At 43.7% G+C, this 142,139-nt stretch overlaps 4 protein-coding genes across 5 annotated transcripts; 3 read left to right on the top strand and 1 right to left on the bottom strand.

Annotated features, from left to right (window-relative positions):
• Positions 1–23,498: 23,498 nt before the first annotated feature.
• COTL1 (coactosin like F-actin binding protein 1) lies at positions 23,499–41,700 on the bottom strand. The gene is made up of 4 exons (XM_042877026.1): positions 41,543–41,700; positions 41,281–41,363; positions 32,442–32,599; positions 23,499–24,863 (listed from the first exon to the last, which is right to left on the bottom strand). The coding sequence occupies exons 1-4, from the start codon at positions 41,617–41,619 to the stop codon at positions 24,753–24,755; spliced, it is 429 nt and encodes a 142-aa protein (XP_042732960.1). The 5' UTR covers positions 41,620–41,700; the 3' UTR covers positions 23,499–24,752.
• A 2,150-nt stretch (positions 41,701–43,850) lies between these two features.
• On the top strand, positions 43,851–59,115 carry KLHL36 (kelch like family member 36). Of its 2 annotated transcripts, none has more exons than XM_042877240.1 (5): positions 43,851–43,918; positions 44,382–44,460; positions 48,595–49,668; positions 50,489–50,646; positions 55,651–59,115. In XM_042877240.1, the coding sequence occupies exons 1-5, from the start codon at positions 43,851–43,853 to the stop codon at positions 56,204–56,206; spliced, it is 1,935 nt and encodes a 644-aa protein (XP_042733174.1). In that variant the 3' UTR covers positions 56,207–59,115. The 2 variants fall into 2 exon arrangements, with proteins under 2 accessions (XP_042733174.1, XP_042733175.1); XM_042877241.1 differs by having other exon boundaries at positions 43,867–43,918; positions 44,379–44,460.
• Positions 59,116–63,577: 4,462 nt separating this feature from the next.
• USP10 (ubiquitin specific peptidase 10) lies at positions 63,578–108,259 on the top strand. Its single transcript, XM_042876892.1, has 14 exons — positions 63,578–63,705; positions 79,875–79,943; positions 82,492–82,537; positions 86,511–87,536; positions 91,768–91,859; positions 92,224–92,333; positions 92,764–92,819; positions 94,224–94,327; positions 95,030–95,129; positions 96,130–96,310; positions 100,224–100,389; positions 103,554–103,698; positions 104,664–104,729; positions 107,104–108,259. The coding sequence occupies exons 1-14, from the start codon at positions 63,685–63,687 to the stop codon at positions 107,289–107,291; spliced, it is 2,370 nt and encodes a 789-aa protein (XP_042732826.1). The 5' UTR covers positions 63,578–63,684; the 3' UTR covers positions 107,292–108,259.
• Positions 108,260–113,044: 4,785 nt separating this feature from the next.
• On the top strand, positions 113,045–141,195 carry CRISPLD2 (cysteine rich secretory protein LCCL domain containing 2). Its single transcript, XM_042876893.1, has 15 exons — positions 113,045–113,355; positions 117,321–117,643; positions 122,703–122,821; positions 124,524–124,656; positions 124,765–124,880; positions 126,422–126,522; positions 127,638–127,796; positions 128,722–128,782; positions 129,386–129,452; positions 130,360–130,490; positions 130,633–130,676; positions 131,350–131,422; positions 131,807–131,882; positions 135,784–135,917; positions 137,997–141,195. Exons 2-15 carry the CDS (start codon positions 117,401–117,403, stop codon positions 138,049–138,051), a joined length of 1,512 nt encoding a protein of 503 aa, XP_042732827.1. The 5' UTR covers positions 113,045–113,355; positions 117,321–117,400; the 3' UTR covers positions 138,052–141,195.
• The last annotated feature ends 944 nt before the right edge of the window (positions 141,196–142,139 follow it).

Raw genomic sequence — 142,139 nt, 5'->3', positions numbered from 1 at the left:
AAAACAAGCAAGGCAATCCATCTCTTCCCCAGAAAGCAGGAATAAGTAGCTGTAGAATCCTACAGGGCAGATGGTTGATTAAAAAAAAAATAATAGAATCCATTCAGTTTAGATCTCCCTCGTCAAAAATAAAGGAATATAAGAGCTCATTATTACAGAGCCCCATGCAGGAGCTTAGCAGATAGCAGCAGCAACAGCTCAGATTATTGGTGTATTTATAATAAAGTCTTTTAAGTCTGCTACATGGAAAGATTTGTGAGTCAGCAAACACAGCAGATAGATCTGCAAGGAACAGGCAGCACAGAGAGGGAAATTGACAGGGATTATTCAACACTGAGCATGCCTGAGTCTGTTTCAGTTTCCTTTAGCTATAAATATTGTTCTGGGAACGAGAGGTCCACTATTTTTAATTTCTTTGAAAGCTCAGTGCGTAGAAGACAAAGAGAAGTGTTGGTTTGTGACAGATTGTAATAGAGCAGGTCGGACTGACCAAATAGGCTGGAATGCAGAGATCTATGCGCTGGGATATTCTACCAAATCACCCATTTATCCTTTTCACCTACGTTTGGAAATATATTGTATTTTACAGATGCATATTGCAGTGGGTTTGAGGGAACTGGTTGACTCTGTGATAGGTTTACAGCTGGAGATATCAATTTAGAGCTCGTAAGAGTGAGGGCCCTTAATCCTGTTCAGTCTGGAAGTTCCTTGCAAGACTGAGACCACAGAGGGCCCAAAAACAAAGGGCAAAAAGAAATGTCTAGCTGGCAGTTATTTAGCAGCTAATAGCATTTTTCTTCACTCAGGAAAACCTCTATGGTATATAATTTTTTGCATTTAAACCTTAGGCAAAAACTGAATTACATTTACTGCTGTAACCAGAAAGTAGCTGCTGAATGCTACAGCCTAAAATGGAGATTTCAATGAAACATGCCTGGCTCGTACCAAAAGTTGGTTGAAATGGGATGCTTAATTCACATTAGTATCTTTAAAAGCTTTTTCTAAACACAGATTCTAATCACTTCTGCTCACTGATGGTCCCTTCCTGCTTTCTTTAGCAGCAGTAATCCAAGTAACCTGGACAAACTCCAGCGTGGGTAATTATGTTCTCCTGGCCTAATTTCTTCTTGTTGTTTCAAATGGATGCTATTTTTGGTCTGATATCCTAAAGGAGCAATTGCTGCTATGTGCACTCTTCAAGACTTTGTGTTTCATTTGAGTTAGCTGTGGCTGGAGATGCAGCATATCTTGAGTACATTGTGGCATGTTTATAAACTTAACAATCCCTTTCATAGGGATAAAGTGGGAAGGGAGCTAGTAAATCTAGCCCACATTTTACAGCATCTACTTCAATTATTTTTGGTTGACATTTATCAGATATGTATTAGATATAATCTGGCTGCTTAGCATAGATGCATACTCTGTGATGTGCTCACAGCACTTCAGCACTTCTTGGCATTCACCACTGACTTTGGAGAGTGCTGGTAGTTCTGCCAAGTACTGGGTAATGAACACTTCAGCTGAGCATTTACAGCTTGTTCCTGGTTCCAGCTGGTCAGCCTGTACCTGCAGCACACCAGTGGGTCCTGGAACTGTGTGTCCTCCAGCAGGACTCAGCACAGACAGACCAGCACACCCAGCATGAAGCAAACCGTGAGATTAACCCTGCTTGATTTGTTATGACGATCCCCAGACGAGGCAGAGGCCTGAGGAGATTGCAGAGGGATGGAGCAGATCTGGTGGATCAGCCTGGGGTTATCAGCTGAATCAAACATTAACTAAATTAACCAGGCTTCCTTCCACATCTTGATGTCTGCTCTGTGTGTGAAGTATGTACTTACTTGTATTGCTGTGTTACCCACTTATTTTACTAAATCTCATCCTTCGCATGGTACTTACCTGCCCTTTTTCACACACTGCTGGCTCATTCTATGACCTGTGCTCCTGGCAGGCTCCCTGCACCAGGCAGGCAAGCACAGGAAAAGAGCAAGGTGGGACCAACATTCCAGGGATAAGTACAGGAAACAAAGAAATGGATGTGGGAAAGGGTCAGAAGGGAAATGGATGTCAAAACTCATGATTTGAAGAAGGATGGGATGGGAAGTGGGAGGGTGACTGGAGAGGAAGAGAAAAGCTGCTGCAGGCAAAAAATACAGCAGTATACAGAGTATGCCAAAGCTCTATGGGAGGAGAGTGGAAAAGTGAGTGAGTGTGTGCGTAAAAGAAAAAATGCAATCTCATCAGTGCTCCAGCCGTGCTGACATTCCTTCTCTTCTTTTCCTATAGTGCCTAAACTAGAGCTGCAATCATTGACAGTAAAAACTTCTTGTTTTGTGTCAGATCACAGGCACTCAGACATTGTGCTTTCATTAGTGTAGTAAAAAGCCACCATGAATTGTATATGTTTGGCTATACAGGTCTTGTTCTTTGCTCAGACACAGGTGCAATTGCTGTTTTAAACAGTCAAACTCAGAGAAATGATGCACAAAATGGGACAGCTCATTCCCTGATGCTTTGGTTGTGGACAAACTTGACCCAACATCTTTTAAAATCACATACCTTTTTCTTTGTTGCTAGCAAAAGTGTGAGTTGTGAATGCCAAGTAAGGTCACCAATTCCTTGAAATAAGAACATAATATAATTAAAACTACTTGCAATCTGTGCAAGAATCGTTGTAGTCTATGGTTTAATATCTTGAATAAAGCACTCCTGTGATTCTGAGAAGGACTCATCAAACATCTATGCCACCCCAAGCTGAGCCCACTGTGGTGTTTTCCAGAGACAGTTATGATTATGAGAACTGAGGAGAGGCTGTGCAGTCACTTTCAGTTGGCTTCCAGGATGCCTTTGTTACTGATTTCATGAGTAATCTAAGTAGGTTGTTTTTTATTTCCTCTGTACTTCAGTGGATAGAGAAGTGGAAAACCCCCTTGCAAATTAATCTGCCTTGAACTCTGCCTATTCTTGGCATTATCATTTTTGCTTTTGTTTCGGTGCACTGGGTTCATGCTTCAGCCCTGAGAAACTAAGGAGCTGTCAAAGACCTTTGGTCTCCCAGGTCCAAATGTTCAGTAAAGCCCTTTCTTTATGTAACCACTGACTTGAAATAACACATCCATATCTTCTGAAAGGGACTGAGAAAGAAGAAACACTGCAAGAAGACTTTCTTCAATGGGAAATGCATGTAAGAGAAACACGATTGAAAGTTTACAGCACTGCTGCCACTACTGAGTGTTCAACAGGAGGAAAGTGTTACGGAGGCATTTTTACAACTGCATCATCATTAAACAGTTGATGATGATAACCATGGTGATGTTGTCTTTCTCCAGCCTTTTATCTTTGATGAGTGAAAGCATGTCACTCATGTTCAGTGTTAAATTTATCATGCTGCCTCGGAGTCAATATCAGTGCAGGGCGTGTGGTTTATGGAACTGGAATCATTCGGTGTTTACCTGGATTCACCTCACAGCATCATTCTGGAGGAGAAAAAAAACCAAACCATTTAAAATACCATTCTTATCCGGTGAGACTTTACTTACACTGGGGTGGCCTCAGCCAATTTTCTCACATTCATAGAGTAAGAAAACATCAGAATTTCAGACTGAAGAGGCATTTCTGGAGCTATCCCGGGTCATACGTTTTGTCCCCAAAGGTTAGACACAACCAAAGAGGCTCTCATCATCTTGAGCCATTTCCTTCCTTTCATCCTTGTAGGCATGTCCATCTGTAACACCACTTTCATCTAGTTTGATTTCATTTTCATCTTTTCCTTCCATCTCTGTTACTGAAATGATGCAAAATACCACATTTGTATCAGGAAAATGAGCTGAAGAGCTGATAAATGTCTGCACACTGAAACTTCTCCTTTAGGGCCAAGTGTGGAAGTCGAGATGAGTCACATGACAAAAATCCAGTGATAGCTCCAAGAGAAATGCCTTCCAAGGCCATCCCATCCACTGCCTGGATGCTTTGCTTCATGGTGTGATCCATGCACGACAGATCCAGCAAAAGGCACTCTGCCTTCCAGTAATGTTGGGAATAAGTCAGGTTTTGGAGATACAATATCTGCGCTTTGTTCTTATATCCACACATGGAGCAGAGTTGGTACAGGTAAGAGGGAGTAGGCGCAGCTCTAGCACAGAACAAAAGGCCAGAAGAGCTCCTCTGTCACTGGAGGGAGTATTTTCCCCCCACTCACTGCTTTTCTGCTGACAAAAAAAAAACAGTCAGTGAAAACAGATTTTTCTTTGGTCTGTTTAGCTCCAAAACTGACATCTGAAATTAGAATATTTGTTTCCATTTCTTCCACGTTTTCTTGGCTTTTGTGTGATTACACAGTAAACTCAACGTATGGTGGAGTTCATGTAGAAAGTACTTGTAATGCCTAAAGCAGTGAGCGGTGCAGTGAGTGCCCTGTCAGTTACCCTAGAGATGGGAAATTAAAATGACAGTGTTCCTTATTCCTTATCACTGTTCTAGACTTGAAACCAACATCTTTTTTTTTCACTTATTGGCTCCTTTTTTATGTTGCACAAGGAAGGAGCTGAATTTCTGTTCCTATCCTTACGTTTAGGAGCTACAAACAACCTGTTTCATACATATTCCCCCAACCTGCTGAAAAACAGGAACACGTACTCAGCCTCTCCATTTCTGGGGTTGAGCAGAGGTCAGATCTCAGAGCTCTGCGATACATTCTTTGACTTGTGCTCACACAATTTCCTGTGTAGATGCAGGAAGGGGACTGAAGAGATGTTGGTGTTTCTTGTTCCAGGCTCAGTGCTGTTGTTCCTTGCACAGCAGCACCCGGCTGTCTGGGTATTTCTCTGATAAGCACTTGAGCTAATTTTTCATTCTTATCAGTTCAGATGGCTCATTTGTAAGAGGTTTCAAAACCTAATTTCAAATGGGCAAAAAATAATCCTATCAAAAGGTTCTTAGGATTATAAAAGCATTGGTTGAGCAGACCTGGTTTTTTGTCAGAGAAGCACGGAGTGCTCCAGGTGCAGTTAATACTCTGGAAAAGCTCTTTATAAAGAAGGTGCAAGACCCCTGAATCAAAGTTCTGCGTATATTGCTGTTCCTACTCTCTGAGCTCCTCTGGGGTTTAGAAAAACACAGCATAAAGTCATGTTGTTAAGCTGAGTTCAGAGGTGAAGCGATGCACTGTGGGTGCTGTCATGTTGTGATCTGGGGAGGCACTGTGCACTCAGTTGCACACACACAGCCCAGATGCACCCTCACTGCACAGTGCTGCAGAGCTGCAGCTGGGGCCCTTGGCTTGCTGATTTCTTGCTGTTTGGGAAAATTGAAGTGTCACAGTGACCGGTGTTAATGGATTCAGTAAAAGGTCAGCAAGGCATGTAAGCAATGAAAAACAACTCTAATTGAAGCTGCTCTGCTGTTCTGGTTGGTTTGACTGAAATCTTTCCAAAAGGACAAGTGTCACAGAAGTGACTCGGGATGTTCCGCAGGAAGAGAGAAAACAGGACCCAAGTTACAACATTTTTACTAAATTTAGTCACAATCATGAGACCCATCCTCAGGGTCTGCAGCTCTGGGCAGAGCAGAGTGACCCATTCCTAGCTGCCAGGCATAGCTGTTAATTTGGTCTTTGTGGGGCTGGTTACAGAGCAATTAGCACTTTCCTCCTAAGAGTCAAAAGGGAGGCCTCCAAGGAGCAAACAAGTTTTAAAACCTATGGGGAAAGCAGCATTGTTCAGGTTCAGTCCCAGGAGCCCTCAACAGCTTCATAGTGAAGGTAAGACTCCTGTTTCACAGTACATTCTTTCCCCACATTGGATTTTGTCCACGAGATAAAAGAAGATAAACAAGTGCCATTGTGGTACACCATTTTCTCACCTTCACTATCCCCTCCCCAGCTGTGACATCTGACCTAAATGTATTTTCTGCTCTATATTGCACTGTCACTAAGTGCACAACAATTCTTCAATTACTGGAGAACAGGGAAATCTGTCAGATGTTCCGTGTCCTTATGATTCATTAAGGTTGGAAAAGAGCTGTAAGATCATCTAGTCCAACCCCATCCAGTCCTACCATGCCTACTGTGTCTCTCAGTGCCCCATCTCTGTGAACACCTCCAGGGATGGTGAGGTGACTCCACCATCACCTGCCTGGTGTTGTCTGGGTGTTTTAGTGTTTGTGTACTTCAACTTTATAAGTCCGTTTATTTTCAGACCATAGTAATAAGCAGTTTCACATCTTCAAAGTGCTGTACAGGTAGTATCCCACTTAGTCTAGGAAGGGAAAGCAAGGAAATGATCAGTAACATAACTAAATGATTTAATTTTTTGAAAGAGCTTAAGGCTTAAGGGGAATTACAGACTCTGTGGTGAGCTAAAAAGTGAGGGAAATAAGCTGGGTCCTGAATCTACCCAAGCTTTCTAGCAGACAAAATGAATTGTGCCACTCTTCATATATAGTCCGGAATGCTTTTGCCAGGTAAAAGGGAAGAAACTGCACAAATTGCTGAACTGAGATCATGGGAAACAGAGCTCACCTTTCATTACCAGCAGGGTGATGGGGCTGTGATTGCTGGTGCAGGAAAACCACCCTCCCCAAAGCCTCTGACCATCACCATGTGAGGCCTTCCACGGGACTGGGGAGCTCTGGATGTTCTGCCCCAGCCTTACCTCGCCAGGATCCTGCTCTCCCTGGTAACCACCCAACCTTCCCTGGTGCAGCCCTTTGTGACTGCTAGTGCTGCTATGCTGGGAATAAACGTCACATGAGGGAATAAATCAGAGCTGGGAGCATTTGAAGCCCAGAAAAATGCCCAGTTTACCAGTTAACACAGTACCCCTCACAAAGATCTTGGCTTGTTTTGTTACATGGGATGCCAGTTGGATGAAAATATTTCTTTTTGGATGGTAGTAATAGAAGAGTAGGAGGACATGAGGTCATAGAAAGCTAAAATCTTTGCGAGAGCCAAGAGCTGGTGTGAATGCAGCCCTTTCTTTCAAGATCTTCAGCCATTCTCTGCATGCTTAGAAACACTTTCTCAAGAACTGGTTTTGAAGTGCTTCAGCACAAGAAAACCATTCCTCCTTCTGTCTGCTGAATACTGATTTACTGCTGGCAGGTTAGGGATTGAAAACACTCCTCGTGGTCTCCTTTCACTGGGGTGTTTTTTCTTGTCCTTCCTCAGCTCTACTCCAGCTGTGATCCTATACAAGACTTGCCCTTTCCGTGGTGCTGCTCGGGCTGAAGAATGTCCCAAAGGCATTCTGTACACTGTTAATTAAGCAGTGTTAAGCAATGACAAGTGTATGTAAACATGGTCAGCATTATATTTGCTGCAGTATCCCACATAGCGATGTCAACACTGGCACCAGTCACAGCATGGATGGCTTTATATCCAGCTGGCTTGGGCAACAAAGCCATGTACCAGAGTGGCTTTGAAACCCTAATTTCCAAAGTGAGATAAAGCTCTTGGACAAAGTATTCCATCACTTGGTAAAGTTTTAGTAGGTCAGCTCTCAAATGTCAGGGTGCTGTTCAGCTGTGAGACCTGCTTTAAGCTAGTGCCCATATATGCTGGGTATTTTGCTCTTGCTTAAAACTCCTTTGCAATTAACTGTATCTCGAGAAGAAAAATATTTTTTTCTTCTACTGCTCTTGAGGTTTATCTGTCTAAAAGCTCTCTCTATTGCTCTGGGACACATCAGGATCATTTTAGGATCAGTTCCACACAGAGTAGCCTATCCTTCATCGAGGAAATCTCCACATGTTGCCTCGAGCCTGTACCCATTTATCACCTTTGCCAATACAGATGTAAGGGAAGTCTAGACTCAGATGCAAACTGGCAATAATTTCTGAGCCAAGCTATGTTTTATGTTGAAATGATGGCTCGTTAGGTTAAACTGCACCTTTAATGACATCTTTCAATCTATTTTATTGTTTGCAGAGAATTAATTATGGAGACATTCCTGGTTTCTGGCATCATCTGATCTTGTTCATTGCTTGAATTATGGGATTATAGATGAACCTCTTGCATCCATAAAGAAATTAGTTTTCTGTGGTTCTCTTAGAGGTGAGCGTTACAGAGCACAGGACTTCCCCAGTGCATACACTGCATGCAGCTTGGAAAGGTTTGGAAAATGTTGTGTCTGTGTAATAACTAGGCCATAAAGCATTTAGTGATTCACTCTAAAACAAAGTCTGCTTCACTCCTGGACCCCCATAAATCTCTGGATACTTACATGAACAGCTTTCTTTTTACTTATGATCAGAGTGGTGGTTTAGAATAGGGCAGGCTGAGAGGCAGAGAATTTGAGAATGCCCAGATCTGCTGTACAGACAATAAAAGTGATGTACTGTGAGATGCAGGGACTTAAATCTGTTTTTATGTGAGATGCTGAAATGGTTCTAAAAAGCTGTCATTACCAGTTTGTCTGACCTAGAACTAAAGGCGTGTTCAAAAATGAATCAAACCATCCTGAGCTTTGGGGGAATAGCAGATGAAGTGTTGCACGGTTCATATGCTATTTTTTTCCCAGATATTGAATAAATGAAGGGTTGAAAGAGGAACAAATAATAAAAGAAAGCACAGGCACCCATCTAGCACATGATATCCAATGCTTTTGATAGCATCATTGTAACTGTAATGTTATAGTTTTCTATCCTGATGTTTGTTGTATTGATATGAAATCATACATGAGTTTTTCAGATACCACAGCATTTTTTTAGGCCTTTTATACATGAGATTAAACAGAATGACCCCCACAACGATTGCAGTCTTTGTAAGCATGCACTGCACACACAGCTATGGGAAAGGTGTCACATAATCTTTATTTTTTCTTTCTCTGAGTGAATTCCCTTGGTTATACAAAGTTTTTGGACCCGAGAAGTGAAGTCTGGGAGCACTTTCCAGTTCTGAGTGGTCCCATACTGGAACAAATGTTACCATCTGCAGCAAGGTTCTCCAGAAGTCTTGTCAAAGAGGCTGCTGCCATCCCAACACAGGGCCAGGAGCTCACATTGAGGATTTCATTGGGGTCTCTCCCTCATCTTTGGCATGACACGCTTTTATACCCATAAGCACGTGTAATTGATGTAATTAATTGAACCCATGGTAAATATACTTCCATAATTAATATCTGCATGTGTAATCTGGAAGGGATCAACACAAAGGCAGAATTTATATCCACTAGTGTTTAAAGCTCTTTTTGGCAGTTATACGTTCTGCATGTAGATATTCAAAGTTGAAAGCAAGGCTCAGCCTGGTCTGCTCAGGCTTTTTTTTTTCCTTGCTCCCAAACACAATTACAAGAGCATCTGTGGTAACTGCATAGAATTTGTTTTGATTCAGAACTTCCTCTTCTTGGCATAAGTTAGAGCTCTGCTCTGACTTAATGACTGCAACCACAGCAGAAGCTCCTTAAGCCAGCAGAGTACTGGACAGAACACAATTCAGTTCTGTCCTCCCTCCTTGCATCTGTCACTGTTACCACAGCCTCCCCTGGAGTCTTTGGAACACTGTAGAAAAAAATACCCTTTCTCCTTTAGACTTTCCATTTTGTCTAATATATTTTTTCTTCTATTTCTCCCAATTTCCTCTCAGTCTTGTTTCCTCTTTTCCTTCCTCATTTCATTTAAAGTCCATCTTATGTTGAGTAAAGAACCAACCTCTGTACCAGACAACTTAGTTTTAGAAGAGATAACACCTATTCTTTTTCTTCTAGTAGCAGTCTCTTTCATGTAGGCAAAGATTTTCTGTGTTGTATTCCGTAATTAACTTGCCTCTGAGTCAACCAGTGCACTCTACTAATGCAAATCTTTTCCTAGCTAAGATCATTTATTGTTTGAAAGAAAATTCAATTGTAATCAAAGTAAGATTAAAAAGTAACTCAGCTGGTTTAGTGGTTCACAAAATTTGGCAATGGAGAATTTGCTAAGAATGGCAACATTCATTTTCTTATAATCTGAACTTGCTTGAAATTCAAAATGAAAATTGTACTTGCTTGAATCTGCAGCACAAAGTAGAAAAGAAAGTCCTATTAGAATAAATCAGGGTGGAGTGTGTGGAAAGTTCCACTCCTGCAGAGTGGCCCCAACCACAAAGCACTGTGCAGGGCTTCAGGTCCCAGACGTTACCCATGGGCATTTAGAAGCAGAAATTGGCATGTAAACCAAATGAAAGATTTCACTGCATCTCAGAGGGGTGCTTTGCACTTCCTGTAGTTATATAGCAGTTATATATAGCAGTTACATATGTGAGTTGTAGTTACAAGCCATATTATATTCTCTCTTCCAAAATCTTTTCTTTCTACAGCGGAATAGATTTTGGGACTTTCAGTCTGTATAGAAAAGGAATGTGAGGGAGAGGCAGGTAGGAATGGCTTTGACCCAGCTCAGGCTGCTTCTCCACTGGCTGGAAGGACACCTGTGCTACGTCACTTTAGTGTTTCCTATCTAATGCCTGAACACTGCAAATGCAGGAGCCTAAATTACAGTAGGTGGGCATAAATGCTGCAGTGGCTCTGTCAGAAGAAAGGCTGGCTGGGAACATGTTTATGCCCAGGATCCCCATGAGTCTGCTCCCACCCCTTTCCTACATGCAGAGTGAAATGGGCTCTTCATCACTCCAGGAGTGAGTATTCTTCTCCTTGATTATTCAGAACAGAAATTTAAGCCTCACTGAACCCAGCCCACATATTCCTACCGGAAGTTCATGTTTCAGAAATCAAGTGTTTTCTTCCAAGAAAGAGTATTGACTTCAGTGTGGCCAAGATTCCACTTCTAAGTTGCCTTTAAATCTTTGGCACTTGGCTGTGGCTCATTTCCCTTGCAAATCCCTGAGGTCAGGATTCAGCAGTACGATAAATCCAGCTTAAGGGCTCCTTGTCTCAGATCAGAAGAGTCATGCCATACAGCACTGATGCAAAGTAAGCAAACCTGCCTGTTTAGAAGCATTAAAAAGTAATTTTTACACTGGACCAGAAGCCTCACTTGTAGGTGAAGCATCTCCTGCTACTGCTGCTCTAACTCCTTCACTCCATCAGAAATTGTCCTTTTAGGCTATGGGAAAGTAGCATTCTGCACTCCAGCTAATTCAACAGAAATACAGTCACGTGCCAATGCCTGATCCATATCAAATGTGTAATCCTGGCAGATCAGCAGTGCAGAGCTCTGGTATTAACAATCACAGAAGCAGGATGTCGGGCCAGAAGCATGGGAAGATGCTTGAGAAAGGAACCAGTGCTTTCTGGGAGGATGTCCAGGTAGTTAATTCTGCAGGTCCTTTCAGCAGGGAACTGAGCAAAGCTGCTCAGGCAAATCCCTGTAAGGAATTCTTTAAGTTCTGGAAAGATTGAGGGCTCTAAGGAGATACTGCCAAACAAGAAAGCAGCTGTGAACCATCAGCTTAGTAGCTGTAATGGAGAACTATTCATCTTCACTCCATCACGTGAAGATATTTCCTAAGATGGCCCCATCCCAACATTTGCTGGTAGCATAAAAATCTACACAAATGGCTGAAGCAGCCAGGGCTGGAATAGTTCAAGTGCTTTCTCACAGCAAGAAGATTAGCAAATTGAAGTGGTTGATGTAATGAACTCATTCCTTTGAATAATAGCATCTGATTTTAAGGAAATTAATTCTATTTCCATGTAAAGCACATAGCTGTTCCAAACTGGTTTCCTAATGAGAACAAGAGTGTACGCCTGATTGCAAATTTTCTTGATTTTTTCTGGTTATCTTTGTGGCCCAAAACAGTCCGTGCTTTTTGTTTCCAGTAGTTGAGCAACAAAGCTTTTCTCTGAGACATGTTTTATAAGTTTTATTGCCCATTTCACTGTGTGACACAGGTGCCTCACTAACCAGGGACATTTCTCTGTGAGCCTCAGACTGTGCTGCTAAATCCTCGTGATGATAGAAATAATAATAACCGTGAATCTCACATCACATCTGCAATAGCCAGGACGATTTTGCAGCTCTCTCATGGAATCACTGGAAACAAGGGAGAGGTTTCCCCCAGGCACCTGTACAGGCTGGGAGGAGTGGTCCTTGAGAGCAGCTCGGCAGAGAAGGACCTGGGGGTCCTGATGGACGAGAGACTGAACATGAGCCAGCAGTGCGCTCTGGCAGCTCGAAAGGCAAATGGGATCCTGGGCTCCATCAGTAGAGGGGTGGTCAGCAGGGACAGGGAGGTGATTGTCCCTCTCTACTCGGCTCTTGTGAGGCCCCATCTGGAGTACTGTGTCCAGGTGTGGAACCCTCAGTACAAGAAAGACATTGAGATTTTGGAAAGGGTCCAGAGGAGGGCGACTAAGATGATCAGGGGGCTGGAGCACCTCCCCTATGAGGACAGGCTGAGGGAGTTGGGCTTGTTCAGCCTGGAGAAGAGAAGGCTGCGGGGTGACCTCATTGCAGCCTATCAATACCTGAAGGGAACCTACACCCAGGAGGGGAGTAAACTCTTCAAAAGGGCTGATAACAGCAGGACTAGGGGAAATGGATCCAAGTTGAAGGAGGGAAGATTTAGGTTGGATGTTAGGGGGAAGTTCTTTACTAGGAGAGTGGTTAGGCCCTGGAACGGGCTGCCCAGGGAGGTTGTGGATGCCCCGTCCTTGGACGTGTTTAAGGCCAGGTTGGACGGGGTCCTGGGCAACCTGATCTGAATGTGTATGTTTGGTGGCCCTGCTAGGCAGGGGGGTTGGAACTACATGATCCTTGGGGTCCCTTCCAACCCGGGTGATTCTGTGTGATTCTGTGTGATTCTGTGTTTCCAAGGGAAAGTAATTTCAGAGGGAGCCCAGGGCTGTACGGGCAGTTTGTTCTAGTGCTCCTGCAGATGGAGAGTTAACATGGGCATCTGTGGGGCTTGCAAAGCTGGAGGGAGGCAGAAGAAAGATTGCTCAGAACTAAAATATGCTCAGGTGTGTACAGTGATCACAATTAAGATTTGTTTCTTTGTTATGGAAATGACTGCTGTGTATAGGCAATATGACTGGGTGGAACTATTCATAGAATCATAGAATGGCCTGGGGTGAAAAGGACCTCAAAGATCATCTAGTTTCAATCCCTGTGCTGTGGTCAGGGTCAGTAACCACCAGACCAGGCTGCCCAGAGCCATATGAAATGTTCTGCTGGTGAAGGTTCTAAGCAGAAGTGAAGCTCTGTTGTGCTCAGCCTTGGGTAAATACATAATGGGATGCAGCCCCTCTTCTGAAGAAATTCCATTATAAAAACAAAAGACTTAGGGAGGATGGGGAGCAGCAGAGGCAAGGAGAGGAAAAGCAGCGTGCCCCAGGTTAGGCAATAGTTGAACATCAGAAGCAAGAATAAAACTGGAGCCTGCTTCTTCCCACACTGCTGTGATGGGATCTCACTCCCTCTTTGACTCGTTGTGAAATAAATCATTGCTTGCAAAAGTGAGTCCTGCTACTCACATACATAGCTGCAAATCAATCCCATGGCAAAGGTTCTCGGTCATTTCTGAGCTGTGGTTTTTCTATTAGAAGCGTGGTCCCTGAATAGTGAATTTAAGCCCACAGTTGCTTTTCTTATTAGTGCATCATGGATCCCTTAGAAGTAGTCCATGGAATCCTCATTGTCTGCAAATTACGGTGTGAAAGCCTGTGTCTTATAAGGCTCTTTATTCAGTCTTGGTCTTCAGTAATTGTTGGCTATTTACTCTAAATACTAACAGCTGCAGAAATTCTGAGCCACCCCATTTCTTGTCATCGTCTTTTAACTACATTAAATGGAATAATTGTAATTTTAATGGTGAGTGAAAACTGTGAAAGTGAATTAAAATGGACTATGCAGGGTTCCTACAACAGCTCGGGAATGTAGAATCAGAACTGCATCCAAGTTGGTTCTAATTCCTTTGAAACCCAACGCCACATAGATACACCATTATCAACAGATTTGGGGATTTCCAGACAAGTCTCTGTTCAATAGGAAAAACGTTTACAATTGCACCCAGGAATCAATATTTTAGAAATCTCCATGGAGATTATTGCCATGGCAATCCAACAATGCCTAGCATGTGAAACACATTCATATTAGTACCACTAATATGTCCCAAATGCCTTTTTCTCCATTGTTCTAGAAAAAGAAAAAATATCATATGTTGGATTAAATTTCCAATTACAAGCAGAGTGTTCAGATGTTGACAGATGTTTTTTTCCTGTCAGAGAGAAATATAATCCAGAATAGAAAAGCTGAACTGATAAAAATTGAGGCATTTTCAAGAATAGAACGCAGTGTGAGTGGATGAATTTTCCTATGGGATATAAGTTCCCTGGAACATGCTGATTCTACAAAACCAATCCCCCACCACCCTGCATTGTGTCAATTCCACTTAGCATTGAAGAAAACAAAACAAAGAATAAGTGGAATGGTTTGCATTTATTTGATTTCTTATTTATTTCTTGAAGAAACAACAATAATAGAAATGTCAATGGAAAGACACAATTTTACGTCTTGTTATACGTGTACTCTTTTGGGATCCAGCACTGTGGGACATCGTTTAGTGGGCATGGTGGTGATGGGTTGATGGTTGGACTGGACCTTGGTGGTCTTCTCCTTATGGTCTCTATGATTCTGTGAACAACCTGAACTCTTGAATCAGATGGGCAGGTTGTATTACAGTCAAACCCAGTCAAGGGATAATTATTTTTGGACTGATTGAGAATAGATGAGCAGAGGGGATTTTTTGTTAAACTAGTGCAGACAAAGCAGGTTCTTCTGTTACCTTCAAGGAATGCAGGAAAGCAGATGTAATAGCTGAAGCTTAAGCCCCAGTTCTTCTTGTGGCCCTTTAGCAGACAAAATACGTTGAAACTACCCACATGGTGGGGTCAGTAGCAAGGATGTGGAACAGAATAATGAAAGTCAGGCTCCCCAGATGAGTCTCAGTGATTGCCATCATCATATATCACACACCACAGCTGCACCTTTGTCGGTTGTGTTTTGGGCAGACAGTCTGGAGCCCTACATCCTTCAGTAAAGAGAAAGGGACTGTGATGATCAGAAGAGGTTTTTTGAACTTCTCTGATGCTGTTTCTTTTGGAAAGGACCACGGAATATTGCTTTATTTCCATGTTTGTAGAAATATTTTACCTTAAAGAGACTCTTATGAAATGGCTCCTGCTGGGATTCATAGTCAGAGTTGGGCTATCTGAGCACTCCAGAGTGCTGAAAATAGAAGAAAAAGCTTCAATGAGGGAGAAAATGCATGCCTGTTAATAAATGTTAATATTAATTTTCCTTGAGTGTTGGACACACTGACAATTGTGGCTGGTGAATTAGTTTTCTCACTAGCAATCTTCTCATTAACTCTAAGTAGTCTCCCCATGCATCTGTTTCTCAGGGCGTCCTGGACATTTTCTCTGTGATGCCAGCCCTCCTGCCATCATCTACACGATCACCTGTGGTGATGTCTTTTGGGGTCAGTTATTTTTTCTGAGCACTGTCATTCCTTTGTCAGGCTGGCTCACATTGCTGTGCCTTCTACTGAAAATACCTGTCATTGTGGGAGCATCATGGACCCATAGAAAAGTAGTTCTCCCACCAAGGAATCTGTGATCCAGTCCACATCTGGCAGCTTGACCCTTGCTCTGCTCTATCTGCCCTAATCTGAACCATGTAATCTAAGAAAATAAGACAGGAGATAAGGAGGTTCAGGAATTCTGTATTCTTCTCCTTTATCACTGAATAGCAAAGAAGTATGGAGAACCTGGTCAGGGGCAACCCTGCCCGTGGAAGAGGGGTTGGATCTCAGTGATCTTTATGGTCTCTTCCAACTTAAGCCATTCTATGATTCTGTGATACTGGTCTCTTTTAAAGCCTTTCTCAAAGGCATTGCAAAGATCTATGAAGGAAGAAAATAATCATTTAATCACTTGTATATTCCTAAGTTAGCCTAAAAAAACCTGCCTCTGTGTGTGGGATACTTTTCAAAGAGCAGCATCAAGCAGTTGGTTACAGCTGCTGAGGAAATCACATCAGTGGGGACAGACCACTGCTGGCATTAAGCTGCTCCTTGAGTCAGTGTGAAGCCATAGCACTGCAAGGAAAGTCCAACGTGCAGCCACATGGCAGCTATGAAGCTGTCAAACTCAGAGCGTGGCAATCCATCCCTTTTGGTGATTGTTTCTTCCTGAGCTCATCAAGTAAGAGCATCTTGACTTGCTGATCGTGCTGAGAAACACCATTTAAATTTAATAGACACCCAGCGTGATGCCCAACCTCCAACCCTCTCTTTGTAGCACTCTCTGCTTGAAAACTAGTTCAGGACACCTGGCCCTGTGCTCTAGATTCATCTGCTCTTGTTTTTAGCTGGCATAGAAAGGAAGCTCTGAGCATCACAAATGTGCGCTTAATGCACTGAGTGGTTGATTTATAATGGCAAAAGCAAATGTACCTTCTGGTGTGAGCCCAGGTAGAGGAGAGGTAACATTACTTCTGAATCAAATTATCCTTCCTTTTCATACTTAATTAAGAACACAGTCTTGCTAGAGGCTGAAAAGCATTGGCTTCATTTACAGACGCACTGTGTCTGCCTGCCCATTACAGAGAGCTCTCATGTCTGATCATATAAATATTGATGGTAAAAAGCCTATGGATTGCAGCTGAGCTGGAGCCAGTAGGTGCTGATCTTACTTGGGCAGGTTTCTTTAACAGATGCAGTTCAGTAATAATTCACATCGTTGAATCTAACATAAAACTGTGAATGCACAATAAAAAAAAATCACAGCTCTGAGTCCATTTTGCTCTTTTCCACTTAATCCAAAGGAACAGAAAGTAGGACCAGGTGACCTGTAACAAAAGATTTTGTTTCTTCTGTACTCCATTGCTGAAATGAAAAACATTATCGTTAGCTCTGAAAGGGTAAGAAGTAGCACAGAAACCTGATCACTATTTGTAAGACGTTTTCTTTGGTGATGCTCATAGCACATATAAATGATAATATATATCATTTGTAACTATTGGAACATTGTCTGGATCGGAAATCCTGGTGAAGTGGAAAAGCTTCTTGTTCTGTCAAAGAGAATAGCAAGGCACCATCTCACTGCTGGGGTAACAAACAGAGCTTGTATCTATCAGATGACAGAGGGATAGGAGGCACTGTATGAAGAAATTGTGGAAATGTGTTAGATTCTGCTTGCGATAACCTAACGATGTCTGGCCCCAAGGAGGCTGCAGTAAGTGACAGGTCTCCACTGCTCACTACTTCTGTTCTTGGAACATCTGAGAGCTCCCTGGGTGGATCTGAGTGCTCTCAGCTCTCCCAGGTCTTTCCAGGTCTTCCTGAGCCCATTTCATACACCAGTTCACAGCCAAGCTGCTGAATCTGGAGCTCTCAGGTTCTTTCTGAACTGGTCAGTGGCCCCTGAATGGGTCAGAATGTAAACTGCAGATGTGTCCTTACTCATGTCTTGAAATAGAGTGGGAAGTCAAGTCTAGCTGTAGATTCAAATATCAAACTTCAGGCTGTGATGTATACTGTCTGTCATGCTTATAACATGAAAAGTACTCTGTTTAATAAGAAAATGGACTCTGTTCCCATTCCATATCCCTGATTCAACCTAAGCAACATTTCCCTCACAAAGAACCTTTCAAAAGGAAAGAATTTCAAAAATGACTGCTATGAATGGTCCAAGAACCTACATTGTAGAGAAGTGCCCAAATCATCTACCATCATTGCACATTTGTTTGTTAGCTTGGATTTCTTGGTCCAGTGATGGGTCAACTTTCACACACACACAAAAAGATCTTTTGTTGTCCTAAGTATGTGTGAGTCTTATGGAATCCTTTCAGAAAAGAAATGGCTTTAGTTTCAAAGTGTAAGATGCCAGGATCGGTTGCTTTGAAAACATCCTTGCCTCTGACATGTTTTTCATTAGGAAGATGCGTTCCCAACCTAAAATTAGTGCCAGTTTTCAGGAAGAACTGAAGTGCGTTCTTGCCTTGACATCTGTTGGTATAAATAATGTAGTAAAATGTGAATTTGGGAGAATATTGGTGAATATCTGAGAAGATGACTCATTACTGCGTAGTAATTTTGTCAACCTTCTTATAAATGCAGAGCTGTACTCAGTTCAAATACCAGTACTCTTCACATGGGAACGTTGCTGGATCACAGCTGCAGGTCAGTTTTACAAGTTGCAAACAGATATAAGAGAGAAATTGCAGACTGGCATGGAAGTGTGTCAGCAGGGAGCAACCTTGGGACTGGTTAAGCTTGGAAAGGAGTTCGAAGTCAGAGCTGTTTTGTTGTTGTGGTTTATATGACCAGTAAAGCTAAATTCTGGGAGAACTTTGGCCTGTGTGGGGTGTTTGTGAGCTGGCGAATGCAGAACATGGACTTTCTTCACTCACCAGATTTTACAACTCACCAGAAAAATACCCTTGCAGAACGGAAGGTTGTAAGCTGAGCATCAATAGGGTATCAGGGACAGCTGCATTAATGGAACATCAGTTGATTGGCAATTGCCCTAACTGGACTCTTCAAACTTTAAGTTCTAATCACTATCATTTCTCACAGTGCTCTGCAAGCTGATTCGGGGCAGCTCTTGGCAGTGCTTCCCATCCCTTGTTTTAATCTGCCCTGGTGTTTCTATTGGAGCTTTTCCCCAGCACATCATTCAGACTCTTACATTTTGGTCCAACATGCACCAAAACCAAACTTTCCAAACCATTGTTTCTTGTCTGGTTTGGATTTAAGAAGATGAACTCGTGCTGGTTTAATTCCACTTCATCTCTTATATTCTTTTCCCACTGGGACACATCAGCTTTTCTGACTGTTCTGAAAGTAGCATTTGGCAAAAGTCATAAACCCTTCTTCAGACAACTTAATCTATTAAAATGGCACTGAAAGGGAAAAAGAGCACTGTTGCTAACAAAGGCTAGTGTATCTTTATCTGATCCCAGGAAAGCATCTTTTCTCTCCACCCCCCAGCACCAGGAAGCGTGGGCCACACTTCCATAGTTTGCTGCCCCATCACAGTGGGTTTTGTTAACTGAACAAAACTGTTAGCTGAATCTCCTCCGTGTCCCATTTTCATGGTTCTTTTGGAATACACCAATCTCACTGGTCCCAATGAAATCACCAGCTGGGGCAAAAATGTGCTCAATTTATGACTCACTCCTCTGTGCACTCGTGTAATAATCCTCAGATAAACTGATCAAGAGATTGTGCTGCTTAAAGACAGTGTTTATCTTTCCAAGCACTTAAGGCATTAAGTATCAGTACGAGAGGAAAATGAAATGTTGGCTGAGAGTGTTCAGAAACAAACACGAGCTGGAGCCTTAAGAGGTTTGGGGCAGGAGAGGCCAGCTAGCAGATTTATTGCTTCATCTGACAGGTTGTCACTTGTAAAAAAGCAAGATGAGGGTAATGCATTTTCTTGTGCTTTGAATGTAAGGTGTGCTACTCTATACAGTCACGATTGAGATTCTCTATCAGGTCACTCCACACCTGCATCCATTTTATCCCAGCAGCAATGCGATTCCGGAGGCGTAAGGATTCTCCATTAGGTTTGCCTAAGTGTCTCAGAAAGATGGCACAGCTAGATGCAAGATGCTTCCTGCCAAACAGAGAGCTGAAAGGAAAAGGAAGTGCTTACTTGTGGCTTCGTGTGTTTTTTTGTGACTATTTGGGATGTTTTCCATCAGCCACGTGATTCCATCGAAACTGTAAAAATGTCACAGTGCTGTAGAAAAGTCAAAACAGTTCCATATAAAATATGATATCTGACGACAACCAGCACAAGGCCATTGGAAACAGCGGCTTTGGGGGGGGGGTACTGCAGGGAATGATGATGCATCATCCAAAAAATCTGAAGCCATTCCATTACAAAATCGCTTTTAATGTGCAAAAGAGTACAATGCTTCTCTCAGTCTCTACCTGTGCTGCAGACACCCCTGAGACCTGCTGGATTTCTGACATCTTCCCATGGAAAGCAACGTCAGAATTAACTTCAGTGGGACGAGTTCCAACCCTTATTGTTTTTAAAGCACGCTGCTAATATACTGACTGGAGCCTTGCCCTGGCTGCAATAAAACCTTGCTGAAATTGCCAAAGGGTTCAGCTGCTGCCTCAGACAGCTGCCTGGCTGTAATTTGCCAATAGGATGTATCACATCCTGATTACAGTTTCTGCTGAGTGATAAGCCAAAATTACAAGGCAGAAATGTGGCTAATCACGATAGAGGAGATCAGTCTATTCATCCACTGCCCGCATTTAATATTTGCAGAACAGATGCTGTTTGTTCCCCTTCAGCTGTATTTACATGGAAACACGGTTTCGTTCTGGAGATGTCTTAAGGTTAATGAAAAACCTTATTGGACATTTTGATGGTGGAGGGAGGAAAGATGAAATATCTGGGAAGATTTCTCTTCGTTTCCCAGCACGGACAGACTCACACAAATCCGTTGGTCCTCGTGAGCAAAGTGAGCTACTCCAGACCAGAAACAGATGTGGGGAAAGCTGGAGAGGTTCTGTTTTTAGCATATGGATTGCCAGCAGAGGTGCAAATCACACTAGCAAAGACCATACCCTATAGGGACTAAGGCCCCCATGAGTTGTGAATGGTCTTTTATTGCATTTATTCCTACCAAGTTCATTATGCTGCAATTAAAACACCTCTTTTTGTGTTTTTCCTCACTTGCCCATAGCCTTAGTTTAGGACTGTGTTAGCACCTTGCCCCCATCGTATGCCAGCAAGTTCCCCAAAGTGTGACATTTTGGGGTGGAGGGGATGTAATTTAGTAGCTCAATAGAGAGCAGTTACATTGCTCTTCCACAAGCCCATGGCTGCAACCTGGGGAAATCGGGGAGATCTCCTGGCTGCTCTCAGCTCTGTGCTCAGGGACAATGGTGTGCCAGCAGCAAGCAGAACCACAGCCACCTTGTCACACCTGGAGCACAGCTCCTGGACTGACAGCCACTGAACAATGTGGCCCTGTGTGCTGTGTGTTGTAACACACAAAACGTCTCACAGTTCCTCTTCACCTGTCTGCAGCCCCTCCAGGGATGCTAAAGAACCATGAGGGCTCAAACCGGAGAGATTAGCTCACCCGAGGAGGCCGTAGAGCAGAGCCTGATTATCATCAGCCAGTAATCTGGCATAATGCTCTCTTTGGGACAGCACTATAAAAACCAAGGCAGAGCACGCCAGCCATTTCCACAAGCCAGTTTTCATGGGGTTGCCTGATTCTGCTGTTCTCTGTCCCAACCCCCCTACTCCTCAGGGGCAGAATTTGCCCTCCAGTGTGCTGCAGCCACTCTGATTCACAGCAGCCCTGCTTGTCCCCCATTCTCAAACCACAATATTGCCCTTTTTTCTATCCATTGGCCTCCACAGCCTCCTAACCCCTTCTGGGGGCCAATCATTGACCCCCATCCCCTCCCATTATCTGCCCATACTGCATAAAAACTTCCCACCAGGACCTGCTGAAATAGTTATCTACTTCTGTGATCATCAAGAAGATGCTGGAGGATATTGTGCTCAGCTCACTGCTAAAAGTGGGTGCTGCCTGGCATCCATTACCTGGGGGGAGGAATAGAAAATCCTTTGGCGAGGCCAAATCTAAAGCAGCCTGTGCTGTCTCAGGCTGCTCCCCTCCAGGCACAGCCCCAGCTGCTGCCAGAGGCACCCCTGGCCCCAAGCCCTGGCATATGGCACATATGGCACTGCAGGCTTCTGGAACGTGGCCCCAAAGCCTTTGTGCAGCAGAGGGTCTTTAAAACCCAATGGAGAGGCTGCTAAGGCAAAAGCAGGTTGCAAATGCTAACCGGAGGCAAAGCAGGGCACTTCACCTTAAAAATGAAAAGGCAAATCCATGTCTCATAACTTCCAGGATGCAGTGTTATCAGCACAGTTCTGATAAGGGCTGTGAATTCTTTCTTGCATTCTTAATTATTAACAGGGAAGGATGATGCGTGCAGGCACTGTGGGGAAGGTGCTTTTGTAGCCAAGAAGAGCAGAGCCCAGAGGTTGGTTTCAGCCTGCAGAGGAGGCTGTGAGTTCCCCAGGCCCATCACCCTGTGCTCGCTGAGCTGCTCCCATTGCAGGCTTGGGAAGGGTTTGACTTCCTACCAATAATCACTCTCTTGAGGAAAATAAAAATTTTTTTAGTATTGGCAAAGTATCAGCAGCATTTTATAAGCGAAGCCATTTAATTTCTGTAGTTTAGATTGCTCTTAGAGAAATCACTCACACAGAGGGAGGGGAATAGCAGATTCTTGAATGAGATTTTGTCCCAGGTACTGCAAAGCAGCCACCTGGGGGGCATGCTCACGTGCTCTGAGCAGAGCTGTGGCTGGCCATGCGCCCACAGCATTCTTAGTGACACAGCTAATGTTGCACTTGACTGCAGGTTCGACAAGTGTGGCCGTGATTCTCCTGGCTGCTACTGTGCTGCTGTTCTTCAGAGCATTTGCAGGATGGTGTGGTTGGGGACCCACCCGAGAAGACGAAATTGAGGCTGAAAACAACAGTAAAATCACTAGTTGTTTGTTATCAGTGTCACTCACTGGGCTTGTTTTTTCCATAAGGATTTGTCCTGGTGTCCTACCACAGATGAGTAGCTCCTTGTCTCCCTCATTTTTCTCTGAAGTATCCAATATTCCTTATGCAATTGCTGAGCTCACAGTGTGATCTCCATCTTCCTGTGGTCACAATGTGACCATGTGCATGAGAACACCCCAGAGACAATCCAGAGAGCAATGTGGGATTTGTGAGCTTGACTGACTGAGGTAAATGGGATGGTTATCGTGCAGGAATGCTCTGAACACCCACTGCAAAGTGAGGAGAAAACCCAAGGCAAGGGCAACTGGAGTGCCTCCCCTCCCAGCTCTATCAGCATTGGGCTGTCAGCCCTGGGCAAGAATGGCCCCAATAGAGAAAACAAATCTTTGATAATCTGTAGAAATTCTCAGTTGTTCCCCACAGTCTGTCACGTAAAAGTTTATTGTGGCCACTGAAGCAGTGAGGCAAAGCCCCAGAGTGTCTCAGGCTCTCTGCAAAGCTCTTTCCCTTTCGTTATGCTTCTCTTTGCTGTCAGCCCTGTTAAAATAACCATTATTTCCCTCCTTTCAGTGCAAAGCTCAGTAAGGTTGGTCCCGGAATGGTAATGCTCCATGAAAGTCTGTGCAGGAAACTTCCCAACTTCACTCCAAGTGTCATTCTTACTCCCAAATCTGCTCCCAAGCTCTCTATGGTTATTTTACATGGGTGTGAAATTCTCTTTGACCTAATTACAATTTCCACTTGGCATTTTGGTGCTGGAAATGTAGGCACAGAGCTGCTGAACAGAAGTGTGTCAGATGTGCCATGGTCACCTCTTTGCTTTCAGAGCAGGCAAGGGCTGTAGGCACCAGAATTGTTTTACATTTAAGCCAGTGTTTAATTCTCCCAATAGCACTGAGGTTGCAAGAGCTCAGAGCCCTACACCGAGGATTAAGAGAGCTCCTAAATACAGGGTTGTTGTTGCAGGGAAGACAGAATAACAACAGAGCCTCTGAGAACTGTTCTTGAAAAACATTTATTTCCATAATGGGTTTATAGCGCTGACTTCCAAGCCTCAGTACAACAGTTCTCCCCTACACATGATTCTGGGGACCATTACCTTTGATGGAATAAAAGAAAGCCATACAGAGAAGCCCCCAAACTGACAGTTTGGTACCAAACAAACTGTGCCCAGGTCATCTCTGAGCCCGAGCTGTTGGGTGTCTCAGCCTGGCTGGGACGGAGCTCCATGCTGCATCCCTTGGTCACAGTGCAGGAGGCACTGCCTGCGGCCCCACATCGCTCAGGCTGTTGGGTTGAGCTGCAAAGATGGGCTCACGGGCAGAGGAGGCTGTGAGGATTCAGCGGCTGCCATTTATGCAGATGTTCAAAAGGAAATCTACGCGTTTCGGCTTCACCTCCTGAGCCCCAGCGTTTGGAAAGTCAAATACAAACCCAGAGACCAAAGTACACAAAATAGTGAACAAATGTTCAGACTTTTCTAAGCCCCCCCGGATTACTGTGCCATGATACCTTCAGAAAAGAACAAAACCCCCACATTCGGATCGCATTGGATCTTATTTTTAAGAGGGAGGGGTAGAGATGTAGCACGTAGCATAGCAACTGTCAAGCAGTGTTTAAGGCAAATTTATTCCCATTTATTAAGAGATGAAGGTTTGCTGTTTGTTCACTTTGTTCTTTAAGCTGCTAGATCAGTTCTGAGCTGGATGCTGAAGCTTAGACAGTTTAATCGAAGTTGGAGTGCACTCAACTCGTGTTGACCTGAGCCTAGATCAGACAAAAATATCATTCCCAAAAGTATCAGTGAGAACCAATTAGAAAAAAAAAAAAACAAAGAAAAGAATCCATGATCACAACTCCCCCAGAACTTTCTCCCTTCAGAGGTTGAGCCCAACTAAATAATACATACACACACGCATGCAGACAAAGAAGGACAGGATGGCAAGCTGCTACAAACACAGTGCTGAATATGGACCAAAGCAGAGCAAAACTTAAATTCCACAGATGCGAGAACATGGAAAGAGTTATGAGTTAAAAAAAAAGGGGGGGGGGGGGGGGGGAACAGAACCCCAAAGAGGAATGTTTGATGAGATGGAATGGAGAATAGAAGTCCGCTGTTCAAAGAAAGGGAGTTCTGAGGAGTGCACACAGAAAGCTGGGGGCTCAGCTGCCTCATCTCTCAGCTGTGTTAGTTTGCTGTGCTTCCCCTCCCTTGGAGATCCGGGTGTTGGTGCCAGGAGGTTCCTGTGGTTACTCAGTCTGTGCATCATAATTTGCCCCCCCGGCCTTCTTCAGCTCGTTCTTGATGTAGTCCTCATCCAGCTCTTTGTGGTCGCTGATCACAAATTCTTTGGCAAAGTTCTGCAAGAGGTAAAGAAAAAGCCTGTTAAATAGAGGATGCTTGTCCAGTCTTGTGTAAAGATGCCCCATGCCTGGAGGTGCTGGAGGACGGGCTGCATGGGGCCTGGGCAGCCAGCCCACAGCAGGGGCTTGGAGCTCAACGATCTGTAAGGTCCCTTCCAACCTAAGCCATTCTACAGTTCTATGACTCAACACTGAGCAATTTTATGTGTCTGCTTCTACAGGCACTGGCTGCAAGAGCTAATCCTACCCTGTGCAGTAGCTTGTCCTAGCAAGAAGTGCACAGCAAGGTTAGGTCAAGTTCCCTAAGTAGTGTGGAAACTAACAAGCTGACAGCTGCCACAAACCTTCAGCGTGGCCTTGGCCATGTCACCAGTCCTGTTGGTGTCCCAGTGCTTTCTGGGAGCCCTTCTCCTAAAAAGAAAGCCAGCTCTACAGCACACTGCAGAGCCATACCTCCGGATGGAGGAAGGATGCTTTGATAAAGGCAGAGCAGCATGCAGATGCTACCAAGAGCATATAAGTCTACTTTGGTAGATTTACTGACCTCTCCTTTGAACTATCTAATTCACATCATGGCCAAAACCAAGATATTGTCCTAGAAAGGCTTTGTTAATAAGCTCCAGAGTGCTCTGTGGTCTAATGATCCCAGGTGACCTTTAAGGACACGCTCTGTTAATGCACTGTGTACTGCAGGGCAGCTCGAAGGCTCTTTGTAACAGTGTGAGCCAGGCAAGCCCTAGGCAGCATGCTGCTACGTGAGGCTGGGAACAAAGAAAACCTTTCTCAGGATGGATCTCTGAGACCAGGACTGCACAGTGCCTATAGCAGAGAGAGTTTCTAATTGGTTTCAGGCTCTCAGCCATGAGAGAGCTCTTTATTTGGTATCGTCTCGAGGGTCTCTGTTTGGGATTGCAGTTGGGTAAAGGAAGGGGTGGAGAAGGATGCAGCTTGAAAGAGCCCCAGCACTTCTTTCATGCGGTGGAAGAATGGAAGGGAAAGCAGAACAGCTCCCTCCCCATTAGACCCCATGCTGCACTGATCCTGTTTCACACTGTAGGAAATCCTCACTGCTGAAGGGTTGATTAGGGAAAAAAAAAAAGGCTTATAGTAGCTAGGAGGAGCCTTGTCTGCTCTGCTTCAACCTATGTTCAGCTTTTCTGGTGTGAGGATGGACAGATGCTACAGGCACTCATCCATGTCTTAGCAGAGTTCAGGGGAAATGGGAAATAAAGTGTTTATTTAGGAAAAAAAATCATGTATGCGATTACATGGCTTCAGTGCTAGCTTGACTTCAGTGACAACTGAGTCAGGCCCATAACCTTTCTGAGAAAGGTTCCATGAAAAACATATTTTATATAGCAGGGAGGCTTTCCTTTAATGCCCTGTCTGCAGAATTAAGCTGTATCTGAAATTAGGCTGCAAGTCCACTCATGTATGGCCAGAGGGAAGCTATGTTCCAGGCACCAGCAATTATAATTACTCAAACACTGGACACTTCTCAAGTGGACACTTACCCAGACGATTCCTGTGTGATGCCCTATGGGGGTCAGTCACTATTTCATGTCAGAGCCACCAGGACACCAGATTGGAATAGTTTCCCCCCAGCAGTTGGCCAGATGGGTTATGTTCCCAGCCACTCTTCAATATCCTCTTAGCTGACGGGGCCACCTCTTGTGCCAGATTTGTGCCCTCACAGAGCAATCTGGGTCACTGCTATAAATAACAGAAGTTTATTCCTTTCTCTTTGCAGGTGCTGTAGGGACTCCTTTGATTCTTCACACTGGCTCTCCCCCACCACGGTGTCTCATCAAGACTGGCCCCAAGGGAGAAGGTGCTTGGGGTGAGTTTACTGCCTAGCATTCCTGATTGTGGGATCGTGCTTGACCTTTCTCCAGCCACTCAGTGCTCTGAACTGTCTGAACTGTCTGAGTTCTCTGGGGCTGAGCTTTGTGAAGATTTGTTCAGGGCACAAATCATAAGATGAAGGGAAGCATGGAAGCATTCTAAGATTGTTAAAAGCATCTGATGACTCCTGTACCATCAGGGCAAGAAGGCTGTGGCTCTCAGATTGGAGACCAACACTTAGGGTCAACAGCAGCACTTTTCAGCCAAGGGCCATGTTACCCAGAGTTCACTCTTTTTTTTTTGATCCTGCTGAAAATGCCAGAATAAAAAACAACTCCCGGCTGATTTAATCAGGTCTGATGTTAGCTGAACCAAGCAATGGTCCCTATTTGTTGTGACTGTCATCTGCAGTTATAAATAACTGATCACAGCAGACTGGCTCAGACAAAGCTCAAGAAAAGATTGGAGCTTTGAGTAGCTAGCAGCAATGCAAGCATTGATTCAGTCAGCTTTCTGCTCTGCCACCAGATTTTCCTTCTTAAGAGCTTCTTTCTCTTAGGGGTGGGGAAAGTCCATGGTGTTTCTTCCCTCACAAATGCCATTCTCTAATGTCTCTCAAGTGAATTGCAGAGTACTTGTAGCTGCCTAAGGCATGATGCATAACTCTGATGCTTGAGCCCTCGCTATGCTGACAAGCATCTTCATTTCACCCCCTCTACTTCCTTTTCTTCATCCCCTACCCCCAAGCTTTTTACAACCACAGCAAGCCCTGCAGAATCCCAGCCTTTGTATTCACACCAGTCACCAGCAGCCTGCAGATAACTGAAACAATGACACCATTTATCACTCACACAACATGCCAGTAACCACAGTGCTATGCTTTGCCTCTTAAATCACTGAATGCGACACAGAAAGTGCAATTTACACATGGCTCTTCAATATACCAACCTAGCACTTGCTTCCCTTTGTGCCTGAGTAGCCGAGGGTTACAGCTAAGCAATGCAGTCTGCTGTGACATGTGCCACTATGGAGAGAAGGGGCTCTGACCATGCAGGCCAGGTCACAAAAGCAGAGCCTGCATCCCTCCCTGGGAGGTGTGAAATCTGTGCAGCAAGGTCGGTCCAGACTTTCTCTTCCAGACAACTTTAAGGAGGAAAACAAAAAGGTGGAGTAGATTTCCTGCCTAATCCAGGCTCTGAATGTTTAGCATCTGGGGTCATAAAATTTCCCTGAGCTGGCCAAGGGAAAATCTGCCTGGTGCAGATACTGTACCAAAAAGATCTGCGGAGGCCATTATAAATCCCAGCATGGGTAGGCCTGCAGCCAGGAGGAAAATCCTTGTATCGTCTATAGACACAGGGGTTCTTAGCAGTGAGTGATGGTGCCAGGTAGTCAAGCAGCTACCTGCTGTTTTTATTTACATTGGGCCTTGCTGTGGCCTCCACTGATGCTCAAAATCCTCAGATCCACCCTGCTTAATGTCACTGCTCCCATCCATTGGACATCTTGTTTTCCATGCATAAGGTACTGCTTCAGAGGAGCTGACAAAGTCCATAGTCCAAGTTTCTTTCCCAGCATGGTGTGAGTCCTAGACCTTAGGTCATGTAGGAAGATGAGAAATGTGCTATGGCTGCAGCAAAGGGATGTTCTAGCAGGGCTTCCCTCAGAGCAAGGAGAGCCACAAGGTTACACGCACTGCAATACAGCACCACTGCCCTCCACTCTGGCTGCACCCAACCTGGTGCTGCAATCAGATAAGGGAGTCCAAGCCATCAGCAAAACTCCTCTCTTCCATTTCATACCTTGCCAACTTTTACTCACATCATTTCCAGCCACTGGGAGAAGCCAGCTCTAACCTCTGGCAAACACATCTCACAGCAGTGGAAACTGCATTTCAGCTGATCTGCAAATTCTTCCTACCCGTTCTGCATCCCACTGGGGAAGTCACAGGGCTGTGTTTCAGATGTGGGGTGATGGGAGGCTGCTTAAAGAAGTTACTTCTGTTATTATAAAGTCATCACGTTCTCTAAACCAGGAGTAGGAGTTCATGTGCATCCATATCCACTTGGTATGGTCATCACAATAAACCAGAAGAGAACTGTCAAAAAGTGCAATTCTGTTTCCCTTCCCAGCAGTATCACATATGAATTTGATTTTCTGATCGTAAAAAAAATAAAACTATTAAATCATTTTCTGTTTAAGTTACCATACTCACATAAGAAACCCAGTGCACATACATGGATAGACCATTAGATACGATCTATTTGCCCTTAGTGAAAGACATTAACCCTGTAAGTGGGTCCTTCATCATGACAGCAGCATCAGTGCAGTGAGAAGCCCAGGAGGAAAGAGAAACAGGCAAGGAAGATGAAGATCTGACCATGAGCTCCAGAGCAGGAATTTGGCAAACTTGTTGACATCACTGAAGTCGGGCGAATTCCTCACCAAAAATAAGAATGAATCAAATGCCATGAATGTTTGCTCACAGAAATGGAACTGTTTCACTTTGAATATGATTTATGCACATAATAGAGCACATGATTTTGTGGGGGCAGGAGTGCTGGAGAAAACAGAGAGGAGTGAAAAGTTATGGAAGGCAAACTGACAAAGGTTGGTCAGTCCCTTGCTCAAACAGCTCTTCAGGGGAAGTCAGTCCCATTGGGAAAAAGAGCTCCACACTGCCTAATGAAGGGTTAAAATCACCTGGTAGGAAGTGCAGTCATGAAGGGAAACAAGTTTGTGGAGAGGAAGCAACATTCAGAGAAACAAAGTCTTGATTTCAGTTCTTCAGCCTTTCCATCCCAACCCTTCCATGGCAGCACTGCCACTCCCAGCCCTGCAACCACTGGGTTTGGGCTTGTCCTTACTCAAGAGAAAGCATGTAATCTCATCCTTCTGCCTCTCCCCAGAGCGAATGAGGCCATTTACTGGGAGGCCTGACTCTCCTGTACTTAAACCCACCGTTGCCAGGTTGGACTTTGCAGGAATTTTTATGGCTGAATTGCACCTCATGCTAGCAGACATTGATAACCACACTGAGCAGCTCACAACAGCTTTGAATTCTGGGCTGAGGCCAGAATTCTGTGTCTCCTGAGCTTCTGGGATAAAGGAGGTTAGAAAACAGCTGGAGCAGAGGGAGTCTCCTGTGCTAATGCTGAGTGGGCCATGGCTTGTGCCATGCTGGGAAGAAGGGAAAGAAGGGAAAAGGCAGAGATGTCTTTGTTGCCAGGAACATAAAAGGTGAGTTTAAGACCAGTTTTGGATGGAATCCTTTGTAGCCAAGCAGAAAATATTCCCAGAGTCCTTCTGCTCAGCTGGTATCTGCTGGCATCTGTATGCAGCCTTGGCATGACAGCTAGTGGCTCTGTGTACTCAAACAAATGAAGCCCTTTAGCTGGAGTCACTGTGGGATTACTGTTTTGTCAAATAAGTTCCTTAGCTGGAAGTTTTGCTCCTGGTCCTGCCCTTACTTCTAACCTTCTTGCAGCTGAACTGCTTGGACCAAGTCACAGGCTGCATCTGAGAAAATAAACGGCTGTGAAAAGTGCTACTCAGTGTTCCTTAAATGAGAAATGCATTTTTTTTCTGCAATTCAAAAGAAATGCACAGCCTTCTTTTCAACAACATCAAAGAATCAATAAGGACATTTCCAAATAAGTAAGATCTGATTCTCAGCTAGTACTGTTCAGAGGAAATACAGTTATTTGTATCTGATGAGATCCATCCCTATAATTTTATAGCTATTACAGCTAAAAATCAATTGTCCTTGCTTCCTGAGAGATCTCCTGGCAGCCTCCTCCACTGACCAGCAGCACCACTCCCCAGCCACCTCCCACAGCCTTCCCAGCACCTGCTCCCCCATCCAAGGGAGGAATACAAAAGCAAGGGCAAGAGCCCAGTTGCTCTCCTTGCTTTGTAGCATTGCATCCTTTTGCTCAGGAGCCCCTAATCTACTCTTCAACAGTTAATATCCCTCTGGTTTTCCTTATGGCAGGTGCTTCTGGGAGACAGTTAATAATCACCATGTGTGAACTCTCGTCGTCCTACAGATGCAGCTCTGTGGGTTCTGCTTGCTGGGAGGTACTGAAGCTGACTCTCTCCCTTTGAGCCTCTTGGTGGAAGAACAATGTTTGCTGGCTTTCGTTCAGCTTTGAGCAGAGCTCAGCCGCAGCTCATCAGTGCATCTACAACATATCAGAGAGTATAAAGCAGGCTCCTCTCACAGTGGTGCTTTGGTCGTGGATAAAAAGCTCCAGTTAGCTTTTGCAAATATTACAAGATGGCAAACGCCCTTGAAGTTTCACTTCTCAAATTGGAGATGTGTTGTTCTGTAAGCCCAGCCAGTCTCTCCCATAGATCACAGAACTGGAAGCTGTCTGCTGTACAAAGAAGTCTCCTCACAAGCAGCCAGGGATGGTTCATGTTGCACTGGATTCTTAACTCACACAAGTTACTAATCAAATATGAAACAAGTGGAATTGCAAATCATACATAGCAGACCTAAGGGACAGATCTTAGAACAGAATTTGGGAATGCTACTCAGCCCAACAGAAATAAATTGTCTAAACATCTTTTAAAAATCTTCATCTTAGTGATTCTAATATGAATCATTCATTAGTTACTCTGTGATTTCCTCCACGGTTGCAATAACGCAGTTTCAGCTGCTTCACATAAGCAGAGATTTGCTGTCCTGTCTCACAGGTATCAGTATGGAAGTTTCTTTTCAAAAGGAGCCCCTCTGCATAGTTGTTCTTTCAGAAGATTTTGTTATATTGTTCATGCTTCCTATCTAGACATCCTCTGTTATCACACAAAATACCAATGAACTGAGGGGGCTTTGTTCTCATCCTCCATATGGTCCTACTGGAAGATATCTTTACATCATCAAGAGCAAAATAATTAAGGGAAATTATTGCAATATTCAGCTTGTTCTCCTGGTGCAGCAAGAATGACCAGTTTATAAGGAATTGAGCAGCTGGCCTTAGGTCTCATTGAAAGAGCTAATCTTATTTTAAACGCTTCTTCAGAATACATGTGCTGAACACGAGCATCGTCTCTGCCTTTCCAGCAGCAGCCTTCCACCCTTCACTTCTCTCTGGTAGGTGTTTGCCTTTCCTCACTTTGACAGAGCCTGGGCACATTGCTGGGGCATCCAATTCAAGCGCAGTCCTTCCAAGGTGTGCACCAAGCACATTTCTCTTCTCTGATATGCCCACAGTCAAACAGAAGACTATTCAAACCTAGTTAGCTATTAAAAGCCGTCGGTTAATTGGTACTGCTAGGGACCTAGGACTCCATTTGATTGTGTCCATGAATTCACTGTACAGAGACAAAAGGCCTCAAGGGAAAAGTTTAAAAACAGACACAGATCTTTCTGTTTAGATTTATTTGCTTAACTTAATAATGCTTTGTTCTCTACCACTTGATAGTATGTCATTTTCTTATCAAGGAAAGAGATAAGAAACTTCTTAATGGCAACACAGGGGGAAGCACATGTTCTCTCTTCTGGTAATAATTAAGATGTGTTTAAGTTCAAAGGTGCTTCTTTATGCCTGAGTTCTCGAAGGGCAGATGTCAAGTCTTCTTAGTAAGAAGTCAGGCAATAAGAAACGGTCTTCTTTTTAAAGGATTAATCAATAAGATGAAGCATGACTCAATGCTTCCCCCTCTCTCACCTCCTGCTGATGCTGGCAGAGCTAAAAGCAATGAGAGCTGGCTGAGAAGGGTTACCTGTACTACTTCTTTGACCAGAGTCTTGTCGGTCCCGGTTTTGGCTCTCTGCAGGCCACTGACATCCTCTCCAATCCAGGTGATGAGGGCAAACTTGACTCGCTTGCTCATGGCATCACCGGTGGTGAATCGGACAAAGCCAAACAATCGAACATCATCTGGAGGGACAAAGCAACAGAAACAGGGTGATTAAAGCCAGAAACATCCTCCCCTCACTGCTTTCTGCAGTAAGACTATTGCTCACAGATTAAAGACCAAAGAGCACTGATACTGCACTATGACAGCGTTGTGCTGGACTAACAGGGCAACACAGGAGCTCTGTTCACGTGTCCTTTGCTGGCAAAGCACGACTGGGAAGAATCTGGTTTTGCCCATGCTTCACTAGTGCACTGCTAATGGGTTTGGAAATGGCTAACACACAATCAACAGGCGGTCTGAGAGCACAGAGCTCAGCCTGGTTACACATTCAGCCCAGAGCTAACCCAAGTTACACATTCAGACTGATCATTCATCTCTAGGTCACTGCTCAAGAAGAGAACAAAGTGATTTCCCAGCCCGTCTGTTAGAGGATAGCCAGATCAAGATCACCTTTTATAAAATACACCCAGAAACTGGCCACTGTGCAAATCTGATCCTTTTCCTGCTTTCCCTTCAGCAACATTTCTGGCTCACTTGGAGTATGAGTTTGCAAGAAAAAGAGGAGGGTAGAAGTATCTAAAGCAAATCTGAAGCTGCTTCCCCAGATGTGCTTTTCTACTCTTTCCCAAGCCCTGTAGACAAAGGCCTTGGATTTAAAAAATGTTCTGATCTTTGCTTTCCATCCAGTTTCTGCCATATCAGACCAGACGAGTTATTTAGTTTGGCTCTATGTGTAAAAACCTTGAACACTCTTTGGAAGAGTTTGTACCTTCATTGCATAGCAGCTCGTCCACTGAGACTGCTGGACTCCTGCATGATAACAGACACTTGATAAGCATGTGACACCTTCCATCCTGTCCCAGCCTTGGTGGCATGCAGGATGCTGGAGCCTTACCCAGGACTGTGCAGAGAAGCAGAGCAGATGGACAGTTGTGCAATCGTGGAATATATCTAATCATAGCTACTGCATCTGTTACAGGGCGCTCAAGACCTTTTTAATGAAGGGAGATGACTCAAAATAGAAGAACAGGCTTGCTGTTTGAGAAGAATCGTGTTCATTCTGGTTACACTTGTTGTGACCAGTTCAATGTGCTTTGTAGGTACTTGCTGTCTCGACTGCTGCCAGGTGAGAACACGGACTCCAGGTGCAGTGACACGAGCCAAAATTCCATCCCTTAGGTCAGCACGCTCCAGGAAGGGTCACAAGAGCCCCGGCAGCTCCAGGGAATGGGGAAAAGGAGCTGGGAATTGCTCATCCCCAGAAAATATGCTGCTAGGAAAAAAAAAAAGGGAATATTCTCTGAAAGCTGACAGATCTCAGATTCTTAAACGCCGTGTTTTGCCAAAGTGTCAGTAAAGACAACTTCCATTTAATGAATGTCGTCAAGTTTTAAAGTCCAAAAGGACCCAAACACCTGTGTTCTCCTGTTTTGTTCTCTCTGTTTTTTGCCACTGACAGAGGAGTACTGGGGAAAGCTGGAAAATGTATGTAGGGGTGTGTGAGCCTGCTGGAGCGTTTCAAACAAACTCTTCTGAAGATCTCAGATTTGAAATGAAGAAAAAGACAGCTCTTACTCAGATGGATCTTCTGGCAGACCAGAAGAGCCAAGTGCACAGATAGAGCAGGCAAACAAAACTTCCCTCTCAGAAGCCCAATGACTGGCAAGTGCACCAAACCTACGGTGAGACTCCTGCTCCTGACAGTAAATCCTCTTGCCAAGATTGATTAGAGCCGTAAATGAACAGACAGCCAGGAAATACCCAAGGTGAAGAGAGACAGCAAATCCCCAAACGTTACTATTAACAGTTCTACGGAAAAAAGACTTTGCTTTCCCAGATCTGACGGGAAAGGAGGCCACGCTTTGCTAAGAATTGTACTGGGATTCCTATGGGAACTCAGTGCTGGAAGGCACTTTAATGACACCAAGTCCTGTCCCCTACAGCTCTGTAACTGTGTCACAGCCCTTCTCGTGGATAATCACTTTCCATTCTGAGTGTGGAGGTTTTTGATCCCTGTTCTTCTACTAAAGGCTGTTACAGAGCCTGAAGCCTGCTTTGGAATCTACTCCTTTAAAATAAAGCTAATGCAAAAGTAGAATGAATGGGAACAATCCAAACTAGGGATCTGTCAGTATGAACCCAGGGATCGCTGGAAGCAGCAGGATTTGCTTCTCGATGGAGTTTCCCATCCTGTCTGAAAGCAGCTCGATCAGTGGCAGCACCCAGAGCCAAACCCAGCAGTTCCATGTGGGCTATCAGAACACCTGCACTGGGTGGCTGAACAACTACCTCATGATGTTAGGTCCCAGTAAGTTTAATGAGCAACTGCGCGTTAGATGTGGGCTCTGAGTCACTGCCCTGCCTGAGGCAGGTTTCCAATGTATTCAGTGCAGACTTCCAAGGCACCATGCTTTAACTTAGCGTGCCGGTCTGTGACTGCAGTGGCTGAGGAGCTCTTCAGCAGATGCAGATGAAGCCAAGAGGGAAAGTGAATCAGAGCCCTTAGCAATCAGCCTGTCTCCTTTCCCAACAGGACAACAGGACAGATGCGGGCTATCTTAGCACTGGCTCAGCCTGGTTATGTGACCCTCCTGATGAAAATCCCTGAGCAGAAGCAGTTGAGTTTCACAATGAGTCTGAAGCTTGTTCCGAGCGATAACGGGATCAAAGCAGGACTTCTTTTATGCTCCCAGATTTTTCTCTTTCACAGTTAATGGGCTCTGCCCTGCCAGATCACCTCCTGCGCTGGGAGCCATCGGTGCCATCAGTGCTGGCTCTGCTCAGAACCTCAAGGCGTTAATAATTCTCCTTCCCACCCCATCCCCCCACCCCCCAAAAAAAAGGAATTTTGCTGCATGTGGAGGGAATCCAACAAATCACAGACAGAAGGTTTCCTCTGCAAGAGGAAATCCTGCCTAGCTCTACACAGCCACCTTCCTCATCGCTCAGCCACGAATTTCAGGGCGTAGAGAAGCAATTAAAGGATATTATTAATAGTTCTGGGTGGAATGGAAATAGCAGCTTTATTGGAGAAGATCTCACAAGTTACACACAGCAGAAATTAACCTTAATTCCTACTGATATCACTATTCCCTTAAGTGCAGTTGCACAGCAAGGCAAGAGGGCTATACAAACAATTAGAAGTACAACAAATGCCTTAATGAACTTCAGTTATTGTTTCTCTCCAAGCCCCTTACGATGCAGGATTTCCCAGATACACTGATTAAACTGCCTTTGGCTGTAAACAAAGCTTGATGTGGAGCTGCAGAGATTTCCTTGATGGCATTCTCCTCTTTTTCATCCGCTCAAACCCTTTGTTTCAGCTCTACACAAAAATTCCCCTTGGGTTAGAATGCACTGACTCATCAGTTAAAGCTATCAGCTGCAAGAAAGAAATCCACTCTCACATCATCATACAATCAAAGAAGGGCCTGGGTTGAAAAGGACCACAATGACCATCTATTTTCAACCCCCTGCTATGTGCAGGGTCACCAACCACCAGTCCACGCTGCCCAGAGCCACATCCAGCCTGGCCTTGAATGCCTCCTGTGGTGGCACTGAATGGCCACACTCTTGGCTTCACCTGCCTGCTCCATCAGGGTGACACAGCACGCAGCCCACGGGAAGAACTGCTTGTGTGTGCTCACCCCACAGTGAGTTACTGGCAGTGCCCACAGGCTGTGCGAAGGACTTTTTCGTTGGGTTTATGTGAGATCAGCCTGTCAGTTTTCCACCTCTCTGGCCACCCTTTCAGCCATGTGGCTGACAGAACCCATCCCAACCTCTCAGCACGCTGTTTTTGTTCCTGTACTGAAGCCTGTGCATCTCTGTTGCAATACTGCCTTGCACCACACAAGCATGTTCATTAAGCTATCCAAGACAAATACATCAGGTTTGACTGCAGAACTACAGCTGGGGCACCAACCATGGCTGAGCGGGGCACCCAGACACACGTGCATGAAGAAGAAGCTCTTCCTGCTCCCTCTGCTGTGCAGCATCCTGGTAGATAAGCCACAGCTGCCCTGGGGACAATGCCAGCCCTTCTCTGCCCTGCTGCCATGTGGAGGCAGGATGCTGGCATTGGCTTGCACTAAGTTTGTCTCCATCCCTGAAGGAAGGTGTGCATTGATTCGTCACCCCTTGTGCATTTTCACAGCTCTTAACTCCATCCTAAGGTGCCAATGCAATCTTGGTGATCTCTCTCTCAGATCTTAACTCCTAAATTTTATATACAGGCCAGTGTTTATAGGGCAACTGTCATAAGCCCACATTTGTACCAGAAGCAAGTCCCATTACTGTTTTCTTCCTAATTCTCTGTGTCAACCAGGAACGGTTTTATAGGGTATTTATTTCAGCCCAAAGATTTCCAGTTCTTCCTCGCACTGAATGCACAGTGTGTTTTTGGTCTGATCTTTTCAGACACATGAATAACGATCCCATTTCATGCTGTCATCGCAATTATTTATCTGCGCTGGGGCTTTCCAAAGAAAAGGCTCATTATTTCTTTTGTCAGAGATGCATTGAGAAACAAGTGCTCACATGTGGCACGGAGGAAACAGTCTTCCCATCTCTCTACTACTTAATGACAGGATGAAAAAAAAGACATTAAAATAAACTACAGACAGAGGCCACGCAATGCTCTGCTGCTCTGTGGTATGGGAAGTGAACCCAGCTGTCCGTGCAGTCGGGTATCACTGATGCACCCCAAAGTTGAAGCGGATGTTTCTGCCTGGTGGTTTACGTTGGTATCTCAGTTTTAAGTCATCCTGCTGTTCTCAGCAACAGCAACACCAGCCCAGTGATGAAACTTAAGGAACAACAAAACCCAGAAGCCTTAACATCCTTCTGTACAATAACCTTCAACTCTTATCTGGCTTTCTGGCTTCCAGTTCACCAGCTCAGAGTTTTGCCTAAGTGAACTCATGTCCATGTACCACTGAACACCAAATGAAAGCTATGCCTGGACCCAAGCCATCTGCAAAGGGAAAAGCTGCAACTGTGAAGTCAAATGGATCGAAAGCCCTGAATTAAGTCCTTGTTCAGTGCCGAGGTAATCTGTGCTGCTAAACCCAACCAAAACAGCTCTCAGCCAGAAGACACAGGGGGTGTCTACACTGCGTTTAATGACCCTGACGCAATTAATGCCCTTAACTTATGGTCTCCAGACTCTCTGGGTCACCCAAAGGCCAGTGCAGTCACGTAGGCTGGTCATTACACAGGACTGCAGGAGGACATGCCATCAGCAGCCACCTCTAATCTCCTCATAAGAACTTGACTGTGTCAGTGGTTTAAACCAGCCTGATGGCTTTAGTTCAGAAAAGGCTGGAGAGGTGTTCACACCTCTTGGGCTGCCTTTGGAGGACAGAGAAGACTAAAGCAGTGCCTACAGCCTCACAGCCCAAGTGTCTCTGTCATCCTGTGGCCTCATACGGACCTTGCCAACAACAGCATGGCAGTGACTGATAGGCAAAGGTTCAAGGATGAGGCTGTGCATGCAGCACAGGTGTCACACGGGATCTTGAACAGAAGGGGACTGAAAATGCTTCAAGTATGAAAATATTTGAAGTACACGGTACTTTAAAGTTTTCTGCCAGTACAAAAAGCTTAGGAAGATACAGCCCCCACCCCAGGACATGTAGCACGGTTCCCATGTGCAACACATATCTGAGAGTAGAGGAAGAGCCCCGTGGCTGATCAACTCCATCTGCACCGCCTTCCTTCAGCAGCAAAACACGGGGCTCTGCAGGGCTGGCTCCTAACGTGGTCATTTTCAGCTGCTGCTCTATTTAAAAGAAGCGATTTCAAACAAATTCTTACTTTTTCCTTTGTCCTCAGCCTCTCTCATTCCCCGAGGAGGTTTACAGACTCAGTCATGAGCTGTGTGAAAAGAAAAGTGAGCAGAAGCACTGCTACCAACAAACCACTCCGGCACCTCCCAGGTTCTGCCACACACAAGGCAGACATCCACCACGGACAGACGTCCTCCAAACCGGTACAAAAGGCCACCCTGGTCTCAGTGCCACATGAATTAGTGCTCTTGGTGACATTTTGCACGCTGAGCGTTTCCAGCTCACGCTCTCACCTTCAACCACCAAATTATGCTCAGCTTCTACCCAAGGCAGCTGCAGCACTTTGTGGCTTTGGGGGCAGTGTTCTTCACAAAACAGGAATTTGAAACAAGGAAGGAAGTTCATTCTAATGTCAGGGCTTTTTTAATCCTTTCATCATGTTTTCTGAAGCTGTTTGCATCAGTGGCAGCTCCTCTCTCCTCCAGAAAACATAGAAGGAGCTGAGGTAGCACAAGCAGCAATAGGAGGGAATCATATCTAGCAGCTCTTCCCAGCCCTTCCTACTCTTTCTTAGTGACTTTGTTCCAGTAAAAGTATTCCAACCAGCTCTTCTTCATAGTAATATTTGGCACCTTTCTTCCAGATGAGAAGGAAACGACAACTGCCCATGAGCCCTGTTCTCAATCCAGTGGTCCAGACAAAGGGTGGCTGCACAGATGGAGGCACCAAAACCTGGTATCACCCTCTGCAAGCGCTGCACTTGACTTGTGAGTGGAGGAAGATCCTTTTGGGTGCTCAGCCAGGAGCCTGGGACCTGAGCCTGCCTGCTTCTCCTGGCCTGCAGCAATTGTGCTCCAGAGAAGGTTGGGGAATAACCAATAACCCCTGGCCCCTCATCTGCCAAGCAGCAGCCCTGCATGAGAAAAGAGCGAAAGGAAGGGAACCCAGCTGCTGTAAGGGCTGAGCTGCACATCAAAGTCTAATGGGCCACCTCAACCCCACTGATGCCTTTCACTCAGCTCTTCCCATTACCATGCTTATGCCTAAAACGTGTGCAAATTCCTTTTTGTGAAAACACTCCAGCAGTGGGGCCAGCTTCCCACTTTGCTGATATAAATCAAAGTTTCCGTAAACTGTGTCTATTTTAATACCTTGTTTTTTAAAGGTTTGTCACATGCAAGCAATGGCAAGAAAACAAAACTGGCCATGTTCCAAAGTGTAATGCATGCCTCCATTAGTTGTTCTTCGCATCCAACCCAACCCGGCCAGTGACTGCTCCCTGCCAAAGCCCCTCCTCCTGCTTATCCACTCGATGTAAAGTATTCCCATGCTATGGCACAGACAATGAGAACCATTCCTATAGAGGGTACCAGTCCAGACAAAACATCAAAAGTCAGTCCAGGCAAAATAAAGATATGAGCCCCTGAAAAACGAGGGGAAATAAATGGGGAAGGTCCCTCTGCAAGCCTCAAATGTCCAGGGACTTGGAGACACTCGGTTATCTCAGCCACAGGAGGAGACATAGAACACAGCACTGATGCTGGTGCTGTTGACCTTCCAGGAAAACAATGCTGAGATAACATTGGGCTGAACTTCAGAAGCACTGAGCCCTGGGTCCCCCCACATGCTGGCTGCTCTTTTTTATCCTAATATTGCACATGAAGAGCTAGGTGGGAAGGAGTTTTTGCCACATATGTCATCAGCTCTTCTGACATCATCTAAAGGATGATTTTTGGCTTTGAGAATCTTCCCTGCAGAGCTCCCAAGAACAGCTGGAATTGAGTAGCTGTAATAATTCTGGTGAGAACCCGCTGCAAACATCAGAGCAGAGCATTCTGAACCCTTCTGATCACCAACTGCAATGCAAAGGCTACAACATATTTTCTCCTTTGATATTTTTTAACTGACCAAACCCTGCCCACATTTAAGTCGCTGGAAATCCTCTCTGACCCAGTGAATGCAGCCAAGCCAGAAGAAGACCCATGGAATAGGCAGTGGCATTTCTATGGACGTGGGGCTTTGCCTTCAGTGCCACAGGCACACCGGAGGAGGGAGAGATTGTTCAGCACCCAACTCCTCTGCAGTACAAATATAACATAAAAACACAGACCTAACACTTGCTCTATAACTAGAGGAGGGAGGAAGCTTTGCCGGCAGCAGAGCAGCATTATCTACAGTTCATTACAAATGCTTCATACCAGTGTTGTTAAACAGCAGCCACGCCGGGGGAGAAGCTGTCCCACATCCCACATCCCCCAGAAGTTATTTGGAGCAAAGTCAAAGCTTTGTAAAAGGCGTCGAAAGTTGCGATCAGGTGAAGTTAAATATCTGTTTATCTTTGGCTTTCCCTGGGCTTTGTTGATAATCCACATCCGACAGTGGAACAATCAGCTGCCACGTCTCAACCCGGAGCCCCACGGGTGGGTCGTGCTGTGCCACAGCCGCCTGTTCCCAGCGCATTGTTTGGGGCAGAACCGCAGCTCAGATTTCACCTTCTGAAAAAATCTGAGCAAGCCTTCTACACGAGGTTACATTAGCACCATTTATTGCAAAACAAGCTGTCTGAGTTCATTTTTAGGCACCAAAAAGGAACGCTTCTTTGCTCGTCGGCAAGAGGTCACTCTTTGAAAACGAGGCGCCGAACAATGGGACTCCTGCTAATCGAACCTTTTGTCTCGGTGATGGTGGAGAAGCAATGAGAAATTGTGCAAAAGGGTGGGAAAAGCCCCAAGGATCTTAAGTCCGGGGGTGAAACAAAGGAGTGGTTGGACTATGGACTGCAGGGAGTTGTGCTTCATGGCAGCAGGAAAGCCAACCGTGCAGGACAGGGGAAGCAGCACCAATTCCAATTCCCCCAAGTTTTCTCCCATCTCTCCCCCTGTATGCGCCAAAGGCATCGGGAAGGAGCTTACCTGTGCACTTCCTCTTAAAGGTTTCATAGTCTACCCCTTGGTCTCCGGGGACGATCGTAGAGCCGTTGTATTTAAACGTCACCCTTTGGGAAGGGGAAAAGAGAAGGGAGACGGGATTTAAAAGTCAGCCTTATGGAAGGCAAAGGGGAAAAAGGGGAGGAACGCATTCCAAATAACATCCCGGGGAAAGGGGGAAGAGGAGCCGGGGAACAGAGGAGCATCGGTGCCCGTCCAGGAGATGCCGGCACCGCGGTGCACCTACCAGTTCACCTCGGTGGCATCGTCCCTGACGAGGTTGTACGCCTCCCTGCACGCCTCCTTGTCGATTTTGGTGGCCATGGGGACGTTCGGGGGAGCGGGCCGGCGGCCGCGGAGCGGCGCGGAGATGAGGACCTCCGCCGCTGCTGCAGCCGCACCGCGCAGCGCCGAGCCGAGCCGAGCCGAGCCGAGCCGAGCCGAACCCGCTGCCGCCACCGGCCCGCCCCCGCCGCGCCGCCGCTGCCAATGGCCCGCGCTGAGCCGGCCCTCGCCCGCCCCTCCTGGGGCCCGGGGGTGATGCAAGAGCCGGGGGGGGGATGCGGGGCTGGGCGGGCGGAGGGCAGGGGGGCTCTCGGGCCCGCCGCGGTGATGCGAGGAGCGGCCGCCGGTGTCCGCGTAGCCCCTGCGGGAGGGAGGAGGAGGAGGAGGAGGAGGAGGAAGGAAGGAGGAGCGCCGCGCAAGATGGAGCAGCGGCGGGGCCCCGAGCCGGGGCGGGCGCACGGCAGGTAGCCGAGCGGGAGGCACGGAACGGCGCGGTGCGCAGGTAGGAGAGGGGCTGCCCGCCCGTGCCGGGGGATGCCGGCGGTGCCGCCGCGCTGTGCGGGATGCCGCAGCCGCCCCGGCGCGCTCCGGACCGCTCGGCACCGCGGTGAACGGGAGCCGGGCTCTGCCCGCTGCCGGCCGCTCGGGGGGACGGGGCCGCAGCGCTTCAGGTGCGGGCGGCGGGGCGGCTGCGAGCGGCTCGGCCCCATTCGGATGCGGAGATCTCCCCCTGCCGGGCTCCGCTTCCAGTGCTGGAAAGAAACCCGTGAGTCAGTCCGCTAAAGGGAGACGGCGATTTTGGGGCGCAGTGGTGAGGACTGACTGCACTGTGCACGCACAGACGGGTCCTTGGCGCAGCGCTCCTCGGCTTGGAATAGATCGCACCGGATGTTGAGGACCAGAGTCTTAAAAACCACTCCTTGCACATCTCAGTGAGAATCCACCAAACCCGGGACGTTGGATTTTGCAATTTTAATAATAAAAGAGACCATTCCATGATAAAAGCATCCCATCTCTTTCAAACTGATTACAATTTTTTTTACAGTTTTGAGGGATTATTTTTCTATTCGACGTATTGTCTGTATAGTCTGTAAATGGAAAGCCTGAACCGTTTAGAAACCTCATTGCCACTCAGCATTTCCAGAGTCCTCAGGGAGGATCACCTGTGTTACCTGTGGGATACATCATTGAATGCCACACAGTGTGAAGCCCCAATCCTGCCAGCAGTCTCCTCCATGCTCTGGAATGACGTGAGCTTTGCTGTGGAGTCAGGGCCCCAAATGTGAGCTTATTGCTGCAGTGCATTGCTGTGATGAAGGTGATGTCATTGGGGACAGAGGAATCTTTGGGAAGGCAGCACAGGTGTAGCACACAGCATGTGGGTGCGTGGCACTCCATACTGTAGGCTCTGGATGATGCTATCACCACACATTAATAGGTCTGAATTTCTATCGATTTCCTTTTGAAACACATTTTCTGTACATATATATTTTTAAAGTCTTTGTGCTGACCATGAGCTGCTCATAAAAAATAGGCTTTTTTCTTAGTCTGCATTCATCATCCACTGGCACTACTGCTATTTATACGCGTTCCAGCTGACTGTCCTTGTCTCATCCTCAGCTCCCCGCGTTTCCTGGGGGACGGTGGGTGACCAAAATGGCATTTCCCATAGAAGGAGAAAAGCTCCATCTCTATCAGCTCTGCTATGGCCCAGGAGCTGGAATGTTCCAATTGCATTCACTGGGTTGTATTCAACCCCTCGTATTCAATGCTTCCTCATAGGACCGACCCTTTCCCTTTGCTTCTTTGCCTTTAGCACATTTTCACGGATTATTTTTTTTTTCCTTTTAACGCACGGAGGGGAAAATACCCGCATTTCTGGCTTCAGCGAGCCCTGATACAGGAGTTTGGAGACTTCCACCTTCTGCACATGGCTCTTTTCCAGCTGGGCAGGAAGCCGTTGGTTGGACTGGATATCGTTTCCAACCCTAACGATGCGGGCAACGGCGCCGGCACTCCGAACATCCGCGTGTCCCGTGCGCCCGGCAGCACCGCCGGCATCCCGCACCGCCGGCACCGGGGCCGCGCTGACGCCTCCGCGGCCGGGCTGGATCCCGCCCCTGCAGCACCCCGCCGCCATTTGCTCGCAGCGCGGTCTCCCCGCCCGCTCCGGGGTTGGAGCAGCCGAAGCTCTGCCTCCTGCCCGTCCCACTCCCGGCCCCGGCCTGCCCGGAGCGCCCAGCACGGCGCCCGCGTTTGCTGGGCGAGCCATGGCCGCGCGGGGCGGCTGCGCGGCGGCCGGCGGAGCGGGTTTTCCCCGCGGGAGCGCCGAGCTCTGGTAATGACCTCCTTCCTCCTCCCCTTCCCCTCGGCCCGGCGAGCCCAGCTGGCCTCGCTGCTCTCCTCCCCTCTGCGGGCCGTGGGAGCGGGGAGGCGCGGCCGCTCCTCCTGGGGCTCGTCCTGCCGCCGGTCCTTCGCGGTTCCTCGGGTCGGGGTCGGCGCTGCTGGGGCTGCCCCTCCTGTGGGCTTCGGGGTCCGGAGCCCGGCCGTGTTCCCCAGGAAGGAGCGGTCCTTACCCCGGGCAGCTGTAGCGGGGACGGGCGGTGCGGGTAAGCGCTGTGTCATCAGTATTTCGTGCACCGCTCTTCGGTTGTGCCCTATGGCGCTCAACTTGTTGACGCGATGAGCGTTGACGAGAAAGGAAAGAACACCCACCGCGAATGGATCATATCGGTGCATAACGTTGTGACGGCGCTTTGAGGTGCGCTGCTGATCGCTTCTTTCTGCCTTTGTTCCAGAAGCTCCGCGGCTCAGCCCGCCATGGAGAGCACCAGGCAGACCAGGATTTGCCGCCCGCACAAAATCAGCGAGTCCTCGAAGGTTGGTTTGTGTTCTGTGCCAATAAGTGAGGGGAATCTCCTTTCCATGCGCTGCTGGGATGGAAAGCAAATGTTCTGAGCTGTTAGAAGGACGTGTGAGAGCAGCGGTGTGCCTGCACACAAGTCTTTGATTTCAGAAGCAAGTTGCTCTCTAATGGCTTTGGTTTTTTTTTTAAAGAAAAAAAGCAGCAGCAGCGAATGAAGAGCTGCTCATCGTGACTCATAACTTAAAAAAGAAACCCACACCATCACAGCAGTGTTTGCGCCAAAGCTTCACTCATTAATTAGATTTATTTTGGGAATTTTACGTATTGATCCATCTCACCAAATCAAAGCTAGGATTACTTTTCAGATGTCACCTTCATTCTGTAGATGAGAGCCTTGATCCCACAGGCAGCTATTCTGAGGAGCTCAGGGTTTCCTTAGGTTTGCAAAGGTAATTGTTTTGGTATGAGATCTCGGTCTGAAATAATCCATTGGCCCCAGTTGGGAATCTGCAGAAGTCCCTTTCAGGTGAGCTGAAGATGATGACCTCGGCTTTGCAAGCTGTTAACATAGCACTAATTACTGCGTTCACTTTGTTTCGTACCAGTGACATTTGGTTCTGGTGTGAGCACTGGGTGCTGCAGGCAATGAACCTTTCACTGCCAGCAATTGCTACAATTTCCAGTGCCCAGATCTGTGTTACCAAACTGGAATGAGACAGATCTCATGTCCCTCTGTGTCCCTCAAGAGTCCTGGTGCTGCTTTAACAGTCTGGAGGACATTAATTACATCTTTGAATCCAAAAAGTTAACATTCTAAAAGCTATAATAACAAAAGATAAGGGATAAACAGAACAGATCTGTAAATGCATCCCTAGCAATGTCATCTTCTCCTGGGTGCTGGACCTGCCTGCCATTTTCGTGGTTTATTCTGAACGTACCAATGATTCATCTTATTAAAAATCAATTAACTTGACAGCATTGTTTTGTTTTCTTGTTTAGACAGCAGCTGTCACTCTGTTAAACTTGGTGGTATGGATGATGCTGAAGCTGTCCTGGGGCGTATATATAATATAATATATAATAGCTTGCAAGCTGCTTGTATTTATCATAAAATTTGTCTTGCTTTAGAAAAGTGCAGCTATCAGCTTCTGTCATTTGCTCACTGTACGAATGGAAGTGTGAAGCAGCTGCAGTGTGGTAATACATTCCGAGTCCCTCCAGAGCCACACAGAATTTTTATGCTTGCTTTCTGAAGTAGCAGCAGTTCCACACAGCAGCACGGGTTTGAGCAGTACAAGTTGTGATGTGTGTTTGTGGTCAGGATTATTGCTGCTGACTGCACAGCTGGTTAAGTCAGTAGGAATCTCTGGCGACTCCTGCAGCCTGGTGTAATCTCGTTATGCACAATGGTGCCATTAGGGAATATCAGAGAAATGATCAGCCACTTACAAAGACTTATAAAAACATGCAACTATGCTTTGGGTTTAATCCGATAACTTTATCCTGTGAGTCAGAGTCAGAGCAGGGCGATGTTTATTGTCTCTTGTCCTCTGTCCTTCACCATAGCTGCTGCAAATGTATGGTCTGTCCTTTACTGCTTTTATTCTTCCCACTTCCTCCACTCCCTGAGCATCTTCATTTCTCAAGATAAGAAACACGAAGATAAAACTTTCTAAAGCTTAAAACCTGTGTATTTTCTTCTGGTGCCGCTCTCGGGCAGTGTTACTGTTCCCTCAAAGTTACCATCTTAAGTTCAGAGAATATGATGAGGCAGAGTGTGAGAAAACTGAAGAGTTTAGGCTCAGAAAACTTAGAGTTATGGAAGCCCCACCACTTGGGTTGGTTTAACTCTGTGTGTTTGTGTGTAGAAAGTTACTCCAACAGAAGCTCTGTGGGAGCTTAGCCACCATTATTTAGACAAGAACATAAGCAAAACCCAAGGGAGACCACTTGGCTGTCACTGAGACATCTGGTAAGAGTTCCCTGTAGTCAAAGTCTAAATAGAGAAGCAGACAGAGGTCTGGATGTACTGCACTTCCCTGTGCCCCGAGTGTCAACAATGACGGTGTGATTATGGAGAAACCCTCAAGTTTTGACATTTGGTGGGGATGTGAAAAGCAAATTCTTATATGGAAGTTAAATACTGTGGGTTGGTTTGTTTGGATCAGCTTCGAGGCGAGACAGTTGAGGCTCTCAGGGAGCAATCATGGCCCTCGCAGGTTCTTGCTGAGGCTGCCAGGTGTATGTGGAGGGCTGTTCCATACACTCGACCTGAATTTGAAAGTAAATGACCAGGGTCAGTTCTACCACAGATGCCTGCTTCTGGGTATGTCATGTTAGGGAAGCAAGCTTGCTATTTAGCTTGGAAATGCTGCTGCACGGCTGAACAATCCCTATTGCAACACATTTGGTTATTAATTTGGGTTTAATCTTTGGCAGCCTGCCTGCTGCTGTACCACAGCTGCTAAAAGGCAGACGTAGGAGGTCAGGCTCCCAAAATTGGCATTAACTTTGGACGATTGGCTGCCATCGTGTCTGGACAGTGGTGAGCCATGCATGTTAATCCTGGTTATCGTGTAATTTGGTAATCATCCTTTTGTACATACAAGACTGAGTATCTAGAGTAAGGTTTGAGCACAGGGGAAAGAACTTGGCCCTAAGGCTTGAACTTTTCTCATCCAGGTGGGTAGAGAAGTTGTTCCATTGCAATTGTCCCACATTAATGGCTTAGCCTAATGGAAATAATCATGTGATTTCTGCTTAGGATCAGGGAATGCCAAGGATATTTAGGATTTGCAGACCAGAAAGTGAGAATCCGTAGCCTAGGAATGGAAAGGCTGAATGCCTGGGCAGCTTGAAGAGACCTCAGTCCATGTGTGACCACTTCCAATGTAGATAAAGGCTGAGGCACCTTCTCAAGGTGTCATTTCTATGGATGCAGGCTGAAGAACTGGGCAAGATCCAGCTTTACAGCCAGTGCTGTTTAGAACTCATGTAGGTACAGTGTAAAGACGTGCTTCCTTTCTACCTCCTTTCATTTATTTCACATGTTCTCACAACCATCTGTTTTGGAATTGGTAATTAAAGCTGTGAATTTGCTTTTAATTTAACCTGGCTTTTATTAAGAGAGCTCATAAGGTAACTGACTGTACCATAAGGCATTCTGCTCCTTCGCAAGAAAGAGCCCCAGAGTGGTGTCACTCCATACAGCTCTTTCTGTAGCTGTTAGGCAGGGCATGCAAGGGGTGACAAAATAACTCTGATTTGGTTCTTCTTAAGACTGGTGAGATGTGACAAGGAAGGGAATGCAGGTTGCCTCCAAAGCTCTGTGGCAGGTACAGAGCAGTGGGAAGAATGCCTGGGGGCAGAACATTCCCAGATGGGCACTTAACAGATGTGTTCTGAGGGCGTTTTCCACTTTCTTTAAAAGAGAAATATTTAGCCTTGTTCATTACAACAAAAGCTACCTGGCTTCTGGAAGCATGTAATAGTCTTATGGGTGTAAGTTATTCATGTGTGCATCTTTGCACATAAATAAACAGCTATTCAAAAATGCAGCGTGTGTGTCTGGGATAATAAGGAAAGAGAGGAATTTTACCCTAACAATCCTACCAGTGCACAGTGCTGACAAGGCTTGGGAGGGGGCAGCTGTCAAGCAAGCATTAACCCAAACAGTGCAGGGGTTGAGTGAAAATTTGGCATACTGCTGTATGCGTGTCTTCTTTAGGCAGTAGCTTAGTTGTGAAGAGCTCTGTAAGAAGTCATTTGGGGGACAGGAAAGAAAGGAAATGTCAGCATCGTATCTTGAAGACAATGAGTGGAAGAGTTTCAGAAAATTGTGCCCGTGTAAATCATCAGGGAGGCTGTTCAGATGCAGCACTGTGGAGGAAGTAGGAGTGAATTATAACTGAAATGGATAGTAGGAAGCGGGCAGAGCCTGCATGGGCCATTCCAAGTGAGGAGAGGCACCTGGGCTTATCGTGTGCTGGGTGCCAACAGTTTCAAACCAGAATTTGCTATCAATGTACAACAGAAGTCACTTTTTCTTATGTGTGAATACATCTAATGGGAAAATGCTTGGTGAATGCTGAAATTCTTCTTGCTGAGGATAACACACCTGATACTATGTGTAGTTTTTTTGATTCCAGGTGTACAGATGGGATGACCACTCTAGTCTGGTTCTTCAGAGTCTGAACGAACAGAGGCACCGAGGGCTCTTCTGTGATATTGTCCTCGTTGTGGATGAGCAGAGAGTCCCTGCCCATCGGAACCTCCTGGCTGTTTGCAGCGACTACTTCAACTCTATGTTCACCATTGGTATGAGAGAAGCTCATCAAAAAGAAGTTGAACTTTTTGGAGCCTCTTACATTGGTCTCAAGGCTGTGGTGGACTTTCTTTACGGAAGTGAGCTGTCCTTGGATGGAGGCAATATTGATTACGTGCTCGAAACAGCTCACCTGCTGCAGATCTGGAAGGTTGTGGACTTCTGTTGTGAGTATCTCGAGAATGAAGTCAGCGAGGAGAACTATTTGTACCTGCAGGAGCTGGCCTCTATCTACAACCTGAAGCGCCTCGACTCCTACATTGATTCTTTCATCCTGCAGAACTTTGGCACGCTGTCTTTCACTCCGGACTTCCTGCAGAACGTTTCCTTGCAGAAGCTGTGCCAGTATCTGGACAGCAGCAATGTGCAGCAGGAGTGCGAGCATGATTTGCTGCAGGCTGCCTTGCAGTGGCTTACCCAGTACCCAGAAAGAGAGAACGAGGCTTACCAGGTTCTGGATAACATTCACTTTCCCTTGATACCTAAAAGCGATCTCCTCCATCGAGTCAAGCCTGCTGTGTGCTCCCTTCTCCCCAAAGAAGCAAACTGTGAGGGCTTCATAGAAGAAGCAGTAAACTACCATAACAACGTCACTGCTCAGCCAGTGCTGCAAAACAAGCGGACAGCCCTGCGGACCTGCGAGGAAAGGCTCCTCTTTGTTGGGGGGGAGGTTTCCGAACGGTGCCTGGAACTGAGTGATGATACTTGTTTCTTGGATGTCAGAAAGGGGCAGTGGGTAGCAGAGACCCCTCTGCCAGCCAGACGAAGTCACCACTGTGTTGCAGTGCTGGGAGGTTTCATCTTCATAGCCGGAGGCAGCTTTTCAAGAGACAACGGAGGGGATGCAGCTTCAAATCTCCTATATAGGTATGATCCCCGCTGTAACCAGTGGATAAAGGTGAGGCTTACGCTGTATTATTTCTCTGTATGAAGTTCTTAATGTTCAGAGTGTTTTCATCTTTTTGGTGGAAGGAAAGGATGTGTTAAAATAGCTAATGTGCCAACCCTTGGAAATGGAAAAAGAATGAGTTATTTTAGTGGAATCTTTGGTGGGAATGTTCAAATTCTGCCCTGAACTCTTGAGCTGCATGCATATTTTCAACTTCACTTGGGATCTGGGTATCTGAGCAGTAGAATTCCTGGACAGTATCCACCTGCAACTCTTTAGGTAACCTGTGGAACAACGCTAAAATAGACCTAGAGGTGACTGCACAGCTCATCTGAGCAGTAGCACATGTAACTAAACAAGAGATGGGTCTGATGCAAAGGGAAAACATCTCTGATATTTGCCAAACGTTTCTGTGCTGCTTTGGAGTGACTTATTCACTTACAGTCCTGCCATAAAACCCTGAAACCAGTGCAGTATCTGTAAAACGTGATATTGTTCCTACATTTTGAAGCAATCATCCTGTGAGGTTCAGTTGGGTTTTTTGGAGTGCTTCCAATGTACACTGCTTGCAGAGTTTGGGCAGGTCATCCATGTAAAACTGAAACGTTCACAGAGTGAGCTCAGGTGCCTCCTGCTGTCTCCTGTTTTGTGAATAAGTGCAATGTACCGTGCTCCTGCAGGAAGAGCCACAAGTGTTTTATGAATGTAATGGATAAAAAGTAGTAGCTTCTCAAATAAAAGGGAAGAAGCAATTATCCTCAGGCTGGAATGTACACTGTCAGCTTGCTTACCAGGTGTTTGAAGATGTCAACATGTTATTTCTTGGCAGGTTGCCTCCATGAGACAACGTCGTGTGGATTTCTACCTGGGAGCCATAACTGACATGCTGGTAGCTGTTGGTGGCAGGAACGAAAATGGGGCTCTTTCTTCAGTGGAGACCTATAGTCCTCAGAAGGATTCGTGGTCCTATATAGCAGGCTTGCCAAGGTAACAGAGATATTTGGAAGGTTGTCCTGTGTTTGAAGGATAGAGGGAGCTTACATGATGAATGGCTATCCTTAGAAGGGAAGCAAGGGGCAATATGACCAGCATGTTATTGCAAGTAACAAACTCTATCAGCATGTGTTATTTGAGCAATCATCTCTTCCAAGCAATGTGTGCTTTCAGTTTCTGTCCTGCGGAACATCTGAAGGACAGAAGAGATCTTGTAATTTTGCTCTAGTGTTCTTGAAACGTTTTTCCCAAGGTCTCTTGGAGTTGAGTTTCAGAAGGCACTGATTAGATGTTGGCTGAAGCCTTTCATAGTTTATTTGGCCTTGCTTTGTCACTTTGGAGTGGTGGTTGTCCTGTCAGATGTTTCTCTCTGGCTGCTTAGATTGGCTGTTGCAAATGAACCACATTTACCTATATTTCAAATACCAGATAATTCTGGCAGATGTGGCCCTTCCCCCATGTGTGTAGAGTTACAAACTTAGCTGTTTGCTTTTGGAAGGCTTTAGTAGTGCAACTCTTACTGTAAGTAACACCAGTTCAGGATATTGAATCAACGTTTCTGTGATAGAATAGTGTTTCATTTGCAAACAGCTACTGAGGTTTTGTAGTATTTCAGTCATCAAAGTTATAAGGGTGTTGGCTGTATGGATGGCATTTTTGTGATGTCTGCAACCTGCAGTACCTGCTTTCTTAGAATCACTTAGAATCATTTGAATTTGGAGTTCATTTTTTTCCCCTATTCTCCTTGTTGCAGAGCCATTGGCAGCCACTGGAGGCACAGAAGCCTGCTGCCCAGTTCTGTTTTGGGCAGGTGCTGCAAAGCAAGTCTGATCCAAGCTAACAGTTGGGCTTGAGTGCTTTTAGGAAGCAGGATGCTTTCTCTGTTTCCTTCTGCTCACACAGGCAGATCTAGCAGTTGAGACTGAGCACCACAACCTTTCCTGAGAGGCTTCACGTGAAAAAAGCCTCCTGATAATTGGGATGACCTGTGAGATCGCAGTAACATCTCATAGAAATTGTAGCACAGCTTTTTTTGTAACATTTTCAATGAAATGTGGACATGACCTGAGTGCATTTTATGTTGCTGGAAAAACACTTTGTAACAGACCTGGGTATGTTTTTCCCAGCATTTAGATGGTCTGAGGGAAGCTTGCATGGCTGGTTTAAGGCAAGCAGGCTGTCTGAAAAGAGGCAGTCTACATGTTCCTACCAGTACCTCTGTGTTGGCTTTGAGAATTTTGCAGCTGCAGCATTTAAAAGTGAACTTTGGTTTGGGGAGGTTTTCTTGGTTTTGGTGTTGTTGTTTTTTTTTTTTTATTAGATTGCCTAAGCAAAAGTTTCCCTCATGGGAGACATCCCACTTATGTTGATTTAGCTGGTTGATAAACTGCTGTAGTACTGCAAATATCTTAAGTTATTGCTGCATCCCAAAGTTGTTCTGTGTTTTCTCCTGCCTGCTCTGTCCTGTTCCTTCATGCAGGTTGCAGAAAGGAAAGTCAGGATAGAAGTGAACAACATTTCTTAAGGGAGGGACAAAAATATTGCTGGAGCTCGAGGAGAGGTGTGACTGGCAGTAGACTGGCTGCAGGAAGGGTTCTGGGCAGTCCCTTGCTGATGTGCTTGAGATGTGTTTGCTGACAGCGCTGGAGGGATGAAAGACTTGTCTCTGCACAGCCTTTTGTTTCCTGTGTTCTTCTGTCATCTTCTCTTTGAAGAAAAAAGCTGCAGGTTTTTGTCCTCTTAGGCACATGGCCAGCAGAAGCAGGCGCCCTGCCCATGGCTCTGGTGTTGTCTCTGTCTGCTCTCAGAAGAGGAATTGCCTTCCAGGCAGTTGCTGGAGGGAAGTGTTAAATCGTTCTAGGGTATTGGCTTACACAGTTTGCTTTGAGCTGTGTGACGTTGGACTCTCATAAGATATATTTGTCAAAGGTTCTACTCTGAACATACATAAAATGTAGGGGTTTTGTTTGTCTTTGTGATTACTTTTTTCTTCTTGGAAGGGTCATAGCTTGCCATGGCAGAGGTTTCATCCTTGGTACACAAGTCTCCATTTCCAAGTTCTACATCCACGTTACTGTGTGCAGGAACTGCAATGCTTCTCTAAGGAAGACCTTTCCAGGCTCTTTTTTGCTTCATATTCCTCCCCAACCCCCTTCCCATCCCAACATGGTCAAAACGTTGTTTTCCCTCACCACGTCCTTGGAAGGAGCAAAGTTGTTTTGACTGAAGTAGTGCTGTCTTCTGGAGAAGAAAGCACAGCATCTTGAGGCAGATGCTTGACATAGGAAGCATTAGCCACGCTAAATGATTGACCTTGTCCAAGTCTGCTGCAAGTGAGACCTAAGTCTGTTCCAAGTGAACGTGGCCTGAATCTCATTAGGGTCTTGAGCTTTCCCATTCGTAGGAGAGGTCTCTATCTTTTTATGCACTTTCCCAAGCTCTTTGGAAGCAGTTGCTGACATAGTTTCTAGCCCACGAGGGAACGGCGGCGACTGACGAGTTTGGCAGAGCAGAGGTTTGTGCAACGTGTTCTCATTTTGAGTAGACTTTGAAAAAGTCTGCTGTAGACATCAGTGTAATTAATTGAGTGGCTCCAGGTTAAACTTTGGCAGAACAACTGAAAGCAGTTGTGTGAGGAAATGTGTTGGAACAGGTTAATAAATGATGGTGTCTGTTCTACTAGTCGTGTCGTGAATAATCTTGCATGGTTGCAACAGGTGGACATCAAGATTCTGAGCAACCACAGCTCGCCAGGGCTTTGCTTGGAGTAGGGGATTCCCAAAGCTGTATCAACTTAGGCCAAGTGCGTGGGGTTTCTTCTGCCTAAGAACATGAATTGTAGATAGTGCTCCCCAAATGGTGTTACTGTGACAGAAGCTGTAATTTTTGCAGCGTTATGTCTGGGAAAGATTCAAAATTGGCAGTTGGCTCTAATAGATGTTCTGAATTGAAACTTCTTTCTCCTTAATGCCTTTATCTTCTTTCTGGCCACTCTTATAGGCGGTGCTGCCAAAACACTCACTGCTTTCTGTCAGGGGATGTCTGGACCCATGGCACTGAAGTGTCCTGTTGTGCTGCAAGCTTAGAAATACTGCTGTTGAAACCACATGGCTTTTAGAAAGGATTCTTACTGATTGTTTTCAATTTGTGCATTAGGTTTCATGCAGTTTCTATTAATGTGAAGCTGTGTATGTACAACTTTGAACGATCTTTTCATACGACAGGCGAAGTGAAAACACCTCTAAGCTATTTCAACAGTACTATTTCCCTGTACTGGAAAATAACAAGTTGATGGCCAATTTTATGCTTCAGATATGATAGCCTTTTTCAAATTACTCTTGTAGCTATTGCAGTTCACTGGACGTTGCCTGATGGAGGCAAAAAGGAAAGCAGAAGTGCTTTTTTTGTAGCTGTCTATGCTAGACTGCCTTCATGCGCTTGAGAGAGGAGTGTGCCTGTTTCTTATTTGCATAGAATTCCTCTTACTTGGTACAGTAGGAGAATATTCATCCTACTTCTCTAAATATCACTGGTTATTTTCTTAACTTATGGTCTTCTGGTTTTTTTCCCAAACACTGTCCATCCTTACTTCCTAGATACTCTACCTTTTAAGACCCATCCATGTGTATATAGAGAAGCATCTGCAGCAACCTGATTCAGTGCCACTTGAGGCTTATGCTGCCAGTTCTTGTCCCTAACAGACCAACACAAGGTAGAGATGCATCTAATCTACATTATACCTGCCACAGCATTTCTGGCAGGTGCAAAAGCAGGAATGTGTGTGCGCAGGGAATTTTGTGTCAAATAGACATACCAAGCATGAGTGCTATTCTCCCAGAGTTGGGCAGATCGTGAGCTGTGGCATTTTTCAGTTGTCTTTTTGCATAACACCTTAGTCCTGTCCTTTTTTTCTGGGTGGCTAAGAGGCAGCATCATTCTGAAGTATCAGCCCTTGTTAGCTGTGGCATCTGTCCTGGCCACTCAGCATTCTTAGGTCAAGCATGTCAACGATTGTTCTGTTTCTTGAAGTAGGAGCTTTCTAATATGTCTGATTCAGACACTGGTCAGGGATCAGAAGTTTTGGTAGACATATAGAATAATAAGCTTCTTGTAGCTGTTCTCCAAAGTATCATGCTTTCAGGGTAAATGTGGGCTTTCTTTCTATTGCACCTATTCTCCTGGCATAACAGCACTTGGCATTTATATGTGGAAGAAGTTAGTGTAGCTGAGACAAACTCTTACATTACAAAATAAAAACACCTTCAGGTTCTATCCACGCTGAATTTTAAGCGTGTTGAGGCACAGTTCAAAAGCATTCCTGGCTAAAGTAATGCTAACATAAGTTTGTCTGCCATAGAGGTTGAGTTGTTGAGACCATGACTACAGAGGATGGTAGCAGAGGCTCATGAGTGCAGGGTGAAGTATATATTGCAGCCTTGGGTCTGTGAAATTGTTTGGGCTCTTCTTATCAATTTTGCCATGGCTGGTACTGCAGCTACTTCTTTTAGAAAGAAAAGAGAGAAAAAAGGCACGTGCAGGAAGGGTATATTCAAGGAAGCCAAGGCTGTCCCTCACTTAGCATTCCTCTTCTAAGAGCTCGAAAGGGTTTGGTTAGAAATATCTGAGTGTGAAGTTAAGAAAAGCCTCAAGAATTGATTTTGCAGCAGCTTTATTACAGCAGATCAAAGAGGTTTTCTCTGTGCCCTGTGGAAACAGCATGTCTGAAGTTGGTTTCTGTCATCTTGTTTCGTCTTACTTGAAAGGTGGTCTGTGATTGAAGCTTGTTGCCTTGTGTTGGGGCGACCAAAGAAGTTATCACCTGCTTAGCAGAAGTGGTAGAGCAGCAGGTAGATAGCTCGTGTATCATGCCCATAAATAAAAGGAATTCTGTCTTTAGTTACTGCCTGTTTTCTTCAGCACTGCTTCTCGTTGAATGCTTGTGCATTTTGCTAAAATCCTTAAGGACTAAGTTGGGTTGTTTCTGTTTGCCTGTCCTAGGTTTACTTACGGCCATGCTGGAACAGTCTACAAGGAATTTGTGTACATTTCAGGTGGCCACGATTACCAAATCGGCCCGTACCGAAAAAACCTGCTGTGCTACGACTACCGCACAGATGTCTGGGAGGAGAAGAGACCAATGATCACTGCCAGGGGGTGGCACAGCATGTGCACCTTACAGGACAATATCTATTCTATTGGTGGCAGCGATGACAACATAGAAACCATGGCTCGTTTTGACATTCTGAGCGTGGAGTCGTACAGCCCTCAATGTAACCAGTGGACCAGAGTTGCTCCTCTGCTGCAAGCTAACAGTGAGTCAGGGGTGGCTGTCTGGGAAGGCAAAATTTATATACTTGGAGGCTACAGCTGGGAAGAAACGGTCTTCTCCAAAACAGTCCAAGTTTATGATAAGGAGAAAAATAAGTGGTACAAAGGAACTGATTTACCCAAAGCGATTGCTGGTGTGTCTGCATGCGTCTGTGCACTGAAACCCAAAACAGAGGACAAAAAGAAAAAGACAAAAACAAAAAAACATCAGGATCGGGGAAGATGACTGCTTCTGGATAACCACCCTTTAATGGTGGACTCCCAAGGACCCTTGTATTTATCATTTCTTTCTAACCTTGATTCTTTATTTTTCTTTTTAAACAGGGGGAAAAGGTATCTTCTGAAGCCTCACAAACGTACAGTGAATGTGTTTTTTGGATTAAGCTCACATTTAAGGTCAAAAACAAGAAAAAAAACCCCCAAAAATCTCTTTTACTTTTAAGGGGTGATATGGCAAGAGAGGTTATGCTAATCTCCTGAATGTTGAGGATTAATTTTTGTCACCTGTGGTTTTTGGCATTCTCACACATATTCTGTTATGCTGACATTTTAAAAATAAGGTTGAATCTTTGGCTGGGATTATAATGACAAAGGTGAGAGGCGGAGTAGAAAGTGATGAGCTTGAAGTTACAGAGCAATTCAAAGGAGCTCAGAAGCTAAGAAGAAAATGAAATGGGTCTTCAATTTTTTTTTAATTATTTCTTTCAGTAACATTAGATTCCATTTACAGTACATTTTTGAGTTTTAAGTATCAGATTTCTGGAACACTCGAGCATTCAAAGAAAGTATTTCTTTAGGTGAATGCAGGTCAGATCAGCTTGAACAGCAACTAACTCCACTGTAGTCTTTAGATTAAGAAGGCCTTATTGTGTGGCCAAAGAATAGATGGGAGCTGACTGGGGCTTGGATTGGTAGCGTTGTGAACTTTGAAATCTGGGGAAGGTGATATGAATTTTGCATGCCTTGTTGCAACATTTTCCCTATTTAGATACGAGAGCTTGTTTTTCTTAGGCTTTAAAACATGCCCTGCAGTGAGGAAAAAAAACTATTAAAGTAGTAGAAAAAAATATTTGAGGATTTGGATGGAAACTGCTGTGTTTTTACTGAGCTTTAAAGCAGTTGGGATTGGAAGAGTTCACCATGAGTTTGGGGATTCTTGAGTAGCGTTCCTAGGAGTGGGGAAATGACAGAAGGATTCTGTAGGCGAGCACAGAGCAGGAGTGTGTCCTTCCCCAGCCCTGCCAGCCTGTATGAGCTGGGATTTGCTTCCTTTGAATGGAGCTGGCAGTGGTCACGGCCAGTAGCCAGTGTGAGCAGGGGCCAGATTTGCCTTCTGACAAACAGCAGACCAACCAGGATGATGAATTGGGGTTTGGTAATCCTGTGGAAGAGAAACTTGATTATTTTTTTTTTTACCTTAGCTGTCAGCTCATGCTTTCCTTGTCTTTCAAATTCAAACTGGCTTTTCCTGAGAATTGCCTTTTCTGTTAGGCTTTGTCAGGATTCCAAGCCACATTTCATCAAGCTTGCAGAAAAACACCTTCCCCAGAGAGGCAGGTCCCATAGGAAGAAACCTAAAATACTCTCAGGACTACATTTGGGATCTGGACAGTAGGACCAAGCTGAAAATTGTCTGTTAGATCCTCTGTCTCACGCTGTTCTCTGCATACCAACTGAAGAGATTTCTGACCCAAGTGTTAGTTCACCCTCTACAAACACAGCTGATTGTGCTGTAGATAATAAAATTCCCCGACTGTCTGGCCGGCTTTCAGGCATTCACCCTGGGGCATTTTACAAACGCACCTCTGATTTGCAAGGAGTTGATCACCAGCAATCTGATACAGCCACTTCAGTTATTGTTATAATGCCAGGCCACAGATTAACATTTCTCCTTCCCAAAAGAGTAAGTTTTTAGAAACTTTTTAAAAACTTTTATACTTTTTATAACGCATTTTGCTAACTCAGTCTTGTTTGCCATGTAATATATGAGTAGGGGAACTACTGCTCTGTAATTGTGGCTGCCGTCGAGAACTCATAATTGGACGGCTCTTTTAGTCTTTGTGTAGTTGGTTGGGATGTGATGCAGCTGTCAGAGCAGCATTTACATTCCCAGCATTGTCAGGCAGTCAGCTATAATTGTAACCATTGTGTGGCCGCTCCACTGATAGTCCAGCTCACCAGACATGTTAATAAACACATTTTCTTTTCAGCCATTGGGGATCTGCTGAGTGGTTTGGTTTCAAATTCTGCTGGGGAAGTATTGATTCTAGTTTTTGTTTGTTTGTTTGTTTCCTCCTCACTTCCCCTTTCACATCATTCCCGTGCACCATAACCACGTATTTCGGATTTGCCTTTTTCTTTCCATACAGTGTACATAGAGGTGATATCCTGCTAATATCCTGCTTAACTCCCTGGTTTTTGTTCATGGGATTTCTGTTGGTTGCCTTTGTTGCTTGGTTTTGGTTAGTTGGTTGGGCTTTGGGTTGTTTTGGTGTTTTTTTTTTAGCAACTATTTACCTCATTAATTGGAAAACACTAAGAAAACATTTTTGCACTTAATGTCATTTGAAGCTCTTGTAATTTAGAGAGTTCTTAGTTATATTACAAGAACTTCTTTGCATTGAAAGATGTACTTCTGAATGAACTTCTGGAGTGCAAGGAAGTGACCGGTGTCTTCTTAGGTGCTCAAAAATGATTGAGGAAAACTAGCTTAAATGACTTCTTGGAAACTCCTTGAGGTTTTGTTTTTCTTATTTGTTTAAAAGAAAAAAACCCAAAGTAGTTAATCTCATTTGCATTAATGAATTTGTTCTAAAGCCTTTGTACACTGCATGAGGTAATCATTTTTTGAAATTCTAAAACTAATTAAAATTTGGTTATGACAAACATTAATGAGTTGTGAGGCTTTTTTTTTTTATATATATCTGAGATCCTAGCTATGTTGATTGAGAGCTATTTAACTTTAGGAGACATTTTCATGTGTAAGTACAGAAGAAATGTCAAGGCCTTGCTTTGTTTTTGTTAATGGGTTGCCTGTTCCTATATTTCCTCTGCCCTCCCACCCATTTAATTGTGTTTGTGTAATACATTAATGTCTGGAAAAAAAAATAAACCCAGCTTAGAATATTGTATTCATAACTGTCTGACCTGTGGATTGTTTTAACTGTTCTTTTCCTTATTGACAACTTGGAAACAAGTGAATTTGTAAATATTTGAGCAATTATTTTAGGTGGCATTGGTAATGATGGAAACATTTCAGCAGGCAGGAGCTAAATATAACAGTTGGAAGTAGAAATGTAAATTCCTTGGCTAATCCACCTTTTCTGCATCACGCTCCGAACCAGGCAGTCCGAAATTACTTTTTGCATCTTTTGCAATGCTTACAAAAACCCAATCCATTTTATGGTGCTTTCAAAGATTAGTGTTCAATGGGGATTAGGTCAACACGTTTAGGACTTCATAACACGGCGCTTAATTGCATAGGCAGAATCTAACCTCGGCTCTCATCAAAGTAAGCTTTTCTTTTCCTGGTCCATTTATCCTCTCTTCAAAATAAACAAAGGCTATAAATGAGTGTATCTGATAGTACCAGAGGTCACTGGGGTATCCTACCTGTTGTTGCTGTAAATTTCATCACCGTTTGCACCTGCCAGACCCAGGGCAGTCTGCAGTGCTAAAAGCAGAGCCTGGCAGGGTGCCCCTTCGCTGTGGACGCTGTGTGCCTGGACTTGGCTCAGCATCACTGGGGAAGTGGTAGGAGCCTGTTAACTAAGAGCACATCCTGCTTTACAGTAACTTCTGGTCCTGAGTGCTGATCTGCTTTGTGAAATCGGTGCGCTGCAATTTTGCACGAATGAAATGGAGAATATGGATGAATGAATGAATGTCTGCTTTGATGCTCATAGTCCAAGCAGCCCTCTGTGCATACGTAGGATGGGCAGAGCAGAGGCAGTATCCTACTGCTCTTACAGAATCAGCCTGGCTCTGGCACCTGAACATTCCACAGCCTTCATCCATAAGCTCTGTACAATGTTTCTGGTCAGGAAGCACAGCTTTCTTCCTGCTCTTGGGGATAAAACTGCTGCTTTACCTCATTTTAAAGAAGGCTCCCGTTGCCAAATTCTGATGAAAACACATTTTACCTGACACAAAACATCAACCAAAACCCTTCGTTTCTCTCTTTCCACACTTCCACCACGCGTGCATCTCGGCATCAGCACGTCAGGGAGCTGCTGCCTGTTAGAAAACAATGCTATCGTTAGATAACAAAAATCTCTTGGGATACCCTGAGGAAAAATGATGTGAGATGCAGTTGTTTTGAAAGCTTGAGTAAGAAGTATGAAATATTTTTGTTTTCAGGCTGAAATCTTACATTGAGAAAAATGTGCCTAAGTGTGTCTTTCCTCTGTAAGAGATCAGACTGCTTGTTTTTTCAAGTACTGGTGTATTTTACTTGCTGTTTGGGAATCAGTATTATTCAGTGGCAGCAAAAAAGGTCTCACTTCTAGAGAATGTAGAGAAAGAATTGAACACTTAGCATTCTTTCACAGAAATGATCTACCTTGCAGAATAAAAGCCCAACTTTGTAGATTCTAATTGTGATTATTATCATGAACTTACAGCTTTGGTTTGTCTCCAGACAAAGTCAGGGCAGACACAGGCCTTGTCCAGGTGATGATGCTGTCTCTGCAGTGCAGGTTTGTGCATAAACCAACTTCAGCTCCTTTCTGAAGGTTTCCTTTCTGGCAACTCCACTCCTGATGAGAGAGGCACAGTCCAGTGTCAGGTTTGTTGATGCCACGTGCATTTTTTTTACCATCACATGGGGTTTTTCTGGAACTCCATATAGCTTTGGAGTAAACATTTCTTTGTTTTTATTTTGGTGAGTTCAGTGACAAGTGTTGAACAGAATTTGAAAGGAAGGTAAGACAGAGAAGTGCAGGTCCTTTGGAGATTGCAGCCCTGAAGTTGACTATTGCATGAGAGGGCAGAAAGCTTGTATTTAAGACGAGGTTGGACAAGACACAAATAATGCAGCCAAAGGGTCTGCATAGGTAACTGAAACACAAATATATTGAGTCAAGCATCCACATGATCTGTCAAAGACTTGCCCAGGCTTGAAAATTGTTTCAGGCTAAATTGAACTAGTTTATGCTTAAGTTCCTTCCATCAACAAATGAAGTGCATTTGTAGCAGTTTTCTATATTCATGGGAATATGGATTTCGGAAGCCACATTTTGTTACTGTTTTTTCAGAATAAAACATCCAGTTTTGTTCTGAACTTTATTCAGTAAACTGGTAGTTTACTCTACCAGTAACCATTCCTGCTCTGCTGCTATCTTGATTTCCTTTGGTAAACCCTGGGTGCCTGGTGCTGGCCCGTGCAGTTTAGGTCATGGAAAGTTCAAAAGTCATAATCATTCAGCTAGCATGTTTCAGAACTTGTGATATTCTGAAGCGTGATGCTTTGGGAAAAGCCTCAGGAGTGACTGCCCAGTAGAATACCATCCAGTGCATGAGCTGCTGCCCAAAAAAAGATGTTTGCCAACAAGGACCTAAGCAAGTTCTACAAGGGAAGAAGAAGAGCTTTATCAGGTCTGTCGGAATGTTTTATTATCACCATTAGCAGCAAAAAGGATCTGGTTTGGCAGAGACTTCTGTTTCTTCTTCATGAAGCACTATATCATGTAATTAATTTTGTGCCCCCATGACCACTGTGAAAACAGATGGATTTACCTCTGGCAAAGTTCATGAGGTCTCCGTGGACCTTATTCTGTCTGGGGAAGGTCTGTCACAGCTGCATTTCACAGGCCATACCAATGACATCTCTGGATACTGAGCTAGGGTGAGCTGATTTTCTATTGAAAACTTATAGCACAAGAAGCCAATGGACCCAGAAGCAGATGAGAAGAGGTCCAATGAAAGTGCTTTATGCTACACAACTGGATGGATGGAACTGAAAGAGCTTCCTTCCCAACACTGTTTCTGTGCCAATTAGAGGCATGAGGCTGCTATCAGTATGAAACCTCACTCCTGGCATTTTAAGTAATGTTTCTAATTTTTAAAAACAAAGCAGACAATCCTTTCTGATTACCATAGCCATAATCTTCATTTGTGATTAAAAAACAAAAAAACAAAAAAACAAACAACAAAATACTGTGATAAAATTTTAACAGACTTTACACCAAGCCTGTACTAAGATAAAACTGAGGGTGTTTTAGGTGCTACTGAACTGTCAGACAGTGACATCCTTTCTGCCCACGTCTCAGCGTTCACTGTCAGCAATGGCTTTCAGCAGTGATGGTATTTGAAATAAGCAGTTTCCAGGTGGGAGGCTCTGTGCTTATTTGTATTTTCAGCCGTTGGAAGGGGCAATCTCTCCAGCAAAAACCATCCGTTTACTCAGGTAGCATTGTGGGCAGAAGGGAAATTTTGCCTTCAACCAGATAAGCTCCTTCAGGATTTTCACTCCATTATTTACCTTGTAAATTAGATTCCTGGGAGGGTTACAGATGTTGGAAATGCTGCATGCAAAAAAACCGTGCATGTTTGTATGTTCGTCTCCCTTTCTTGTTTCTCCCTTTTAATATTAAACAGCCATTTTCACTGCTGGTTCTCTGCCTTAGGACAGAAAAGCAACACTTGCTAGAAACAAAAGAAAGGGAGTGGTAGCAGGGTGTGTCAAGAAAAAGGACAGAAACCGATACAGAAAATCATTGAGCGTGGTTCCTTCCCATTCCTGTCTCAAGCACGCTTAGCGCCGTGCTTCACAAAACGAGAGACAAATTTGTCCTTATTGAATAAAGAGGGGGTGATGTTTCCTTTGCATTTCTGGTCAACCTCAGCCAAAGCCACAGTTTTACCCCCTCCAGCTTTCAGCCCCGTTAAGCTTTTTCCAACACTGCAGTGGACTTTTGCAGGACTCCAGGAGAAAAGTTAGTAAATTAGCGATAAATTTTGACAGATTCTTGCCTGGGGGGAACCCAGCATTCACTTATGACTCAGCCTTGTCAAAATCATGCGATTAGCTTAGTCACTTGGTGATTTTTTCACAACCGCTGCCCTCATTCCCTGTGGTGATTTGGGATGAAGCTTTTGCTGCTCACACCTCTGGGGCGACGCCAGGCACGCGGCCTGCAGCCAAACGCAATCTGACGTGAACCCGAGCGCTTAGCTATCGAATTTAGTCCTCGGGGCAAGCCGGCTGCTTTAGTAGCTGTGTTTTTCCAACGCCGCTCCCCGTAGCAGAAGACTATTCAGCTGTAACCGCTCCTTCCCACACGGACAGGACCGAGCGCCGCCCGCAGCGCTCAAGCCACGAGGCGCTGCGCTCCCCCCTCAGTTCCGGACGCCTGCCCCCGAACGACGCCGGAGGGCTGAAGGCAGAGCTTCGTCTTCACCTCGCTCTCACAGCGCCCATAGACTCCGCTTCCCGCCGCCCGCACCCCTTCCTCGCGGCCACCCCGCGCCCTCCTCAGCATCCACCGCGCATGCGCGCTCACAACCCGCCACCACCGCCCGCCGAACACGCGTGCGCACAAGCCGCCCCGCCCCGCCCCTCCCCTCCCATCCGGAGCTGTGCGCAGGCGCAGTGCGCGCCGCCTGCCCGCCCGGCTGGTGCGTGCGAGAGAGAAGATGGCGGCGGCGGGGGCAGCAGCGTGAGGCGCACGGGAGACGCTGAGCTCCCTAAGGAAGTGGGCCGTCATGGCCGTGAACGGTGCTCAGGTACCGGCAGGCAGCTTCTTTCCGGTTCTGGGAGCCTCGGGGCATCCTAGGCGGCTCTATCGGGCGGCTGGGCCCCGCGGCGCGGCTCGCCGAGGGGGGGAGCGTGGTGGCCGGGAGTAGGCCCAGGGTGATTCTGCAGCTTCATTGAATCTCCTCGGCGCGGCAGGGGGCTCCGCTGGCGGCCGGGCCACGGCGCTCACACCGCACTACCGAGCGGCCCCGCGTGCTGGGGGCGGCCCCGGGGGGGGAGGGGGGGCGGCAGTGCTCGGGGAGGGGAAGAAGCGGGGCGGGGAGCGGGAGGCGGCCCGGCGGAGCTCTGGGCGGGATGGAGTCGGTGCCGATCCCCACCTTCAGCCACGGCGGGGAGGGGGATGGGGGGGGGGGGGGGGGGGGGGACAGGCGGGGGAGAAGCCTCCGTAGATCGGGCTTTTTTTCGGAGGGGGGCAAAGAGGAGGACGGCAGCCTAGAAGCCATTCTATAATGGGAAGGGAATAAGAAGATTTGTAAAGTAATCCTTCCCCCTCCCCCCTTCCCTTCCCCCCCGCCCGAACACGCCGCGCTTTGGGGTGCAAAGGGCCGGGAAGGGGGGTGGGGCCGCTTTCCGCCCCCCCCCCCCGCACCCATTGAGCTGCGTTGCCGGCCGGGGCTCTGCGAGCTGCTGGGTGTGCGGCCAGCATGGCACGCAGCGACCGGGTGCGTTTCCTATTGCCTTTGTAACGCTTTTTTTTTTTTTTTTTTTTTTTTTCCCCTTTTTTTTTTTCTCCACGCAACCAGAGGCAGCGTCTGGTGCGCTGCGGTGCGCTTACGGTGAACTCGCAGCGTGTTTGGTTTTGGTGAATGGTAAAGTTTAGGGAACTTGGCGTGTAAAATGAATCCTGCTGTTAAAGCACGTGCTTTCCGGTGGGGAATTCGTCTGTGGAATCGGAGCGTTTGAAACACATCGATGCATCATCTGGTATTCTGTGTTTTAACCCGGGGTGACTGCAGTATGCACACAGTGGATAGCAGCAGTGTGTTAGCAGCACTGCCTGAGCTTTTTCCTCAAAAGAAAAATGTGTAATTGGTGAAAATTGTATTCGTGGTATTTCTTGTCCAGCTTCCTTCATGCTTGAGCAAGGAAGAAGGACCTGGGTCTGGTAGGTGGGTGTTTTCAGGGCAGCTGTGTGTCTGGAGTTTGTTTCAAACACGGTGTGATGGCCTGGAATTACAACATTTTGTGTCCTTTAGCTTTTCTTTCAACCTGAAGGAAGCACGGTGCTGTACATTGTCTGCCCTAATTAATGATAATTAGAATGCAGCGTCTATCAAAAAGATTGAGTGTCCCAACCAGAGGCTCTTTTGCTCACTGCCTTCTTTCCCTTCAGTACAGGCAGCAGTGCCTGTATCGCTTCGATAAGACTGACATCTTTGTTGCAGATTTTTCTCAATTTAGAAGAATAAATGAAATTTTGGTGTCTGTACTTAATTAAGTTGCTGTACCTTGGATTGAAAGAGGAGAGCTGGGCTGATGATTTGGTTTAGTGTGAAGCACTGCATAGGCGCAATTAAAAGTAGACGGTATGTTCATCTTCAGTAGCAACTTGCTGTGTGCTGTTTTAAATCGAAGCACTTTCTAGGTAAAAAGAGATATTTTGGTCTTGTGAGGATTGCAGTTTAAGTTTATAAATAATTCAGGAAGTGAATCTGCCAGTTATCTTACAGTTAATGTTTTGTGTCATTATTTTTCTTTTTTCCCCTCTAATTTAAACAGCTTATTTAAGTGGTGCAAGAGGGGTTCAAATGGATATCTATACTAGAGCAATACACTGCTATTTTACTGAAGGAAGGTAGTAATGTTCTGGTCTCTGGGATGGAGAATCTGAACATAAATTTAGCAATTTTACATGTTTCCTTTTATTTTAGGATGGTAGTATTGAAGACCAGTAGAAAAAATGAAGTTGTTTTGCTGATGTGCTATATTGTAAGCACAAGACCACGTAGTTTTTTCTCTCAGAGGGTGGTGAGGCACTGAAACAGGTTGCCCAAGGAGGTTATGGATGCCCCATCCCTGGAGGCATTTCAAGGCCAGGCTGGATGTGGCTCTGGGCAGCCTGGTGGTTGGTGATCCTGCACACAGCAGGGGGTTGGAACTAGATGGTCGTTTTCAAGCCAGGTCATTCTATGATTCTATAATTTAGTTGTTATGTTCGTGTCACAATGCTGCATTCTGGGCCAGAGTTTTTTCTGTGTGATTCATTGGAGCACACCGTTGTTGAGACGTTTGCTCTGCCACGTGAGTGAAAAGTCTCTCTAAATAGTTAAAATGCACTGTAGGGTTTCTGCCAATGGATGGGTTCGTGTAACAGTATGCAGAAGCACTCGTCGGTCGCTTTGCACATTCTAAGAGATGATTCATGGAACGTGACCCTATAGTATATTTTCAAAGGAGGGATTAAATGTGGACGGCCAGCTAGTCTGCAGGCACATCAGAGTGAGGTAACACAGTTCAGATAATGCCGGTCGCTCGTACCTGTGTATTCCATGCCATTATTTCATAATCATTTAATGAGATATTTAAGTGTTGCTGTTGGTTTTCTGGGCGTATTCTGAGCGTATTCAAAATTCTGGAGGCAAGCAAGACACAAACCAGTTGTGTCACTACAGGTTCTGCGTGGTGCTGCAGAGGGGGAGCTGATTAACGCTGAGCGTAGTGGAAACCATTTCTCATGAAGGACATTTAAGAGAAAAACTGAAATGTTACCCTCTTTGGAACAGTAATACAGAAGAGTTGTTTTAGCCTCTCTCTTATCGTTTTGATAGAGTGCATTAATGCAGACACTTCATTTGCAAATCTTGTGAAAACAAGGTAAGCAGAAGAAAGGATACCGTAGCAGAATGAATCATTTATGCTTGTTTTGCTCTGTCACTGTTCGGGTGGTGTCAGATTAACTCGGTGTCATTTGAAATGCCCCATGTTGCCCCCAGAACCAGCACCAGTAAAAACCAGTAGGACTTGTGTTCAGAGGGAGCCGAACGAGCTTGAGAGCTGCTCATGCTCACCCAGGCCTGGCAACCAGAATAACTGGAACCTGGCTCCTGAGTGCAGCCAGTTCTGCACATGGTGCTGTGGGATGCCTGAGGCTGGAGCTCACTCTGGAGAGGTGAAAAAGTCTGCAGGCATGTATCATCTCTGCAGTGTATGGCCTGAGGTTTGTGAGTGGTGTTGATTGGGAAATCAGCATCCTTTCCCCCCTCCCCCCAAAAAAAACCCTGTCTGTTCTACAGCTGGAGGAGTTCCTTGTGCTGTCCTTGTGTCTCTGCAGATGTGTCTTGTGCCGTGTGTCCTTGCAGGCAGAAAGATTGGAAGAGAGGGCAGTGCGCATCCTGTCAGTTGAGTTCCTAAAATGGATGGAAAGCTGTGGCTTGGGTGGGGGCACTCGGAACACTGTGTTGCAGGAGGGGCATTGCCTTCTGCTGTCACAGCTCAGCTGAGTTTTGGTGTTCTGAAGGTCTGATGATGAAGTTGGATTGGTGGCTCCTTTTTTCTGTTCTAGGAGCCCCTCTTCCATGACACAGGACTGGTTGGGAAGGTCCTGCTGCCAGAGCTGTTGCTGATGGAACCATCCTGGGCTTCCATGCTCCCCAGAGCTCAGGCTGCAGACGGAGCTGAGTTAGGTAGCCAGGAGGTATCAGTTGTCTCTCTGAAATGTGAATGGTGAATCCCCGTAGTACGGCGTGGGAGAGTGGGCTGGTTGGCTTTAAAAAGGATGTCTGGGAAACCTGACATAGAGCTTAAATTTGGAAGTGCGTGGCGGGTGTGTGGCAGCATGCAAATAATAGCAAGAAATCCACGCTTTTTGTGAATCACTCCTATACATTCGGTGAGATTTCACTTACAGCACTGATAGTGAGACATTTTAGAATGGAACCTAGTACTTGCTTATTAATAAATAAACTTTTGTTAGCAGTCGTGCAGTCAGGCTGCTTTCTCCATTTGTATAGCTGGTAAAATAGCTGTGAACTTAAGTGGGGTTTTGCTTATGGGTAAACTATGCTGTCTGATTGCTGCTCAGTGCTATATGCACAACGTGCTGTGTAGTACAAAACGGGCAAAGCTGTTGTAATAGAACTTGCTGGCCTTGGGCCACTGGATTATAGTCATTTGTCACTCTAATGCCATTTCAGCAATGTAGATGTTCATTTCCAAAGAATTAAACATGCTGGAACTGCAGTTTTCCATGGAGGTGGTTTATGTGTGATCATGAAACATGCAACTTGGGATTATGGAACAAAGAGTTATGCTTCATGGTGAAAAAAGTGTGTGTGTGTACATACATATGCACAAACGTTCCATAATGAAGAAGTTAATAATTTCAAATAGGATTTGTAAGCTTTGATTTATGAAATTGTGATTTATAGGTTTAACTCTGTATTTTAAGCATTATTGCCAATAACGGTGCCATGTGGATTGTTTTTAAAACACTTAAAGGATTTTGCTAGACCGGTGCTCGTGGTGATATATTCATTAGGTCTCTCACAGTAAAACATTGAAGTACATGAGTCCTTTTCATTCTTTATTTGACTCCCTAATGCTTAATTTAATTGCAGATGTTCATGACATTTTAAATACATTTAAGAACCTTTTTTCTTCTTGTTTGACAGCGTAAGATCTGGGGGCCTCAGAACAAGAAAGATGCAGAGCTCTTGGAGTGAGTCCAGAGGAGGGCCACTGAGATGAGCAGAGGGCTGGAACACCTCTCCTGTGAGGAAAGGTTGAGGGAACTGGGTTTGTTTGGCTTGGAGATCAGAAGGCTCTGGGGAGACCTCATTGTGTCCTTCCAGTATTTGAAGGGAGCATATAAACAGGAGGGGGAGCAGCTGTTTGTGAGGGTGGATGGTGACAGGACAAGGGGGAATGGTTTTAAACTGAGACGGGGGAGGTTTAGGTCAGATATTAGGAGGAAGTTTTTCACACACAGGGTGGTGAGGCACTGGCACAGGTTGCCCAAGGAGGCTGTGGATGCCCCATCCCTGCAGGCATTCAAGGCCAGGCTGGATGTGGCTCCGGGCAGCCTGGGCTGCTGGTTGGTGACCCTGCACACAGCAGGGGGTTGGAACTGGATGAGCATTGTGGTCCTCTTCAACCCAGGCTGTTCTGTGATCTATTAATCCTCAGCACACATCACAAAGTCAGGTTCTTTCACCTATAGCTGGGCAATAGGTGGCTTAAATCACAGCAGTGCTGACCAAGTGATTGTGTGAGGCTTCCTGTCAGCAAACACCTCATGGAAAAGCATAACAAAGGTTGACACAAACTGAAGAAAAGCATTCTTAGGTTTTCATGATGGTCACAGAAGTTAGCATGGTATAAACTGAAATTTACAAAGGTGCTTTTGGGAATTTGGCTGTTTGCAGTATTGTTTTTGAATTAATGCATGGTAGTTTTAAGGAAGCGTTGCGTGGTGTTTGTCTCGGGATTTGGTTTGGGAAGAAAGGCACGTGGGTCAACTTTGCTGAATGTAAGGTTAGCATCAAGTGGAAAATCACTTAAGGGTTGGGTAACAGTTTGATACAGTGATTGGGGTTTGGCTTGGAGATGGAAGAGGAGGATGTCCTATCTGTGAAGAGCTAGATAGAGGAACATCTCTAAAGGCTCTGAGAAAAGATGCATTTTAAAAAGTCTTTTTTCAAAGAATTCTGCGCATGGAAGACTTTTTTTCCCCTTTTTGTTTGAACTGAACTGAGCATAGCAGCAGAAATAGCAGTGCTGCATTCCCTCAGTGCAGCAGGCATGTTTTTTTTGTACATTCAAAGCCTGCTGCAGTGATTCACGGGCTGCCTGCATCGCTTCTCCCTACCAAATTTGCAGGCTGGCGGGCTTACAAGTGTAATTTAAAACCCAGAAATCATATATCCTTCGTGCAAAGAGGCAGAGGCTTTTGTCACGAAAATGTTTTGTCTTGTTGGAGTCAGGATTCCTTTATAGGTAGTGTAGCAACATGTTTCCCAGTGGTCTTACAGCGTCAAGGTAATGTTAGCAGTGTTGTGGGTGCTCAGTAGCTTTGCCATATGCACATAGCTATCTCAGTGGGGACCTCTATATAGTTTGCTCTTTAGACTGTTGCAAAAACACACGTGTTTGAGGTTGGCTTAAAACCAGCTGATATTAGCAGCAAAGAGCCCCGAGATGCAGAGTGGATCCCTGCTGTCACGTGGCAGGAGCGAGCCCTTCGCTCACACTGACCTCTGTGCAAAGGCAGTGCTCAGCGCTGTGGTGCCAAATGTGGGATCCTCTCTCCTGGTTTTCTGCCGAAGTTCCTGCAGCACCTGCTGCGTGGTTGGTCAGGATCACATGAGTTTTAAAGGGGGAAATGAATTCAGTGCTAACTCTCTTGACAGAGTGGGAGTAGGGGAACTGCTGGCAGGAACAAAGGGGAGGTGGAGGTGAGATACAGACCTTCTTGTATCTTGCTGCAAGAATTGGGATGGGTGAAGAGGCAGATGGAAAACACCGCGTGGCTTAAAGGTAGCAATAGACAATTAGTTTGATTATACTCGATGTTTTTGGACCATGGTGTGATAAAAGGAGAGGGGAAATAGAGCAGAGAGGGAGAAAGAGTCATGGTCAGCACAAGCTAATGGCTGAATTGTAAGAGCAATCTATTTCTCTTGAGTTCAGTCAACCTTGGTCTACCCATTGAATCATATGGTCTCTAATAATAGCTGGTTGTTACTAAAGAAAGAACTGCTGTAACTGTCCATAAAACATGGAAAACCTCAATTGCTGTTCTTTTGCTGCCTTCAGGATACAAAACCAAAGCTGCCACTGTTCAAAAGGTTCTATGGAACGCAGTAGTTAATGGTTATAAAAAACAAAGTCAACGACAACTTATTTAGGCAATTCTCTGTGTTCATTTTCTTGGCTATAAGCTGTGATCACAGGCTGTGGTCCCTTCACAGGTTAAGCTTCTGTGAATTGCAGATAATGAAAGGTCCTCATGAAAATGAGACAAGAAGGCGTTTGTAAAACTGTTTGCACTGTTAATATACTTCAGTAGTGAGATACATAAAGTTATCATCCTGCATTTGCAACTGGCAAAGAATGTTGGCACGGCAGAATCCTAAAAAAGGTGAAAGAGGAATTGTCAGCTTTCAGAGCAGAAATAAAGCTGTTGGCTTTGCCCATGTTGACAAGTTGGCATTGTCAGGCTTTTGAATTTTACCCATGTCCCAAGCATCACACTGCATTGAGGTAGTCACTCTTGTTGCTGTGTATCAGAAGGGACTGCAAAGGGCAGAGCTGGTGTTTCAAAATGGTCTTAAAATGGGGTGGATGGGGGTGATGGGTGTGTATTAGACTTAGAGCTAACGATTGTCATGTAAAGGCCATTATTTGCCATAACTGCATCCTTAAAATAGAGATCTCTCAGACTTTTCATCGGCACTGACTCCTGGAATGAGGAGGGCAGTTGTGCATGATGTTTTTAACGTGCTTTGTGGTGCTGCTGGTAATGGCTGGTACTGTGCTTGGAGCCTGTGCTGGGCTGGGGAGATCCCACTGCTGCCTTAAGCAGCTTGTGGCTGTTTGCTGGGCTGCCTTCAGTGTGGGCATGGATTCCCATGACAGCATGACTTCAGTTAGTCTGAATTCTGAGTTTTGTAGCTTAAAATCTTCAGGCTTAGCTGAGAGCTGAGGTGTTTAATAGCAGTTTGCTTTGCGTGCCAATTTTTTTTTTATTACTGTTTGTGCTTCAAATTCATTTTATGACGGCCCTTAAAAAATGCCTGTGATTAGCGCACAAAAGCTTATTATGTTATCTTTGAAGGCTGCCTTCAAGTCTCAGAAACCAACACACTGATCTGCTCACTGAGAAGCCAAATTGCAGTATTTGATAATGGTAGCCCAGTAATTCGAAACTTGGTTTGTATTTTCTGTCTGTATTTACGAAACAGCCTATTCAGACAGTAGCTGAGTGCCTGGTTGTATTTACTGAATGCTTTTATGATTTCCAAGCATTGTTTTTTACTGCATTTGGCACTGAGGAAGTCAGTGTATACTCACGTTAGTGCATTCTTTCTAAAACTGCTTAAATTGATGCTGTTGGGAAGCAGAAAGTACGATAAATGCACAGTGTGCAAGTTGCAGTGTGAGGGTTGGGCTTCGTGCTGCTGGGCTGCTCCAGCACTGCTGATCAGGTGGCACCCGCTGCTCTTCTTGTGGGGTTCCTGAAAGTGTTTCACCTCCTTTGGAGTGCTGGGGAGAGGATGGAGATGCTGAGGTTGCAGAGGTGAGGGCCTGAGCAGGGCTGTGGGGGTGCTGGGTTGGTGTTCTGCTCATTTGTGCAAAAGGGAAGCTGGGCGCTACAAGGAGACCTCATGTAAGGGAAGATGTGATGCTACATCACAGCCAGTGATGTTCTTTTGATACAAGCTACCTAAAAATGGTTTTAATATCAACAGTGTTATTATCACTCACTAAAACTGCTGCCATAGTCGCACCCACTGGATAAAAAAAAAAAATCCAGTTTTCAAGGCTGCCATTTAAAAATAAGGCTGTTTCACATCCCTATAATCCGTGATTTAGTTGTAGCGTTATATTAGTCTGTGAATTTGTTTTAACAACTGTCTTGTATATAAAATTGTGCTGCAAGTACTTAAGCAGTTAAACCGTCCCTGAAGGAGGTGGCACACTCATGGTGTCCCAGTTTTCTTTTTAACTTTGGTACCCCTGCAGAATAGAAGTTGCTGCCATGGGCAGTGCTGCATTCTCTCAGGTTTCTGCCTGCCACTGCTCGCATGTCAGGATGGGAGAGGAGATGGATGGCTGCATGTGTACTGAGAATCAAAACAATAGTAGTGTCTTCAGTTTCTGTCTGCCAGCAGCACATTTGTCACCTGATGAGCTGATGGAAGGGACCTGGGCTCCTGCAGAGAGACAACAGAGTAAGAACCTCTCTGCTCAATTACTGTCTAATGTCAACAGTTAGAGAGCTTAAAAACACTGGAGAGGTAACATTTTTAATGTGGTTAGGCATGTTTTACTTTAATAAACACCTTGTGTCATTTACTGATTATTATTTTTTTTTTCCCTCCACATTGCTGTTTCATTTTCAGCTGTTTCCCTGTAAGGTTACAACCTGTTTTTGGCATTGTGCAGCTGCAGAGGGCAAAAATGTCACTCCTTGCTCCCAACCTCTTGGGTCTTCTACTTTGTACAGGCTCCTCACCTCTGATCCCGATCCCCAGTACGAAGAAACAGCCTGGATAGCTTTCTCTGGCTGAGGAGAATCATCTTGCTGATCTGTTCAGTGTGTGCCAGGGCTGGCTCAGGAGAAAAGGTTGGATTGGGATTGTGGCAAGTGGAAGAGGAGAGCAAAAGCTGTGCCTATGGAGAATGCAGTGCAGCAGATGGTACTTGGTTTTGATGGTCAGGCAGTGCTTTCTCTTACTGCCACTGTTAAACGCGTGGTGCCTTGCCAGGTAGTTACCCCTATGTGGGCTCAGTATCATTAGCTTCTGCGTTGTCTACTGTCTTATTTTTGGTGGCCAGTGTGGTTTTGGTTGGACTTTGCATGGCGTGTGTAGGTTCATATTAAACTTCCCAGGTGAAGTCTCACAGAACCACAGTTGCAAGTGCTCAGCATCACAGCCTGCATCACTGAATGCTATGTCAGGCCTTTAGAGGAGTCCCAGCAGCCTTGCTGGGTGGGCTCAGTTCCCTTCTGAAATGCTAATCTGTGTTGCTTGTCAGGTTAGAGTCCAGACAGCTAATTTTTACCTTGCCTAATCTTAGCCACCTTAAATCCTACCTTGAGTAATTGCTTGTGAAAAGCGTTGTGTGGGTGACTTGTTCAGTTCTGCTGCTGTTGAGGATAGGTTGTAGTTTTCCACCACAGCAGTTATGAAGAAGCTGTCCATTCTTTTCCCACAGTTCTTTATTTCCCTGTGTGTTTTTTAGCTTGCTTGACAAATTGGAAGAGCAGTGCCTGGTATAACATCATCCCCTGGGATGAGTCCGTATCGATCCTGTGAAGTATTATTCCTTTGAGAAGATGTGAACGGTAGAAATGAGCAAAGAATGTATTGAATGCACACAAATGAGTAGGACTCAAGATACAACCTGTCTTCGTTTTTATGCAGCTTTGCATTTGAGCACTCTATTTGAGAAGTGTAACCTTTTGGTGTAATTTCCTTACCTTAAATAATAGTGTGCCACTGGAGTCCTACTGGTAGTGTTCACAAGGTTAGCACCTGTAACTGCACTGTAAAGGGCATCGGCTGTTTGAGCTCATAGAGCAATTCACAAGAGAAGGAAGCACGAGCTGAGATGCAGGCTGCTGTGGTTGGGTTACAGGCACTTCTGACAGTCATGCATTTGTGCAGTTCCAGAGTTTTGGGTGATACTTCAGCTTTCGGAGAGGAGAATTTCTGACAGGCACAGATGAGTTCTTTCCATTCTTCTTCTGTGCTGTCCCCACTGGTAACTTCTGATCCTGTGATCCATTTAACACTTGTTTCCTCCTTCTTGGCCTCATCAAGCCAATTGTAATCTCCTTAAACCACTTCAAAATGTGCTTATATTCAAACACGTTTAATTTCATAAAACTAGGGAGATTTTCCTCCCATATCTCTACCTTCTTTTAAAATTACTTAGTAACCTTAACAACCTTGCCCAAGTTTAGAGGTATCGAGTGTTTGGTTTTTTTCTTCTTATTTCAAATTGCAAGTTTGAAGGATAAGAGTTGCCTACGAGGTAAGAGCAGGTACAGTAAGCACAGAAGAAGAAAAACTTTCTGCTGCCTGGGTGCTGTCAAGCACCTTTGATGCTGGCTGGCTAGCAGCCCTTCCAGGGTAGCCTGCCTTTGTTCTGGTAGCCACGGGCACCCTGCCTTGCCTGGCTTGGAATGTGCTGCTTCCTCCATGCTACAAACTTAAGCTGGTAGGAGGGAGAGCACACGTGCTGCTTGTTCTTCCACAAGTGGAAAGAAGCTTGCTGGAAATGATCCTTCCAAATATCTCAGTTGCTAAAATACCTGCTGAATAAAGCTTTTGTAAACTTCAGGGAAATACCAATTTATATCGTATGTCTGGAATTTGGGTGGGCTTGTGTGAGCTGTTCAAAGACAGTTTGCTATTTAATGTGGCCAAAACATCATTCTCCAGATGTAAAACCAATTTTACTGTGCGCTCAGAGCTTCGTTCTGCTGTAGGTATCTTGCACAAAGGTTACAGCCTTAATGATTACAGTCTGGCAGAGAAGAACAAGGGCTAACACTGAGGCATTTCTGCTGGGAAATATTAGATAAAATTAGTAAGAGATTGTTTTGACTGTCTCACAAGAAAATAGTAGTTAGGCTGGCTGTGTTCTAGAACAACTTCATGTTCCAGCTTCACTTTGCAGTGCTTGTTGTGCTGTAGTAAATCAGATTATTTTTTGTTTTCATTATTGGAAAAGTTCAGAATTTGCATGCTCGTGCAGTAACATGTTTAGTGCAAGCAGAGCATTGGACTCAGTGTCTGCTAATTGCTAGCAACCAGCTTGGAGCTGGTGTCACAAAGGAAGAGCTCTGTGAAGCTATAGCTCTCCTGTCACTGGGTGATTGCTTTGGGTTTCCAAGTAAATGATAAAAGTGCATTGCTCTCATTAAAAACAAAATCTTCACCTCTGTTCTAGCATTACTTAAAAAGTAAAGTAGTGGCTGTTGGTTTGGAGCTGCCTCCTTCTTTGCAGAAGGAAATCTCCAGAGGGAAAAGCTGTGAATGAGAAATATGGAGGTGGCATTGCTGAAACTGCCCTGCTTTGGAGGATGGAAGATAATGAGTCTTCCCATGGGTGTGGAGGGTATGCTGCTCTCATAAAGTAAATGATGTCTGTGTAAGGTGATGGGATGATTTTTATTCTACTCCACCTTTCCCTCCCTAACTATTGCCGGCTTCTTCAAGCTAGTTACTCTTTGTGGCAGCTGCTGTTTGTTTGAAATGGAAGAATTCCAGTAAATACCTTCTTTTTGGTAACAAAAAGAGGAGAGTACATAACAGAATTGGTTTTGGTATAAGGTGACAGACTTTTGGCAGGTATCTTTATGATTATTGATTAGTGCACTGTTCTCACTTAAAATGGTACATGGTTGATGAAAGCTAGTGGTAATGGAAGGGCACAGCCTGCTCTGCTTTTGTGCATATTTGAAATAGAGTCTTCATGGTAAATTGGTCTGCTTGTGTTCATACTAGGCAGAGGTGTGTGTGAAAAATGCCATACTTCCTTTAGCTGTAGGAGTTCTGTAATAAGATCCAAGAAATCCTAACTGACAAAAAAGGGAGAGCAGAGTCATGCAGTGTTGGCATTCTTATTTATTTATTTTGTTAAGCCTGTGATTGCTTAAATGGAAGGAAGGCAGAGTTGCACTGACTCATGGTCTGTGCTGACCTACATTTACCTAGCTCAGATCTGTCTCCAGGCACTGCCTGCATTTGTTCATGTTCTAGTTCCAAGCTCCAGGCTAGTGATAAAGGTCTCAAAGCTGGGCTAAGTTTGCTCACAATTCATTGGGTTTTCAACTGTTAAAAGCATTTATGTGCTTGGGGGGCGCCCCCCCCCCACACCCCACCTTATTTCTGTAGTTCTTTTTTACAAAAATGGACAATTTAATATTTAGTAGTTTGGGGGTTTTTTTGTTCAGTCTTTCTAGAGGATAGCATAGCATTTTTCTTTCCAGAAACTTATCTGCCTAAAATACTGCTGTTTTGGCTGTGATACAGCCGTGAAGACAGCCAGTGGTCGATCTCAGCTCCTGGATATGGGAGCTTGCCCATTTTGTGTTGTGCTTTTTAAGCACCTTAGCAATATGTTGCATGGGGTTTGAAAGATCAGAAGGCTTCGTGTCAAGCAAGCGATGGTCCATGTGCTAAGGTAAGACTTAATGGATTTCAGCCTCAAAAGGAAGGAAAGCTGAAGAAAGGTTGTTTTTTCCTTTTCAAGGAAACTTGACCAAGTGTGAAGTAAAGGGTGTGAGAGAAGCACTTTATGTACTGCTGGGACAGCTTTAAGATTTAAGAGTATTTTCTCTACTGATGACACCCAGGTGTGCTCATACACGCAGCTTTCTGTTGCCAGCACTGTCTGCAGGGGTCAATTCCTTCCTCTACTCCAGCTTATCCTGAGAACTTCCACAAAACAGACTTAGTCTTAAAGACATATTCGTGAGCAAATTGTGTAGTTCGTGGTATACGTGAAATAGCTGAATAGTTTATGTGTATGTGAACTAGTCTTTACTCGTTATGCCTTCTGCTTAGATAGAGTTGAATTATTTCTTGCCACCAGCAAGTAAAAACTGCATTTATTATTATTTTTTTTTACTCCAGTGGAGAAGCAGTTGAAGTGGGAGCGTTTGCAATTGGAAAACTAATTTGACTGCAAGATCTGAAGCTGTTGGTTATCAGATGAAAGCCAATTCAGTGCTGCTTGAAAGCAAGAGTTGACACTTCATTTTCCTAGCTTTCTTATTGCACAGGTGATGCCAAGATAATGATGCATGAGCAGTGCTATTTCTACCTGCTTTTCTAGGACAAGAGCTGTGTAATGTGTTCCTCTAGAGAGGGTTCATGTGGCTGTGCTGGAACAGCAGCAGAGATTGCATTGCAGGCAGGGGGTAACATTTTGGAAGTGCTTAAGGGAGAGCACAGCAAAAATACCCAACAGTCCACATGGAAAGAGCTTGCAGGTCAGGCACTGTGATCCTTTGGGGTCCTCCGAGAGTATTTTTCCCCTTGTTGCAATGAGTTGTGTTTCTGCTGCTTTTGTTTGCTTAGTTAAGATGTTGATTAGTTATGGTAGAGCTGGAAAAGTGCTTCTGCTTTTATTACTGTGCTATGGAAAACGAATTTTTTTGGTGAGGATTTATTTGGTTAATTGTCATTCTGTAATTTGTGGTACAAACACAGGCAGTTAGCATTGAGGATTTAAAGATGATGTCATTGATGGAACTCTTTGTTCAAAATAGCATAAAATTTGCTGGAATGCAGACATATTTCACACTATTGTAACCAAATTATAGGGATCAATTTAAAAGAGCATTTCAGTTTTATTGTCGATTTTATTGGTGTTTCAAATGACTGTTAAGAAATCCTGGGGGTGTTGCTGTGAAAGAAGTGTTTGACAGAACTTTGGGAGGCATGTACTTGACACAGGGGAATTCAATCCCTGCCAGCTTCACTGGGCTCATCCAGTACTCTCAGCTTGTAGGAAAGAAAAAAGTACACTGGGAAAGTGGTAGACACTGCTTTTGAAAGAAACTGCATCTGCAGTGTGTTTGTGTAATGTTCTAATGTGTCACAATTATAGTTAAGAGGGAGGCAAAGGGAAGGGTCTCTTTATATTGTGATAACAGGAGCTCAGAACTCCAGTTGTATCTGATTCTGGTGTGTTAGCAGCTTTTTTATATTACATATCATGTTTTGAGTTTAGTTCTGGACCTTTAATTACAACATTTGGATAGGTTTAATAACGTATGTGTCTGGCATATGGTCAGATTTGGTTGCAGTTGTGAATTGCAAAATGGAACGGATCATCAGTACTCCCCAGGTTTACTGCCTTGTTTTTCCATTCTAGGAAGAGGTCTGAAAGCAGTGGAAAGGTGATAGAGGTGGATTTGTTTCTCCCAAGAGTTCCCCAAAGTCTCCTCTTCTTCAGCCCCCTGCAGGAGAGCCTGTTGTTTTCCATCTACTTTTCTATTATTAGCTACAGGTGGAAGATAGTTGAAATTCATAATTTGAGAGTATTTTCACACTGTTGTTTATCTGTGGCAGAAATGGAGCTCGCTGCCAGGCTTTCGAGTTATTTGAAGGATCCTTGAGTGCTCTTAATGCCAAGTTGATGGTTGTTCTTTAAAGGTGGATAATCTGGAGAGCAGCAGGAGACATGCAATGCGAAATACGTACTGCTGGAAAGAGAGAGGATTGCTTCTTGGGAGCTGGAGCAGGAAGCTTGTGCGTAGGTTGCAGGGTAGTTGGAAGGTAGATCAGATTTAACTCTGAATTAAGCCTCTTGGGGATTATGTATCTTCAAATGTAGGTCTAGGGCCAACATTACAATAGGAAATTTTCACAACTCTGTGATGGCATGACAGAGCTTTATTCCCAAATCCGGTGTTTGTAGAAGACCAGGCTCTCCTCCAAGCATTATTCCTGCTCTACCTTGTGAGTTGCCATTGACATCATTGATTGCTGCCTGGCATGCTCTGCAAGCTGATGCCCATGTTTGTCAGGGGGTGTAGATTTATTGATTTCTGAGAAACACAAGTGCTTAACTGTAACTGGCTGTAATTTTCAGGTTGGATGTCAGGGGGGAAGTTCTTTACTATGAGTGTGGTGAGGTGTTGGAACAGGCTGCCCAGAAAGGCTGTGGATGCCTCATCCCTAGTGGTGGTCAAGGCCAGGTTGGATGGGGCCCTGGGCAGCCTGGTCTGGTGTATGAAATGTGGAGGTTGGTGGTCCTGCCTGTGTCTGGGGGGTTGGAGCTTCGTGATCCTTGAGGTCCCTTCCAACCTGGGCCGTTCTGTGATTCTATGTGAATTCTGCTTGGAAGCAAGCTTAATTTTTGTCCTAAAAAGAAATTTTGTGAATTTCTTGGAGTAATGAAGTTTAGCTTTTCACTACTGTAATCTTGTAATTTTGGGAGTATTTTTACATTACCATGCGTATTTTGGTTTATGTAGTATCCATAGTAATATATGTGGATAAGAAAGCAAGATCCCGTCTCATCTCCACGTGACTCTTTCATCAAAACTTCTCTCAGTAGTAGTATTGCTCAGGGAAGTGATGTGTAGTTATCTGTGCTGTTCTAGAAGGTAAAACTGATGGTGTGTGGGGCTTATGTGAGCTGACACCACTCCAGTGTCTCACTTGTTTGCTGGTTTAGAATTGGTCACGGGTTGCGCTGGAGCTCATGCTGTGGCTGCCTCTCTTGTCTGAAGGAAAATGCAGTGTGTAGAGTTTTGGTGGCTGAAATAGTTTGCTAAAGACTTAGGGAGAGTGAGGGCTGGGATGCAAACAGGTACGTTTCTGGCTTTCAACATACGAGCCATTCTGTTTGCCAGTATCTTAAAATACAGGGTACTTTACTATGAGTATACGAATTGCACAGAATGTAAGTCCTTCTTTAACAAAAATCTTTTTTTCTCTTTCATTTGTAGTATATTTTTGGGGAGTTCAGCCCTGATGAGTTTAATCAGTTCTTTGTGACTCCACGTTGCTCTGTTGAGGTAAGATCTACTTTTCCTTACCAACATTTTAAAGCTGCACCTCTTGGCATATATTTGAAATATAACTATGCAGTTTTTGTCATTCTCTTAGCTTGCTAATTTACACACTGAAGGTATCGAACAGAAGTCTTCATGTATGAGGATGTTAAGTCAATTTTTGGAAATAAGAAATGGATTATTCTGCCTTCTTCCTGTCATCTTTCAGAGCTGCAGTAGCTGACGTTGTAGCGATAAGATGTGGAAAATGAGTTATTCATCCCTACCATCCCTATTATCTCCATTTAATTGCCTTTTTCTTTCCTATTTCTTAAGAGGTGAATGTAGGTAATTTCAGCAGTGTTCTTAGTTGTGAGTAAGGTGAGCTTCTAAATCTTTTGAGCCTTTTGAAGCTGTTTTTTGTGTGTTTTAAGTATTTTCAAAAGGAACTCTAATTATCAAACCTACTCTAAAAACAGAAGGGCTGGGCATGAGATCTGAGAAATGAGAATGTGTAACTGGTGTAGTGTACCTCTATCAGCAATAAAGATGCTTAGAGACTGTAGGCAGTGGGTCAGAAATTGAGAGATAACTTCTACTTGCCTTTAGGGATATTTTTGTATCTTCTGTGGGAGATGGGAAGCAGTGTAGAACAGATTTTCAGGTAAAATGTTTCTTCTGGTTTTTATTACTGTTTCCTCTCCATTAAATACAGTAACAGCAGCGTGATGCTTGTGTCACACAGCAGGTATCCTAACGTGAAAGTGTTGGATTTCAGCTTCTTTAAAGCTACGCTCACAAAGTATGTTGAGGAAGCATGAACCTTCAGTGTAAAACGAAGCAGGACTGCTTCAAATACCTGTCTCAAGAGCGAACACTGCTTGCTGGTTAGCTGTCAAAAACAAAAACTGATGAACAATGTTCCTTAAATTTGTCCTTGATCTGGTTCACTTCAATGTTTTAATTATCTGGATGATGGAAAAGAAGAGCTAGATTATAAAACTGAGGTTGTATTTGACATAAATTCTGTTTGAGGACAGTGCCAGCCCTGGGAGTCCCAGCACCTGTTGGTGCTGGTGTCCTTCTGAAGTCCCTTACTTACCTATTGTCGGAGGCGAGAGACTAATTAAAGCTAAAAGTTGTCTGTAATTCTCTTCTGAGGTAACTTTTTGAACATATGTTCTCTCAGATATCAGTTGGTTGAATTTATCCAGATGACCCAGTTGCATGAAACAAGTAAACTCAGAAATCTCTTCTGTACACGTGGTGGTGATTAACCAGGTGTATATAGTGACCAGGAGGTGGGCTATTGTATTTTTTTAGTCTTTTTTTTTCCCACTTGCTATTTTAGTAAGCCATTGGAATCAGAAAAAGGAATGGATTACAAGTTTCATTGTGGACTGAGGAGTGTAGATTTAAATGGTAGTTTTTTTTTCTTAAATGTAAAAATACATATAATCTCTGTTCAGTGCTAATTTAGATAATAGATTCTTAACAGCTTGGAGCCTCTCTTCCATTTTGATTTTTGATGTGGAAATTTGATGTACTGATAAGATGTTCTGTTGTTTACAGGTGGATTTTACAATATACGTCCTTGTTAAGTGCATTGCTAATAATGTAGTTATATAAGTATTTTCTAGCTAGCTCTGATAAACCATTGTCCACAGTGCTTTAAATAGGTAGCATGTAAGGATTTTTAGTTCTGTGGAAGCAAAGACTTCACTGGATGCCCTTGAAACTTGTTGTACTGTTAGATCAATATTACAGCCCCATCAAACTGCCTGATGTCTCCCACTGGAGAAGGAGTTCAGCTGTTCTCCAGGCAGCTGTGGGGCTGCTATGTAGCAGTGGCAACCAGTGTGTGGCAGGCACAAGAGAAGGAAGGCATCCACCTGCTGGGGAAGACTAGGGAGAGGCAGTGGAGGAATTAGAAATTGCCCACCTCTGATTATACAATAGAAAAGGTTCTATCAATCTTTAAGTCCCTAAAACGGTGCCAGTGTTTTATACTGGAGTAGTTTACAATCCAGATGGTTTCTGTGTGCTGGGATTATGTTCTGCTTAGATTGATCGTCAGAAGTACTTGTTTTTGTTAAATGTAATTACTTCAATGTTAGGTAGAATGTTACCCTTGAAGCATTTCAGCTAGTAGCTGAACCAGGTCAAGAGTCAGAAGGTATTCACACCTAAACCTTTTGTATAAAGCTCTGTTTTTATTCTTTCTTGAATGATATGGTCTATCTTTGCTTCAACTTTTACTTGAAAGGAAGATTTTTTTCTTGTTTTCAAAACTGCAGTGAGTTGACGAAGGAGGATCTTGATACTGCGAGGTGAAGTGGTTTAGAAGTTGATGAGCCTATGGTGTGTAACCAAGATAATCTTTATCTTTCAGTAATGGTGGTAATCTGCAAGGACACTTGAAGCTACAGTAAAGGATTTTCTAAATATAGAACCATGAGTTCAAGGCACACTCTCAGAAAATTAGACCTTAACAGCGGGGTTATTCTTGAAGTATCCAGATGTTTCAAATGAAACTGTTATTAATGAGAATTTATTGCATTTCTTTATACAGCTTCCCCCTTACAATGAAACAGTTCCATGCGGCATTAAGTCCACAGGTAAGTGCTTCATCGTGGTGAGAATTCAGCATCCACTTCTGAAAATGTAGTTTTGAAACTTTCCCTAAAACTATACAGGTTCTCTTTAGTTTTTTTCATTAGAACTCAGCAGTGTATCATCAGGTTGCTTTTTTTTAAGCCCATATGTTGTAAGGGACTGTTTGAAGATGTCGTGTTAAACATCAGCTGATCAGCGTGGATGTACTTCTCAGTTGTGCTGCCACAATCTTAACATCTTGCTCAAATAGTGTAGAATGTAACTGTGAAACTGTGGAGTGCTGGTCTTGCTGGCGAACTTGTACAGAAGGAACTACTGGAGTTTCTTTTGTGACCCTTAGGGAACATAAAGGAAGCTGGGATTTACCCAGACATAATGAGAATGACACAAATGTCATCTAGATCTTCTTCCATTTAATCCAGATGTTTAACTGGACATTTCTCAGAAGTACTTACAAAGACCCAAATGCACATATTTAAGAATGAGGTATTATGCTTAGCAACTTTGGCCTTGCATTTAAGAGCAAATAAGATAGTTACAAAAGGGACAAGAGGCCCTGCTTGAAAGCACTATTGGAAATCAGGCAGCTTTATATGTAGTGTAAGACTAGTTTTAGGATCCCAAGTAATTTTAAACAGGAGTTTGACAAGTTCATTAAAAGGGCTTTATGGTGGTCCAAACTGGTACTGGTGGCAGGGATGCCCAGTTCTTTTCCCCTGCTTTGTCTAACTATGGATTTAAACCATAGATTTTGATGTTAACAAGCTGTACAGAAAGTTGGTTTGTACACATGTTTTTCAGATCATTCCTAGATCCTGAGAGAGTCCCTCCCAACCTTGAGATTAGGTAATGACAGTGAATTAGGTTTTGCTTGAGAAGTGTCTTTAATGGGCTTGCACTGTACTGTGCATGCATGTTATTGCTTTGGTGGCTGCAGAAGAAACTGTGGCAACTAAAATGGAATGCTGTGCTTATGCAGAATATTTGTAATTACATTGAGATGACACGTACTGACCACGTTGTCACTCCATAGCCTAATTTTTTCTACTTATCTCAGCATTTAATTTTATTACATAATTAGAAGACTTGTTAATACTTACTAGGAATAATCGAATCACAGCTGAAGCTCTAATATTCAGACTAATTAGTACTAAGTGTTCACAGCTTTGGTTATTGTACGTAGACTTTGTCCTGGAAGCGTTTGCTGATACTTGTTTCAATATGCTGTCATGTTGTTCCTGACAGATGCATCTGTTTCAGTCCGTTCACCCATTGTACTGTGAACTAGATTGAAACAAAATTGCCCAGAAGCCAAGTGGAAAATCAAAACAAATAGAAAAAAATCACCTCATTTTTCAGAGGAGTTTCACACAATCTTTTGGCAAATGAGCTTCTGCCAGGCAGCCTGTAGACTAACTGTAGGGTAGCTATTGCTGCTTATTATTTAATTCCTGCTGTAAGGTGTGAAGTTAAATTCCTTGCTTGCGATCTCCTAATTTGTATTTAATGCTGGAATGTCAGTTGTGCTCTTGGCTAGATTTTGTCCAATGGAGTTCATGTTGTGCCTTCAGCTAAATTAACCTTCTGCTCAGTGATAAGCCATATTTTGTTTTCTGCTCTCTTCTTGCCCTGGGTTGGCTCTTGTGATTGTCTAGTCCATGGTATTAGTCCACCAGAACAGAAGAAAATACTCTCTTGGACTATTTTTCACCAGGTTAGTTTTGGGCAGCGCAGGTATGGAAGCTTACAGGAGGAGCTGGCGAGGAGGATATACCTGAGACCTCTCACTTTGGGCTGTGGTAGAGTTAACTCACAAAAGGAAACCCCTGTCTTTCTTTCAAAGCAATTATTGTTATTATTTTTTTTTTTTAAACCGAGATTTTGAAGAAGAAACAAGTCCCAGATCATTTGAAATTGGTAGGAATTTGAAATGTGCAGCCATTCGTTCTTACCATCGTTGAATATTACACGTCACCAGTGGTAGAGAACTAGCTCTCAGTTTATATGTGAGCTAACAAGTTACTACAGAAGGAGATGAACTAATCTGCAATAGTGTCCCTTAAAACCTATGCCCTGCATTTGCAAGCAGACAAAGCAGTAAATGGTTGTGAGCAGAGTCACCCTGTGCACAACCCTGGTGAGCCAGTTAGTGCTGCTGCTGAGCAGAGTGAGGTGATGCCTGAGATCTCCCAGCCCTTCCCTCTTAGGTGGATATCAGCAGCATCTTTCCACCTCCCTGCCTCTGAGCCGCTGATTTTAGAGAGAATTGAGCCCTCTCTTCTGGTGACAGGCAGTGACTGCAGAATTAATTGGTGAAAGGTGGCTTGACAGGCGTGGAGTTGGAAAATGCATTCACTCAGGTGTGTGGGGAGGGCTGAGCAGGTCTGAAGTTCAGGCTCTTGTTAGCACCCTGTAGGAAAGTAATCAAACCATTACGAGGAGACTTTTCTCTCTCTTTTCAAGTTTCCTTCAGTCTAACTGGCAGCAAGATTGAGACATCAGATGTGTTTACTTCTCATTTGGTTAAATAAAGCACTGAGAGAAAAGCAATTAACATCTGTATTTACGTTTTTATATTGGCATGAAATTATATTTGGAAATTGTGTGAGATATTGATCATGTAAAATGTTTATTATTACTTGATTTTTTTTGTTTGTTAATTTGTAGTATTGTTATTGCATGTATCAGACCTCAGCACACGTTGAATGTGTGTTACTCTTCATTTGGTGTTATATAAAGCTGTGCATTTCACTTTTTTTTTTCCTCTGGTTAATATTTTTCCCAGACGATTTCTCTAGATTGTTCCAAAACCTTTCAAGTGCAGTTTTGTTGACAGTTATGTATCAAAATATTCTCCAGACACTGTCCTTCCATAGGAGGATAACAGATAACAGCCTTAGATAACAGTCTTAGAAGTTTGAGATGTGCCTTTTAGCTTCACATCTTTTGAGGGAACATAGGATGTAAAAATGTCCTTGAAACAGCGACCTTTGTATCATAGAAAGACCTGCAAAACTAAATGACCAGCAAGCACTACGGTGTGGACTTACCTTTAACAATTCTGAGATGCCAAAATTTCATTAATTTTATCTCTTCATGGAAGTAGTTATAAATAAGTTAGGCAGTAGCTGGAGCACGTGCATTGTAAAACTGAGTTCCATGACATTGTGATGCTTTGTGACTGACAATATGCAGTGATACTGCAGCTTACTGTGGGAGTATTTGTCTCATTTCTTTTATGAATTCATCCTGACATCTTCTTTAAATGCAACCCACCAGTTTTTCAGCACTGGCTGTACATATGAGTTGAATGTTGACTTACACTGGGGTTTATCTGTTATATGAGACTGATCTCAAGGTGAGAAATACATCACAATGTCATAGCCATGGATTTGGCTGTCGTAAAACGTGGTAAATTATTGATGAGCAGAGAGTTCAAAAAGCTGCAATCGCATCGTTTCCATACGATTAAAAGTATTTTTCAATTAGTGATGGTTATAATAAACCTTTACATGCCAGGGAAAAGAAAAAATGTGAGATAGCTTTTAAAGGCTTGTGCTTTCTAGGTTTCTGTGGAAAAAGCTGGCTTTGGAAGAAATGTGGGGTTAAATATTGCACTATATTCTGTACGATCTTGTTCAGTAACTAATTCAATTCAGAATATTTCTAATGTCATTGGGTTTAAGTTGCTCTTAGTGGGTCAGTTTAACAGGTGCTCCTTGCACAAATAGTGCAGCAATTTTGAAAATTACAAACTGCTTAAGAAGTGCTCCATAGATCTCAGGAAAATGATGTTTTGGAAATGGTCTTTAGGCTTGATGCAAAGAATAACAATGGTTGTTGTTCGAGAGAGGGTTGCTTGTTTTGTGAGTTGCAGGAAAATATATTTTTTTCTTGGTTTTTTTTTTTTTTTGTGTGTGTGTTTTTTTTTGATGGATGTCATTCAGTAACTCAGGTTTACTTTCTTTTATTCAGGGGAGGAATATCAGAGAATTGAATTTGGTGTTAATGAAGTTATTGAAACGGAATCTTCTGTCCTAAACAACACCGACTACAGTATTTCAAGCACTCTGAATCCTCAGGCTCCAGAATTCATTCTCAGTTGTGCACCTGCTCAGAAAACCCCTGATGACAGCCTGGGTGAAACAAACTACAACTCAATTGACTGCCAGTTCTCTGACCCAACCCTCACTCTGGATAGTGGTTCTAATGCTGAAAATGACGGCTTGTCTGGAGGCCTTGGACAGAGGGAGCGTAAAAAGAAGAAAAAAAGACCCCCTGGATACTACAGTTACTTGGAAGATGTCAGTGATGGCATGGCTCCCACAGAAGCTCTTGTAAATGGCCACGCAAATTCCTCGGGACTTAACAGTATCAGCACTGAGGATACGGAACTGACGGGGGACATCCCCTCTCTGGCCACCCCAAGGACTTGCAACAGCTCGGACAATTCTGTGGACTTCGTTCACGAAGCTGTTTCTGATGATTCTGTTTCTAGCGCACTAGACAATACCAGGACTGCAGGGCAGCCTGAGGTATGCAGGGTTACTAATTCTGAACAGTTTTGCATCCCCTCAGAGACTGGCAGAGATAGCCCTTTAAGGACAGCTGTTGTACAGCCTTATGCTGGTACTGATACTACTGAAAGTCATGGCGTTACTAATGGACAAACACTTGAATCCTCTGGTGAGGACACAGCTGCCAATGGGGTAGAATTGCACACTGTGGAAAGCACTGACTCAGACCAAGCTAAGCCTGAGGAAGCTTCACCTACTACTGAGGCAACAGCCACGGTTGCAGGATCAGTCCCTGTTAATCAGCCTGCGAAGTCGTGGGCTAGTCTTTTTCACAATTCCAAGCCCTCTGCTTCCACATCTGTGGTCTATGTTGAGACTAAGTATACCCCTCCTGCCACATCTACTCTGGTCCCTGAAAAACAGGTTGAAGTCAAAGAGGGGCCTGTTCCAGTTTCAGAGGATCCTGTAGCCATAAAGATTGCAGGTATAGTTATTACACACGAGTGGATGTTACAGTTAGAAGAGTACTATTAACTTTGCTTGTGAACAGGAGTGTACAGTATTGATAGGGAGGGTTCTTAGGGTGACTGTAGAATGCAGCTATGGCAGGTGTAACTTTAAATGAGCTGTTTACCTTAGTAAATATTGCAAGGTGTTATCATTTGAGCCAGGTGCAGTAAAAATACTGCCACTTTTCAAACAGTGTGTTTAAATGATCTGTGATTTCTAAAACAACAGACTAGTTGCATCCAGCTGTGTGATATTGTAGCAGGGAGGGCGTGTTAGAAAAGCTTGTGTCATATTACCCAGTACAGATTGTGTGTAATGCCTTGCAGCAAAATGTGTTAATGTATTTATTCCAAAGTAGCTAAAATTCTTGATTGCTTACAGTAGCATAAGTGTGATGGCTAAACAGGTTCTGCTTCAAGAATTCCAATTCAGGAGACGGTCATTGGGTTTATTGACATGCTGTTGGAATGATCCGTCTTCCAAATATTGAGGAATTGTCTTTAACCATTTGAAAGTATATTATTTTATTCAGAAACAGTGCTATCATGGTCTATTAAAAGGGTAATCATAAGAAACTGTCCAAAGGGTGCATTTAGAAAGATTATGTGATATAAAGGCTTGGACTCTTGGTATTGTCTGTGGTTGTTATGAGAAATACTAGAACTTGAATGTGACTGTTTTCCAACTGAAACTGCAAAAACATGAAGAAAAATAGCCTGTTAATTGTGTTTTGTCACTACACAAAAAAAAATTATTTAGAAATTGTGAAATAGTCCATGTGGAAAACCTTGTGTGAAATCCCACTGATTTACGCCAGAAGTTAATTTAAAAGCACAGCAGCAGCTCACATGTGACAACATCAAGATGAAGCTCATTCTTCTACTGCAACTGGAAGCTGATGTGGAGATTTCTGTTCAGAACAGCCTGCAGCGTGTACCTGCCTCTCATCCACTTGTTCACTCAGTAGTGGTTTCACAGCTTATGACTGTCTATTGAGGGGAAAGCTAATTCTGTGTCTCTTTCACTTGGGTGTCACAAACACAGTTGACTGTATCAAAGTATGGTGGTTTGTAAGAACCTGAGCGTGCAGAGTAGTTCGTGCTTTCCGAAACTTCAGATGTCAGATGGTGATGAATCTTAATACTGTTTTGTGGCAACCATAACAGTAGAACTGCCTACCACAGTTGTAGGCTTGTCTGGGCTGCTGCAGCTTTAGCTTTGTAGACATCGACTGTTTCTGTACAGTTTTTTGCCACCAGGTGGGAGCAGTGCCTTTTCTTTTGTCTCTAGTATATTGACATAGCAGTATTCCCATGCAGTTTTCTTTTACACCTTCACTGTTGAAGAGGAATAAAATGATTATCAATCCTTTCTCAGTGGAAAGGAATCCATCTTCTCACCGTGGTTAATTTAGGTAGGAGTTACACTCTAGATCACATGCACCTGATTTCACTATAAAATGGTTCCTTGATGATCTGCATTCCATGTATACAGTGCCTTGCTCTGTGGAAAGAGGGGAGTTTCTTCATTTTCTTTTTTAAATGTTAGTCTTGCTTGGGAAGAAGTACATCAAGTGCTTTGCTCATACATAAAGAAGTACAAATCAGATATGAATTGAGTTCAACAAGCAAAAGGAGCAAGTCTTCTGCTGGAGCTCTGAGGCCCTTCTGTACAGCTTTTATTTGAGAACAGGTGCTTGAGACACAAGAGCAAAAATGTCTTTTCCACAGACAGATTAATTTCACCAGTGATTACATGGGGATTAATGGTTCATAGGCACCTTGAAATTAATTTGCTGCTATTTCATTCAGTCTGCAGAAGCCTGTGGCTTCTTAATCCTCAAATGTGAATGAAAGCTCACAGGATAAAGAGGTGAGAATCAGGGCTAGTAGGTAAAATACTTCAATAGACTTCATGTTACTCTTTGTTGGGGAAAAATCACTGAACAGTTTTAGTAAGTGGCTGAGATATGCTGTGTGCATCTGGCAAGGAGTCAAGGGATGGTCACTTAACTGAAAATGCAGGAAAATTCAGTGAGGGAATCTAAAAAGATATTTGAAGTCCTGTTTCCTTGCAGTGCTTCTGTTGTGTAGGTGATGGAATCAACAGTGCATATAAAGTTTGTTTTGCTTCAGGCAGAATTTGTCATGAAGAACACAAACATTAAAACTTGAACAAATCTGGAGTGCTTTTAAATTAGAAGGTATAATCCAATAAAGATAAGTGTGGAAGGATGTGTCAGAACTGAAATCAAGTGCATGCAGACAGTATGAAGGAAAAGTAGTTGGGAATAGTAGCAGGGAGGAAGAGGATCTTTAAATTCTAGGGAGTTCTAAAAGGCTAAATGATATTTCCAGTTTGTGTTAATACTAGCTCATGTAGGAGAGATTGAAGATGGCTCTTAGAACTCTGTTGTTACTGCTGGGGACTTGAAGAAGTTGGCACATCCTCAGGCTTTAGTTCTACAGGGAGATGCAACTGTGGTGGAGAGAAGTAACATTCAAAAACCATGTTGTTTCAGCAAGCATGGGAAATTTGGATTTATTTGTTTCAGAAGACACCATAGGACTGACTATGGCTCTAACGTCAAATATCTGAAAGAAATTTGTCGAGGCTGCAGTGATTCATTGCTTTTCCCAAGACTGTAGCAAATAAGGCAAGAATTGCTTCATTTGTCACAAAGATTCAGTGCTACAGTAAACATGGAAACATTGTTCTAGGTTTGTTTTCAAACCAAAGCCATGTTTCATAATTACGTACCAACAAAAGGGATGTGAATTCCTTCTGGTTAGTGATGTGTGCTTTATAGTCAGTCCTGACGCTTTAAGAGACTTTTCTCGTGATTGTAAGTGTATTTTGCCTTTTTATGATGCTCTTGTAAATATTACTGCCTAATTTTAGATGTGGTATGAAAATGTGGTATGGAATGTAATCATGAAAAACAAACATCTTTGTGTTGAAAGAAAACTCACTGCAGTTGCTTTAGACATTGTTTAGTTTTATGACCACAAGAGGATGCTAAAATCATGGTAATATTTTTATTCGGTGTGACAGGAGATGGGGAAAGATACATTTAACCTGCAAAGCTATTGGTTGATGTTAAGTAAGAGTTATTTTCACTGTCTTTGTCCTTATTTTAAACAGTGATTAATTATATTAAGATTGAATGATGTGGACAAGATATTTAAAACTTTGCTGCATTAGTAGTGTATTCTGAAAAACTTAAGTTTTAATAACTTCATGGCAAATGTGTCTCACTGTGGAAGAGTTCTCATCTGTAGCTGTGCTGTGTGCCCTTTCAGGCACCAGGTTCCATGTATAACAGAGCACTGAGATCTGTCTTCTGGTTTTAATCAGAATTACTGTCAGCAGGGACCACGGTGCGGTGTGTAGCATGATGGCTTTAGAATCACAGAATGGCCTGGGTTGAAAAGGCCCACAGTGATCATCAGCTCCAACCCCCTGCTGTGTGCAGGGTCACCAACCAGCAGCCCAGGCTGCTCAGGGCCACATCCAGCCTGGCCTTGAATGCCTGCAGGGATGGGGCATCCACAGCCTCCTTGGGCAACCTGTTCCAGTGCCTCACCACCCTGTGTGTGAAAAACTTCAGAAGCCCTTGTGTTTATTATAAAACCAAATAATCCTCCCAGTAGGGAATTGCTGTGATTTGATATTTTGTGTGTGTGTGTAGTTGCACATGCTGCTTGTCCATCTTTCCCAAACTTTAAATGTGCCAAATCCAATATTTTCCTTGAACAAGTTCTATTTAAGTACCCAAACAACAGGTCAGACTTCTAGGAAAAGCTCCCCTGGTTGCTTTCCATTTCATAACTGCGACAGACTTAAACTTAGGTGCTATGATTTCTCATTTTTAAACTTGCATTGCTGATCTATTCAGAAGTGTGAAAACAGTGAGAATTATATTATCGTATAATCCTGTCGATTTTAGAAGCAGTAAATAAAACACTGTTCAGAAAAGTGTGCTAATACCTGTCTGTGCTGTTTGCACTGAAGATATTTGTGCCATAAGATAATGTCTACTGAAATCTGTAAGCCAATGTTTCCATATCAGCTTTACTTGCTAAAGTTTCTGGGAATCTTGTTGACTGATGTGTATTATTTTGTAATGCCTCAGCAAATGTTTGTTTTTGATTGCTAGCATGTGCATTTAATTGATGCTAAATGTACCATTTCTTATTCTGCAGAATTACTGGAAAATGTAAAACTAGTACATAAACCAGTGTCTTTGCAACCTCGAGGGCTGATCAACAAAGGAAACTGGTGCTACATCAATGCTGTATCCTTACCTTGAGAAAATGAATATATAAATGTATAATGTGCTTAATTTTTCTAATTTTTTTCCTGGTTGGATCTGGTAAGCTTTCTAGAAAAGCCTTTGTCTTCACATACTGTGCTACTGTTCAGGTGTTTAATGTCAGCATCTGCAAAGTCCAGGGGTTTGTTGGATTACTGAGCCGAGCATCCAGGGTTCCCTGCAGCTGTTGCAGTCGTCTTCACTGCGAAGTATTCCACCATCCAGTGTTTCCACTGTAGTTAATGGATTAAGAATTAAGTTTGTATACAATCTTTAATATTACTTGAATGTGATTTGGTTGATACACAGGTTGCTTTCTGAATATTTCCTTAATGCCACTGCATAGACCCTGCAAGCCTTGGTTGCTTGCCCTCCAATGTATCATTTAATGAAGTCCATTCCAATGTATTCAAAATCACAGCGGCCGTGTACGTCCACACCAATGATAGACAGTTTGTAAGTAGCTCCTTCTTTAAAACAAAATCTGTGATCTGATTAAGCTCATTAAGAATTATTTAAGAAATTATTGCTTACTGTAGTTCATGAATGCTATTATACATACAGAAGACTTTTTTTTTTAATGACAGTTGGCTTTCATAATGAACTTAGTATTTTATGTTTGAGTTGTGAAGGCAGATACTTCCTGTTGCTTTAGTATAGTTTTTAATTAGTGTTCTGTGTGCAAAAGTGAGCTGTGAGAACTGGTTTCCCATCTCAGCATGTTAGCAATGGTCTGGTTAGTTTTTGTCTGAACTTTATTTGGATTTCTGTATTGGTAGTCTAGGATTTTTGGCTGTCAGTAATAAAAATGATCTAATCTTATGTTTTTTCCCTTTAAGTCTTAACATGCTGCTCATGTGTAGTTGTTCCTTCCGTTCTGTTTCAGTGTTCGTTTAATGAATGAGTTCACTAATATGCCTGTACCTCCTAAAGCAAAACAAGGTGAGTGGGAGGAGGGGGGGAAAAAAGGTCTTAAAAGCACAATTGGAAAGTTTTGGGGTAGGGATCCATGCTGTGTGGTGTACTTCAGACCTTTAAATGCTGATGCTTGATCCCCCTTGTGGGTCTTCAACCCTTCAGGTTTTCTTGCTATCTTTCAGTTTACATTTAGTTTCCTGCCAATGGCTTGCTCTTCTTTATTGGTGCTTTGTATAAAGAAATCATGTGTGTTAGGCCTTGCATTTGGTAGACCCAGTGTGCAAGCACAGTAAGAATAGGGCTTTATTTAAGGGTTTGTTTGATTGTTAGCCTGTCTTCTGAGAACATATCCTTCCTAACAAAATTATTTGGTATTCACTGTGTTTATTCCATTTCCTTCTTCGTGCATTTCCAGCTGTTTTGTTTAACAGCTTGCTCAATTGTGTTTTCTTAACTATTCAACACTCACATGACTTCAGAAGAAGAAAGGACCAGAGTAAATCTCTTCAGCAGTTAGGGAATGCCTGCAGACAATGGCTTTTAATTCTTCTGCATCCTATGTGTGTACTATAGCAATATGAAAACTTTGAAAGTATATCATTCTTGATAACATATGTTTAAGGCCAGTGACAGTTAAATAGTGAGGAATAGAGTATTTTTCAATGTAAGTACATTCTTAGAAGTTTCATTCTTTTGTCTCTAAACCAAATCTGTTGCATTGCTAACTTATAGAAATAAAAATCAGTTTCAGGAATGTGTTTATGTAACGTTATAAGAAAATGCCATGAGGACTTGGTTGCTCCAGTGATTTCCAAACAGTTCAGACATTTCTGTGGTTTGTTGTTTTAAAGTTTTGTTTCTGTAAAACAAATCTTACTGTCTTATGCAACTTACTTTACTTCTAGGTCATTTTAATTGTGTTTTAGTGTTCAAGTATTTTTTCTGATGCGTTTTATTGCCATTAGGTTGAACTTTTATGTCAAACGGGTCATAGTGTTTCTTGGTTGGGTTTTTTGTCATTTTTTTCTTCTTGCAGGAAGGAAAAGCGAGCCATTAAATTATAAACACTTTAAAGCAAAAGAATTAAATAGAAAAAACATGCATAGAAGGAGAACTATTTTGTGTGTGTGTGTGTGATGTTATAGATACTCTTGTGATCTTCAGAGTGTTGAATATAAAAAGAGAGTTTTGAGTTTTCCAGACCATGAGTAAGTCAGTGCAGAATGCTGCTTTCTGAAAAGCGTTGTGGATAGGAGTTGTGTCTTGAGGATCCTGAACTTGAGTTACTTGGCTGAAACTGTAATAAAACTGTTTATAGAAGATGATTTTGGGTTCCAAAATCTGTGATGTTTATTTCACACATCACTAGCAGGATGTAGTAAAGCTTCTATATGCTGCTACTTATATGTACTTCTCTTTATCTTGCAGCTTTAGGTGATAAAATTGTGAGGGACATCCGACCAGGAGCTGCCTTTGAACCTACGTATATCTATAGACTTCTGACGGTTATCAAGTCAAGTCTGTCAGAGAAGGTGTGGCTTCAAAATCTTTGACTTGTGTAGTTGCATCACAAGACAGTTGCTATCGTTAGAACAATGTAAAAGCCATACATCAGTTTCTGTGCCAAAGTATCTCTAAAATGAACCAGTTGGCAGTTCATTGTAATTGTACTGGACTACCACGGGTCGTACATTGTATGAAGGTGTTTATCAGATAAGTTTCACAGTTCGGTGTATCAGAATCGTAAGAAAAGGGGAACAGGACAACCTCTATTTTTGTAGAGGAGATAACATTGGTTTTTATTTTAGCAATGTGCAGTTGTTTGTTTCTGCTTGGCTTTCAGCATGGGGTGGTTGGAGGTCTGCTAAGACACTGCTTAAAGTTTCGTTTCAATTTGGATGACAGATAATGACCCAAAGTGTCTTTTAGTTTGGGCTTGATTGCAGCTGTTGGTGTTAATTCCAAAGGAAGTTGCACAAATATGAACTTGCTTACATTTATTAAGTATTTACTGTCCTGGTAGGTTACTAACTCATGTTGGGTTTTTTTTGAAGTAGGAATGAACAGATATTGTAGTAAAACTTAAATGTTCTTTGACTTTCATATAAGCTACTTAGGTTACAGTGATTTAAGCTTGCCAAATCAATAGGGAAGCCAGGAGTTGAATGTCTCATCTGCTTTTACATTATATGGCATTTTCATGCTTTCAATTACTGAAGAAACATTTTATTCAGGGCAGGCAAGAGGATGCTGAAGAATACTTGGGATTTATTCTCAATGGACTACATGAAGAAATGCTGACCCTAAAGAAACTTCTCTCTCCACACAGTGAAAGTTAGTTTTCTTTGTTGCAAATTTTATTTCATTCAAGTATTTGTCTGTAAAAATGTTTCTGCTATTTTTATGTTAATTATGTAATATAGAGAAGTTTTTAGAGTGGATGTTGAGGTAGGGATGGAATGCCATATTTTCAAGGATTCATTTTGATATTAAAATTGTTCACTGGGGATTTGGCTCTCTCCATGGTAGATTTGAAAATAGAAATGCGTTTTGCCACTGTTGAAGAAGATCTCTTTTTGGAAGTAGAGACTCTAGACTAATGGCTAATTCAACACAGCATAGTAAATGATTTCAAAAGTCTTACTGACAAAGATGGAGAAAAGTTTTCTTTGAAATAAGTGTTGGATTTGTATGTAGTCTAAAACACCATTTTATTTTCCAGAGGCTTTATGTTTTAGTCCCTGTTTAAAAATGAAACAGAACACAGTTAGCCTTAGCCAAGTGCAGAGTTCAGGTCACCAGTTACCAATTTCTCTTCAGCAGGGTAGAAATTTTTAATGATATCAAATGATCATTCAGTATTTTGTTCTCTGGCTGTGTGCTAAACCTTCTTTAGCCTCCTGACTTTGGCACTTGAAAAGATAATATTTGCTAAGCCTTGGGTTCTCTGTAAAATATCTGTGCAGAAAAGGAGTTGTATTTAATAATGCCATAATTATGCTTCCAGAGTAACACTTCACTTTCTATTTTTCTACTCCATAAACTTATAACTAAAAATATATGAAGCTTTATTAGAAAACTGCATCTGTTTACATACAGTCAGTAGTGAGCTGCATTCTGTTGATGCTCGGATATGCCCAGATGTGAGAGGGCCAGGAATATATTCATTCTCATTTATGTTTTCAAATCTATAGCCTATGAAATCTGGGTAATCTCTGAAAATGTTTTATCTTCTGAAAATAATTAATGTATATTTTCCTTTTAAGCTCTGTATCGGTTTGCATGTTTTATTTGAAAAGAAAATGAACACAAAACTATTTTTCTTCACTTTAAGAACTCTCTGTTTCCAATGGCCCTGAGGTTCAGGCTGTTCACGAGGAAGAGGAGCAAGATGAGCAAGGAGAAGGCAGTGAGGATGAATGGGAGCAAGTGGGACCTCGCAACAAATCCTCAGTCACTCGACAGGCTGACTTTGTTCAGACTCCAATAACTGATATTTTTGGTGGTCACATAAGGTAGTACTCTTATTAAAAACTTGTTGAGACTGTAGCTTGCTTTGCCTTTGCAGATAATTTCTTCCTCTGCTTTTCTTGCTCTGTTTTTCACAATGGATGAAAACAATTTCTTCAGGCTTGACAGATGAACATTTCTACTGTGAAGCATTTGTTAGCAAGTGAATCAAAGATAGGGATAATTAATAATTAAAAAAAAAATTGATCCAAAAGATTCTTTGAATTACTGTAGAGTCTGAATCAGTTTAGTGAACAAAACTCCTGAATTGTTTATTGAGGTGGAGTTTGAAATGTATGCTTTGTATGTGGATATTAACATTTAAAGAGTTCCAAAAAATTGTGCACCAATTCTTGTGACCACACTCCATGGATAGTGAGATTAGCTGAGAGTTAAACCCCATCCAGAAAAGAATTTAAATAATAAGAAATAGTTACCTTGTGGTTGTTTAAACACATGTGCTTCCCAGAAGAACAGAAGTTACGTATAATAGTTAATAAATAAAACCTTAAAGGCCAGAGAAGTTTGGAAAAATGTAAATCTCTACAAGATGGTACAGGAATGAAAAGAATGTGGGCCATTGCTTACCTTCAGGTCTGTTTCCAGAGGAAGGCAGAAAGTAGATAGTGAAAGAGTACTTTTTGAAAGGGATGCCTCATTACTTGCTTGGAGAAATGTATAATTTAATACGAAAGCAATGTAAACACATAACTAAAAGCATATTCCAAAACAAAAATGCTAGACTTGAAGAATTATTTTTAAATTGGAGGCAGACGCTTAATTGCTGGTGTTTGACTCCATGTGTTGCCAGATATTCAGTTGAGAGGTGTGAATAATGTGGGCTCATACCTTCTGACTGTGAAACGCACTGAAATTTTTCCTTAGGGATTTGAGTCAGACAGCTGGCAAATAAAATGATATTTTCCGTAAAAAAAAAATTGGCAGGCAACCATTTTATGTATTGCAATTCCACATTGATGGTATCTTCATGCACCCAAGGTATTGTTAACACTCATGGTATTTTTTTTTTTTATCACGATTGGAATCTATGTATGATTCCATTAAACTCGGAAGATGTAGAGAATGTTGTCTTCTGCAGAAATCCAGAACAAATAATGTGGAGGTAATACTGAAAAAGGCAAAAACATGCAATGAGCAACAGAACCACACGGTCCACTGCAACATCTGTTGTCTGCTTCCACCGCACCCATTTCATTTAGCCTCCAAACTAGGTCACACCATTTGCCGCACAAACAGTATCTCCTGCTGTGATGCTGGAAAGCTTCATCTGCTGAGGCTGAGGGTGGAGATAGGAAGGGTTGAATGCAGAAACGTTGGTAGAAATCTACCAAATGAAAGCATCGGAAATTGGAAGGAACGAAATGGAAAAAGCCTGGAATGGAAAATGTGTGGATTGGCACCTTCAGCCTGGGTGACTTTAAGCACTCCTTGGGTCTTCATTTGACTGTTAGATGCCCATCAGGGTGTAATGGTTTAAAGAATTTATTGTTTATAGCAGCGTGAGGTGTCAGTGTGATGCACAGTTCTGTCAGGATCTGATTTGTTAGTATGCACAGTCCTTTTTGCTTTTTCAGCTTGTGTGAATTTGAAGTATGTTATACAAACTAGTTCACAAACCAGTTAGAGGCCTGCTAAATATTTCCATAAATATTACTTGTAAAAGAAATACATATATAGTAGGAGAGCAGTGCCTGTTTTCATTAGAAAAAAATATATATATCCTGAAACAATACTGCTGACTGCAGAGCTCTTGCAGTATGTGAGATTGACAGCAATGTATTTTCCTGTGACCAATAGAAATTTCTAATTATTCTACTAAGTAATTGATCATAGAATGGCCAGGGTTAAAAAGGAGCACAGTGCTCATCCAGTTCCAACCCCCTGCTATGAGCAGGGTCACCAACCAGCAGAGCTGGCTGCCCAGAGCCGCTTCCAGCCTGGCCTTGAATGCCTGCAGGGATGGGGCATCCACAGTGGAAAACCAAAGTCCAATAAAGATTTTGCTGTCAAATCCATTTCTGTATAACATTTTTGAAGAAACTGCCATTTCAGTCCTGGTAACTAAAAAGAAAAAAGAGCTTTTCCTCAGTATTGTCTTTTCAGAATATCATCCATATTAGTAATTGAATCTTTAATACATGGATTTGGTAGCAGTTTTCTAGTGATCATTGCACTAAATAATGGTTAGCTTAAAAAGGAGCTGGGGAACGTATCCAAAAGCAGCAAGACTTACACAGTGCAGGGTTTGTTTATTGAAGCACTGCTCTTGCCATGTTGAAGGTTTTGTCCTTAAATATAGCCAAGGAGGAAGCGTTAAGTGAAATAAACATGGTGCTGTTTTTCATATGCTGTCTTTCCTCTGAAGGATATGTATTTGCCAGTCTAAAGATGCATCGACTGTGTGTTGCTGCTTTGGGGTTTGGCCTGAATTGCAGGGGCTCTTTGGATAGGAGTTGGCAGTAATCACACCTGTATGTTAGCATTTCATACATGATTGAGAGAAATTTCAGCGTGCCTACAGGAATATGGCTGTGTTAATTATCTTATTGCTTTCAAGCTTTGTGAGGCACTATCTTTAAATATAAGCTTAAGAATATAATAAGCAATTTATTTCTTCAGCTGTATAAAATCACATTTTTTAACAGCTGGGACTTTTCAGTGCAAAGTGCTGCTTTCAAAAGAAAATAAATTCTTGAGTCATGCTTGATAGTTTTCAGGGAAAACAGGAAGAGTGCACTTAGTGCAGTGATGTGGTTGAAGAGTGAGCTATCTCACTGCACAAAACAATCTTCACCAAGCCACACTGCTGAAAGGCTGCAGCTGAGTGCCCTACAAAAAATTATCTCATGCCCTGTGTTGTTAACATGATTTTTCCGAAAGTCTCCCATTTCTGTACAGAGGAGTGCATGGATGAAGTGTGGACATTGAAAATGTTGGAAGGAGAAGGAAGTGTTGATCCTCAACAGAGGATAGTTTGTATTTCATGTGGCCAGATCTAACCAAACAATTCAAAGTGACTATGAAACTGGACACAGTCAAGTGACTGAAATCATCATGTGTTTTAATTGCACAATCTGGACTTGGTTGTAATTTTTTACAGCAAAACATAAATTGGAGATGGATCAGTACTTTGCATTTCTGATCATGTGTTCCTAAAGCATAATTTCAGTAATTTGCTGTGAGCTGAGATGATTTTAAAGTCTCCCTGCAATAAGAGCTGGCTTTCTTAACATACTTGCCAGAAGTGTCTGTTTCATAGAGCAGAGGTGTTTTTGTGCTTAGCAGTAGAGAAGCAAAAGATGGAGGCCTGGGTAGGAATGCAGTTAGGTATACTTTCAACTTGATTTTAAAGCTTTGTTTTTACAGTTTTTACAAAATGTATATATGTAAACTGTTCCCAATTTCTGAGACTTCTTAAAATAAATCAACTTTAACTGTGCTGTGAAATACATAATTGTTGGTTTTTTTTTTCCAGTTCAGAATAAAAAGTTAGAACCTTCTGAAAGCTCAGGTGGAATTCAGTAAAGTTGATCGTAATATGTTTTAATGTGTCCCAGGTTGAAGGCTTTTAAAGGCATGGCCAAAAACTTCTTTGCTTGAAGCTTCAAGTGACTGATGCTTATCCAGAATTGTTTAAATCCTTGCATAAATAAAATAATCAAAATATAATTCCATTCAGTGTGCTCTAAGGAGTTATGAAACTATAAATGCATTGAAGCAGATTCAAGCTGCTGAATCAAGTGGATGCTAGCTATTGAAGCTAGTATTTGTATGTTTTGTTCAGGTTTAACTGTCGACTGAGTTAGCAAGGTGGGCAGTGATTTCTTCTTACTTGAAGATTCTGTACTGTTGAAAAATACTTTCCTTTTTTACATTCAGTTTTTTCTCTCTCCATAGATCTGTTGTTTACCAGCAGAGTTCTAAAGAATCTGCAACGCTGCAACCTTTCTTCACCCTGCAACTGGACATCCAGTCTGACAAGATACGCACCGTCCAGGATGCATTGGAAAGCTTGGTGGCAAGAGAGTCTGTCCAGGGTTATACCACAAAAACCAAGCAAGAGGTGTGTTCTGTTGACCCCTTTTTACAGTCAAATATTAAAACTTCTTCTTTCAAGGGTTTTTACTCAGCTCTTGGTTTACAAATAGCTTCTTGAACTCTTGCTCCTCGTGTTAATAAAAAAGACGCTAACCTTTTTGGTGTCTTGCAGCAGTAAAACATAATGCATCTGAATACATACAGTGAAAGGCATTCAAGGAAGAGAACCAACTCTAAACAAAACTCTGCCTGTGAATTATGTTTTCTGAAGATTTTACTTGAGTATATTATTAATTTAACAGAGTAAACTGTGATAATAATATGTGCTATTATAAGTAAAATGCCTTCAGCTAATCTTAACATACTGATTCCTGGGGATTGCCAGGAATCTTACTAAAAGGAGCAGCTTTTCAGAGCATTGCTTGAAAGCACGCTGTAGCCTTGGAAGAAGAATCTTGCAGCAATTCTGCACCCCTGTGCATCTCTGCTGATGGCTTATTATATTTTGCAAACAATATAATATAGAGAAGTAATAATTACAATAGAGAAATACTACATGGGAAGAAAAACATACTTCTGGCATATACCTTGAGAACTTGCAATGCAGGTTAATAAATGAAACATTATCACCCATATGAGCTGTTGTCTTGCTGCTTAGAGCATATAGTAGTAAAAAAAATCATCTGCGGTGTGCATGGATTTTAGAGGCTGCATAGAAATGCAGGCATTCACTGTGTCTTTTAGACTTTTTTCTAAAGAAGTTAAGTCAGAAGATCTGTTCTTATGTTACAAATTGTAGTGAAAACAGTGAGTGCATTGAAAATTACTATCTGCATAGTCTTGAAAGCCAAAATATGTTGTGAAGAAGCATTTCATCTTCATTTTCCATATGGGGAACTCAGAAACTGTTGACAAAGCTAAAAAACAAACGAACAACCTATTATTTTATTACTCTTTATTTTTTGTTCTGATTTTTTTTTAAATCTGAATTGTATTCTTGTCAAGTTGTGGGCATAAGCCATAGTGTCAGCAAGAATAATCTTCCAAATGTGTGAATGAGTTCTTAGCTTATTTTTTTAATCATAAGAATTTTGTGTTAATATAAGGAGGAAATCATCAGTTTCTCCTGCAGTGTTTGAAAATAAATAGGTGTCTTATGTAGGTGTTTCCTTAGGTGTTTAAAGAGGAATGACATTCTCTTGCTCTGTATGCCATTCTGATTCTTTCTGGTCTTGCAGGTCAGTTCGTCTTGAACATTTCAACACCAAATATATATAAAAACTTAATTTTTAACTTGAAGTGACTTTTTTCTTATTTGCAGACCTGTTCATATTTTGTAACAGCAGTGAAGACTTGAGTAAGAAGCTAGCCTTTTCTCGTTTACTTTTCCTTCTTACCTTCCACAAACTCCTTTGAAGGAGTCTTCACTCCTTCACATTCTCTGCAGTTCTCAGACTGCTTCTTGAGGCTTACACAAATATTTTCTCAGGAATGACTCAGTGTTCACTAAACAAACGTTTGAAGCACTTTTTGCTGGTGATGTTTCTACCAGAAATCAGGTCTCCTGGTGGTCAGGGTAACAGGACGTGTTGGGTCCTCAGCTGCTGCTCCTCAGCCTGGCACCAGAGCACAATGCTGCTGTGATCTGCAATATAAGCTGAGATTCTAGGTGAGGTACAGCTGAAGTGCAGGCACACATTCCCAAACACCAGCTCTGACAGAGAGGAGAACAGCAGCTGCTTAAACCACTGCACTGATATTCTTCTGTATCTTTCTGTCTTGGTCTGGGCTTGGACCTGTGAAGTATTTGGGGTTGGTTGGTTTGTTCTGCACAAAGTTGAATCGAATTTTGGATTTGAGAGGCCTCAATTCCAGGAAAATCTTCAAATAGTGATAACTTTCTGAATCAAGAATATTTTCTCTCTGTATAAAGCCTCTCCAGATTTGCTCCATAAAAACAGCAGCTGTTCCATGCTAGAACGCGTGGAATATGCAAACTCTCCTAAGTTCATAGGAGAATTGTGTGCATTTCTTGTCACATCTTCTCTTTCAGAGTCTGCCTCAGAGCTTCTTTTTCTGCGTGTTATTCCTGGAAGATGGATGGGTGGGTGCCAGCAGGCACTTATTGAGTGGAAAAGAACAGGGCCCTGTTTGGCCTGCTGGTTTAAAAAAACAACAAAAAGCACAAAAAAACCCCTCTCTTAAGACTCAGAGAAGCTGCCACTGTTGCCAGTGGTTAGATGTTTTTTGGATGCAGAAAGGCATATTTTGAACCCTTAAGATGTAGGTGAAATTTTACAGTTTGTAGAGACTATTTCTGTTTGAAATGTTAAATAATTTCTTGTAAAAAGTATCAGCTCAAATCCCTGAGGAAATGGTGCACCCTGCAAAACCTGCTTGCTTCAGTATCCTGAGAGCCTTAAGTTGTAATATGCAAGCTTAGAAGAGCGATAGTTTTTCCTGGTGATTTTCTATTCCACTCTCTGTCGTAGAATTGGTTCCTCTGTTGGAGAGGAGTATGCTGATGATTTACCATAAAAAGGATACAGGTGCTTTTTTCTGAATCTGGACACTTAGAGGAGCCTGAAGCACTTACTGGGAGAATTTTTTTATTTTTTTATTTTTTACTTCAGAATTTCTAGGAAGGGGAAGCATTTTTGTTCTGCAGTTCTGAGCCCAGTTTTACATTTCCAGGCAGTAACTTGTTGGGTTACCGGGTTGTAACTATTAAAAAAAAAAAAAAAGTCAATATTTAATAAATAAAAATATGCAACTCTTAGTTTTCTCTCTGTATTTTCTTCAGGATCTTTACAGAATGTGGTGTATCTTAAAAAAAAAAAAAATATATATATATATATATATATATATATAATTCATTACTGAAACCTTCCCTAACTCCTGACCATGGTGATGCTTGTTTTTAGATAGCTTATTTAACAGCTCACTTTGTTTTTCAAGGCAATTCTTGAATATCAGAGATCTCATTGATTTTAAAAGATTTTTAAACAGTTACATCACTGGTCTCTTACTGTTATGTGTCATAAACTGGCTTCTAAACTATCTTGTGCTATACAGACTTCTTTCTTTGTGTGAGTGTATTTAAAGTCAAATATTCTTCCTCTTTTAAAGTAGTATTTTTGAGCAGTCAGCAGAAATCATATTTCATTCATCTTTGTTCTGTATTTTTAGGTGGAGATCAGTCGAAGAGTGACACTAGAAGAACTCCCCCCTGTCCTTGTTTTACACCTCAAGAGGTTTGTGTATGAGAAGACTGGCGGATGTCAGAAGCTTATCAAGAACATTGAGTATCCTGTTGATCTGGAAATTAGTAAAGGTAAAGATGTCTTTAACAGAAGTTTCCCCTGTTTTGGGAAGGATAACATTAACTCCTTAGTGTCTTTCAGTTTTCTTCTTTACTCCCAGCTTTGTGCACAAGATTTCTTCTCCATGGAGGGTATTGCCACCTAGAAATGTAGTAATTTTGCTGAATATCTTTTGTGCTTTTTTTCCCCTCCATAAAAAGAATATATTTAGCTATCTGAGATTCAATCTTGACAAATCTCATGTTGCCTGTATATTGGTTTGGGCCACTGCTGTGCAAAGAACATTATGATGAAAGATCTTACAACCTTTGTCACATCCTAGACATTGAGTTGGCCACAAGAGAGCTTCCTGCAGACCTAAAGAGTTAGGATGTAGGCTGGTGAGAACAAATATTGGGCAAGACCACTGAATAAAGGACGTGTCCATTGCTGTTGCCAAACTACTCTATGTATTTTTATGTCAGATTTCACTTGGAAGTGACAAATCATTGTAACAAACAGTGCCTGGTGAAAGGAGATAGACATTTAATGGAAGATAGAGCCTGAAAGCAGGCTAGTGATGGATAAAGGTCTGTCTTGATATCTTTAGAGCTGCTGGTTTTATGAAGGGTGATAACTTGTGTATATCCAGCATCTGAAGTCTGCAGTGTTAAATGCATTTTCTTTTCATCTGGCAACCAGCTCAAGAAAAAACAAAGTTAATGATTACTTACATATCAAGCAAGATATATACTTTGTCATTATGCTTACTATTTAATATTAAAATGTCTTAAAGAATGAATATTTGTAGATTCTGCCATCACTGACAACAGCAGTTGCACCATAACTTGGGACCTGAAATTGACTGTTATGTACATTTTAGATGAGCTTTCTGTTTCTACTACTGTTGATTTCTGTTAGAAATAATTGATCTCTCTTGAAACTGAATTTCTGAATTTGCTAACTGTTGCCTTTGTGACTCTTTTTCCTCCTCCAGAGCTACTATCTCCTGGTGTGAAAAGTAAAATTTTTAAAGGCCAAAGAACCTACCGGCTCTTTGCAGGTATTTTATCTATGTGCCTCTTGTCCCCGTGTTGCAAATACAAACTGTACATGTAGAGTTCTAGATTACATAATATTTTTGTATAAATCATAATTTCCTATAAATTACAAAATTATTTTAAAACTGAAATAATTTATGGGTGTCAGATTCTCTTATTTAGTGATTTTTTGTGTGTGTGTATGCACATATACCCATGTAATGTTGTATCTGTATTTACATGCTGACTATTCCAGCTTGAAACTCAAACAAAAGTTCTGTAGCAGATCCACCCTGAAAAATAGCAGCAGCTGAAATACAGATGCAGTGTAACTATGCCTAAAACATAGCCCAAGTTTTCAGAATAATGTTTCATCTGTGTATTGAAATTGTTGTTTGAATGCTGGCATCGTGTCCCGTTGAGCCCTCAGGATGAGTTGCTGGCAGTCTGTGAGCAGCATGCTGTGGGTGGAGAAGTTTAGCTTGGAGGAGATGATGATATTTGTGTAAGGAAATGATGTTTTTAAGTCTGCAATGTATGTGAAATACCTTAAATTGGTAGTTAGGGTTGGAAGCTCACGTAAGTATGCAGGGGCAGGATTTTCATACTGAACAAAGCGGTCTCTGGCAGTAATGAATTTCCTGGGGTTTAACACTCCTCCACAGTTTACAATTTGCACCTGCTTCTTTGTTGACACAGGAGAACATAATAAACTGGAGAATCCAGAGATTTTAACTTCTATGTCACCAAATCTGTGCCAGTAATGGTGGCCTTATGTGACTTGGTGATTTGGATCCACTTTCGTGACCGCTGAGTTTACAGAAGGAAAAAAATGCACCTGGCTCTCAGAACTGTTTTGGGCAGTTTCATTTTATTTTATTGGAAGTTATTTTCATGGGGCAGATTTGGAGACTGTTTAAAATGACTTCAACAAGTTTGTTTGCACTCTAATTATTTCTAACTCCCCCTATGGAAAAATACAATAGAGTTTTCTGGCAGCTGAGGAGTTCTCATCCATAGACACTGAGCTTAGATGATCTGAACAAATAAGTTTCAGGTATTGTGAACTATCCAGTGATTAAAATAAATTTTAGAACACGAATAATTCCAGATTTATTTTGTAAATTTCTAAAAACTTTGTCTCTTTGATATTACTGTAAAATGTTTGGTTTTGTACAAGTGAAGAAAACTTTGGGATAGGTTTGAAGTGTCTTTTAGGACAGGAAGACTGGGTCTATTGAAGTTTGAAACTGTTTTGTAAATGCATACTTTTGCTAATAGAATATGGCAGTGCTTTGTGTGTGGGCTTGTTAAGTGTGTGGTATGGGTGCATGCTCTGAGAAAGAATTAAATGCAATTTCTTCCATGCATCCTTAGATTTACGTATGTAGAAAACCTCTTCCATTTGGGGGCACTGTCCATGCATAATGCTGAATGCTCAGTATTAGAATTGGGGTTTGGTTTTTGTATGGACTGCTGAGCCCTCTGTTCTGAAAACATTTTGGATGTGGAGGTAATCGAGGAGAGAATACAGTTTGGTGCTCTTTTGGGAGCAGCAGCAGTTGTGTTCCATTCAAAATTTGAAGCAGATTACTGAGAACTAATAAATGGGGAATTTATAGATTGGTGCTTCAACAGAACCTGTTTTCAGAACAAAATTCTAGTTAAGAGCAGAATGAAAGAATGATAGTGGGTGGACTGATTGGCTTTACAATCGGCATGATTTGAACAGTGCCCTGTTCTGCTATGTAGCTTTAATGCCCTCTGGTTTTTATTTTCAACTATTTTGCTGGCATGTAAAAATGCTTTACGATTGTTTGCCTTATGGACTGTGCTTAGTCTTTGTTTATGGGCTTTCTTAGACTATAATCTATAGACTTTCTAGTTTTCTTTATAGACTGTTCTGTAGATTGTTCAGATTGTTTTTAATAAGTTGCTTAATGCATTATGGCACTTTTCATTCTTAATTTACTTCAGTGTCCTTCAGAATCATTAGATTCGGTATGGTGGAGAGGCGTTACGTAGTACTGCCTGGTTGAATCATGAGTATGTTATGAAGAAAGCAGAATGCGACTTTAATTCGTGCTTCTATGTGGCAGTGGGTATTCATAGAATCATAGAATGGCCTGGGTTGCAAAGGAGCACAGTGCTCATCCAGTTCCAACCCCCTGCTATGAGCAGAGTCACCAACCAGCAGCCCAGGCTGCCCAGAGCCACATCCAGCCTGGCCTTGAATGCCTGCAGGGATGGGGCATCCACAGCCTCCTTGGGCAGCCTGTTCCAGTGCCTCACCACCCTCTGAGTGAAAAACTCCCCCTAATACCCAACCTAAACCTCCCCTGTCTCAGAATAAAACCATTCCACGTCGCGTACGATCACAAATTTCTCTTTTCACAGTTGTTTATCATCACGGGAACAGCGCAACTGGTGGCCATTACACTACGGACGTCTTCCAAATCGGGCTCAACGGCTGGTTACGCATTGATGACCAGGCAGTGAAGGTGATCAACCAGTACCAGGTGGTGAAGCCGTCTGCAGAACGCACAGCCTACCTCCTGTACTACCGCCGAGTTGACCTGCTGTGAAACTTCTCCCTCTATGCTGTGTGTGCAAGATACCTGCTTTGTAGAACGCCAACTATCACTAACTTTTTTTCCTTCTCCTGTAAATGCTCTTTTGAGTGAATCTCTTTTTTTTTTTTTTTTTCTTTTTTTCCCTTGCAACTATGGGATAGAGTGAAAAAGGAGGCTACCGTGGGTTTGTGCACAACGTAGTTTGTGTTGACTTTGACTTTTGCAAAGTGGAGTCGCTGGGTTGAAAGACTCGAGTCTCGTGAATGACAAAAATTTAAAAAAAAAAAAAAATTAAAAAAAAAATTAAAAAAAAAATTAAAAAAAAAAAATCTGAATTAATGCTGAATCCTAAGATGATAAACAGGGGATTTGCATTTGATTCCCACTTTCTAATTGCGTAGTAGAAGAAAACGCTGCACCAGCAACAGAACTTGTAGATTTCTGTGAAAATGTTTTATCTTTACTTAATTAAAATAAAAAAAATAAATAAAAATAATAAAAACAAACAAAAATAAAAAAGTGCTCTCTGCTCCCCCAATAGTTTTTGATAAGTGGTAAAACATGAGCCAATGTGCATGAGATGGAGATGGTCCTGCGTGCTTCAAAAATGGACAAGCGTACAAAATGCAGAGTTGCTGGTTCCTAATAGGAAGACAGATTTTAATAATTGTGTGATGAGAAACTGCTTAAGTACACATTGCAGATCAAATATTTGGAGTTAAGATGTTAGTCTATATAGATGGGTGATTGTAACTTTATTGCTATTATGAAATTTCAAACTGCATTTATGCTTCTGTGTACATGAAATTTAAGAAAAAAAAAATGGGCAAAATAATTAAGATTGATATTTCTTTAAGTCTGCTTTGTTTAATTTTGCTGTCTGCTCTCCTATAATGTTGAGTTCCTAATTGTACACAGTTTAGTGATATCTAGAAGTATAAAGTTGTCGCCCATCAATAAAAGTCACAAAGTTGGTTTAAGGTGTGTGTTTGTGTGGGTTTTGTTTTTCCTCTGGTGTAAATTCTAGCCTTGAGCTCCTAAACATTGCCTTGTGGCTCTTTTTACAGGGCACAGGTGATGTTGCTGCAATGAAGTGCAGGTGCTTTTTGTCTTTAACAGCTCCTTGGAACTTCAGGAGTTCCATTTGTTGGCATCCAGATGTAACCAACCTCGGGGAGGAGAGGCTGCAGCTCATGGGGAGTGAATCCTCCCTGTGTCCTACATGAAGGGCTGACAGGATGCCAGCCTGAATGGTTCCATGTAAGGTGATGTAAGGCTTTTCAAGAGAAAGGAAGCAGCTCTGTAAGTGCCTTAGGTTGCAACACTTGTCTGTTGACATGGGCTTCCCATTTTTGTTTTCTCCCAAGCAAAGCAAGAATTAGTCACCTTGCAAAAGACAGGAAGCTTATTCATGGCTGCTTCCTGAAAGAGTAAAGTGATGGTGAGTCCTGGGTGCATTTAAAATGCAGGGCTGTGCTGTTACATGCGTAGCTCCTGCAGCAGGAACCAATGAGCTGTTGGGGCAGGGCAAGCCCAGCTGGCGTGTACAGGACTTTTCTATGCTGTTCTCTTGTAGGAACGACTGTGCTGCTCAGTTGTACTGCAGAACTTCTATCTTTGTGCTGCCAGAAGATGGAGACCATTGATCTGGTGTTCACCTGCATCTCCAGCAGGTTGTGAAATGGGCATTTCTGGTAACGTAGACTTGTTGTGCACCTCTTAGCATTGCAGCAGCTGCTTCAGAGACACAACAGCAGCAGCTTTGTGCAACAATTTGTCTTGCAGTGCCATGGCACCACGAAAAATGAGGGTTTCACACATCCTTCCAGCAGAAGGGGCAGGTGATTGCTAGTTGGTAGTGGGTCCTTGCAACAAAGGGTGATTTTGACCAGTGTCACCCAAAGCTTTGAGCTTGTGGGTCGAATGCTGGATGCCCTGTAGCTTTTCTGTTCAGAAAAGACCCACATAGGCCCATTTTCTAAGTTTGGAGCCAATAGAAAGGAACTGGAGCTCCCCTGAGGTGTTAAATAAATAAATGGAAAATATGGAAGGAACAGAGAATGCTGGGAAAAACAAAAACAAAAACAAAAACAAACCTGCCTAAGTGCAATTTGCTCTCTCTGTGCATTTGGTTGTTACAGGCAGGTTGCAGGTGGTGTTAATTATGTGTGAGTAATGGCCAAGTGTAAAGGCAAGCATTGAAATCCTTGGTAAGGAATGGAGGTTGCTCAGATGGTATTAATTGTTGTGATTTTCGGTAAGGATATTACGAATGCTCTTATTCTGCAGTGGATTACTCAAAAGGGGAAAAAGCAGTACGAGCCACGGGGCAAGTCTGATCAACACACACCACCACAGTTTCTTTTCCTTATTAAATCCTTCCCAACTTTGCAGCCCTCTAATTATTCGCTCTGTCTGCAGTTATGTAAAAGAAGGAAAATCACCCCAAACTCCCCCAGAATGAAAATCTCATTGGCTGAGATGCTGTTAGAAAAATCTCAGAGCACGAATCAGGGATGGTTTGATGGGCTGGGGTGAGAAAGGCTTCCGATACCTGCAGCTCTTTGGGGGTGGGAGAACTTGTGCTTTTCATTTTTCACTTACCTGAGAGATTGTAGCTTTTAATAATGAAAGCAATTGTGTTTCTTTTTCGCTCATTGCCAAGCAGATCCCTTCCAATAGGGCTCTCCCCTTTGTGTGTACATGTATGCAGACCACTGCAGAGGGCAGTGGTGGCACACCCAGATGGTTCCATGTGTGGATGACTCCGTGCATCTGACCGTAGCTCCTGTGGCATGCTGTGAGTGTTCTCAGGGTGTTCAGGGGTTCCTGTGTTACAATCCTTGGCTTTTATGGCCCCAGGGAAGCGGGGAGAGTTTTAGCAAATGCATAGAGTGGGCTTGGTGGTTGTGGTTGCAATTCACCTATTCTGGGGTAGGATCTGTGAAGGTGAGAGTTTGGTTCATGCTTCTGAGCTGGTTTGGGCTGAAGAACTTTAGTGGTTGCTTCCTTCTGAAAGGAGAAAAAAGGGGGAAAATGGAAATGAAAAGAGGGGAGTAAGGGGGATAAATGGGAAAGAGAAGCGGAGGAAAAGTGGAGGGGAGAAAGGAGAAAAAAAAAAAAGAGAAAAGGACCCCCCCAAAAAAAGGAAAGTATAGGGAAGAAAAGGAGAGAAAAGGAGGGCAAACGGGTAACAAAAGAAAGAGAAGAGGAGGGGGGGAGGGAAGGGAAAGAAAGCTGGCCCCCCACATTCAGCAATCAACTTTTTGTGGCTTTTCTGCTTGTTTCTTAGTCTTGCTGACTGATGTTTTTGTTTGACCATTGGCTGTGTAGCACAGGGTTTGAAGATTCAAGTCTCGAGATGTTTTCTCTTATCACTGCTTTGCTCCAGCTGTGTTATCTCACTGCACCCTTCAGTGCTGGAGCCAGATGTTGCAGGTCAGTGCCATGGCTTTGAGTCTATTCCCCATTCTTCGCTTTGCTGCAGTCCTGGTATTGCTGAGCTCATATTGGAATAAGAAATAAAGGGGGATTTAGGTTGAAAACCAAGACGTGCTGTCTGCGTGTTCAATTAGGGGCGAATAGTGAAATCTGTGTTTCTCCCTACTCATTGGATATTACATTAAAAGCATCTTCTCCTAATATATACTTATGTACAGCCTGCTTTATGTGGCTTTTACCACACATGAAACCGAGATGTTATAATCAAGGCCGTAATAATGCTGAGTGACTGAAAGTAACTTCTGATTGTTTTGGCTTTGGTTGAATGTAGGACCCGAAAGTGCTGACTTGTAACAAAATGGGATGAATGAAAGCCTCATTTAGAGCTGTGCTCATACCTGAATGCTGCTGAGCATAGGGAGACTGCATGGGTGTATGGTAGAAAATACCCCAAACACCAAATGCTTGCATGGCAGCGGGGCTGATGGAAAATTGACATAGGATGGGTGAGAACTGTGAAGGCCTCAAATTGGGTTGGGAGAGGTTCGTGTTGGATATTAGGAATGATTTCTTAGCCTGGAAGAGCGGTGATGCAGTGGTACAGCTGCCCAGGATGGAGTCACTGTCCGTGCACGTGGGGATGTGGCAGTGAGGGACGTGGGCATGGTGGGGTGTGTTGGTGATAGCAGAGGTCTTTTCCAGCCTTCATGATTGTATGAATAATTTCTGATGGGAACGTTTGTGGAGATGACAAAAAACCGCATTCCTGAGAGAGCTGGAAATAATTTGTGTTGCTGCTATGTGAGAGGTTAAATGAGCAACTCAACTTTCTGGCAAGCACGGTGAGAAGCACCTCCAGAGGCCATGAGTCAGCACTGCTGGAGCGGCAAGAGAGCAGCAGGAGGATGCAGAGATGTCAAAGCAAAGCCCTGTTTTGTCCTTAGAACGGCCCGCAGTTGGGACAGCATCTCAACCTTACGGGAGAGAGCTGCCCAAATGGCACCGAATCGCCTGTTGGGATTGATGGAGCGTATGCTGTCGGTTCATAATTTGTGCTGAAATACTCTCAGTAAATACATTTGTGAGAGCAAGCAGCAGGGTCTGGTGTTGTACTGAGTGGGGACACCGGGATGTGTGTGAGTGATACCGTACTGACATGGTGAGTGGGCATGGTGGGGTGTGATTGGTGATCTCAGAGACCCTTTCCATCAGTGATTCTACGACCCAGCAGCACTGGGGGTAAAAAGCCTCGACCCAGTGCTGAAGATTCCCAAGCGATGAGAATCTGCTGCTGCTTCTGCAGAAGTTCTTGGGACGACGGTGCATGAGATGAAATCAACAGCGGTGGCATGGATGTGGCTCCATTTTGAGGGGCGTTCTGCTTTGCTCATGTGATAATGAGCAGCTTTGATAAACAATTGTGCTTAGTGGCAAAATCTTGGAAGCCTGTAAACTGTCCATCAGATTGGCTGCTGTTTTGCATAAAGAAATAATTTGTTGTTTAGAAGAATGGAAGGAATCTCTATCCCCAAGAACCATGCAGGAAGGACTGGGTGCTGTCGTGGTAGCATCCCACCCCACTCTGCTGCACGGAGTGCTGTGATGCACTCGTGTAATTACTCAGGGTACCACTTTGCTTTTCCTGTTTGTCTGATTAAAACAAAAAGAAGAAGAAGAAAAGAATAAGATCTTTTGCTCAGTCATTTCCTTTCTCAGAGTGTAAAACCACGTTTCAACAGTGCATGTGGGCTGACACCGCAGGGAAGGATCGTGCTGGGAGGCTGCACTGGGCTCTTGGGGTGTCCTGCAGCAGAGGTGAGCTTGCACCATGCTTTGCTTGCTCCTGCTGTTCCTGCTGACAGCTGCATTTGTGTGCAAGGAACGTCAGTGCTGGGTGAGCTCTGGAAACGGACCTCAGAGGGATAGAAATCTGCCTTTGCTCAGCAGATGCCCAATTGGGGAAGAAAAGGAGTGATGCTGCCTGGCTGGGGCATGGCTGGGCTTTTCCCATGGAGTGCTGGGAATTGCTGAGCCAGCAGCCGAGAGGACGAAGCTGGCTTCTGTCCCATGCAAAAAAAAAAAAACAACCCTAATTTGGGTGTTGTTTTTTTTTTCCCCAAGCTCACCACTGAATACCCGTGGCAGAGAGCAGGGCTGGGCAGCAGCTCTGCCTGCAAGCTGCTTGAAGAGAGAATGAGTGTAACCCCGCTTATATGGGGCTGCTGCCTCCTCCTCCTCTTCTTGCTGGGTGTTGTGTTACAGCCTTTGGGAGGACGGTCCTAATTTTGCTCGCCCCAATGAGTGTCGTCCAACAGCGGTGCGATGCAAAGCGACACTCCTCTACTCCTGCCTCCTTTTTTTTTTTCTATTTTTTTTCCCCCTTCTGTTTTACAGGCCGATTGCCAAACGGGATGATCCAGAGTTGTGTCCTCTTTGCCTGGAGAGCATAAATACCACTGGGGAGCTCTGCGAGACCGCAGTTGGTGCTCGCTGCTGAGCCGAGACCTCGCGTCCCCACACCTCCCTGGGCTCCCTGCATCCTTTCCCCCTCCTCGCTGAAATATTGCAGCTATATAATTTATTTCCCAGCAGCAAGCTTGGAGGAGCGACTGCTTCCTAAGAAGTGCTCGGCAAGGTGAGTTTGCATGCATCTGAATTGTGGTTTGGGGTGTTTGGATGCAAGGAGGGTCTGTATGCAGTCGAATTGGCACAGTGTGAGTAACTTCTCCATCAAGACATCTGAGTGTATGATTTGCAAAGGGTGATGAAGGACTGATGTGCGTTTATCTCTAATGAATGGGAAGGGTTCATGTGGAGGGGAAACTGACCAACATAAGGGATGATGAATTAATTGGCTGCCCATAGGCACATCCGTTCTGTTCCAGGGAGCTGGAGTTGGTGTGGCTCTGAAGTCCCATCTAGAAGGAATTTCACGGTGTTGTCATGTGGTGTGTCTGTTTCTAGTGGGTTTTTCATGTGGTTTTGCATAGAATCTCAGCCACTGGGGCTGCATGGGAGTGGACTGCAGTGGCAGAGCCAGATGTTTCCATGTGGCCTTGAGGATGCTGAATCCAAGGATCTTGTCATCCCCCTCTTCTTTTGAAGCTGGGGTCGTTCTGTAAAGCATTACATGTGTGCATCTCAGTTCCTGCATGAAGTGCATTAGAAGTTGGATTTATGGGTCCCTTCCAACCCAGGTTATTCTATGATTCTATTGTGGCTTCCTCACTTGAATTTTTTGTACAGGGATCAGTTTGACACCAGGCAGATCCCCCACTGCTTTGCTGCTTTTGGTGCTAGCCCTTGTGTTTCACTGCAGCATCAGCCTGTCCCACACATCACTCCCAGCTCTCGGGATGCTTTGACTGCATGTGTTTCCCATATGGAGGAGCAGAACCCACTTGTGTGCTCCCCAGGAGGCAGCTGAAGATCAATAGCTGTGTGAGGGTGAGGCAAGGACATAATGAAAGGCAGAAGGCAGCACTCCTGCCAGCCCCCAGCTCCTCTGTTCCCTGTGACATGCAGCTCCAGCTCTGAGCTGGGGAAATAGCTTTCTATAAATACTCTTTTCCAAAGTCCAGTGCTGCTTTTTCACTTCCTCGGAGCCCAGCAGAAGCTCCTGCTGTCCCAGCTCGGATTTGCCTTGCAAAGTATTTGGGAGCTGCTTTCTGCCGACTCACCCATTTCTGAGCACTCCCAGATGTGTCCCTGGCACCAGCATCAGGAGCCTGGTGCAGTTAAAGGGAAGCATAACACTGCTCCTAAAACCTTGAAAATAACAGCAGAGCCTCGCTCAGCTGACTGTCAGCTGAACATTCTCCCCGAAAAATGTCAAATCTCATCCCAAAGGCAAAATATGCTTTTCATCTTCCCTAATGAGGAGTTCCTAGTGCAGACTGGAGGCTTTGCCCAGCGCTGGGCTGGCTGAGCTCTGACACATGGCCCAGTGTTTGGTTGCACCTGGGCATGAGGCCGTCGGAGTGGGGAGGGGGGTGTGAGCAGATGGATGTCTGAACTCAATGAAATGTGAGCATCTCTCTGCTGCTTTCAGTTAACCTTTGGCACTGCGGCTCTTTCAGGTTGGATATTAGGAAAAATTTCTTTTCCAAACGAGTGGTTGGGCATTGGCACGGGCTGCCCAGGGTGTGGTGGAGTCACGGGCTCGGGGGTGTTTCAGAACTGTGGAGATGTGGCACTGAGGGACGTGGTCAGTGGGCATGGTGGGGTGGGTTGGGATGGGACTTGGGGATCTTAGGGGTCTTTTCAAACCTTCATTATTCCATGATTCTCTTTGCTCCCATCACCTCACCCTCCCCTTGGATGTTCCCTGCTCCTCACCTGCAGCCAAAGCACGGGAATTGTCTTGAACACCCAAAGTGAATAAGGCTGCTCAAATGACCCCTTTTTGGGAAGGTGCAAAGCAAGATACAGAGAAGAACATCACCAGGAATAATGCACTGTTTGTTGCAAAGCTCCGGTCAAACCCAGCCATGTTGGCTCGGTCCTGGGGCTCTGCGATGGAGCAGCAGCTGGCTTTCCAGGCTGCCCTTTCTGTAAGTTCAATGTTTGCCTTAGATGGGTGGTGGGTACGGGCTCCTGTTTAGCTGAGGGCACCCGGCCAAATGAAGGGGTACAGCAGCAGCATATGTTGGCTGTCTGTTCCCTCCTGCTCTACCTACAGGGCAGGCTGCAGGGAAAATCGCCGGTGCTAAATGGCTGCATTGTAAACGGCGGTGGCAGAGCATCTATTTTTAAACTCTTAGGGAAGTGCCTCAAAGTAGGAACTGTTGCTGGGATTTGGGTCAGACAGTCTAGCAAGGCGACGGCTCTGCTGCCCCGCTGTTAGAAAGTCGGGGGAAGGCAGCACTCAAGGCTGGGACAGGAATGAGTTTAAAGCTGGGGTTGCCCCCAGGCCACCAAACGTCCCAGTCTTTAGATGTGCCTGGGGACAAGGAGCATGTGTTGGGCTTGCTCTGCAGGAAACGGCAATCAGCTGTTACCTAAACTTAGTAAATATATTCCTATGTTGTTCTACCACGGCAAGGGCTTAATGCTCTGCCTGAAGGCAGGCTGATAGAAGCTGGTTTTCATTCTGCCTTATTACAGCCAAAAGCTCTGAACAGAGACTTCTGCTCTTTGGTGAAGACGTCCTGCGTATTTTCAGGGCTTCTGGATGACTGTAGAGTTTCTCCACCTGAGCAAAGCTGCTCTGCTTTGTGGATGCTGTTGGTTGTGGGGAGGAGGGGATTTGGGACTGTGTCCAACCCCGTGTCACTGGGTTGAAGCTTTTCTGATAGATCCCGATGATCTGGGTGCACTCTCAGCATCTTTGTAATGGCGTTATCAAAACCAAATCCTGATGTAAAGGCAGAGATAAGGAAGCTTTCTTCCAAACTTTAGCCTGAAGGAGAGGGATGCTGTGCTCACACAGTCTGCATGGGTACTTATTGCCTCTTGTGGACAATAAGGTTTGGATATTTGGAAAAATTTATTCTCAGAGCAGTGAGGATCGGCACGGACTTCCCAGGGAAGTGGTGCACCATCATCCCTGGAGGTGTTCAGTGTGGAGATGTGGCACTAAGAGACATGGTTAGTGGGCATGGTGGGGATGGGTTGGGGTTGGATTACATGATCTTAGAGATCTTTTCCAGACTAATGATTCCATGATTCTAACTCTGTTCTGGAGGCTCTTAGATCCCTCCTAAAGAGGCCACAGAGCCATACAGCAGCCCATGCTCTCCTCCCTGAATTGCCTGCGATCTGAATAAAGCCAGCCGAGCTGCGCAAGCTTCATTGGACAGAATGTGGGGAAGGGAGGGAGAGGAAGGGAGGAATTATTGGGAAATGGCAGGTGGAGCCTCACAGATCCAACATCTTGCCAGAAAGTGGATGGGAATAAAACACAGCCATCAAACTGAGCAGCTCAGCCCTAGGAACGCCTAATCTGCTTGGGAGATGCTGGGTGCTCCGTCTGCTTTTCACCACACCATAGCTCACCCTCTGGCCATGCTCCCACCTGCTGTAACACTCTACGGCAGCGTCAGCGAGCACCCCGGTGCGTCATTTGTCAGCAGGAACTGTGAGCATTCGGAGTTACGATGACATTTCACATAAACAGCCGCTTGCTCGAGGTCTGGCAGCTGCTCGGCTGCAGTCTATTGGCAGAGCAGGGCCTTCAAATAGCTCCTGCTGCTCTCTGACCTCTGTGATCCGCCTCCCTGGGAATTATACTTTCCCTTGTATTCAGATCTGTTCTCCTCTTTTACAACTGCTCTCGGGGGAAATAGCTTCAAACATCTCCTTTTTGCGTCTACAGAGGGTCACAGATGGGCTTTGCTGGGTGCTCCCCACTGCTTTTTGTGGATGAGCGCCCAGCACCGTGCCTGAGTGCTTCCCAAGCAATGCTCCCAACCCAACACCACTGGGGAAAGAAACTTGAATTCCCATTACCCACGTTGGTGCTCTGTTCCACTGGTCCTTGAAGAGAATGATAACACTTTATGCATCTTTTTAAAGCAAAAATCTGTGTTGTGTGGCTTCTTCAGTGGGGATCATACCAAGATCTTCTGTTCACGCTGCCTGTTTCTCCCCCACGTCCAGATCCGTGCTGAGCCACTGGAGACCCTGAAAGGAAACTCTTCTGCTGCCTTCATTCTAATTCTGCCCGCTGTAGAAGAGCCATGGATCCTTCCCTGCCTTGGATCCTGCCTCTTGGATGTGTCCTGCTCCTGGCAAATGCAGCCCACTGCTTTATCTTGCCCAACTCGAGTCACCTGGAGAGCATTTTGAGCAAATATCAGGATGGGGAAGCTCACTCCAGATCCAAGAGAGCCATTTTGTTTTCAGACCGACAGGAGATACTGATGCTCCACAATAAATTAAGAGGTCAAGTGTATCCATCAGCCTCCAATATGGAATACATGGTGAGTACAGCTTCTGATGCCTGGCTTTATTTCTACTTTTTTTTTTTTTTTTGGTCATAGTGCAAGAGGTGCAGAATTTCCTCTGAAGCTAGCTTTTCTCGAGAGGTTTCCTGGTGCTGCTTCATTCCAGAGTGAGCGATGCTTTAGATCATTGGGTTGTTTTGCTTGGAACAGGCAGCAATAGGGTCATCTCGTCCATCCGCTGCATATTTTCAGGACTGGTTCCATTATTCATAAACTAACGTCTGGCCCGGCCCTGGACACATCTCCTGTGATGGCAATTCCACAGCTTGCCTCAGCAGGTTCTTCCATTACCTTAATGTCATAAAAGCATGATTTTTTCCCTACAATTTAACCCGTGTTTTCCCTGTTAGAGCTTTCATATCGTTGTGACTGGTGTTCTGGGATGGCACGTCCATGACACTGTTGGGGATCTGCTCAGCTCTCAGGACAGCAGTGCTTAAAGGATGTCATCTTTAGGTCCTTTCCAACCCAATCCCTCTGATCATTCATTTCAGTGATTCCTACTTGTCTCCATCTGCAGAGCTCAGTCCCTGGAAGTTGCTGGCACGGCTCTGGGCAGTTGAGAGGTGGATGGGTCAGCACTATTGGCTTTCTGTAGCTCAAGAAACCAAAATAAAAGTTTGGTCAATGGATTCTCCCACTTCAGAGGGAGAACTTAGAAGTATTGGTATGAAACATGCCTTTACCGTCAACAATTCAGATGAATAGTTTTTTCTCACCTGATGCCAGAGACCCTACTTTGAGCTATTTTAGACAAGCCCTCCAAATACTGTGGGGCCAGAAAATGATGTAGGCAAATAATTTTCTTTTTTTGTGTGCGCCTTTTCCCAATGTGCAAATATAGTTATGACTGAAGCTAGCCTGACTTCAGCCATGTGCTCCTGCTGACAGATTGGATGAGTAATGATTTGTTAAGACCGCGTTTAAAAGGGTAGGAGAAATAGCACTTGTAATGTGAAGTCTCTTGCCAGCTGCGCTGAAATGAATACTGCAAATGGAAAATTCTCCCTGTAGTGACTGTAGGGAAAAGGAAAAGAGAAGAGCGAGCAGAGGGCAGTAGGGAAGGATGATTGTTCTTCAGTGGCTTCTCCTGAGCAGTTGCACCGCTGGTGCTCCATCCCATGTCAGAAATCACATGTCTTTCTAAGAACCGCTGCCTTGTGCCTCTCCTCCTCCGCAGGCGCCCATCCTCCAGCAGGCAGCCCAAAGGATGCTGCCAGAGAAGAGGTGATTTGATTAATTTCCAGAGAGTAAACACGAGGCATGAGAAAGCCAAGCGTGTTTTGGTTGGCTCGGAGGATCTGAGAGGGCTGCAGTTGCGGGCTGCACATTGGCCGACTGCTATTTACGCTCGCAGCGCGGTCGCGCTTTTATGTTTGTCTTTGCTCAGTGTGCTTTTCTAGTGGCTTCATGGCCGATTGAGGGCAAATGAAAGGGCCCTATATGCTGCGAAGAAAGAAGCTGGGTGTACGGCGGTGCTCCTTGGAAAGGCTATAATCAGTCTTTCATGTCATCGTGTTTACCCAACGTTACTTGGAAATGCAGCGTGTATTCTGAATGTGAATTTCACTTTAATCCTTTGTTCTGCGTAGGACATTTCTCATTTGAACTTGTTTAAGAGGATGGTCTGTCTAGCACTGTATATAAACTTTTCTCTTTCCCTTTGGAGCCAGTGTGGAGCGTCACAGGAGACATGCTGCTCTAATTTCTGGATAACGAAGTAGAACTGCCTGTCAGTCTCCAAATGCTGCTTTGTGAATGTCCCAGTTCTGTATCTGATGTATTTGAGTGACAAAGGGAGCTAATATAAACCAGGAACAAGATCTATTTTTCTACTGCCGGGTGAGCTTCAGTCAGAGGAGGCTATTAGTAAGGAAGCAATGCGCAGTAACTCCCATGACTCACCCGGGGATCAAAAGAGTTACTGCATATGCAGATAGGATAAAGGTGGAGTGGAGAAAGAAACAGTTTTGCTGCTGGGTTTGTATAGTTAACTTAAAGCCAGCACATGTATTCAGCCTTGGTGGAAACTGAAATACAGACTTTGTCATGGGCCAGGCGTGAGCAGTGTTTATCTTCCCAGTGCAGTTGCTCAAATCCTACAGCAGCTCTATGAGCAACTCTTCCATTGTGGCTTTGGAGTATGCAAGAGTGGTGTGCAGGAGCCAGGACCGTAGCAAACTCCTTGTTAATGAAACCGGAGTAGAAAGAACACAACAGTTCCTAAGACACCCTGACCTTTTCAGATGGATTTCAGCAGTGATGAAAGGCAGAAATCTTTCCTCTTGTGGAGGCCCAAAGACAGATGGTTAAAACAAAATTGTTCTCAGTCCAGACTGCTGGAAGAAAAAGAGTTCTTTGTATACAGGGTATTCATTCTTCCTCTTAACAGTAGGGTAGAGGCTTTAAATTGCATTATAGGATTATTGCACTATAAGATATGGATGCAATGTATATTTTTTTACGCGTATGGTGCATACCAGATTTTGAAAGTCAGCTTCAGATCTGCAGGAATAAGGACAATCCATGTGCTAAATCACTTGGATCTTGTGTACTGACAGGCTCTTAGAAACCCCTGCTTGAGAAGTCAGTAATGGGCTTGGTGGGTATCTCAAAACAAGGGAGCTGCTTGTGATCAGAGTGGTCTGATAGCAGAAAGCCTAAGTGGGAAAAGGGAAGAATTTGAATGCAGCCTTGTTCCCCAAAGAGTGAGAAGCTGCTTTGCCAGGTTGTTGCAGAAGGGGTATAAGAAACTGAGTGTAGAACACACAGTTCCTCTGGCTTTGGTGTTCTTCATAGATACTGCTTTGAATATTGGCATAAAGAATTCCTGCAAGTGTAGCTGGAAAAGTCTGAAATCTTTTAATTATTATTATTATTAGTAGTAGTATTATTTTTTTTAATGTTTATTAAGCTCTGAAATTATTCCAGGCTCCCGACCGCATTCACGTCTGAGAAGAAATAGGCAAATAACAGCTCTAATTTAAATGGGATGGCTTTGTAATCTGACGCCTGCAGAAATGAGCTTCCCTACTCACCAAGCACAAAGCCATGCAAAACTGTAGCTCGCTCCAGATTGCCTGTTGAGTGTCTTTTGTCTAACCTCATTTATTCTACTCATAGGCATCAAAGGAAGATGTAACATATGTTCACATCAATTTCCACTTAATAGCCTGTTGCTCATAAAGTCTCTGCGTTAAATTAGGAGACTTGGAAGCCTCCGCCTTTGTGGCTGCAGGGAATAGGGCTCTGCTAGAAAGTCTGAAGTCCCAGCAGCATGTAACGTCTTGGGAGAGTTTCTGTGGCTTGTGTGTTGGATGGGAAGGCGGACTGTGGCCGGCCATTGCCTGTTGCACAAAGTGGGAGACCACAAAAGGCTGTGTGTCTGGGCACAATTGCAATAGTCTGCTCCGAACAGAGGTTTGGAAATGTGGATGCGGTGGGTCGGATGTCATACACCTTCAAGGAGTTGGAGGGCTGAGATGGAAAATGATGGTTTCATTCCCACTGTCGGAGCTGTGTCCACACGGGGTTTTGCAGAATTTGCTTGGCCACTGCTGAGTTCAAAGCCAAGCTGCTGAGCTCAGAGCAGCTCTGGATGTTGCTGGAATTCAGTTTGCTGAGGAGGCTTAATGATAAGCTCTTCTCAGAGGTGCTGTTAGCTTTGTTCAGTGAGCTCAACTTTACCTTCTGAAGATGGTGTAGACACACCGAGCTCCAGGAGACAAACAATTTCCTATCATTCCCCATCCCAGTTGGAACTGCCCGAGACTGTGCTCGATGCTTGCTGAGTATAAACACTCAATAGTTTTCAAATGTTAGAGAACCTAAATGCCTTCCCAGTGGTTTCTGATAGCTCCTTTCATATGGCTGAGATGAGAAGTTGCTTTTCTTATGCAGAAGATGGAACTGGAAAGGATCAGCTGGTTGCAGCATTTGTAGGGGCTGTAATCTGGCCCTGGAGCTGAATGGTCTCTCTTCCTTTTGGCTTTATTTGTAGGAATGTGCAATGATATTTTAACCCCAACAGATTATCTTCCTAGGACTGCTTTGAATAGAGCAGCTGTCAGAGATCACACAACGAATTCAGAGCATTGTCTACCAGATCCAGCAAGTCTGGCCTCTAAAACAAATGCACTCCTGGATAGTAAAGCCAAGGGAGACTGCTTTCATATTTGCTGTTGGATAGCATCTGAGCTCTCGTTTGGCGTGTAACTGGGTGATACTCAGTGATGTCTGAGGCCTTTTCCTCAGTGGGAGCTTCAGTGGGATTTGTCAGTTCTAACCTGATGTCAGTTTTAATGAGGGTGATCCTGGCTTAGGAGTTTGGGGATTTTGCCACCTCTGAGTTCGGCTGCATCCATCGGTTGGCTCAACAGTTACTAGGGGTGGAGGAGATAGGAGCAAGAGGTTCAGCCCCATACTGGCACAGCAGCTATGTGCTCATCCCTTGTTTAGGGGTGTGGGCTGTGTCCGTAGTGGGGAGCAGGAGCACATTCACTGTTGGAGTCCCAGGGGGTGGAGAGCAAGGAAACGTCCCAGTGTTGTGGCTAACAGATGGAAAATCATACACTGAGGCACTTTGTGCTGTAAATCTTGCAGATGTCAAATATGGGTGCCATGAGGAAAACACTAGAATGTCTGATTATTTATTTCTGTATTTTTTGACTGGGTTAGAAAACCATGTGCCAAGAATGTCTCGCTGTATTTTAGGGTGGATTGTCTAGTTGAGTTCTTGAGGTCTTGCCAGAGCTATTTGTTACGTTGACTTATGCAGAGTACTTCCTAAGGAGCATGTCGTTGAGGAGGAAAAGTAAGAGGCCCCGTAGAGTCCTGTGCTTCTGTGGTAGGCAGCTGTCTTTAAAAACATGTTCTTAGGTATGAGTACATCACTGAAACGTGCTGACATCGCAAGGCTGGGCACCAGGGAGGAGCTGTACTTCAGTCTCACTTTCCCTACTCATTGCTGCTGGTTGACTCTCTCAATCTAATGCTCTTAAGAGGATGAACTGACCTGTTCTTTTCCTTCCTGTAGACTTGGGACGATGAGCTGGAAAGATCAGCCCACGCCTGGGCTCAGCAGTGCATCTGGGACCATGGGCCCAGTGCCCTCATCAGATCCATTGGTCAGAACCTGGCAGTTCACTGGGGCAGGTAAGAGCTGGGAAACTCCTCGCTAATAGCCACTGCTGCTGGTTGAGAACTCGTCTAAATCTTTCCATTTTTCTCTTGCTGTATTTTCTATAAATATTTGCTCAGCTCTTAATTTGTCTTTATTGAAACCACTTTGCACATTTGTTTATTTTTTTCATCTTCCTGGGGAAGGTTTTGAATCTAGACTTGTTAATCTAGCTGGGAAAGATGAAGTTAAGACTTACAAAGGGATTTGCTTCTTCATCCTATAGCGAAATTTGCTTATTGTTACGCCCCTGTCATTAAGTCTTTATAGGCCAAGCCTACTTTGTAAAGCAAACATTTTGTATGTGCATGGAAACTTTAATGGATCAACAAGTTATGCTATTGTATATCAGGTACAACTTGGTTGAAAGTAATGGAAATTTGCTGGTGTGAAATTGGCCTGATATGAAAAATATCAGGCTCGTTTGTATTGGCAGAATTAAATAATGATTGGAAAGTTGAGTGGTTAATCCATTGGAAACAAAATCAAAAGATCAGGCTGTTCTTGGCTGTCCTACAGAAGCTCAAGATTGCTATGGGTTATTGATGGTGGTAGATCCAATCTTGCTCCCACTGCAATCACTGGGAGGAAAAAGAAATCAGTTTTATCTCAGCGCTTTCAGGAACGGGCCTTAACTTGATTGCCTCAATTTCCTCTTTTGTAAAATAGAATTCGGAAAGTATTCACTTAATGACATCACGAGATTTGTGTTTTTAAAACACTTCTAATGAATGATTTTTAATGAAGAGTTGGCTGGAAGAGCAAACTACAGTTGGTAATGATATCATTTGTATTGCTGGCTGCCTGCTTCATGTGAGCTGATGAAAGCAATAAAAAGTGTTTGAAATGCTCTTCTCCTTCGAGACAGAATTTGCAGATTGCTCTGCTTGCTCACTGTGTACATAGCATACAAAATGCCAACGCATTTCTCCAGATAATTTTAACACCATTCACGTTCTCCTGAACAGCACAAGCAACATCAGTGCTGCCTCAGATTGCAAAGCATTGTGCATAGTTTGCACCAAGTATAAGCAGCACACGCAGGAGCTTACTGCATGAAGAAATAGCTGCAATAAGGTGGGGAGCACGTGCAGAGCCCCAAGTGCTCTGCACTACCCTTTGGTTTGATGGGAGGGGGAAAAGCTTGCTTCCTGTCAAAGGTCTTACAGTAGGAACTGCTAATGGACATCCAGATTTAGCAAATGGCCTGGTGGTGAAGTCGGTACATGGTGGCTTTCAGGTGAAGCTGTTTGGCAAACCTTCACTTCTGTTTACTTTCAAAACACAGCTCTCTGCCAAACGAGAAGTTTTATGTAGTTGGGTGGAAAAGGCAGGAGGACATCTCAGGTCAGCGGTGTTTGAAGGACATGTCAAACCTATAAATAATACAGAAAGTCAGACCGAGCTGTGAATTTTGGGGAAGAAATCATCTTTAACATTTTCACTGAGATGTTTTTTTTTTTTTCCCCACGTTACTGAGTTTTTTAAGCAACACCTTCTCAATGAGACAAACTTGCCTTAAGAAACCGTAGTATAAAATTCACAAAGCTTGTGTTAAAAACTGAGATGCTGCCTTGCAATAAGCCAGGAGTGCACAAGTGCTGTTGGATGACAAAGGGGCTGGTGATAACTTGAGGGGTGGGTGTTCTCAGCCATGCCTGTGCTTTGCTCCTCCAGGTATCGCTCTCCTGCTTTCCATGTCCAATCCTGGTATGATGAAGTCAAGGATTACTCGTACCCGTACCCACATGAGTGCAACCCATGGTGCCCAGATAAATGCACAGGCCCCATGTGCACGCATTACACTCAGGTAAAAGAGATGTATTTGTATCCATACTCCACATCCCCTCTGCATCCTGTGTCACTGCAACACGTGCCCGTGTCTCGCGGGTTCTCAATAAGCACGTTGTCCTTGCAGATAGTCTGGGCCACGACAAACAAGATTGGCTGTGCTGTGAACGTCTGCAAGCAGATGAATGTCTGGGGAGAGATCTGGGAGAACGCCGTCTACCTGGTCTGCAATTACTCGCCCAAGTAAGGCGGATGGGCTGGGCCCTGCTGCTTTCCCAGACCCTGTGCTGGAAGGTTACTTAACTAGCCCAGGATCTGGGGAAGAGATTTCAGGCAGTCTAGACTGGTGTTTGTGGCTTTAAATTTTTACTTTAGACTGCAGCACGGAGCTGGTTCAACATTGCTGAGCATTGCCTGGAAAAGTGAAGGAGGGGCTGGGGCCAGGCTGGAGCTTTGATGTTGCTGCCATGGCAAGGAGAGCAGGAGATGGCGAGGTTGGAGTGGAGCTTGCTGCCAGGCGAGGCTCAGCAGCTGGAAGGGATGGGGCTGATTAATGCTGCTGCCCGTCCTTCCAGCAGTGGCCTCTGTGCCCCAGCTACAGAAGGAATAGTAGGGTTGCTTACAGTTTAAAACTTACCAAAAAAAAAAAAAAAAAAAGAATAGGGAAATTGCTTTGTGTGGCTCAGAGCCACTGGAAGTCATAAGGCAGAATGATGCTGAGATAAAAGGTGTGTGAGATAGGGCTAGCAGCCAAAGCCAGAGCTCGCAGCACAAGCCAGGCAGTGCCCGTGGGTGTGTTGCTGAAACCTCCTTCCCACATTGGCTACCGATGCTGCTGGGCAGTTTGGGATTCAGCAACCTGCTCCTCGCATGGAATCCCACTGTCTCCTGAAGAATTCCCATTGCAAGATGCGATGCACTGCACGCCATCCTGCTGGATGGAAAAATACTCTCTTTCTGCCATTTTTGCTTAATCTCTTCTCTCTGGCATCTGTGTGCATTGTCCTCATCTAGCCTTATAGGTGGAGACGGCTGAAAGAGCAATAACCAAAGGGTTGAGAGCCACAGCCTGAGCTCCAGCTCCATTAACCTCCTCAGCCCCTAATGCTTGCAACAGTGAGTGCAAAGGAGGGCTTCTGTTACTGGGTACTTCCTTGAGAAAAAGCAGTAATCTGCTGAGCTACGTCTGCTTACTAAATCACAGTATTCACAGTGGAGTTTAAAGGTGATATTTCACACTATTCATTAGAGGAAACTCCTAAAATCATCATCTTGAAGGTGAAATGAGGAAGACCGTTTTCCTCACAAGGCTTTGCTGGGCTGTTTGGTTGCTCTTTGCTCTTTTGCTCCAGACTGGGATGATGTTTCTGCAGCCTCAGAGGAAAAATTATTTGCAGGGCCGGGCAAAAAGGAAGGTGCAGTGCTGCTCTGCTTCTCAGACTCGTGCAGTTGTGCAGGGGGTGAGGTGTGGATTTCTGCACCTTGCTCTTGGGGATGGTTCCAGATGGAAAATGGAGCAGCTCCTCAATGGCAAGAGTTGTGCTCCTCCCTGGCCTGTGCTGCTGCATGGGGGCTGCAGATATTGATGGGAGATTGGTACCTTGGACGGACAGGATTGCTGAAAGCAAGTGTTGGATGGAAAAGGGGACAAGCTGTCTTTTCCACACTTATCTATGCATGGAGAACAGGAACACCCATTTTCCCCACGCCCTTAGTGTCAGTGGCTGAAGAATGTGGGGCTTGGAGGGCTATCTGATGAGCATGCATTGCTCCTGTGCTTGCAGAGGCAACTGGATTGGAGAAGCCCCATACAAGAACGGCCGCCCCTGCTCTGAGTGCCCCCCCAGCTACGGGGGTGGGTGCCAGAACAACCTCTGCTACAAAGGTACGTGGGGCTGGGGGTCAGGGTGCTGTGCAGGAGCCAGCTTTCACCCGGAAACGTTTCATTAGGAGCAGTCGTGGCTTTTAATTACCCACCTTCAATAACTAGGCATCGTGGTGTAATGGTAGATCATCAACTGAAAGGCTCTGATTTGCCTGGATTTAGTGTGAAAATGTGAGCGACTGCAGGATGGAGGAGCTGCATGGGTTTGGCTTGGAGCTGGGGCAGGGCTTGGGGCTGGCAGGCTGCGGGCAGAAGCGCTCCCATCCTCACAGGGTTTGTTTGGGAAGGGAATGTTCCACCAGCGCTTACTGGAGGCGACGTGGGTGGGCAGGTCCTGGCCAGGGACGAGCGATTCCCTTTTCTATTTTATTTTTTTTTCCCTACTTTTTTTCCTCACTTTGGTTTTCACGGCTGCAAATCAAACACAGCGATTCGTGTCTCTGGGAGGAGAGGAGGAGCTCTGTTGGAATAGTGGTCGATAGACACGGAGTGAAAAATATTATTGCTGCTGGGAAATCTCCAGTGAAGCAGCGCTGCTCTCAGAGCAAGTGGGATTTTCTGGGGTCATGCATCAGGGGCCTTTTTTCTTCATGAAGAGCTGGGATTTTAGAAGCAGGCAGCTCCATGCTTGGGAGGCTTGCCCAAAGCAGAGGGTTATTTTGCTGCATTCATTTCTTTCTACCTGGGGCTGGGGGTCATTGGGGTTCAGATGGGAACTGGAGTGGGTCATGTCAGTGCTGTGTTGGGAGCCTCGTTATCTATTTCTTTGCATCATCCCCTTCCTCACTGATGAGAATGAAAACAGCATAAGGTTTTGCAGAGGAATGGCCAAGTGGAATGAATTCTGGCTTCATTTCCCAAATCCTCTCGCTGGGCTGCAACAGCAGGCAGTTGGTTATGCAGTGGGAGGCTGTGAAAGATGGGGGCACTATGGGGGGGTGAGATCTGAGAGTGATGGAGGCACCGTGGACAACTGAGCTGGGACTCACTGGGGGTCACGCAGGAGCTGTGCTTCACTGGAGGACTGGCTGAAGCTCCATTCTGTTAGAGAAATCTGATTTCCCACTTGATGTGAACACTGCAATGATTTTTTATAATTTCTCCTTGCTAACAAGATTATCGTTACGAAGACCCCTACATCACCGAGACGGATGAGACCAACGAAGTGGAAACTCCACAGCTCGCAGAGCACAAGCCTGTGTGGTTCCATCCTCCAGAGAATGAGCCCAGCAAAACCATCAAGCCCAAGAAAACCACCTCCAGCTCCTACATGAGTAAGGCAGTCTCTTGCTTTTGTTCTTTCAGAAGTAAGCAGCAAAACATTGAAAAGCCACCTGCACATCAAAGTGCAATACTCATCTGTTCTTGAAGGATCCCAGAACCACAGATTGGTTGGATTGGAATGGACCTCAAAGGCCATCCAGCTCTAACCCCTGGTTGTGGGCTGGGTTGCCAACCACCAAATCAGATTGCACCTCAGATAGCATATAGGCCCATCCAACCCAGCCCTGAACACCTTCAGGGGTGGAGCATCTAAAGAAAGTATTGATGTCTTCATATCAGTAGTCGATTTAGTTTCATTCTTCATTTAGGTTTCATTCCTCATTTACAATTTTATGTATTCAGCATTTACCCTTTTTGCAGTTTTCTGGGGATTTTAGTTGGTTTCCTTTCTATTTCTTGCTTGTAAAGACTTTTTGTGACAGGGATTGGAACCAGATGATCTTTGAGGTGCCTTCCAACCCAAGCCATTCTATGATTTCTGAAGTGATATGCTCTGTTGGTAGCACTTAGTCGTGTTCAGTTCATCAAACCAGGCATTCTGAAAACAAGGTGAGACAAGCAAATGCATCCTTTTCAAGTTTACCCACCAGCATCTGGAGAGCCTGTAATTAAATGGAGAATGAAAAGTAGTGTCTGCAGAATTCAGGCTGTAAATCAGCCTTTGGCTGTCAAATGTTACTTTGCTGTTAATACTCCCAAAAACACCTGTTTTAGGTAACTAGATCAAAAGGCACCAACAGCTCTAGGCTGTTAAGATTTAACCTTGCTACACCAAAGACTTCTTGGAAAGGTGCATGGTGCCCAAAGCAGGATGTGGTGGGCTCTTTCTTCTTACAACATAATGTTTTTAATTTGTACTGTGTTTTTTGTTTGTTTGTTTGTTTTTAATTTAAATTTTTGGGTTTTTTTCCCCAGCACAAGTCATTACCTGTGAGACCAAGATGAGAGACAAATGCAGAGGCTCAACATGCAACAGGTAATGTTTTATTGATACCTATTGGAGCAGCACAGGAAAAAATGGGCTAAAAATGTTGAGGTCCGTGTAAACAAGATGTAGCCTATACTACATTTATTTTTGTAACTAAATAGATCTCTTTGAAAAAAGCCTTAATTTTTATTTTTATTTTTAAATATAAAGCCCTCAGCCAAGCCTAGCTGCAAAGTGACTCAGTTTTTTCTGCAGCCATCATGACCCACAGCTCCAGGTGTCCAAAATCATTTAATAAATGTTGGCAGAATCTCTTCTGAACCTTTCTTGTGCGTTCCACTGCTGTCTAAGCCAGACCAATAATTCATGGCTCGTCCCCTCCCAGGCAGTCGAGAACTTCTGGTTAAGGTTTCTGCAAAGAACAGGACAGTTTATCACTTGGAGAAAAACCAAATCCACAGAATCTAAATATTGGTCGGGTTTTTTAAGGAGGGTGGAGAAACTGTTCTAAAAAGTAGTTATTTTGCAATCTTGTTTTTAAATGGAAGAGTTACGTGAAATGAATGGAATGACTATTAAATGAAATAGAATCAAAGTCTGTTTTTCTTGAATTGTTTTCTCGCCACCCTCAAAGATATATATCTTCACTAGGTATCTGTGCCCAGCTGGCTGCTTGTACAGTAAGGGAAAGATCTTTGGAACATTTTATTATGAGAGTGTAAGTACTTTTAAAAAAGCTTATAGATGTAATCTGTGGGAAGTTAGTGGTAATAACAGAAACGGGAAATGCCAATGATTTTGATGTAATTTGGCTTTTTGTATTCTCCGGTTGTGCTGCTATAATTTGGGTGTTAATAAAGACTATCTGTATTTTCCTCATCTTAGTGATGAAAAAAGAAGCTGTCTGGAAAGGCAAAGTGATTCCAGTCTTGATTCTGTCGTAAATGCCCTTTACAATAAAAGCCCTGGGAAGTGATGGATAGGGATCACTAGGAGGCTCTTCTAGGGGTCTCTTTTAGTGTGGTCAGTCTGAACAGAAGCTTCACACTACAAACACTGAAACAATGAAATATTCTGGGTTGATTTGCTGGATCTTGAGCTGGCACTGTTTTCCCATCAAAACTACTTTTGGAGCAAAGGAAGGTTGTGAATATAAAAGGCTATTTATGCATTTTATGGTTGCTTTCCCCATTCTCACCGTTGGGTTGTGACTACAAGTCATATTTTTGCCTTGCAACTTGTGTGATTGCAGATATCCTCCTCCTGCAAGTGGTTTTAGCAGAAATATCTTGAGTTTGAATGTTCTGTTGAGAAGTGGAAAAATTTCATACTGGTTGTGAATTTCCAGTGCTGCTTTTCTTCTAAATTATATCTAAGTGTACGGTTTTTTACTTTAAAATATTTTGTCATCCAACCAAGCTGTGCTTAAATAATAGTAATAATAGGAATAGATGAAGGTTGTGTCAGGAGAGTAAGATTTAGCAACCTGATTCCAAAGGGTTGTATCAGGTTATTTTCCACTTGGCATTTGGTGATTTTGTTTCTTCATGCTTTGCAGAGCGGTTGGTCAGTGCTGCTCTGTGAGTGAGATTTATTTCATATATTATTTGCTGTGCTCTTCTCAGTCATCAAGCATATGTCGGGCTGCAATTCACTATGGCATCCTGGACAACAAGGGAGGACTTGTTGATATTACAAGGAAGGGGAGGACGCCGGCCTTTGTGAAGTCTACCAGGAACGGTGTGGAATCTTTCAGGTTAGACCTTTGGGAACAAGTTTTTGTATTTGCTTTCAATACAAGCAAATGTTCAGTTGTCTTTGTTACTCGTATATATTCACAGTGATTCAAGTAAATTTATGTTGTGTATTTTTAATACTTTTCCCTGCTTGTTTTGCAGGAAAAATAAACCTTCCAATGCATTCATGGTTTCCAAAGTTGCAAGTAAGTGTGGAGTTTGTCAAGTTGAGAGGAAATTGTTGTTGCTGGAGTTTTATGAAGTGCTTGAAGATATCATTCATGCAGTTCTCTTTTTCATTTTAAGCGATCATACGAAATGGCCCCATACCACAGCTAAACCCCAGAAGGGTGATGATCCATCACCCTTTATGGGCAATTCCACCATTACATATTAAAAATTTCTGTAGGGATCTAAGAGGAAGGAAGGTGCAGAAAATGGTCATAACTGGCCATTTCCAACAGCATTTTCTGGCGATGGATCATGGTCAGATCCAAACATTAGCTGCAATGTAGTGAGATATTGGTAGTAATATGATAGAAGATAAGCCTTCCTCATAAGAAAGCCTGAGTCTAATATGTGAATCGTGTATAAAAACTGGGGAAAAAAAAAAAAAAAAAAAAAAAAAAAAAGTATTTAATAAGTGTAAGGAAAGGCATAATGAATCACAAAATATGTATGAAATTGGTTAGTAAGTGTGACCCATCATAATTACAAAAATTTCTTATGATGAGTACATAAACAAATACAGTAGAGTTCTACTTTTAGATGTCCCCAGGTTCTGCATATTTTTGAGTGAATCTTCTTCCTTCAAAGAATCATAATTTTGATTTGGCTACTAGGCCTAGTAATTTTACCTCTTTGTATTTATTTCCACAGCACAGACACTGGATTGCTACACCACAGTAGCTGAGCTGTGCCAGTTCAAAAAGCCTGCGACCCATTGCCCAAGGTAAGTGTGTGCTGTGAGCAAGCCTGTGTCCCATTGCAACCCACCCTGCTTGGGAGAAGGAGAGGTGGTAGGGGGAGCAGGGCTGCTGAGATCCCCAATCTGAGAGCCAACAAGAGTGGAGGTTTTTTGGCCAGATGAGTCAGGAAGGGTCAGGGAATTATAAGAACTCCACTTTGAAAATGCCGTGGAAGATGAATCCCTCTTTTACTGCTCAAATGCTCTCCATTTGAAGCTCTACACTACCTACCAAAAGTCATCTGAGGGGAGTCAATAATTAGATTCACTGTTGCCACCTGCAGACCAGATGCAGGCACTTGAAATCTCCTAAGAATGCAGCTTGCTTTCCTGTTGAGCCTGAATAAATCTGAATAAATTGTTTTCTAGGATTTATTGTCCAGCCCACTGTAAAGACGAGCCATCCTACTGGGCACCGGTTTTTGGCACAAACGTTTATGCAGATGTGAGTATGCTCCTTTCCTTGATGGCACTGTGTGATGCGATGTCTGAGGAGGGGTTACTCTGCAACAAAACTTGTCGTGGTTATCACAGTGTGGCCATGGGGTCAATGTGCATGAAGGAAAAAATGGCACCAGAAAAGCTTGGGGATCCCTTCCAGTGTTTGTCAATGACTCCTTCTGGGATTTGATGAGTCATTTAACCTCTCTGTGACTGGGGAGTGATGAATGTGCAATGGAGGTAGTGTTTGTCTTGTCTTGCTGAAGTGTTTAGAGACCTACAGATAAATACCACAGGGTATTATATCATCTGGGCTTATATTATATACCCTACATACTCAGCCATGGTATGTTGTTGGCAAAAATAGTCCATCTTCCCCCTCCTGTCCTCTTTCTGGGAGCTGAACAGTGTTTTTGAGTAGTTAGAACACGGCACAGAGCAGTGGAAAGAAAGCATGCAAGTTGGTTTTATTGGTTTGTTTTTCTAAACTCTGATCATGGGGATGAGCAGAGACTTGATGCTAAAACTAGGCAGAGAGTCATTTTCTTGAAATCTCTTAATATTAGGCCTCTAAAAACTGGGTTTCAACATTTTTCCATCTGCGGGTGCCTCTTTTTTTTTTTTTTTTCCTGCTGAAGATTGCCTTTGGAAACGCCAGCTCTCCCAGGCTGGTGTCTGGCCTCAGGAGCATGCTTTGGGGCCGATCGTGGGTCCCAGTGAGCTCCTACATTCCCTGTGTGGGGTGAACGTGGAGCTGTGCACATTCCTGAGAACTACTTCCTATGGAAATCATACAATAATTAGGGGAAAGTGTTTTTTTTTTTATTCTACTCAAGCTGCACAAACTGTTCTGCTCACATGGAAAACCATTGTACAGTTGTTGCCCTACCCCTCCTCGCATGCTCTGGCCTGCAGGAAATGGGAAATAGTTGTCTCTCTCTTTCACTACCTCAGATTACCCCTGAACAGGGCTTGCAATGACAGGGTTTTAGGTGAGGACCAGCATCCAGGCATTTCTTCCTGATCTGTGCTGACGCAAAAGGATTAGTGGCCTTCAATGAAGCCCAAGTTCCATTTCCTACCGTCCCCTTGGGGATTCATAAACTGGGTCATGGACCATGATATGGGGATGGGTAAAAAAAAAAAACAACAGAGGAAGAGAAAGACTATTTGGTCACTCCTTAGAGGGCTTGGTTAACCTTTTGTTTTTTTCTGGGCTCCCGTGCTAATAGTGTGCTGTGGATATAAAGAGGAAAGGACTTTGGATTTCAGGTGAATGAGTAGAAAAATGGAAAAAATAAGCCAGTAGGAGAAAGGAGTTTGAGGGTGGTGTAAAAGGTGTATTGCAAAAGGGGGGAGGTGTGGATACTGCTAAGTGCTCAGGCTGGAAAACTATCCAGAGAAAGAAGCAGGGGGAATTTGGGCAGAGTCTTTTGCCACTGTGTGCTGGTGTAGCTGGATGCAGGATGCTCTCCAGGCAGGGATGCTGTGAGTTTACCCCAGCCCTGGCTGAGATGTAATTAAAGCAGACAGTGAGCTGGGTGGAACAAGTGCTTGTCTCCAGGGCCGCAAATGTGCACATCTGGAGTGGCACCTTCATGGCCCTGGGGGAATTGTGCTCCAGTTGAGTCAAATTAAATGAGTTATCTAAAAGAAAACGATGTGTTTTGCACTGTCTCTGATCAGTGCTCTTCCAGGTGGCCTCTTAGCATCCAGTGCCTGATCCAGTGGTTGAAAACACCTCCCATGGCAGAGGGGTTGGAACTGAACGACTTTTCAGTTCTCTTCCAAGCCACGCCATTCTATGACCATGCATGGTCAACCTCATGGTGAGGCTTCTGAGTTAGAAAAATGGGGGAGAAAGGACAGAAGTGTCTACCAGCATGAGGTTGTGCTGAAGAGCTGCCCAGTTCTAAGGAGATGCTGGGAGCTGTGTGAACACCTAGGGAGCTTTATCAGGGCTATAAAAGAGCTTTTAATTTCTGCAAGACACTGTCGCTGGTCATTTTGCCTGACTCTGGAGTGCAACATCTCATCTCTGCACAGGAGCCCTATGGATCTGGGAGGGAAAACGGCTCTCTGCTCTTGAGATAAGGCTCTTTATCCACAACTCTGTGGCAATTAGCTGGATTGATGACTTACATAACAAAGGAGATGTTTATCACCCGTGCTAACCAAGCTGGGTGGCTCAACCCTCTTGAGATAGGAACTTAATGATTAAACCAGTCCCACTAATGAGGAAATTATGGGTGAAGTCACAGTCTCAGTCTCTTGCTAATGGCCCACTATAAAGAAGTATTGTCATTTTATGGTGGGTGCTTCAGAGTCCACTTCAGCGGGAAATGCTCTCAGAGCATCCCAGGAGACCTGCATGGGTGTTGATGAAGATGTAAAGGGGGCCACGCCATGGAAGGCCATCGCGTTGTCTGTGCTGTTGTCGTACTTCTGTCTTTGAGGGGAAAAACCTTTATTCTCGTAATGACTCATCTTCCAAAAGCTCTGTGTGCAATGCATCAAAGCAAAACTTGGACTGGGATGGAAAAGGACAGCGATCCAACAGAGTGATAAGAGGAGGATTTGGGAATGCAATAAAAAGCCTTCTGGTCAAAGCTTTGAGCAAGCAGCAGAACAGCAAGTCCTGGAAAAAAACAGAAGTACGTAGTTTAGGATATCTCCCAGTGGAGAGTGTTGCAAATTGATTCAGGACAGCTTAATTTTATGAGCCGATTTTAGATTTGCAGATTTCCCACTGCATACTTGGGCAAATTTGCAGCGTATCTTCTAAACAGAGTGTTCCCTTGCCCATTTATAGAAGTAAAATACCAAATTGGCACTCAAAACTCAGGGATCTGCCAGGAGATAGGCGATCCAAAGTGATAAATACATAGGGGACAAGGCAAACCTGCCATATATGGCTGCAAGAAGGAACGATCTGTATTGTACATAAGCGATGGGAAGGTTTGCCCTTGGCACTGGTTTTGTGGTAGTTTGGTTTTTAGCCATCAGAGAGTTTATGGAGTTGGGATTTTCACCTGCTGCAGTTCCCTGTGCAAAGCTGATTTTTGTTTGTCGTTGCTCCAGCTTGCTGAATGTAAATCCTTTAGAGAGTTGATAGCCAAGTTTTATACTATGCCTAAACCTCCTCTGCTTTTGCTGTTTCCTGGATGCTTTGGGAACTTAGTCATCTTTTGTTCATGTTTTGTATTCCTCCTACTCTTCTGACTCTGCACATTGAGGAGAACAGTGTGATGGAGAAATCTTAATCTTTTCATCAGGGGTGTGTTAACATCCCCCTGAGCTCAGTGTAGCCTTGTGGGACAATGGTTTATCCAACTAGTGGGACACTGGGACACCGGGCTACACAACTAATGGGGCTATCCAGGTACCCAAAGCCTACGCGTCTGTGGGTGCAGCCATTCTGTTTTTCCTAGAAAGAAGAACATGAATTCTCTGGGATAATTTGAGGTCATTGAGCTTAATGCAGGAAGAGTGTCTACTTTTCAAGAGACCTGGTGAATAAGCTGTGCCAAGGTGGCTGGTCAATAGGAAAGAGGTCTCACCACTGTGGTTTCTCCAGTGCAGACAAAAAAGTCACTGGCTGGAAATCTGCCCTTGAGTCAGCTTTGGCCCTGGACAGTGTCCCAGGCACAGCTTTGCTGCAGGAACAGCTGTTTGTCCTCTGCAGCAGTGCTGGATCTTCTTGCAGTCATTTCACTTCTGCATTTGAGACCTGGACCCACAAGATCTGGCCCATGACCATCCCTAAGAATGACAGAATTGTTTCATAGCTTTTTGGCTCCGCTCTTTTTTTTATTCTCCTCTTACACATGATATTAATGAGGAAGGTAAATCTCCAGATGTAAAACACATATTTTTGTAAGTGAAAATGCTGGCATGTTTTTCAGAGCTCCAGTATCTGCAAAAGCGCAGTGCACGCAGGAGTCATTGCAGATGAAGAAGGTGGCTTTGTGGATGTGATGCCTGTAGAAAAGAAGAAAAGTTACGTAGGATCCTTAAAGAATGGAGTCCAGTCTGAGAGGTGGGACATTTTTCTTTGCACTTTTCTCTTATTCTCGATGGTGCGTTCGATTGTACGTTCAATTTTATGTCAAAGTCAGCAGATAACAGCCAGCAAAGCTGGTGGGGTGGAAACACGGCTTAGGAGCATCACTGTGAATTTCAAGATATTTCAAGCAAATAGAGTGTGTTGTCCTGCCCTCACCTTCCACAAGTGAAAGACTGCTCTCAGATCAGTGTGAAGGGTGTGAAATATTGTTACACAATTTTTTATTTAAGGATGCAACACTGTTTATACATCTTGCCATATCATTAAGATTCACTGCCGTAATTAGTCCAGCCGTTAGTATTGGACAATGCTTACGAGGTAAATTCTGAAGAAGAAAGTTTCCAAACCTGTTTATCTGAAAGATAAACATGGGTGTTTCTGCAGCATTCAGCCTGGGTAGTGCTTTGATCTGCATTGAGCTCTGGTTTGTGGGACGTGTTAATTAATTTCCTAAATTCTCACCAAAAGCAGGATGACTAAATTAACACCTACAGAGATGATCAGGCAGGTTTTGAAGATGGATTTTCTACCCTTGTAATTTTTCAGAGCTTATTCTGGTCTAACCATGGTGTTTGGGTGAAAAATGTTAAATCGATGCCTCTAAAACTCTGCACCTCCAGAGAGATCACAGCTATGTCACTGTAACTCTTTCAGTCCTTTCTCATTTTCTGTTTCTGGTTCATTTTGTGATGCACTTTTTCACACATTGATGTGATGGTGCTGATTTCTCTGTCTTTGTAAACATAACTTCTGCCACTGCTGTGTGTTTTGGTCACTACTGGCGTGGTTCTGACTGCACTGTGTGGTTCCTCTTTTATTAATCATAAGCAATCTGAACAAGTTTGATATTTTTATTCTAACAATGAATACTACAAAGTGCTGTGTAGAATCTCAGAAAAGAAAAGCCAAAGCAGAAAAGCTGAGACAGGAAAGCATTAGGCATAAGATATGAGTTTAGCTACCAGGATCAGCATTTTGATCATCAGATCTGCAGTCTGGCAGATTTGCTTTCAGCTTGCATTTACATCACAAAAACTACAGTTACTATGAGTTTTCTTCCACCTTTGTCCTTCTTTGGCTTATCTTTTACACTAACAGAGAACTTCTTGCTTGCACAAAAAGCTCTGGCAAAACTAAGAATGGACTCTCCCTTTAGCAGTGACACATCATGTGAGCACCAGCTGTGATTTGGGAGGTGAGGGAAACCAAAGATGCTCTAGCAGTAGGGATGAGTATGAAGATTTGGAAAGTGTTATTTCCAATCAGTGATAAGGAGCACCTCCATGCTGTGAAACCCACAGGATGGTAGAATCATTTCAAAGATCGAGGTGAGAACTTGGTACTTCAGGATGTAGGATATAAGATTTGGTAAAGATATGCATCCAAAAAGGTAGTGGACAGGTTTGCCTACTGGGCAAGATCTACTTTTGTACAAGGGAAGATCTTCTGAATCTTCACCCTTGTTAGTACATGCACTTTGCAGGTGATAGGACATTTTGCCTTTCTCCTGGAATTGTGCAGCACAGCAGGGGCAAGAACACAAGCAAACCTTTGCTCCATCTATTGGGGGGCAACTCTGAAGATGGAAAATGAAAATACATATTGGTTGCCCCTCTGCTCCCACTGCTGGCACATGGAGATGGGCCAGATGAGTATTGGGAACCTGCCAGCCTAATTGACTACTGCTTTTGGTGAAACATGTTTCTCTTTATGCACAAACCATAGGCATCGTAATGATCCCCAGATAAAAGCTAGTGTTGTAAGAGAGCTGTTTGCTTCCCAGCCCATTTTGTGGGCATTTGAATGTAATTGTTTGGTTTTTTTTTATTTTTTTTTTATTTTGTTGAAACCATAAACCAGATGTGAACAGATTTCTGCCTCTTCTTTCTCACCCTTTGTCTTTCTCCTGCCTGCGGCAGTTCCTGCTGGGACTGAATCAGTGCACCTCAAAGAAATTCAGAGATGACTGCAGGTCTTTTGCACCACACGTCCTGTTGTTACCATGCCTATGTTTGGTTCATTGCATTTTCTTTTCTTTTTTATTTTTTCCAGCTTGAGGAGTCCTTCAGATGGAAACGCTTTCCGAATTTTTGCCGTGAAGCAGTAAATTCCTAGGGAAGGTGCAAGTTTCTTCAGGAGAGCTCTCCGTTGATCTCCAGAGACAGGAAAGCTCCTCTGATAGCATCAGCTCTGAACATACCCTCCTTGCCAATCTCTTTCAGGGAATTAGAAAAGAAAAAAAAAAAAAAAAGAAAAAGACAAAAAAAAAATAATGGACACCAGGTTCTGACTCAGCTGTTTGCATCTCATCGCACCGTTCAGCGTTGTATCTTTTTGTTTTGCATTTTTTTTTTTTTCCTCTAGGGGCATTCAGCAATGATAAACTGTTCTTACTTTCAATTTAAGAGAGAGGTGTGCTGCACAGAACTGCAGTGGCTCAATGTACAGCAGCCATAGGGATCTCGACCTGGCCCTGGATGCCTTTTTTGGAGTGTGAAGCGTCTTCTCCTGTGGACAGGATGACATACGGACTCAGAAGTGAGCAACTGTCCATGCACTGGGCCTTCTGAAATGAGAAACTGTTTTAAAAGCTGCATCTTCTGGGGAGAGGTTGGGCTGCGATTGAGTAGATTGAGATTTGTTTATATTTGGTGATTCGTGTGCAAAAGAAGAGAGCATTTGGTATTTTCCTAATGAGGTGAGATGCAACGGTGCCGCCATGTTGGCTGCTGCGGTTTTGCTCTTGGCCAAGTTGTATGGAGGGGGAGAGAATGTTTCTGTCGACCAGACGTTGGGGATTTCTGGGCACTGGAGTGGGACATGAGATGGTGGCAGAGATCCTTGCTGCAGAAAATGAGGCCACCCCATAATCGCAACAGCAGGTTTAGTGTTTGCTGGTCAAACATTTGCAGGTACTTTGCAAGTCTGGTAACTCATGAGAAGTCAGTGAACTGGGGCTCCTGTGCTGGCACATCTCATATTATATTACATGCCATTTACAATAAAATTTCAGTTAAATGCAGCGTATTTATACAGCAGTGCTGGTTGTTTTATCTGTAGTAGTAGAGTAGAGACAATGTTAATCTTATTTTTGCTAGGAATGATTGCATCCGTAGGAAGCATGTTCACTGTACCTTTGTGAAGCTCTTTGTTGTTGTGTGTGCAGTTCTGAGACTTGGAAGATATGACGTAAGTTGGGATGGATGAGTTTTTTTACACTGTTTTTGACAATGATAGATCCCACCTTTCAGTATAAATGCTGTACCCTTGAGCATTTAACATCCACGATGCTGTTCTGCAAAACCCATAGGTATTTTCATGACATTATTTGTTGTTTTGTTAGCGATGTCTGAGCACGCATCCAAATGCATTTCAGAGCCAAGAAAACAGCCTGGCCTGAGCTACTCTTTATGGCTAGAGAGTATTCTTTGCTTCACATAAGAAATTTACTTCAGGCTTGGTGTAAACACAAGGCTGATTGTCTTTTGATGCACAAAATCCAGTAACCTCACTGCTCATGAGAAGGCAACATAAACTTTAGTTCTTCAGTCCTTATAAACAGAGAGTCTCTCTGCTTGTTAACTTGATTGTAATATTGTATAACAAATTGGGAAATACTTCATGCTACTTGGCAGATGTCTCCTAGCCATTCTTAGGCTCAGGCTGTGTTCAGTTTAATCAAGGAAGATCTAAAAGCCATGTCTTCAAGCTGTTTCAAAACACAGACCAAAAATTAAGCACTTCTTAAATTGTGCAAATGCCGTGAAATCAGCAAGGAAATTACATTTATCACTCAATTTGTCTCTCTGTTGGGTTTCTCTGTGAAATCTGACCTTTTGCAAAATAAGAAGTTGTAACTGCTTTGTGTTGTCTCCGAACACAAAGGCTGCACAGCAAGCCTACCTTCGGAGAGATACAGAGAAATGACTTTCTTACACCTTTGTTTCTACGGCGTTGCCTTCCAAGGTGTACAGCTTTAGATAGGAAGAAGTAATACTTGTATTTTCTCAGTAGGTAAAATGATGTTAAAAACAGCTGGAACATATCATAGAAAAACTGCTGATTGGAAGCATTTGAGATCTTGGCAGTGAGATAAGGCTTCCCTGTTCGTGCCCACTGTGATTAATTGTGCTGTATGCAGTCTAGCTCGAGCCCGTTAAATGCTGCAGCATGAATCTATGACCATCAAAGGCCAAATGGTAGCCACAGGGCCATTGACTGAAGTGGAAAGTGTAAGAGGTGACATTAGGCATCCAGGGGCCTCCTTCCCACTGACATCATGCAGATTGCAAGAGCACATAAAATGCCTCAAAACCAGTGTAGGATCCCACCTCTAATATGTTGTCCGTGACAATTGTGTATGCTGTAAAATAGTGGAAATAAATGTGAGGGCTCTTGAAGAAAAGCCTAGAGGATTAATGTAGAGCACATACAAATCCAAATAGCTTGGGATGTATCTACCTGATGGAAAAAGAGAAAGGTAGGAATTATCATTCCAACAGAAATATCTTAAAATGCTTAATTCAAGTTAAAGTTGCATATTTTTATCTTCAGCCAACTGGTTTGGGTTTTTAGAAACTGGTCTTAATTTAAGTCTGTCTGTTTATTTTTGTATTTGTTGTACAAAAGAGAAATTGTGACTTTACTACGCAAATATTATTTGAGGTCCTGGGTGCTATTAATTTAAACATACCTCCACCAGAATTAGGTGCGATCAGGTCCTCCAAGACAGTAATGATATATCACTTGTAATCACGTGTGCTAACTATTCACCTATAGGTGGGACAGTACCAGTTTTTAGCCAAATATTTACTGATTTTACTTCTAATACCAAAACATTTCTTAGCCTAACATATTTCTATGCAGCTTAAAGACACAGCAGGTCTTTACATCTCCAGACACATTCCTCCTTAGACCCTAGCTCAGCAGATTGGTAAGCACATGCCAACTAACGCACCTGGGTGCAGCCATGCTGAAGCATTTGGTTAAACTCATGGCAAAGCTGATGCTGTGTAGTCGTTCTAGCTAATCCAGCTGCCAGCATGCACTCAGGCCTGCTAGCTCCATTAACTTCTTCATTTTAAGTCATCGGCAGTCATTCAGCCAACAGATGGTTGAAGAGCCTCCAATCGTGTACTTTGTCAGTTGTGCAGTCTATGTATTTAGGGCCAGTTCATAGAGTTGCTTTTTTTTTTTTTCTATGAAAAATGATGTATTTTACTACTTCCTATGTATAAAAGTTTCTTGTAAATTTTTGTGTGCCTTTGCATGTTTTTCGAGGGGCTGTATGTTTGTTTATAAACTATATATATTTTTTTCTAAATACAGAATTGTAAAATATCTGTTCCCTCCCTTCTCCCTTCCCCCCTTTTTCTTTTTATTTCTGAATTATTTGTGAAATAAAACCTCCCCCAAATGAATGCCACTCTTGTCATTAATGGTTGTATTGAGAAGACTGAGCCTGAGCTATTTGGGATTGCTGGGATCCTGGGAACTAGAGTTAGAATTCCAGGAGATGTTAGATTGAGATATTTGGAGGCTGTTCTGCAGACAAATAAATAAACCTTTCTGATGCCCAGGCTTTAAAAGTCAATCTTTGCCCTATCAGGAATAAGACGTATCCTTTTTTGCATCCTAGGAGTAAAGGAAATTGCATGTCTGTCTTTTGAGTCCCTGTAATATACAAGTTGAAGTAAATGGAAGTGTTGGATAAGAGTGATTAATGAAGTTATTCTGCAAAATAAGAATGAGATGAACTCTCTTCTTCCTGATCAGGCTCTTAATAAATGAATTTTTTTTTTTAAGGGAAAAATATGTAGATTTTTAAGATCTCCTCTGGAAATTTTCTCTGAGCTCATCCGTGCCCACAATCCCACAAATGAAACCAAGTTGTTTCATATTCATTCAATACTATCTTGGTTAAAAGAATAAGATGACAGGGAGGTTTATAACTCAGATTCCAAGCAACGAGCACCAGATGGCTTCTGACCAAAAAGGCAGGCTGAGCCACTGGAGGGAGTCCTGATTGACATGAGGGCCATGAAAACAAATACTTTCTGTTACATATGGAATAAGATCGGCATAAAATACAGCAGTGTTTGTAGTAGTCCAGGGCTGGCCTGCTACAGGTAGAGCTGAACCAACTGTCAGCACTGCTGGGCTGGTGATTTCTGCAGAAGGAAAGTTGTAGAGATA

This window comes from Lagopus leucura, unplaced genomic scaffold (assembly GCF_019238085.1).
Source record: "Lagopus leucura isolate 7727_CA_CO unplaced genomic scaffold, USGS_WTPT01 Super-Scaffold_100017, whole genome shotgun sequence".
In the NCBI taxonomy this organism is placed as follows: Eukaryota; Metazoa; Chordata; class Aves; order Galliformes; family Phasianidae; genus Lagopus; species Lagopus leucura.
Note: the sequence above shows the minus strand (reverse complement) of the source record. Positions and strands in the feature narration are given on the sequence as shown.

Coding starts and splice junctions, on each gene's coding strand:
- KLHL36 (XM_042877240.1), top strand. CDS start 43,851: ATGGCCGCGCGGGGCGGCTGCGCGGCGGCCGGCGGAGCGGGTTTTCCC. Junction 43,919..44,381: donor CGCGGGAGCGCCGAGCTCTG/GTAATGACCTCC, acceptor TTGTTCCAGAAG/CTCCGCGGCTCAGCCCGCCA. Junction 50,647..55,650: donor TATATAGCAGGCTTGCCAAG/GTAACAGAGATA, acceptor TGCCTGTCCTAG/GTTTACTTACGGCCATGCTG.
- COTL1 (XM_042877026.1), bottom strand. CDS start 41,619: ATGGCCACCAAAATCGACAAGGAGGCGTGCAGGGAGGCGTACAACCTC. Junction 32,600..41,280: donor CTTTAAGAGGAAGTGCACAG/GTAAGCTCCTTC, acceptor TTGTCCCTCCAG/ATGATGTTCGATTGTTTGGC. Junction 24,864..32,441: donor TGGTCAAAGAAGTAGTACAG/GTAACCCTTCTC, acceptor TACCTCTTGCAG/AACTTTGCCAAAGAATTTGT.
- USP10 (XM_042876892.1), top strand. CDS start 63,685: ATGGCCGTGAACGGTGCTCAG. Junction 63,706..79,874: donor TGGCCGTGAACGGTGCTCAG/GTACCGGCAGGC, acceptor TTTCATTTGTAG/TATATTTTTGGGGAGTTCAG. Junction 94,328..95,029: donor AGTCAAGTCTGTCAGAGAAG/GTGTGGCTTCAA, acceptor CATTTTATTCAG/GGCAGGCAAGAGGATGCTGA.
- CRISPLD2 (XM_042876893.1), top strand. CDS start 117,401: ATGGATCCTTCCCTGCCTTGGATCCTGCCTCTTGGATGTGTCCTGCTC. Junction 124,881..126,421: donor GTCTGCAATTACTCGCCCAA/GTAAGGCGGATG, acceptor CTGTGCTTGCAG/AGGCAACTGGATTGGAGAAG. Junction 130,491..130,632: donor AACGGTGTGGAATCTTTCAG/GTTAGACCTTTG, acceptor CTTGTTTTGCAG/GAAAAATAAACCTTCCAATG.